The sequence below is a fragment of the Chelonoidis abingdonii genome, chromosome 15, assembly GCF_003597395.2.
Source record: "Chelonoidis abingdonii isolate Lonesome George chromosome 15, CheloAbing_2.0, whole genome shotgun sequence".
Lineage (NCBI taxonomy): Eukaryota > Metazoa > Chordata > Testudines > Testudinidae > Chelonoidis > Chelonoidis abingdonii.
In genome coordinates, this window is record NC_133783.1 from 39,200,960 (window position 1) to 39,345,138 (window position 144,179).

Here is a 144,179-nt window from a genome sequence, read left to right on the forward strand (position 1 = left end):
TCAACCAATGATAAGCTTCAAAACAATAATTAATTAAAAACATCAAACCACTTAGGAAAGGCTCAAAACAATGATTTTTGCACAAATACGTCCTTTGTTGCATTATTGCCAATTTAGATGCTATTACTACATATTTGTGTTTGTACATTATTTATTTAATAGATTTGATTTTGCTTTTCTTGTTCTCCTGTAGGCAAAGTGTTGCCAGACTCTTGATTATAAATACTTTCCATCAGGGATGGATGTAGGCTCTCTCTCTTACCCTAAAGTCCTGTGTACACTATACTACTATAGTGCATGCCTTGTTTTAAGCCACTCTGTGGGACTGTATTTCTTTGTATGATGTACTAATTGAGGTGCCCTTCATTCCATTAGCAGTATACACTTTGCGTGGTCTGATTCAGTCTCATCTCATCTTCCATTCTCCATATATACTGAATACACAGATCTCTTTTCTGTAGTTTCTCATCAAACTCTCTGACTGATTGGAAATAATAGCTTTGTTCTTTACTCCGCTCTAGGCTTAACTTCACTAGTCAAGTGTGTTCCTGGTGATGGTGGGAAAACGTAGCTCATTGCTGAATGTGGATTGAATTTCTTACTTTCTGTTCCAATGAAGTTCACTTCGGAAGTGCTCTGGAGAAGAGTCTGAAAAAGCTAAAAAGAAACTGGGTTGATTTATTACACACCACTTAACATCAGTGCCCTGAAGATCATTAAATAATAGCAGATCTAATCAGTGTAGCACTAAAATCTAAGTTGATACCTTCTTTGGAGGACCTATGGATTCTATACATCTATACATCTTCAAACACAGACATACCTTTACATGAAGAAATCTCACTGAATAATACCTCACACATGGTATTCAGTGAAGATAAAATGTTTTCTCCTTTACTTTAGCCCATAATTCAAATGTTCATAAGTGACCTTCCCAAGAAGCTCAGTTCCTTAGAAACATGAGCATGGACTTGTTTATACCGAAGGACAGAGAGAGTTTGTTTTGTTCAGACTTTAGGCCCACTTATCTACTAAATAATGGACAAGTGGACAAAAAATCTCTTAACCCTCCCAGTCTTTGCTTAGAAGATATTTGATTTGAAACTGAGGCACAACCATGCCCAGCAACTGATGTGGATTTACTTTAGTTTTCTAATCTGAGAAATGTCATGGGAATAATTCTCAAAATAGTTTCACTCCATCTCTTCAGATTCTCACTCGGAAAAAACTGAACTCTTGAAATATCATGACACATGCTCCTTGTCATATTTCCTTGATGTCATGGCAGTGATGACAAAATAAGGAGACAAGGTGTAATGGGGTGGCCTGTCTCTTTAAGGGCTGCAGTTCTGAAGCTGGCCAGCCCTGTACAATTATCTCTACCTGCTACACCTGGGATGAGATGTGAAGTTTAATTAGTAGAAACATGGAGGAGCTGATTATCTTATGAAGAGCAGCAGGATGCTATGCTCAGGGAGGGAGAAACAACTGAGGGAAGGGATGGTAGGAGAAGACAGTTGGAAGCAAGTAGACTCCAGCAGGGTCTTAGTCTTCAGGGAAAAGGTTTCAGGGAGGAAGGTTTGGAAGGCCCCATGTGGGAAAGACTGGTAGCATGTACTTGTATTTGTATATTTAGCAAGAATAGTGGTTTGTATTTAATGGTACCTTGTGTCAGGTCTTACCTCTGCTCAAGTCCACAAACAGCTCTAAGCCCTCTTATGCTGGTAAAACACCAAGTGCAGTTTATTTATAGTATTAGTTGCCACCTCCCTTGCACATTATGTAGCCACTACTGTCTCACCTCCTCTCCTGAGGCAATTAGGGAGGGGACTAGGAGAAGAGCTCACATGCTCTTTGTTTCCCCCTTTTCCAACTTTTTTTTCCTGTGCCTTTTGTATTCTCTGGCTAAAGGCTTAATTAGCCTCTTAGTTGTCTTCAGCCCCTCAGTTCATAACAGCTCTCTTTAATTAGGTTTGCTCTAGACACAATAATTAGAGTTGCAGTGATCAGAGTGCTAGCATGGCAGCTGTTGCTCAGAGTGTAACAACTCCTCTAGCTAGGTCCTCTCTTTCTGTCTCCTGGCTGCTAACCATGAGGAGGAGGAGGAGGAGATGGAGATGCTGCTGCTGCTGCTGCAGGGGTGGGAGTACTGGATTGATTAACTTTATTGTCATCTTTGTTATCTCCTGGGCCAGTGGTGGTGGCTGCTGTCATTGCAAGGGGAGGGGGAAACGATGAGTGGCCACTCATCTGGGAGTGCCTCCACTCCCTGGCCTGGCTGTTCACCTCGATCCTGCTTCCACCTGGAACTCAATCAGCAGTGGTGAGTAGTGACTTCTTTGCAAGCACATGTACCCTCCTACCCCCTAGGCTCCCCCCCCCACTTGCTTCTATTTGCCCATCCACCCTGCAGCAGTTTGCCACCTTTCCCTTTTTGGTACCCAGCTGTCCCATAAGACCATGAGGAGGGCAGCCCCTGCAGAGCCTTTCCCTGTGCCCCCTGGCACAGTCCAGCGTGTGGAGCTAGCTGAGGAGATCGTGGCAGCAGAAGGGGTGGTGTTGCGCCCCCCGCTTTGGAGATCTTTTCTGAGGAGGCCTCAGCGGAGGCAACCCCTGCCTCTTTGTTATCTGTGCCCATGTCGATGCAGAGGTGGATATCGCCTTGATTGCTGACGGGGAGAACTCCATGGTGACAGGTAGGATCTGTGCTCCATCTTTGAGGAGATCAAGGCCCTGGATCTGACCTCTGTCACCCCTGGGGAGGACAGCTCCTTGCCAGTAGGCCTTGGTCTGGACAATGACTTTGTCGTCTCACCCTCTCCTTCTTTCTCCTCACTTTCCTGGGCTGCCATTCCCACTCCCCCTTTCAGGATGCCCCTGGACTCATCCACCTGCCCAGCCATGGAAAGCATCCTGCTTGAGGTCTCTGTGCCCATTGTGGCAATGGCTGATGCTGAGTGGGCTTGGAGCCATTGGGCATGCCTTGTGCCTCCTACACAACCTCTAGTTCAGTGTGCAGGTGGTGGAGTCCCTCTTGGTGCACCAGAGATTGGTCCTGGCGGGTACCATCAAGATTGGGACTTCCTGGGCTTTGAACAGAGGGACTGGGTGAATCCCCTGGCATTCAGCAGATGCATGAGGCTCTTCACTCCTTGTGTCCTCCAGCGCATACTCCAGGGCAGCCTTATTTCCCTCCTCATGGGTCTTGCTTGAGTAGCTCCTATGAGAGTGAGCTCCCTGTCTACCCCTCACCAGTGGCCCTCCAGACATCCCCATGGGGTGCATGCCCTGCCACCCTCCCTGTACCACCGAAGTGGGCTGCGTGACCTGCAGCTCGTTTGTTTCTGAGCTGCACTCAGGAAACAGGTGTATACGCTTGTGTTCCATACCCCTCACTTCCTCACCCTAGTGTGTCCCCCCCCCCCCAAGCATTACGTGGCAGGACCATCTACCACCTGTGGTATAGGTATAGTTTGACTTCTGTATTTGCAGGGGTGAGACTTGTAGGGGATCCAGGTGTGTGTGTAGGGGGGGCACTGAATGCTGGGGGGTGAGTCAGTTTGGTGGGGATTCAAGTGTGGAAGGGTGGGGTGGGGGGATCTGGATGCATGGATTTTGAGTGGCTGGGGGGACAGCTCCCCATGCAGTGACTCCTACCCCCAGCAGTTGAGAAGCAATGGAGGTAGGAAGTGGGGTGGGGGGTGCAGAGCTACCTGGAGACAGGGGAGGTTCCTGCAGATGGGTCTGAGCTGGCCCCTGTGGATCCCTGCAGGGGCAGTCCTGTCTGCTTCTTCTCTCTCCCCCTGCCCTCCAAAAAAAACCCACCAAAAAACAAAAAAACTGTTGGGACTAGCAGCTGCGCACTCACTGAGTTGGGAAGCAGCTCAGCCTCCTGACTTTTGTTGAAAACCAGCTACAAGCCAGAGCTCTGCTGAGAGGGTTGATGCACCCCTGCCCTCCCCTCACACAGTCCACACGGAGGAAACTGACTGGCAGCCACCACCCCTATCCCCATCGTTCCTCTGTGCCCCCTAGAGGGATGGGGAGGGGCCAGTGAGTATGCCAGGCTCTGTGCCTGCTGGTCAGTTCCCAGGGGTGAAAGTAAAATTGAAAACTTACTGGTATGGGCGCCGGCCCTGCACCCCCACTCTGGAAAGGCCATTGGCAGCAACCACAAAGTGCTGCTGCTGCAGCGCTTTAAGCAGGGTCCGTTGCTGCCCTCCCCCATCAACAGCGCTGCTGCTAGAGACCTGGCAGGGGCACCAACAGGAGGGTGCAAAAGCAGCAGCGCTTTAAAGTAAGTCGGTAGAGGCCGGTACCGGCGGCCACTTTTTACCAGTACACCATACCGGCCCGTGCTGCCTTACTTTCACCCCTGTCAGTTCCCCACATGGACTGTGCAGTGAATCATCAGGAGCTGCTTTCCTATCCTCCCCTTACACAGAACATGTGGGGGGAAACCACCCAGCAGGCACAGAGCTTCTGGTGTCACCCTTTGCCCCCACTCTCCAATGTTCCTCTGCAGAGAGGAAGTAGGACCATCTACAAGGGAGAAATCTGGGTCCATCCTCCATGCATCATATCCAGTTTGGGGGCAATGTTTCCCCCCTGCCCTCCCAATCTCTGCTCATGGTGAGGAGCCCTGGTAGGCCAGTCTGTATTCCACCCTGGTCCCCTGGCCCACTGAGGATATAAATTGATGGCTTTTTCATGGAGCTCTGAGCACAGGCATGTATCTGACTTGTTTCACCCCCCTTCCTGACACTCCTTTTGCTGCATGAGGGAGACCCTTGTGCACATTTATACTAAGCCCCTCTTCTGGTTCCTCCAGAACTTTCTTTTTAGGATCCAGCTGTACTTTTCCTTGCGCCTCCTGATACACGCTCACCCCACCCATGGCTACATGAAGTCACAAGACTTCCTTGTCAGCCTCCCCCTGGTGTTGGCCAAAACAGCCATCAATCATACCAGAAGGAGGATGCTGGATGGGAAAGTGTTTTGCAGCTTTGGGGCCTATTTCTGCTCCTCCCTCAGGTCATGTATCTGGGCAGAGTTCCTCTGAGCTATGTCCACTGGCTCCCTGGATGCCTTTGAGGAGCAGTGTCCAGGGTTCTCTGCTTGGTGTCCCCCTCTGGCTCCCCGACTTTGACCCTATGACCTCAGTCTTGTTCCTAGTTTTTATTAGTTGTCCCCTGAGCTCAATGGCTTCTCTGCTTAGGCTGGGAGAGAGGCTGTTAGTTTCCCCCAGGAGCTCAGTAAGGGCTTTTGCCAGTACTCTCTCATGCCTTCATAGATTCCAAGTCCAGAAGGGACCACTGTAATCATCTACTCTGACCTCCTGTATAGAACAGGCCATACAACTGCCCATAAATAATTCCTAGAGCCAACCTTCTAGAAAAACATTCAATCTTGAGTTAAAAATTGTCAGTGATGGAGAATCCACCATGACCCTTGATAAATTGTTTCAGTGGTTACTTAGTGTGTGTGTGTTTGTGTGTGTTGTTATGCTTGTTTCCAGTCTGAATTTGTTTAGCTTCAACTTCCGCTATTGGATTGTGTTGTACCTTTCCCTGCTAGGCTGAAGAGCCCGTTGTTAAATATTTGTTCTCCATGTAGATATTTATAGACTGTAATCAAGTCACCACTTAACCTTCTCTTTGTTAATCTACATAGAGTGAGCTCTTTGCATCTATCACAATAAGACACATTTTCTAATGCTTTATTCATTTGTGGGTCTTTTTTCTGAACCCTCTCCAATTTATTAACATCCCTCTTGAATTGTGCACCCCTGGACGCATTATTCCAGTAGTGGTTGTACCAGTGCCAAATATGAAAGTAAAATAACTCAGACCCAAGATTCCCCTGTTTATGTGAGACCTCCAATGATCTCTGAGCATATACAAACATTAATAGAGATTGCAGCACACCTGTGAGGCAGGGAAGAGCAGAAAATTCCCATTTTACAGATGGGAAAACTAAGGCCTGGTCTACATGGGCGGGGGGTCGATCTAAGTTCAGCAACTTCAGCTACGTGAATAATGTAGCTGAAGTCAACGTACTTAGATCTACTGACTGCGGTGTCTTCACTGCAGTGAGTTGACTGCTGATGCTCTCCCGTTGACTCTGCCTGCGCCTCTCACTCTGGTGGAGAACTGGAGTTGACGGGAGAGCACTCAGCAGCTGATTTATTGCATCTAGTCTAGACTAGACTGCTCCCCCTCTGCTGATCTGGCGGGTAGTACAGACAAGCCCAAAATAGCAGTGATTATATGAGTTGCTTAGTATCACAGTATATTGCAATAGTATTGAATGTGTGTTGGTCCCAGGATATTAGAGAGACAAGGTGGGTGAATAATATCTTTTACTGGACCATCTTCTCTAGTGAAAGATAAGCTTTCCAGCTATGGTATAAATAGAACCCAGGAGTCCTGACTCCTAAGTTTTCCCTGCTCTTGTCTCCAGACACACTACTTTTGCTGTTACTACTAAAGTAGTTTCTAACTCTTAACTGGCTTTTCTCTTCTTTCCAGTAAAGGCAGACTCAGCTCAAGTCTGGGTAGGGAGACCTGATAAATGAAACTGATGAGCCAAATGAAGATGAGTGTATGGGAAAGTAATAAGTAATTTCTGGCTAATACTCCAGCAAGAGGAAAGAGATACAGGACAAGACCAGAAAAGATTCAGTATCCCTCTTATTACTAGTGTGTCCTTTTTTAGAGGCCATTGGTAGTTTTATGCCTTGGGTGAAATCATGTATAATGTGTTTTACAGATACTATAACCTAGCCTGTCAGCAACCTGCAATAAGAGATTAACTTCCTCGTACATTATCAGAGCCTCGGTTTAACCCTCACTATTTCTTCTTTGTACAGTGTTCTTTATTTAAAGTCCATCTGATGATGTAATTCTATATCTCTACATTTTTCCCTGCAGATGAACAGCAGCCACAGAGATCATATACTCTCTTTCTTGCTGAAGAATGAACTGCACATGGAACACAGGATCTGAAAATGGAAGACAGGTAGGTCCCATAGTAGTGTGACACCTTCTGTAAAATTAGGTGTTTCAAACATATGAAGATTAATTTTTCGTTGCTAAATAGACTTATTTCTATCTACTAGTAGCCTGGTTTTATCAACTCCAGCACAATATATGGTTTATACCCAGAACATGAACGCAGAAATATAAACTTGATTGTATTAAACATTTCATACTAAGCCTCAACACTGTGGGGGTTTTCCCACCTCGTCTTGTCAATTACACAATTGTTAAATCTCTCAGTAAGGTACCTGATTGTACTTTTGTATGTAGGAAAGATAAGCCAGAACCAAGTCCCCACCTAATGCTCCCAACACCTGGGAGAGGAAGATAGTATTGTAGTAACAATACAATATTAGCAATTGTACAGTATTTTTTTTTCCATCCAGAGTCCTCAGATCTCTTTACACACTGGTAAAACATGATTTTCTGGATCCTAATCAAGACCTTAATTTTGTGACTCTCCTACGTCTAGGGATTTGGCTTTTATGCAAACTAGCATCAATTCTGCAGGAATTAGAAAATCCATAGATCCATATCGAATCGACTGTATTTTAGGTGTTTTGAGGGCACCTATAATCTACATATAGCTAAGAGTTCAATACAGTTAGACAATGTTATCGCAAGAACTGATACTTCTGTGTTCATTCGAGTATAATTTAAAATAGTTGTCTCTTAACACTGCACCTTTGCTGGTAAATAAGGGAAGTGGTCACCTTTGTTCTGTATCAGAGGGGCAGCCGTGTTAGTCTGGATCTGTAAAAGCAGCAGAGAATCCTGTGGCACCTTATAGACTAACACCTTTGTTCTGATGTCACAGGATGCTACCTTTGACTTCTTCTCCAAAGAGCATTTAACAGTTTCAATTCTGTCCTATTTACTTTCTCTACTCGCCCCTCAAATCTATTGGTTCTACCTCAGTTCCACTACAAAAGTGGGGGGAGGGCAGATTTTCGGCTCAAACCTCCCACCTGTTGGAGATCCTTTAAAGCTACAGGGATTTTTAGTTGTTGTTGTTGTGTGTTTTTTTTTGTTTGTTTGTTTATTGAGCCACAAACCTTTCAAGCCTTGCAGGTCAACTGCAGCCACTCTGTCACATTAGCCCCAGTGAAACAGCCAGCAGGTCCTGCTTCAGCTGCCACCACAAGCAAGCAACATTCCAAGGCTGTCTCACAAGATTTGTGAGATGTGCACTTTTTCTATACCCCTCAAGCACATCTTTGAGATCCTACAACAGGATTAATGGCCTGGCTGCTGGTTTCCTATTGATACTGCTCCCATTTCTCTGCCCTCCCCCTTTTTCCTTTTTGAAGCATTTTACGAATAGCAGCTGGATAATAAAATCCCTCAACACTCCCGTGAGTCAGTATGCTCATTCTGCAGATGGGGTACCTGCAGCACTGAGGTTAAATTACTTTCCTAAGACAACAGAAGGAATGTATGTCAGAGCCAGGGCTAGAGTTCATGTTTCTTGATATCTGCTTGCATAGAAACTTAAGTTGTCAACTCCAAAACATCTAAAAATCATGAATCAGGTCCAATGAAACACAATTTAAAATTACAGTACCTTGTCTCAACTGGGATTTTACAGAGGGAGAGCTGATGTGCACTAGCTATCCCATGGTATTGAACCTTTTTGTAGCAGTGAAGAGTAAATTTCTGATTAATGGCAAGGCTTTGAGAGGGTCAAGGATGAAGTGAAAGAATTATGGCTATCTTGAGTTTGTACTGTGAAATGCAAATAAAGACTGTTCCTAAACTTACCACTCCATTGAATTTCTCCATAGATATCTTCTGAAGTCATTAACACTGGGAAAGGATTTTAACTATAACTAGCTTTAAATTTTCTCTGTTAACATGGTGATATTCAAACAAATTAGTTTCTTATGAGTATATGTGGAGCTCAGATATGCAAGCTGTACTTTCATTGCACTCAGTGGGAGGTCCAGGAACTCATCCCCTCACAGGATCTGGCCCGTGTAACAACACTGAGAGTGTCAGTATTATTAACATTAAGTTGAGTATGTTAGAGTATTGGCACATCAATATAGTGGAGAGGAATGATGGCAGTGGGATAATGGCTGGAGACTGGCAGCGTCAGGATTTCCTTGCTAGTGTTGAGAACATACTTGAGCCACCTTCATTTTCTTTAACAAGGGTGTGTGTGTGTGTGTGTGTGTGTGTGTGTGTGAGAATAATACTGATGATCTATACATCTGGATGAATTTTTAAACAATTCTTAATAAAAAAAAATCCCTTCTCCCCTCATTCCTTCATCTTAACTATTAAAGGTATTTAACATCAGCAAGGCCAATAAAACATGTTATGAGTTAGTATGTTGCGTCCTTTCAGAGCAAAAAGAAATTTGAAATGTTAGGAAAATATACCAAAATACCAGGCAGTCATATTTTCTAAACACTGACTTTGAAACTCTGTGTGTTGTGGTGTGTGGGTTTTTTAAACCTTTTCAGGAAGACTTCTGCCTCGGCTGAAATGCAGCATGTGAAATTTTCTAAAAGATGGGTTTGTATCTGCAGAAGTTGCTGGGGAAGAGTTTTAAAACAGGATTTATAAAGGGAAGCCAGCTTCAAGCTTAATGCTGGAGTTGTTATGGCCATGCCATAATATAGCATATTGTTTTTGAAGCTTGTCTAAGAACTTGAATGTGTAGAACAGGTGTTTTGTTACTGCTTGGCTTATTGGATGACTATCTCTGTGGATTTAGCAAGAGCGATTGCTTAATTAGGGACTGTCGGAAGTCTGGACACTCTTGTCAGGGAATTTATTTTAGTAATTTACCTCACAGATGGCATGGATATCAGTCACACATTAGCTGCACTTAGGTTTGCAATATTTTTGGCGGGGCGGAGACAAAGCCATAAAATGGATGCTGTGGTAGCACAAATGGTAGGATGGTGGATTATCATAGGGAGATACTGGGTTTTTTTTTTAAGAGAGAAGAGGCCAGTGCACCTGTGAGTGATCAGTTGACCACAATTAGGCTTCAGAGAGTACCTAGACCCTGAGGAAAAGGGAGCAGGTGAGTACTGCCTGAAAGACTCAAGAATGAGGCAAGTGACAGCTGCTTGAGAACAGAGGAGTGGTAGAAGAAGTAAAGTTGCCTGAGAGGAAGAGCTGCAGAAGAGCAGTAACTGGGCTGCTGGTAATGAGTTCTGTGGAAAACTGTTGAGAGGATGGGCTAGAGCTAGGGCCAAGTTGTAGGAAAGCTTATGCGTTGCCCCTAGGAATGAAGGGAAGAACCAATGTGAGCAGTGTAAGTCCTACCCAGAAGCAAGGGGTTGACTCTGGAGGGATGTCCTGAGGAACAGGAGTTAGACTCACAGACAAGGAGGCCTGGGGAGTATAAAGCTACAGGGAGCCCTCATACATTTATAGATTCCAAGGCCAGAAGAGACCAATGCGATCATCTAGTTTGTATAAAATAGGCCATAAACTTCTCCAAAATAATAGCCCTGGGGGAGTGAAACACTGTGTAGGGAGCCCTCACTGGGTTTACAGGAGAACTCTTAGGAGCAAAGTAGGTTGTGGAACTCTCAGGGAGGAGGCTTGGAGAGTAGGACCTGGGAATGGAGTCTAATGGAACTGCTACAGTGGTTACTGTAGCTGGAGTGGGTGATCTGGGAATGGTGAGCTATGAATGGCATGGAAGAGCTGCTGTGTTGTAATCTTGTTTTCCTTAGCAGTTTTAAGGGGAACCGTCTTTGCTACAAGCAATTTGCAGATCATGGCACTTAATATAACGGGTTTGAATTTGCTGCTGCATGAGACTAATATTCCTTTCTATGGCCCTTATAAAGGGGAAATGGAAGCAATTGTGCATGGTTTGCAACGGGAGGGCACCCCAGGCAGGGGTAGCCTTAGACAGGGATGTTTAGGACTGCACTATATAAAATCAGATCTGTGCACCAGATCGTGATGCACCAGGTTACAATCCAGACCAATGATTAGCCGTGTGTCTCCTGTCCTGTGACCTAGGATGCCCTTTGCAATGCCTTGCTGTGTAGCCTCCAGCCTGGACTACTCACAAACAACCTCCAGCATTTTAAGTCCCTCCCAACTATGTCTGTGTGTGCTGCAGCCAACCACATCTTGGCTTCTACTAGCCATAAAGATTTCCACAGGGTGACCCACCACATTCCCAGTCCCAGATTTCCCCCCAAAATGTATGTCTGGTACTGCCCAGCCCTCTGCTGTACAGTATAAATATATTGAGTCCTTTTATTCCCTTATGGGAATAATATGCACACAACTTGTTACCCAGACACTTTAGCTTAAACACACCAGAGTAGATAAAACAGTAAAGCAAGTTTATTAACTGCAAAGAGATTTTAAGTGAATAAATGTAATGAGGCATATGTGCCAGAGATGGTTACAAATGAAAGATACAAAAATGAAGATAAAACACTTACTGGTACCTAATTTATCAAACTATGTTAGGTTCAAAGCAAAGTTTTCTCACCACAAGCTTCAGCAGATTACTGACCAAACTCTCAGATCATGCCCCCTCCCAGAGAGTCTAATGACTGTTTCCTTTGTCTCTTCAATTGAAGTGAATGTAATGGGCACTGAAAGGGGGCGAGGTGCCTTGGGATATCTGCCCCTTTTTTATAGTCCTGTTCCCCCTTTGAGAAGCATTTCCAGCTGGGAGCAGGGCAGTGTGTGTGGATGGAAGCTACATGCTGTTTGCTAAGATGTGTTGTGTGTGTGTGTGTGTGTTTTTTTTCCCCCACTCCTGTCCCTTTTCTGCCAAAGGATGACACTTGGGAGATTAAAATGTCCATCAAATTTGTTTAAATGAGCCTGAGGCATCAGCTTACCCTTTGTCTCTGAGCAGGGGCAGCTCCGGACATTTCGCCACCCCAAGCAGGGCGGCATGCTGAGGGGGGAGCTCTGCTGGTCGCTGGTCCCGCGGCTCCGGTGGACCTCCCTCAGGCATGCCTGCAAAGGGTCCGCTGGTCCCGCGTGGACCCTCCTCACGCACACCTGCGGGAGGTCTACCGGAGCCTCCCGGCGACCGGCAGAGCGCCCCCCGCGGCATGCTGCCCCAAGCACGCGCTTGGCGTGCTGGGGTCTGGAGCTGCCCCTCTCTCTGAGGAGCTGGTTGGGCCACTCCCCAGACTTCTCTGGAAAACCTACTTTTGGTCATGATTTCAGCGTATGTTTATAACATTAGATGTAACATTGCTAGGCACATTTTGCCATTATATTACTGATCAGCAAATTATACAATAAGTTTTAAAATGATACCTTACAAGACATACTGTATACAAAGATTATGACAATCATGTATAGCATAGGAACACTAGTATATTCTGTTACACAGATATGTACAACTTTATATGTACCACTTTTGATCCAGCTTCACTCTGTACTGCATGCTCTAACTGGATGCAAGTGGTACATATAATGTAGGTGTATGTGCTGCAGCCAACCATTCTCTAAGGGGGAGAATGGGGTTTCCAAACTTCCTTGTAGGGGAGGGAAAATATCTGTTATACCCAGAATTGAGTGTACAAGTTCTCAGTCCTGGAGGAATGAGCTACCAGCTGATTCTCATTAAGCATGCAGGCCATTAAAGGAATTGTTTGGGCTAAAAAGTGGTACATATCTGCAGGGTTGGCCATACTGTTCCTGGCTCTGGGGCAAGAAGACCTCAGTCTAGAGCTGAGCAGCACAGAGAGACAAACAGACCATGCTGATGCTGCTTGGGAATCCTGGGATTCTTAATATTATGCAACCCTTCCAGGGAGCTTATTACAGAATTGTACTCAGTACACATGACTAGGCAATACCTCATTGTGTGAACCCCAAAGTCAGCTGGAGGCTGCCTACATCACTGAGTTTAGCTGAAGATGCATTAAAAAGATTAAAATCCATGGCAGAGAAGAAATGTATTTTCTTCTTCCTTCCTTCTCATCCTTGGCTTTTTCCTTGGCCATGCCTCTAAGGGCTTGGCTACACTGGAGAGTTGCAGCACTGTAAACCCACCACCAGCGCTGCAACTTACTCACCGTCCACACTTGCAAGGCACATACAGCACTGCAGCTCCCTGGCTGCAGCGCTGGCTGTACTCCTGCTCTGCCTCAGGTATAAAGATTGCAGCGCTGGTGATGCAGCGCTGCTCTGCAAGTGTGGCCACCAAAAGCGCTGTTATTGGCCTCCAGAGGTATTCAGAGGTATCCCAGAATGCCTGTTCAGCCACTCTTCTGGTTTGTTGTGAACTCCGGGCTCCCGGAGCTTCTTACCTTAAAAAACAAACACAGCTCATTTGCTCAAGCAGAGGCAGGCAAGGGAATTTCTTTGGAATGTTCACAGTTTGCTTGAGGAAAGAAGCAACAAGGCAGGGGGAGGGGGAATTCCATTTTGGAGCAGCTGCTTATCTGGTCTGAAGGCTATTTAGGAGTGCATAATTTGCATTTAGTGAATAAGAGAGGGGTGGGGGAAGGGGTCAAAACTTTTCAAATGATTGAAGGTTGGTCCTGTGTATCTTCCAGTCCTTAGAACTTGCAAGGCAGGGAGCTGACACAGCATCAGCTCCAAAAATCCACTCTCTCTGTCTCCCCCACACTCCCTGTCACACTCCACCCCCCTCTTTTGAAAAGCACGTTGCAGCCACTTGAATGCTGGGATAGCTGCCCATAATGCATTACTCCCAACAGCGCTGCAAATGTGGCCACAGTGCAGCGCTGGTAGCTGTCAGTGTGGCCACACTGCAGTGCTTTCCCTACACAGCTGTACGAAGACAGCTGTAACTCCCAGCCCTGCATACCTGCAAGTGTAGCCAAGCCCTAATACTGTAAACTGATTCAACTTCAGTCAAACACTTTTAGGAAATTAATTCACTTACAGGACACATGAGCAGTAATAATGCAAACTTCCTCACTCTGTCCTCCGTCTCTCCCCTGAACAATGAAAATTTGGCTCAATAATAACAAACTATATTAAAAAGATATAAAAGAACATTTAAGGTTGAAAAAGTCAAGCACTCAAGTCAGTTTTGGTCGTCCATGCAATCTTAATTTTGTTCCATATTTATTATGAAACTGTCTCTAATTATATGATCAAGTGCTATTTTACCACAAGGCTGTTTTTTGTTTAACTTTGAACTTCTGTTTATACCCAGAGGGGAAAGCTGTAGGGGATGGTTCTTGGTCAGTACATGTGACCATAGAATCCTAGCTTAGCTTTAGACAAATTGTTTAGCTTCTTTGCAGTTGCTATCCCTGGAGTAGGACCCCTCATTGTCTCCTGTTTTCCTTTACTATTGTAGCTAGATTTTCTGAAAATCTTCTAGGTGCAAGGATATGCCCTAAGCACAAGGCAATTGCTGAGTTAGCGTTACAGATTTTTGTTCCCATTTCTTTTTTCAATGACTGCATTTTTAATCAGGTGCAATTCTTCATCTTTGAACATTATTGAAGGTAATGCTTTTATTTCCCTGATGGACACACAAGGCATCCACAGATTTTGAACACGTGACTGTGGCCTCTTCATTTTAAAGAACCTAGTTTGTAATGGCTAAACATAATTAAAACAACAATTTAAGAATGGGATAAGTCTCTCTAAATTCTCCTGCTATGTACTACCGTAATAAGGCACATTCCACTAAACATGAATCAAAGAACTAGTTTGATATATATAGTTCACTGACAATTCTGCTAACTAATTAAAAGAAAACAGAGCATCAGAACAGAAAATAGGTAATACCAAAGATCTAGATGAGATGGAATTGAATGGCAATGTACAGGTTCCTAGAAGTGATCTTGCTTGAATTCTCAGGCTCTCCAGCTAAGTCCCCAGCCTAGTAACATAGGAACAGTTACAGCAGAATTCGCTGCATAGTGCTCTTTACTAAGGGTTTATTCTGGAAGTACAAAGAAGCAGATGTCTCTTAATATAGTCAGGGAGCTGCTTAGGGGTAAGAAAATTAAATCCAGCACATTCTGAATAGCTATGTTGCAGATTTAGCCTCTAAATTCATTCCCAATGTTTATAAAATCTTTTATAAAGAAGAAACTGAATAAATGAGCTGAAATCCACATTCACATGTATGGCAGGGTAAAGTACAGAATTCCAGTCAATGAACAAAGAAAAGAACAGAAAAGTATCCATTGCCTCTTCCCTAGAAAATCTACTGTAGAGGAACTTGTCTATAATGGGTTTATAATTAGTAAGCATATTAAACAGAAAATGCATTTTTAAATATTCATACTGGCTATACAGTAATGTACTATATTAATCTATTAATAGATAGTGCTATTGCCATGAAATGCGATTCCTCACAGAGACAAAACGTTGGGCTAGATCCTGGCTCTGGCTGTACCCATTTTGCTGTAAAACAATAAAAAAAACAACAACAAAACCAGTGGGGAGGGATCCTCGGGAGGTGTACAGCTGGCATAGCAGTTCCTGTGCCACCCTATCTTGACTGCTCCCATTGTAGCAGGGCATTGCCAGGAACCTGCTATTTCTGTTTGGCAAAATGGTTATGTGGCATCAAATACAAGCCGCGGAGCCCTGAGTCTGCTTTAATTTGTGCTTTGGTCTGGCCTGGCATCCCCAGGATCAGGAAGATGTAGAAGTGCCTTAATGTCCCTTTCATGATGTTGGAAATCAGTTTGGAAGCATTCTGTATATAAAGGTTGGAGTTATAGTCTGTGTATCATCTTGATTTCGGAAGTAAATGGCAAAGTGTGATTCTTGAGTATTTTTGTTCTTGTTTTACTTATTGATAGCAAATGAGTTTGCTCTTTTTATTTACCAGATCAAATTTTGACTATTTCCTTGTGTGTATAAATGAATTATTTTATGTGGTTGCTAAACTCTGTCAGATCCAAAGAGAGGCCCATTTGAACAGACTACTTATGCATTTTTAATACATGCATATTGAGTCTTAAGAATGCCATATTTGAAACACCTCAGGTCTTGGTTTTTATATATTTGGTTGGACAAGTCAAGAGGAGATTTAGGATTTAGTTATTAGGCTACTGGAAAAATCTATAGAACAATCACAATCAGCTGACTGCTTCAGGAGACAAGGGAATCTTAAGTATCAGAGGTGTAACTGTGTTAGTTTGGATCTGTAAAAAGCAACAAAGAGTCCTGTGACATCTGATAGACTAACAGATGTATTGGAGCATAAGCTTTCATGGGTGAATACCCACTTCATCAGATGCAGAATCTTAGTGTTTGTACACCCTATGGAACAGATTATTTTTATATCACAAGCATTATGATCCATTAGAAATTTATGAACTATTACCCAGAATGGTTTGCCCCCAGATACCTTTAACCTAACATCAAGACTACAGGAGCACTGATAGTATATGTTGGTAGTTCATTTTACAGTTTTCTTGGGACCCCCGTTCCCCTGTTTATTAAACAATGGATCAAAAGGTTTTGAGTCAAAATGCAGGCACAGCTGCTTTTTTTGCTAGTGGTTTGGGATGCCTGCAAGGTGGTCTTCTAATAGAGAAACAATTACACATTCAACTAATGTCACAGTGGGATTAAAAAGGAACTATTAAATAGGTAAGGAAATACCCGAATATCCTCCTGGATACAGTTACAGGACCCCAAATCCTCATTCTCTTTGAGCTGCCTCAAAAAAGACATTAACAGGTACCAAATGTCACATCAGATGAAATAGCCATGTTACACTCTTGGCCAATTATTATGAATGAGAAAGTAAAACTGGGGAAATTGTTAACTTGCCAAATAAAGAGAGTGAGAGACAGTCTGGTGAATAATGAGATTGCCTTGTCCGTTCAGGTAATTACTTCAGAGTCCTGTGAAATAGTGTAGTAAAGAAATTCCCCCCTCCTTCTGCAGCAGGGATTGGAGCTGGAAGTTCTGGGCTTTCCTCCAGAGGCTGTACTTGATAGTGAACACTGATACAGGCTTGAGGGAAATGTCTTTTAGGAAGAAATACAAGAGGTAATACAGGAGTTACAAGGATAAACACAAAGTCCTGCAGAATAAGCTCACTGTAAAACGGTACAAAGTTTTCCAAGGTAGATTGGCTCCACGCTGAAAGTTGCACTGTACTGAATTACGTGATACAGAAAAAAAAAGAGTAGAAAATATTGATGTCTCTGAATCAGCCCAGTATTATGTTAACAATGAAAAAAGGTGAAGATGATTCACATGCTGAGCAATCGGAACCTTAGATGGTTTGATAGATGCTATTTATAATTTTCTCTCTACATGCTAAAGCTTTTGATTAAGTATTTGGGCACCTTTAGCCTATGTACACCTCAGTTTAACTTATGAATATATAAACTGGTGGTCTTTCCATCTTATCTTGCACAGGTGTTGTGATCTTAAAGTTTGCAAGGAGATATATTATTGAATGAGAGGAATGGTATAAATACAAAGTGGTGTGTGTTTGTTTGTTTAATTGTTAATATGTTTAATGAAAAACATATGCTTGATAGTTTAATTTATATTCTTTGGAGTTATCCACTTGATTCTATTATTGTTAGAGGCATCTCTTGAGTTTTCCCCTTTTTGTGGAAAAGGTGCAGAGTTGCTCCCTTTCACATTATGTAATACAACAGCTGGCCAAGACAGACCAAGAGGAGGGAATGTATTTAGGGTAAAAAGAAAGGATAACTGGAATACCATGTCAAATTTTTTAAAGAGTCTATTTCCTTCCCTGTATTCGTAGAAGATTGACATCTTATTTCTGAGTTAAAGATTAACTCAGCCAAAAAGGGAGGTGATACACATGCTTCCATATATGAGTACTAAACTATGACAATGGTATCTTTCAAAGGAGACAAGAACACTAAGCTCCAGTTATTAGGGAGTGAATAAGAGTGCAAATTACAATGGGGTGAATTTGAACTATGCCACATTGTTCTCTAAAGGTCTTTGAAATTAAACTAATCTTTCCTTGCAGTGTAGAAACAGATAGTGCTGTCATTAAAATGAATATTTAACCATGTGTTTCTTGCCTATGGATGATTCAAGCTTCCTGAAGTGAAGGTAGGCTTGACTATAGTTTCCGGTGGCTAACCAGCAGGTACTGAGCTGGACTGTGGCTTGACAAATGCCACCTGTTACCTTCCCCCACCTCCTGAACAAAGAGAGGTTGGTAGTTTGTCTGGGACTGGCTGTTTGTTGGGGGTGGGGGGTTTCCTCTTTCTTCTTTTCTTTTTCTTTTTTCCTGGAAAAGGTAAACTCCTGAGAAACTCAACTGGAGGGCAGAGATGCTGTATTAGGCCCTGTCCTACTCCCTGCCCAAATCTAGATGACTGGAATGTGAATGAGTATATAACCCCGTCACACCCTAAGGGGGCTCATCCATTCACTGTTGAGTGAGTGGCTTTTTTTTTAAGCTTCTGTTTCATTTATCCAGGGATATTGAATCAATGGATAGGAAGGCTCTAATACATTGGTTTACCTATCTACTGCTGGACTTCAGGAGCAAATCTGTATTTTCAGTTCTGATCTTACTATATTTTTATTTTTTAATATAATTTTTTTCATTCTTTTTTCTAATTCCTTGGGTCTATATTAGTCACAGCCCAACCAAGGATAGATGCCCAGGGCACATATAGCTGCATTTCATGAACTCCAAGAAATAAAGGATTTTGAAATAATACTACTGGCTTTTTTTTTAGTTTTCCTAGACATTATTAATATATTTTTTTGGCATGTGATGTTCAATTAAAGTGGCCTCTTTCCTCTTGTTCATTCCTCTACTTATTGTAATCTTTAAAAGGGACAAGGAAACAGGGGAGATGCAACAGACAAATGTATATCTATATCTAAAGAAACTTCAACCAGGATGAATTCAATGGCTGAATTGCCACAACGTAGCCTTTTTTTCATTCCCTTTACAAGTACAAATCCCAGTAGAAGGAACAAGCATAATACAAATAACGCATCTTCTTAATAATCCAGCTAAAAATAGCCCAAGGCTTTGGTAATATCACAGAAACAAAGTTAAAATGGAAGTGAAAATAAAGATAAAGGAAGTTAGGATTTGATCCTTTCTGAGATTTTACTCAAACTCTCCTTGACTCCAAACTAAGTACAGATCTCAGAATTTCTCTCACATTTTCTTGAAAGACATGTCAGTATCTTTCAGATCTTGTTGGGACGTGGCATCTGGAAGGAAAGCAGCAGTGTGTGAGGCCTCATTTTTGGCAACCTTACATTTCTGTAAGGAATTTGGAATTCAATATTTGACTATACCCCCCTCCCTGACTCCTCTAACTTGCTGATCAGCCAAATATGTTATGAATCAGTCCATTCACCTTACACATTCTAAATGGCAAAATTTAGCAGTGATATTGTCATAAACAGATAGTTAAGGGTTAATGTCTCTCTTACCTGTAAGAGGTTAACAAACAGTGAACCTGGAACACCTGACCAGAGGACCAATCAGGAGACAAGATACTTTCAAATCTCGGTGGAGGGAAGCCTTTGTTTGTGTTTTTTTGGGTTTTGCGTTGTTCTCTCTGGGTTCTGAGAGTGACCAGACGTACCTACAGGCTCTCTGATTTTCTGTTCAAGTAGTAAGTACAAGTAGAAAGGCGGTTTAGTCTTTTTGATTGTTTTCTTTGTATGCAAAGTGTTAATTTGCTGGAAGAATTTCAATTTTTATGTGTGGGGGGGAGATATCTCTTAGATATAAGCTGAAAGACCCTGTAACATTTGCCATCTTGATTACAAGAGACAACTGTTACTTTTTTCTTTTTTTAATTAACAGCTTTTCTTTTTAAGACCTGAATTGATTTCTTCCCTTAGTTAAGTTCAAGGAAATTGATCTGTATTCACCAGGAATTCGTGGGAGAAAGTTGGAGGAGGGGGAGGAGGTTGATTTCTTGTGTTTAGATCATGGAGCTTGAATCTGTATTGCCTTGGTGAGGGAAAAGGAGGGGGAAGTGACATTCCTCTTCAGTTTTAAGATTCAAGGAGTTGAATCACAGTGACTCCTATGTACTCAGGAGGCAGGATTTGGGAGGAAGAAAGGAGGTGAGGAATGGTTTATTTCCCTTTGTTGTGAGACTCAAGGGTTTGGGTCTGGGGTCCCCAGGGAAGGTGTTATGGCGATCACGGGACAGACGTGTAAAGGCACTCCAAGTCCTGGTTGGTGGCAGCACTACAAGATCTAAGCTGGTAATTAAGCTTAGAAGAATTCATGCTGGTATCCCATCTTTTGGACTCTAAGGTTCAGAGTGGGGGTTATACCATGACAGATATAGATCGAGGTCATATATCTTTTCATGACATCTCACAGTCTCCCACATGCTCGGTGCCACGGTCCATATCACAGGAATCAATTTCTTTATTAAAATAAGTGACAATGACATAATTTTACTTGCTTTTGGCGGAGAGATTGGGGTCTAAATATGTGAGGGTTGCATTGGAGTCCTTGGTTTCTAATTTGACATTTTTTGGTTATACATGCCGCCAGTGGTTTTTCTATGGTGGGCACTTTAGGAATAAAACTAAATGATTCCTACTCAACCCCCCATTTTTTCCATGCAGTTTTTCTTTCAAAGTTGCAAGTTAACTGTTGCATGAGTGGCAAAACAAAATGCTCTGCAAGCTTCCTCATGCAGCTCTGCCAGTGCACCTGCAATACCCATTAGTTTTTTAGACTAGACACAATAGTATGTAAGAGTCAATGAAAGGATTCACATTGGTTTCACTGGGCATTGGATTTGGCCTTTCATGAGCAGAAATTGCCAAGACTATGAAACTGTGTGGCAGATTTATGTCATGAGCAAATGGGACAACAATGACATCACTAATCACATTTTCATTTGTGACGCAAGGTAGGATCTGAAGACTGGTTTACAGACATGAAAGATTTCCCCTCTGTTTCTGCACTATATAATGTCCTACCAAAAGAAAAAATACTTTTTTTTGCATGAGAAATCCCATACATAATTGCCCGAACCCTTTCAACTGTGGTTAAGGCATTACTTTGTATTTTAAAAACAAATGTTTTGCAATTCCTGCCTGATCACGTGAACTATGATCATTGTTTTAGCAGGTACACAAAATGTTGTGAACAAAGCAATGCAAATGCAAAATGAACCCAGATCCAGCTGTGCCATACACTTCAGGATTCCCCCAGTGCATCTGCAAGACATTGCTTTTCTGCTCCAGATCTGCCTGTTAATTTTTTAAATGATCTCTTGACAATCTATGAAACTGAGAACAAAAAGAAAACAGAGCAGCAAGCCATTGTAATCCAGAGTTAAATGAATAATTTTTCTCTTAAACTAGGCTTAGATTTAGAGTTGTGAATTCATAATACTTGTGACATCGAAATGAGTGGAGAACAAACTGTTGGTATGATCATGGAATCTGACGTCTACCAATTTGTTTGCCTAACATAGTTAATTGTATACTAGTTCATGGATGGGGTAAACCACACTTCATGAGACTGGGCTAGGTTTATGTTAAATTTATGAGCCAGTTTAGGATTAGGATTGAGGCCAGTTCATAGGTTTTAGTTTACCTTTAAAGTGTGTGCCACTTTACATGTCCAATCAACAGGCAATTTGGGGGCTTGTTCTTGGAATAGGTGAGGGCTTGTTAGAATCCTACAATGTCAGGTTGGAAGGGACCTCAGGAGATCATCTAGTCCAACCCCGTGCTCAAATCAGGACCAATGCCCAGACAAATTTTTGCCCCAGATCCCTAAATGGCCCCCTCAAGGACTGAGGTCAAAGTTGTATTCTCTGACTAGGGGTATGGCTACACTTGCAGCTGTACAGCACTGGGAGTTACAGCTGTCTTCGTACAGCTGTGTAGGGAAAGCGCTGCAGTGTGGCCACACTGACAGCTACCAGCGCTGCAGTGTGGCCACATTTGCAGCGCTGTTGGGAGTGGTGCATTGTGAGCAGCTATCCCAGCGTTCAAGTGGCTGCAACGTGCTTTTCAAAACAGGGGGGTGGGGTGGAGTGAGACGGGGAGACAGAGAGAGTGGATTTTTGGAGTTGACACTGTTCTCAGCTCCTTGCCTGGCAAGTTCTAAGGACTGGAAGATACACAGCACCTACCTTCAATCATTTTAAAAGTTTTGACCCCTTTCCCCACCCCTTTCTTATTCACTAAATGCAAATTATGCACTCCTAAATAGCCGTCAGACCACATAAGCAGCTGCTCAACATGGACTCCCTCTCTCCTCAAGCAAACAGCTGTGGAACTTCCCAAAGCATCTCCCTGCCTCGCGTGCTCGCTGGCAGCAAAGAGCAGCCTGTGTTGTGTTTTTTAGGATAAGTAGCTCCCGGAGCTCGGAGTTCAAGCCATTCTTCTGGTTGTTGTGTGAACAGGAATTCGGGATACCTCTTGAATACCCTGGAGGCCAATAAACCGCTTTTTGTGGCCACACTTGCGAGCAGTGCTTGCATCACCAGCGCTGCAATCGTTACATCCCAAGCAGACCAGGTGTACAGCCAGCGCTGCAACCAGGGAGTTGCAGCGCTGGCTGTGCCTTGCAAGTGTGGACACAGAGTAAGTTGCAGCGCTGTAACCCCATCACCAGCACTGCAACTCTCCAGTGTAGCCAAGCCCTAGGTTTGGCACCAGATTGTAAAACCAATTTGAAGGTGAGGGCTAGGATTAGGCTTGCAGCCAGACCATGTGCCTAGGATAGAGTGGCTAGTTTTTGGATTGTGTAGGGTTAGAAGTGAAATGAAATTTGATTCCCAGCCTAAGTATGGAATGTCAAGTTTTCTGGTCTGGTCTAAGGAGAGGGTTGGGGCCAGTTAGCTTCTAGCCTATTGTAGTACTAGTTCATGAGTATGGGTTAGATGGCAAGTTCACGGGCCCAGACTAGATTTAGGGTGTGTGCCAGATAGTGTTCTTTGAGTGGGAATAGAATTGGGGCCAGTAAACAGGCCCTGACTAGGGTTATAACCATCCAATTACAGTCTCTGACATGTGACATTTATGACCCTATGCAACTACTCTGTAAAATTTACTTCAAAATGAAATGTCAGGACCAGTAGAAATATTAATCTTTGTATTTTTGGTGTGTAAAAATTCAAATGGCTTTAAAGAAAAGCTTGAAGAACAATTAAGAGAATTAAATAAAGTAGCATATTACTGCTTAGCACAGATATGATGTTTACAGTAAATTATTAAGGAAACCTCATTTAGTAATTATGGAATTAAAGTCACCAAGAAACGTAAAACACTAATTTACTTGTAGTAATCCATTAGGGCTGTCTGTACCATTTATGAATTCTGATTGATATTACAAGAATTTTTTAATCGAAAAACTTTGCATCATCAATACCTCTATGTATGTGGATCATTGCTGACAGGCCATGTAGCAGGGACATACCAGACAGATACAAAGGGAAATAGTTAAGGTTAATGATGCTACTTAAACCTTACAAAGGCTATGCTAAAAAGCCACTCAAGCCTTGGAAATCCAGTTTAGTTAGATTAGGCAGGAAGGTAGGACCAGTAGAAATTAGGCTCAGTAACCCGAAGGGATTTAACTACACACAGGAATAGTGGGATGCACAGGAAGAGGAAACGTGAGGGAAGAAAACATAATGTCACACACTGGGAAGGGGGCTCCAAGAGGGGCAGAGACCAGGCAGCATATAACAACCTGTATGAGGAGCTGCCCTGTTAGCTTGGCATTTTTGGATCCCAGTGGTTCCCCAAGGACTCACAAGGGAAGGTTGAGATAGACGTGAGTGACATCGGGGTTTGAGATGCTTATTGTTCTGTAGAAACAATAGTCTCTTGTGCTTTACATGGCTAAATGTTAATGAGCATAAAGGTGTTAGACACTGACTCTATTTAACTGCTCACTACTGTTGCATGCCCTTGAGAGAGAGAAACTGTAAACCAGAAGCTTCACACCTTTTGCATGGAGTTCTGTGGGAGAAATGTTTAAGTAAGTGAGGGCTATCAGGGATCAGAGCTGGTCCTGTGGAGTAGGATAGCTGGGCCGAGGAGCCCCATTTCAGAGAAAGGATAGCATACTGAGAGTCAGTGCCCAGGAAATGTGCCAGAGAGGCCAAGGGAGGAACTAGTCTGCAGCCTGCTGAGGTCCTACAGCTTAACACATCACAGGGGAGCCAGAACAGAGATGCTTGACTGACCTAGTGGTTGGCTGGAAGGGGGAACTTGCTAGGTGACAGAGACACCTTGATTTCTCAGAGAGAAACAAACAGGGCTAAACTCTGTTCTGTTAGACTTGTGCCGTCCTGCCCACTTCCGTGGAGTTGTATGAGTATATCTGAAGGTAGGCTGTGTTGCAGAGGATGACAGTAAGGGGAAGAAAGTCAAGACTGGTAGGATTATAAACTACTGGGTCAGATCTCCAAGACCAACTGAACTGTCTCTGATGCAAGGCTTGAAGTGGGAGGACAGAGATTGGGTTCTTCAGTACGGAGGCCATTTTGGTCTGAAGTGCAGGTGGGGATTCTATAAATTACCTGTTTATGATTGCCAGAGTGCAAAGCATTCTGAACACCCCTGATGCTGATGGGGAAGGTGGCTTACAGTCTGTTCATCATCCAGGTATTCTGCTATACAAGGAGAAAGTAGGGCCTGTAAACTTCCAGGAAGCCTCCTCTCTTTCATTGTAGAGAACAGGATCCTTCTTTGTGTTGTTTTATTTTGTGAATTATAATACTCACCTTGCAGATAAGAACTAAACAGCCAGCCAGAGAGGACAATGAAATGTACAAACCAAAACCAAGTTGGTAGATCTAATTTGAGGTCTGAGCCATGACTAAATGCCTTTATTGCAAGCACGTCCTTATTATTGTAGGTTTATGTCTCAAATACGAAGTTTTATTTAAAGAGAGAGTCACTTGAAATGAGATCTAAATCCAAATTATTTTTGCCTTTTACAGCTGAATGTTGCTAAACAAGATTTGAATTACTAGTCTTAGTTGAACCTGGGATGACTCCTTGCGTGTTTTAATGTGATTTGAAATGTGGAGACACCAAAACCATCTATAGTGAGCTCCGCTTTAAGTACAGCAGTGTTACTCTTCTTTATATACTTGCTTTGTTAGTATTTTATTGCCTTGCATACATTACGTCAAAGAATTTTTAGGCAATTTAGAACATAATATTCATCCATTTTCAGCAAACCTTCTTAGCAGGTGTGCCACAGAAATGGCAAATCTTGTTCCCTTTACAAAGTTACCAGCTGTCATAAAATATAAGGCATCAGTCTGCTGAATATCACAGAAGAAATTGATAGAGAGAAAGGGAAACAAAGAGCAAAGTACTGTGAATCAAGAGAAGAAAGATAAACAGGAACATCTATGAAAAAAAGCAATTTGTATTAATATTGTTACTCCTTTTTGATCTGAACAGTTATTCAAAGTTCAGGGCTCTGCAGGTGGTTTCTGCTTGGAGGAGAAATTGATGATAGTCTGTATTGTGTGGAGTTTTTTTGTTTTGTTTTCTTTTTTGCTTGGGTTTTTTTGGATGGAATTTTTTACAAAGAATAAAGTTCTGGTTCCATGCACACAGCAGGAATCAAATAGGAGACCATTTATTTGCTCACAGCTCCAAAACTCTTTTCAGCCAGTACTTAACCCAAAAGCGCACTCTCAGCTTTTTCCTAGGACCCCTATACTGATGCTTATTTGGTCTTTGCTTCTCTCTGAGACTCAGATGTACACAGCTCCACCACTCTTTGCCTTAGATTCTGTGCTTGTTATCTCAGTCCCCACTGAACCCTCTTGGGCCATACGATTCAGCTTCTCCTTTAGCAGGGGTGGCTCTAGGTATTTTGCCACCCCAAGCACGACAGGCAGGCTGCCTTCGGCGGTTGCCTGCGGGAGGTCCTCGGTCCCGCAGATTTGGCAGCATGCCTGCAGGAGGTCTGCCAAAGCCGCAGGACCAGCATACCCTCTGCAGGCATGCCGCCAAAGGCAACCTGCCTGCCGCCCTCGTGGCGACCAGCAGAGCTCCCCCTGTGGCTTGCCGCCCCAAGCACGCTCTTGACGTGCTGATGCCTGGAGCTTTCCCTGTCCTTTAGACTTGCCATGTCCCTGTGTTTTTGAATATTGCTCCTATTATTTCTGCTGCCTGGTTACATAAAAGAAATGATTGGCTGCTTTACATTTTATCATTGAAAGAAAGGCAACGATTATGCCCACTGACTTCCACAAGGTTTAAACAACATTTAAACATATTTATGCTTCAAAGATCAAAGGCAAACTTAATATGGTCTAACCTAACCTCTCAGACATAAGTGTAAGCTACAATGGCTTGGATCCTTACAGCTGTGTTTTATTTATGGAAGCTATGAAAGGTCTCTTCCCCTTTGGGATGGCTTGTGGGAGCAGCCTTTACTTTCAGGGGAGCTCAAGGAATCATGGCTGGCATTAGAGATTAGGTTCTGTGTAATTTAGTTTGGATTCTTAGGACATCAGGAAACAAAAACAAACAAAAAGAACCTGAAACAAACACCATGCAATGATATGTCACACAGAAGATCTGCCTCCTGACTTGCTAGTGTGCTCCTACAGTATATTATTTAAATGAAAATAAACGAGTGGTGAAATGTCTAATTCAGCTTGTGGAAAATTAGATGGATAAAAGAGTAATGTTGAATTGATCATGATTCTTAATGTAAAATAATTCTGGAGAGATAGAAGATTGTGCTTTTTCACTGGGTAAAAAAGGTTTCCTAAATACTATGAGCTGGGTGAAACCTTGCTGTGGGTTGAGCTAAAACCTCACTGATGATGTGATGATGTGATCACAGATGTGATGATGAACCCTACAATTAACGTATGTGTGAGAATGAGTTAATCAGAAGAAACCACCTAGGACAAAAGTGGGTTGTGAATCACCAGAATTTAGACTGAATGGTCAGGGGGCTTTTAGGGGGAAGGGAGGAGGAGGTTAAGGGAAGGCTGGTGATACAGGAACTGAGAACAGAGAGAGTCAGAGGCAAAAGCATGAAAGCCAAGCAATAGCTGGTGAGCACAGTGTGACCCCGGAAAAAGCTTGAGAGAGCGCTTTTCAGTGAGTTGGCTATAGAGGTTTGGGGTTGTAAGCTAAGACCCTACCTACACTGTGGTTACTAGAGTGGCATAACGGTGGCATTATATCTATGCCACCGTACTGCCATAGTGTAGATGCAGACTATAGTGATAGAGGTTCTTCCATTGATGTACGAACTCCACCTCTCCGAGTGACGGTACCTAGGCTGCTGGAAGCATTCTTCTGTTGATGTAGCTGTGCCTGCTGATGGGTCAGCATTGTCAGGGTTCTCAGAAGTGTGGATTTTTTCACAGCCCTGAGTGCCATACCTATGTCAACCTAAGTTTTAAGTGAAGACCGGGCCTAAGAAACCACTCCCTTTTTTTCTTGCTTCTTCCTGAGTTTGAAGAAGCAGGACTTCATACATTCCTTGTAAAGAAACAAGATTCTATCCAAGAAAATACCAGCCTCCATCAATTTCTACTTCCAGCTGGAAAGTTTCCAGGCTCCAACCTTTGGCTAGCTGCTCATGTTAAAATGAGGCAATGGTCTGATAGAAAGGTTTCCTGTGATTATACGTTGTCTGTGGATGGAATACAAATGCAGACACTGGGACTGAATCTGGTCTCACTTGTACCAGTTCTACACTAACGTACCAGTTCTACACTCACTTGTACCAATCCACCACTAATGCAGGTGGTATTCTCTTCGATTCTTCCTGTCAAAGGTAGGGGCCCGGGCAGAGACAGATGCATCATGGAGGTGAATGCCTGGCTGCGAAGATGGTGTCGCCAGGAGGGCTTTGGCTTCCTCCCCACGATCTATTCGCGGAAGGATGTAGGCAGAGATGTGTTCACCTTTTAGAAGTGGAAGGACCTTTTGCACAAGTGTAACAGTGAGGAGGCTTTTAAAACATAGGTTTGCGCGACAGTGAGCAAAGCCAACAGTAAGTGGGGAACATGAAACTGCGATAGGTCGAACAAGGATCGTGGCTATAATGCGAGGAAGGAGCGGTCCAAGGCAACTGGGAGCAGATCACAGTTCTTTAGTGCCTATATACATGCGAAAGTATGTAATAAGAGGAAAATGAAGTGCTAATAATACTACACTATTACCTTGTGCATACTAAACTTGTGGCATCACATGATGAAGTTGGTTCGTATGGTTAGTTTGCTCAGAAGATACAGGGGGAAAGGGAGGTGTTCCGATATATTAAAATCACCCCTGGACTAGGAGTGGCATAGACGGAAGTGCATTGGCCGTTCTCTGTTAGGAAAGAGGAAAAACAGGGTTATGTCTGAGTGCTTACTACAGCCACCTACCAGGTAGTGTGTGGCTTTTTTAAAAACTCAAATCATCAAGCCCACAGATTTGTTTGGGTGCTGGACTCAAACTCTCAGATATATGTTGGGAAACTACACGCCGGGAAGACTATCATATTCCTGACTGCATTGCAGACAACTTTTTTTTTCGAGGTGGAAAAGCTATGGGAAGTTTTAACTTGTTTTTAATAAGAGACTCTTGAGATTTGAAAAGTAGAGAAGCTGTGTGAATGTCATTGATGAATCAGACGTGCATTTAGAAATAGGAACTCAGCAACTAAAATGGATTCAGGGAGGCAGATTTGTAAGTCGACGTTCTATAATACGCATGGGATAGATGAGGAAAAACAATGAGGAGTGCTTCTTCAAAGGGACACTTTAAAGGGCCCAAGCAAGCTATTTAGCTGTAGAAGTAGAAATGTGCAAAGACCGCCTTGCTTAACCACAGATCTTGCATGATCTACAAAATAAAGATTTAAATGGAACTGCAGATTAAAAGGAGATTACAAACAACCCGGGGAGGGAAATTAGAAAGCAAGCACAACATGACTAAACTACTATGGAATAAGGGAAGAAGACTTTTTTATCGATATAGACACAAGGAGACCAAGGACAGTAGGCCCTGCTTGAGGAGCGAGAAACAGTACAGTAACTTGAAAACTGCAGAGATCTTAATAAGTTCTTCTTTTTTGGTCTTCTGGTATCTGAAGGAATGTCTTAATAGTGCATGCTTATATAGAGTGTAGGTTAGAAGATTAAAATTAAAAAAAAGAGGCAATTAACAATCCCATTAGAAAAGTTACATGCCTGCAAGTCCCAGGCCTGATGAAATTGCTCTATCAAGGATTTAATGACGCGTATCTAGCCTTACTATTTCTTTGGAAATCCATGGGAGGAGAGATATCTAGAAACTGCAAAGGCAAATTCAGTGCCCATTATAATAAGGAAATAAACAACCAGAATACGCACCGTTAGTTAACTTCTGTGCCCAGTGGAAATATGGAGCAAGTAATTAGATCACTGACTTGCGAAGCACCACTGAAAAGGTGTATGTAGAATAGCCCAGCATGCATTTGTAAAGACAATATGTCACCATCTGATACCTTCTTTGATTAGATAACAGCTTTGGATAGGAGCGCGGACGACGTCGTTACTAGCTTTCTATAGCATTGTTGATACGGTCTCGCCATGATATTCTTTCATAAATAGCAATACAATTTAGATGCGGCCTAAGTGCGTGCATAATGGCTGATAACGTACTCGAGAGCTGGTTATTAAGCTCCCATCCTGTGAAGGTCATAAACAGTGGAGTTCCAGGAGTTCTGTTTGGCCGCTCTGTTTCTATCTCTCTCAAACTAATATGGATGATTCGCTATAGTCGAGTCACAACTGGGGATTGCAACTGCTTTGAGCAGGGTCAAATATCAAAATGGAAAATTGGACAATGGTTGAGAAACTTGAGTGACAATAACGTTTATCAGCTATAATACAAATGCTCAAACCACTTAGAGTACAATCGTTGTATACATCTAGACTGAAGGAGACTGTCTAGGGTAGGTATGCAGGAAAGAGATCAGGGCAAGTCATAGGGGACCACAAGTAATATGATCATCAGTGTGATTACTGTGCAAAAAGCAACGTCATTCTATGCATAACGGTGTGTTGTAAGACAAAATGAGAGAATTTCTTCCGTCTACTTCTGCATGGTTTGCCTCATTGAGTTATGTGTTTCCATTCTGGGCACCAGACTTTCAAGAAAGAGTGGGCAACTGGAGAGGTCCAGAGAACAACAAGCAATGTATTAAAGGTCTGAGAACATAACCTATAGGAACTCAAATCGTAAATCGGTGTGTTTGTTGGAAAAAAGAGACTGAGAGGACATGATAGCGTTTCAGGTATCTAAAGTGTCATCGGGGAGGGAAAATTTGTTCACCTTACCTCTAGATAGAACAAGCATGGCTTAAAGCAGCAAGGATTTAGTTGACATTGGGAAAGGTTCCTAATATCGGTGTTAAACACTGGAATAAATTGCCTAGAGAGGTTGTGGAATCTCCATCTCTGGAGATATTTAAGAGTAGGTTAGATAAATGTCTATCAGGGATAGTCTAGACAGTATTTGGTCCTGCCATGAGGGCAGGGGACTGGACTCGATGACCTCTCTCGAGGTCCCTTCCAGTCCTAGAGTCTATGACTCTATGAATCTCCACTGACTTCATTAAAATCATTCTGCGTTTAGACTGGTGTAAGCTGGACCAGAATTCAGCCCTTTACCTACTTTCTAAGGATTAGTTGGCCCTGCTAATTGTTTTTCAATTAAGTTTGTGTTTGCTATATGTTGTTCTTACTACATTGGATTACAGATATTTATATCATGTTGGCTGTCAAAGTAGGTTATGACAGGTCATGGCTGCTAATAAAATAAAGGATTTTGGTCAATGTCAGCATTGCCTAGTACAATATACAGTAGAGTAGTTGAGTAGCACAATGTGCAAGAGACCTGAAAAATCAAGTCTACTACACGTGCACCAATTTCTGTTTGCTGTAATTGCCTAGGAAGATTCAAAATCTGTGTCTTTTTACTATTTCCCAAATGAGTTAACTGAGGTTGGCAGAGGCCAAATTATTTGCCCAAAGCTATTGAGTGAACTAGTTGCTCAGCTGGGATAGGAACATCCTGGATGATGTAGGGAGGGCATATTAAAGTAGTTCAACAAGCACATTTTATTTTAAGTGCTTACATAGTCAAAATCTCTTCTTTCTCCCAGCCCCCTGGTTTCCTGCTTCTTTAAAGCTGGTTCCAAATGGTTGAGAGAGATGTATAAAGTACTATTGTCTAACAATCTTGGCCCCTATTCCATTAATCTAACCTCGCTGCTTTTGGTAGGTTCCTGAATCGTTGGCAAGTTGAAAGGCATATAGGTACAAAAATAAATGTTCAGGGCCATATTCTCACTTCATTTTGCCTGGATTCATACAACTCCCAATACTGCTAATGAGAATTATTGTGGCCTGTGATCAACTTTCTCTTCATCAAGGAGAGAAGATATAATTCTGTCTTCTACTCAGCAGAAAACTACTTTAAGGTGCCCACATTTATTTCAGCTTTTGACATCCCTTCAATAATAAAAAAAAACAACCACCACCAACAAATGAACAAAAACAAGGAAGAAATGAAATGGTCATCATTCATTTACACACGTCTTTGTGATGAACAATATGTACTGCTGAAAGCAACCCCATGGAGAATTGTAAGACTGTTTTGTTCAGGAAGAATTATAATATTGATATTTTCATGTGCTAACTTATCCTCCAGACATCTGTGAGGCCGAAGACTAAACATTGATAATTTAATTATGTTGCATTCTAGTAAGCTATTGCTATTGATTGTCATGTAAACAATGAATTTTAGTCCGCAGGGATTTTGCTTAGGATCCCAGTTTTAAAAACAGTCTATCATCTTTAAATTGCTCAGAAGATTGAGATGGATCTGCTATGTTGATTTATTTACTTCACTATCAAGGGGATCCAAATCCCCTTGATATCAAGAGAAAGATTCCTATTGCTTTCAATGGGCTTTGGATCAGGTGCTTGAAGTGTCAGGAACTGGCCAACTCTTACAATCCACTTTTCCATTTTGGGGGGGGGGATGAGTGGGGGTAGAGGTAGAACTAAACAAATTATCTTAAAGCTATGAATTCTTTCATCACTTGTGCCTTCTAACTTTTGAAAACTTAATTTAAAAGAAAGCTCTGGAGTGTATGGATACATCGTTGTGGGTAATTGATATTACGAGCAGCGGAATCTAGTGCCATACAACTAATAGTAATATCCCTTTGTGAGATGAAAGTCAGAACATTTCCCTCATTTGCTACTATCCAAGTTATAAACACACACTGACCTACTTATAATAAAAGACACAGCTAAGTATTGCACAGCCTTAACCTTTGAAACAATAAAAGTTTAATGTGGGAACAACAATAAAATTAATCGGGAGATAGTGTGAGGGTTTTTGGGGCACTCAGGACTGAGTCATCGTGTTACTTCCTGCCTACACAGAGACAGAGTCTTTCTTGGGTGTCAGCTCTCTAACACCACCAGGCTTTCAGCCACTCAAGCACTCTCTTCCAGGCTATGCCAGCCCTGTCTTCACCTTGCAGTTGTACCTCTATCCCCAAGTCCCTTTGAATTGTTCCACAGATATATCCATCCCCTGACACTGACTACGTACAGAAACTCCGGCTCCTCTGCACCAAGAGTTGCAGTTTACCAGTTTTACTTTTAAACCACTGCTCCTGTCAGCCACACTGTACTGGAGAACAGTTAAAATGAAACAAAAGAAGGTTTATTTAAGAAAGGATAAGGATTTAACTAAACTCGGGAAAGTTGTGGAAACAAGTAGTTACAGTACAAAACAAAACCATAAAATACAAATCTGGATCTACACCCCTCCCAACCCCCACAGGTTCAGTCTGTTGCAGAGCTGACTCGTTTCTCAAGAACCAGAATTCAAATACTTGTGAAAACACTCCCCACCCTATAAAGTATTTTCTTCAGTGAATGGATACAGAGTGGTTTTCCCCTCCTCTAAAAAAAGAACAGGAGTACTTGTGGCACCTTAGAGACTCACAAATTTATTTGAGCATAAGTTTTCGTGGGCTACAGCCGACTTCTTCAGATGCATTGAATGAAGCATATTGTAAGAAAATATATATACATACAGCACATGAAAAGGTGGAAGTAGTCAAATCAACTCCCTCCTCTGTCATACTGAAAATAGTTTCTTATTACTATTCACAGACAGTGAATTAAGTGGCTTTAATTGTTTGTCATTACCGCTGATAGCTTCCTATTGAAACTCTTAGGCCTTGTCTACACTAGAAAATTAGGTCAGTTTAACTACCTCGGTCAAGGGTGTGAAAAATCCACACTCCTGAGTGGCACTGTTAAGCCAACCTAAGTATTCCTGCAGACAGCACTAGGTCTATGGAAGAATTCTTCCATCAACCTAGCTACCACCTCTTTGGGTGGTGGATTACCTATGCTGATAGGAGAACCCCTCCTGTTGGTGTACGTATACACTGAAGTGCTACAGCCGTGCAGCACAGTGGCTAGCCCAGCAGAGTTGGTATTTCAAGACCTGCGCTTCTGGTTGCAGAGAGAACGCTGATGCTAGGCCTTGTCTACACTGCTACTTTACATGCTTCAACTTTCTCACTCTAGGGGGCAAAAAAGCACCCCCCTCAGCACTGCAAGTTTCAGCACTGTAAAGTGGTAGTGTAGACAACGCACCAGTGCTGGGAGCTACTCCCCTCGTGGAGGTGGGTTTTTTAATAGCACTTCCAGTGCTGGTGCCACGACTACACAACCATGTCAAAGTGCTGTTGGAACCACGCCAGCCACTTGAGATGTTGTCTGTAGGTTACTCAGGTTTCACACCCACAGAGAAGGGTGGGGATGACAACTGCCTTGTAAACCAAGATCTTGGTGCCTGTTTGCAGATCCCTATCATTGAAGACTCATTCGAGTCATATTCCAAAGGATGTTCTGGTATAGTGGATCCTGTATTCAATTTCTGTGTCAATGCTGGCTGTTTGGGAGAGGTGGCTGCCATGGAAAATGGTCCACATTTTCTAGGAGTTCTTCACTGATGGTGATTTGTGGAGTACGAAGAGTGGTTTGTGCAAGTGAGGGCTGGTAGAGTACTTTGTTCCAAATAGGTAACCACTGAAACTAGTTGTTTTACTCAGACATAGAAATAAGCACTATTGGGGAGGGAGAGGCAGATTTTTTGTGATAGTGAAGTTGCACTGATTTATACCAGCTAAGGATCTGGCTCTATATTTCTAGTGTCTTCTCTCAATAAAAAAAAATAATTTTCATGATTTGCTCATTCACTCACTGATGTGTTGTTTCCCCCCCCCCGCCCTTGGTCAGATAACTGATCCTGCACACAGTTCCAAGCCTGTTTCCAGCCAGAACTCTTTCCAAAAGGTCTCTCTTAGCTTTTTCTCAGAACTATGCTTCAAGTGTTTCTTTTGCTGTCTCTGGGGTTTCCTTTAATTCCTTGCTGCCTTCTCTGTGCTCTTGTATCTGCTTCTCACGCTTGCACAGCAATCAAATCTGTCAGACCCTGGGAAACTTCTTGGACCTCATGGCCCAGGCACTACCCAGTTTGCATGCACTCTGGTCCTTGGGTGGTGGTTTTGCATTGTTTCATGTGTTGCCAAACTAAGGGACATTTAATTATTCCATCATTTAGCCTAAAAGGAAAACAACTATCATGCCCAACAGCTTCATTGTGGTGCCCAGCATAACAGTATTGTCTGCATTTGTTTAGCACTGTTTACCTTTGTGGACCCAAAATACTTTACAGACTGTATGTACAGGAATCATTTTACCTATTACTGACTTAAAGCACCTCTAGGGTGGAAATATTACTGTCCTTATGTACCTAAAACTTTAAGGAACAGTAGACCAAACCCTCAGCTGTAGTAGTGCAGCTTGGTGCTGTTCTCTGGAACAAAACTATCCTAAGGCTGCCTTAGACAGCTCCTAGAAGAACTTTCTTGTGAAGGATCCTTTGGTATTCTAGATCTGTTGTTGTGACTCCTGACAACTTATTTCCTGTGAGTGGTAAAGAATATGTAGACATAAAAAAGGAGATATAGCTGAGGGTATTCCTATCATGCCAATCCTACTTCTGGATTAGACCCTTGATCTTGTTTCAGTCTGTGCAGCTCAGAATAGTCTTCAGACTAATATAAGTTGTGCCAATGTGTCTATCCCAGTTCAGATTAGAACAGGGTCAGGGATAAGAAATGGTTCTAACAACACCTTTATACCTTTTCTCCTTCATTCCTTCCATCTTCAGCTGTGCTGAGTGCTCCTGGGCTGTAGCTCAGGTTCTGGGCCAGTGTACTGAAGACCCCAGAGGAATAACACATCGTATTGAAACCATAGGTGCACTTTAGGCACCCAGACTATCACTATAAAAGTTTAAACGTGGCCAGTGGTTTAGCATATGTATTTTGTTGGGTGTTAAAGATGAGAAATTGAGTCACAAGTCCACATAATTTAGGCTCAATAAATCGTCACCTTTATTTATAAATTTTGAGACAGAATTATTGTCAATTATAGTTTCTGAACATATTTATGCCAGATAATAAACAGCTAAGATGAAATGGGTAGCAGTTCAAGTTACTGATTTCTGGAAAGTTCTCCTGCACTTCATGATGGTCATCTCAGCCTTTGATCCCTGGTCTGGTCTTTCAATCTCCCTCTTTCAGTTTTTGGTCCATTATTTTTCCTAGCTGGGCCTCGTTCACTTTTTGGGGGATATCTTTCCACATTATGTAATCATTAGCTTTTCTCCATCAGCGTTATGCATTTGTTTTACAAACTTCAATTTATACTTTTTTGGTTTTTTACCCCATTTTCATGTTATGTTTCCATGACTTCTTTTTCTCAGTAAAGGGATTTTTAGCACTACCTTTTGTGTAGTATACTAATTAACTTTCTTTTATCTAAATCTTTCAATGCAATAACAAAACATCACCTTTCTACTGTCAGCAATAAGCAAAGAATTATCTACATAAGTCTATATAAGAAAAAAATTGGCAGGACAACACTCATCATCTTAGGCAAAATGTAGTCCAAGGCCTTGGCATAGATATTGTCCTATCCAAACTCATTCACTATCCGTAATTATAAACTATTCAAGAATAACTGACAAAACTTTTATTTTTACCATTCAGCAATTCTTGCATGTTTTTGAAATATAAAGATTATCAACATAATGTTTAATTTTTTTATTTGAATGAGGAAGTTACGGTAATCTTTAATGTCAAAAGTTTTTCTCTCAAACATGGGTATTCAGGGGACTTTTTACTTGAAGCGCAACATCATGTTTGTACTTTATTAAAAAGGCTTTGTCAGTAATTTTTCCATTGCATTTTGAGGGATATTTTTATTATAGTTTAGTTCAGGATATTTAATTCTATTCAGTCATTTCCTAATATTGTATTGGTTAAATACTAGAGCAACTGAGAGAATTCTAAAGCTGCGTTTTAACACCCCTTCATTAGTGTTGTTGTCATAATGAGTTCAGTATACAGTACCAGATTATAAAACTCACACATAGTTGGACCCATCTTTTCTATTTCTAAGTCCTGGAATTATTAAATAATATTGATTCAGTAGAATAAGATTCCTCTGTATTGAAATTAAACTTTAACTCTGCATAGCTGAGCCAAATATGATTATAGATCAGAACAAAAGAACAGTTTTCTGTTTTACTGTTACAGGGGAAAAAAGAATAATTCAAATGTCTTCAGAATTTATATTCTTTGAAGAGATGTCATCCAAGACTTTACCAGTTGGAAATATTAGCCAATAAATATCCACTTCAACATCAGTCAGCAATATGAAGATATTTGTTAGCCACTTCTACTGAATATACATTGTTATCAAATGCCCTGATGTGGTTTGACAAAACCTCAGTCACTCTTTTGGTTTCAAAAGAACAAATAACATCTTGATTTCATCCCATTCCTCCTATTTATGCCCCCATGTGCTACACAGAGGCATGGTGTGGGGAGGAGGAAAGAAAGTGGCCTTCCTATGTTACGAGCAAAATAGACATGTCAACCGACCAGCAATCTCATCCTTTGACTAGGTCTCCAAGCACAATGCCCACCATCAATTCAAAAATCTACAACACAATTCCAAATTCCACAACCATTGTCCTGCATACTGTAGCACTCAGACCAATATCCCATTGGTCTGAGTACTGTTGTTGTTGTTTGTTTTTATGTCTGAGTTGATTGCAGAATAGTGGTGTCCTTCTACCTGTAGACTTGCTTCTATGTCTTCCTACAGGTGCTTCTATATCTTCCTATAGGTACATCTGAAGTTCCTTCTGGGCTACTAAAAGGGAATTTGTCTGCTGAGTGAGTTTCTACTCAGTGCTCTTCTTCTGCATAGACAACTAAGTTAATTCAGTTTCCTCAGCCATTCATGTAACATAGTAATTAAGACAAGTTATCAGTACAGTGTTACTACTAGTTGCATTAACTTTTTTTGAAGAGTAAAACCACAAGGTGAGATTATGTTGCAATGGCAATTTTGTTTAAAGATAAAACATTAATTGCAGCAAATGGAATTAATATCAATATATGTGCATGGTGGGAGTCAGGGCTGTGTTGTCAATCTGATGATTTACTTAATGACTTGGTAAACTTGGGTTCGTCTATTTCAATGTATTTTGGCGAAAAGGGTAAGACATTATAGTAAGCGATATAAAATTCAGCCAAAGGCATCTTAATCAACACACACGAAAATTAAATGAGCAATTCAGTATGTTGTAAGATGAAGTCATTTTTCATCACGCTAGTTATACTAATACTTTAGATTTTTCTGATGGCCTTATTAATATTAAAAAGTATTTTAGTGCAGAAGTGTTCCATTCCTCTAGAAGTTCATTTCTGTCTCAATCTACATTTGAAATTTCAGTCCTATCTAGCCACACTAAGGCCTGGTCTACACTGGGGCGAGGGGGATGGATCTACGTTACGCAACTTCAGCTATATGAATAACAGCTGAAGTTAGCATACTTAGATCTACTTAGCATGGTGTCTTCGCTGCTTGGCAGTTGATTTATCGCATCTAAACTAGATGCGATAAATGACCCTTGCTGGATCGATTGCTGCCCGTCGATCCAGCGGGTAATGTAGACAAGCCCTTAGAAATGCAATGATTTTTTTATTAGTGTTATTGAGTATAAACATAGCTAATGCTTCAGCATGAGTAGGCAAATCATCCTTTAAAGACCTTTTTACCATGGTATGATAAAGTTACTGATACTTGCAATATGTAAGAAACCCAAATGGATTCAAAATAATAAACAAGGTATGCAAATTTGCAAGATATCACCTGAAATGCGTCACATATACATCTAGTCTCACATGTCAAACCCTTTCTGCATTACTACTTGAATGAGTTGTAAGTAGTATTTTGTAATATGGGGTGAAGTTCTGGGCCTGCTGAAGTCAATGGCAAAAGTCTTAATTACTTCAATAGGGCCAGGATTTCACCTTAATGCTTTGGACATTTGATATTGCCAGCAAGTTAAAGTGTGGATTGGGTGAATGGACTATAAGGTGGATGGAAAGCTGGCTAGACTGTTAGGCTCAATGGATAGTGATCAACAGCTTGATGTTTAGTTGGCAGCCAATATCAAGTGGAGTGCCCAAGGGGTCAGTCCTGGGATAAATTGCACCCTCAGCAGGTTTGCCAATGACACTAAGTTCTGGGAAGAGGTAAATATGCTGGAGGGTAGGGGTAGGGTCCAGAGTGACCTAGACAAATTTGAGGATTGGGCCAAAAGAAATCTGATGAGGTTCAACAAGGACAAGTGCAGAGTCCTGCAGTTAGGACAGAAGAATCCCATGCACCGCTATAGGCTGGGTGCCGACTGCCTAAGTAGCAGTTCTGCAGAAAAGGACCTGGGGATTACAGTGGACGAGAAGCTGGATATGAGTCAGCAGTGTGCCCTTGTTGCCAAGAAGGCTAACAACATATTGGGCTGCATTAGTAGGAGCATTGCTAGCAGATTCCCCTCTATTTGGTACTGGTGAGGCCACATCTGGAGTATTGTGTCCAGTTTTGGACTCGCTACTACAGAAAGGATGTGGACTAATTGGAGAGAGTCCAGTGAAGGGCAACAAAAATGATCAGTGAAAGCAGCAGAGAATCCTGTGGCACCTTATAGACTAACAGAGGTTTTGGAGCGTGAGCTTTCGTGGGTGAATACCCACTTCGTCAGACGCAGGTAGTGGAAATTTCCAGGGGCAGGTATATATATGCTAGCAAGCAAGCTAGGAGCTTAATGAGGTTGTTCAGTCAGGAGGGTGAGGCCCTGTTCTAGCAATTAGAGGTGTGAAAACCAAGGGAGGAGAACCCGTTCTGTAATTGGCAAGCCATTCCAGTCTTTGTTTAGTCCAGAGTTGATGTGGTGTTCAAATTGCAAATGAACTGAAGCTGCAGCAGTTTCTCTTTGCGTCTGGTCCTGAAGTTTTTGCTGCAGGATAGCCACCTTAAGTCTGCTATAGTGTGGCCAGGGAGGTTGAAGTGCTCTCCTACAGGTTTTGTATATTGCCATTCCTGATATCTGATTTGTGTCCATTGATCTTTTCCGTAGATGACTGGCCACACTATAGCAGACCTTAAGGTGGCTACCTGCAGCAAAAAAACTTCAGGACCAGACTGCAAAGAGAAACTGCTGAGCTTCAGTTCATTTGCAAATTTGACACCATCAGCTCTGGACTAACAAGACTGTGGAATGGCTTGCCAATTACAGAACGGTTTCTCCTCCCTTGGTTTTCACACCTCTACTGCTAGAACAGGCCTCAACCTCCCTGACTGAACTAACCTCGTTATCTCTGCTTGCTTGCTAGCATATATATACCTGCCCCTGGAAATTTCCACTACCTGCGTCTGACGAAGTGGGTATTCACCCACGAAAGCTCACGCTCCAAAACCTCTGTTAGTCTATAAGGTGCCACAGGATTCTCTGCTGCTTTCACAGATCCAGACTAACACGGCTACCCCTCTGAAAAATGATCAGGAGGCTGGGGCACATGACTTACAAGGGGAGGCTGAGGGAACTGGGCTTGTTTAGTCTGCAGAAGAGAAGAGTGAGAGGGGATTTGATAGCAGCCTTCAACTACCTGAAGGGGGGCTCCAAAGAGGATGTAGCTAGGCTGTTTTCAGTGCTGGCAGATAACAAATCAAGGAGCAATGGTTTCAAGTTGCAGTGGGGAAGGTCTGAGTTGGATATTAGGGCCACGTCTATACGACGCGCCGTATCAGCGCGTTACAATCGATTGCTTGGGGATCGATGTATCGCGTCTCATCTAGACGCGATATATCGATCCCTGAGCGCGCTTACATCGACTCCGGAACTCCACCAAAACCAACGGAGTTCCGGAATCGACATGGCGAGGCGCGCACATCGATCCCATGTGGTGAAGAGGGGTGAGTAGATCGATTTTAGATAATCGATTTCAGCTACGCTATTCTCGTAGCTGAAATTGCGTATCTAAAATCGATTTTCGCACGTCGTGTAGACGTGGCCTAGGAAACGCTATTTCACTAGGAGGGGCTCTGCTACTGGCCCCTCATGCAGGGTCCCGGCTCCAGGCCCTGTGCTCGGGGCTCTGCTCCTGGCCCCATACCTGCCTCCAGCCTTTGCTCCCCCAACCTCTGTATAGATGTTCCCCTACTGGAGACATGATACTGCTCCTGGCCCCAGCTGGAGGGAAGGGGGACAGACAGGGTAAGGGGGCTGGCTTTCAGCACCCACACTATTAAAAGGGTTCCAAGGTCACTCCTTTTGTGTGTGATTTGTCTATTTTTGTCATCTTGTTAAAATTTGATCCCATTTCCTAGAACAGCCATGAGAGCTCCAGTCCATCACTTAAGATCTCTATAACTTCCAGAGTAATGTTGTACAGTGATTGACTATTAATAAATCTTTAAATGAATACATTTGCATTTATATTTATTTAAAGACAGCCCTAACACATTGTGAAACAAGCAAACAATTGGAGCAGCAGAAATAGAAATAAAGGTGACATTGGTTATTTAAAGTAGTGAGTTTATTCTAAAAAATGTTAAGTGCCAGAGGCATAACTAAGAACATCAGTACAACGTTTCTAGCTGAAATCTATCTTGAGGATACTTGAGCAAATTTTAGTTTAGAAAGTGACCCATTTCACAGATGCAGGGCATATTTTTGGAGGATTAATTATTTTGTAATATCTTATGTTGATGAGTATGTAAAGTACCTGCTGCAGGGGATCTTACCAGTCATTCCCTGTGTCATATTTTGTTCAGGCTAGCTGAACCTAAACTATTCTAGCCTCTCCCTTTTTTTCTCACCCACAAACTGCCTCTTTTCACCATCTCAAAAAGGTGTTTTCCCCTCTGTGTCTTCTCCAGTCAATGTTTCCCTCCTGCCACCACCTGTTTATTTAGCACAAGGGTGCAGGGATTTTTTGTGAAGTCTGATGAGTTTCAGTAATTTCCCCTGCTTTTTTTTTTTTTTTGGTCTAATTATTTAGCAACATTAATATAAGGATCCCTTCCCCAGACTTTCCAAATTGTATACGATGACTGACAGGGAAATATATTAAACAAAAGGAGCAGAAATAAATGTCATTCACTAATGCTGTATGCCTTTACTTCCCCTCATCTCTTATTTATCTCTCCCTTTGTTTTTCTCTCCTCACAGCTTTGCTTCCTCACTATCTCAGTCCATCTCCTTCTTCAGTGCCTCGGGAGAAGCTGAGAGAGAGAGAGAGAATTACCCACAGGTGACAGTCACCTCACTAAATGTACTCTTGGTAGGCTCTTAGATACTACAATGATGAGGACAGTATAAGAACCTGAACAGAATAGAATGCCTTCTGCTCAGAGGTCACTGCCTGTCTCCTTCCTCTCTCTTCTCACTTCTCCATCTCTTTTTCTACACTTAAAATAAAGAAGTACAGAACTTAGTAATTACTAAGGCGGAGTGGGAGAGGGATAGCTTAGTGGTTTGAGCATTGGCCTGCTAAACAGGGTTGTGAGTTCAATCCTTGAGGGGGCCATTTAGGGATCTGGGGCAAAAAAAAATAGTTGAGGATTGCTTCTGCTTTGAGCAGGGGATTGGCCTAGATGACCTTCTGAGGTCCCTTCCAGCCCTGATATTCTGTGATTCTTTAGGAATTCATCTGTGTGTCTGACCTGAAAGGTATGATACTGGCTAGAGAAAAAACAACAACATGGGGCTTGACTGGGTGCCTAGCAAAAACCAGAGGAGCATTACTAGCTGCCACAGGAGCTGTGCAATCAGGGAACTCTGGACTCAAGTAGCCATAATTCCTGCCTCATTGCCTTTTTCTTCAAATTTACTGCTGACCTATGCAAGTAGTAAATCTCTGTCTCAGCATGCTGGATCAGTTAGCTGCACTAGCCTATGTTAGGAGGGCTGAAGCCATGGTGTCATCCATTCCCCACTACTCCTTGCCCACCTATTCAGGGGGAGACAAGTAAGCACGTACGGAGAGCCCCTTACCACTGGTCCCAGATTCTAGGTAGCCTGCACAAGAGAGTAAGAATGGAAATAGCCAAGAAGACTTTTGCAGTGCACCACAAGAAGTTTTAGTGTCTCTGCAAAAGACAAAAATTATGCTATGTATTCTTGAGTGCTATTTACTGGCACTTTATCATCCAGGGAGGGAAGGAGAAATAATTACTTTTCTTTACTCACCTGAGGAGGCCCAGAGGTACACAGAACAGCATGTGCTGTGATCAGAAGTAGCTGGGATTGGAATTTTATTTATATATTGTGCACAAATTTTTTTAGAGATGGCTCCTTTCATTAATATTTTCAATGTACGAATTAATTTATTAAGCACTTGCCCCTTTCCTTAGTGCTCTTCAGAGCTTGAATGCCAAGAAGACTGATTTCCTGGTAAATCTGTGTTCTAAGTAGGGAGGAGCTGAATTTAATTTAATTTTCGATCTCACTGTTTGCTCTGGTCATACGTATTTGTAATGTTAGTTTGAATATCTGCAGGCCCAGCTTGCAAGAGTCCTATTTTGCCTCTGGTAGGGCAGAGACACTGTCCACTTCTGAGGTACATCCGACGAAGTGGGTATTCACCCACGAAAGCTCATGCTCCAATACGTCTGTTAGTCTATAAAGTGCCACTGGACTCTTTGCTGCTTTTACAGATCCAGATTAACAGGGCTACTCCTCTGATACTTGACACTTCTGAGGTGACTTACATCTGGAGAGCTGGCCTGTAGCTTGGAGACTATGCCTTTGAGGAGGATAGGTCAATGGTTATTGGAGGAGATGGGCTGGCTGAGACTTGTCTGTGTCTTCAGTCCTATCCTGTCCCTCTCTTTCCACCTCATATTGGCAGTACAGTAACTCCTCATTTAACGTTGTAGTTATGCTCCTGAAAAATGCGACTTTAAGTGAAACGATGTTAAGTGAATCCAATTTTCCCATAAGAATTAACGTAAATAGGTGAGGTTAAGTGCCAGGCAATTTATTTTTGCCAGACAAAAGGCATTATATATGTTTTAAACAATTTTAAAGAAACAATTTAAATAATATTTTCACCTCAGGGTCCCAGAGGCACAGACAAGATTTTCATCTTGAGGCCAAAAGACCAAAAACATCAAGACACTTGATCACAGCCTTGGATAGGCCAAGAGACTACTCACACTTGATGTTAGCTCACAGAGTACAATCATCACTGCTGAGTATGAAGCTTGGTTGAGGTGGTGGAGTCAAAGAGTGGAAGAGGATGGATTGTCCAGCTTCTCCTTGTCCTCACTTGTCCCCCCTCTGTCCTGCCTCCTAAAGGCCGTAAGCCAGCTGATTACCGCGGGGGGGAGGAGGGGAAAGGCGCTGATCCGTGGGGTCTGCCAGCGGGTGGGAGGCACTGTGGGGAGGGGGGGCGTAGGGAGGCTGCCAGCTGTGGAGAAAGCAGGCAGCCAAACAACGTAAGAGTGAAGCATTGCACAACTTTAAATGAGCATGTTCCCTAACTGATCAGCAACGAAACAACGTTAACCAGGGCGACTTTAAGTGAGGAGTTACTGTAGTCTCCTCTGATCTCCCAACTGACTGAGGACCATGACCCTGTCTCCCTCTGCTATCTACATATAAACTGCTACTGCAGCACCGCTGCAGTGGCACTGCTACAGTGTTTTCATGAAGATGCTACCTATGCTGATGGGAGGGGCTCTTCTACCAGCATAGGTAATGCTCAGTCCCGGGAGAGGCAGCAGTAGGAAACAAGGGCCTCAGATATTCAAGAGTATCAAGGGACTTCCTGTCAGTCAGCCCACAAGGAGCTCCATGTTGAAGATGCTGGCTGCTGAGAAGGGTTACCAAGGGGGTGTGTGACTCTCTGTCCAACTAAGGAAGTTGCCACTTTTGGGGGAAACTGTGGAAGACATCAGAGGTTGTGTTTACATAACTTGGTGATAGTTATGTACCATAGATAGTGGTAGAGAGCAGGATGAGGGGAGTGGGTAGAAAGGATAGCTCAGGAATGTAGTTCTCCTTTGAGAATGAATACTTTCTCTTTTTCTACCCCGCATCTCTCTCCCCCTGTCCCCGCCCAATATTCTGATTCCTCTATCCTCTCAGATGTCCAAATCCTTTCAACCTGTCCCCTACGCCTCTATCTCCTTCCCATTCGGTATTTTGGTATTTCTGATTCTGGTTCAAGCCAGAACCTGGAAGTGAAACAAATGTAATGTACCCAAGGCTACATCAAATTCCATATAGTTCATCTGTGGACTTGGGACTTTCAGCACCTAAAGCAATCCCCCCCCCCACAATTTGTGCTAAAGGAAAAATTTCACTAGCAGTGACTAAGTAGCAGGCTCTTACACTAGCTGGGAGTAACTAGTAATGAAAGATATGATCATATGCCCTGCTCCCTTTTGAGGGCCAGGGCAAAGCTCCAGTTGACTTATGAGAAGCAGAATTACACCAGTTTCAGAACCTTCAAAATGGCTTATCTTGGGTATCGTGGAAGAAATAGATAAAGGTTTGGAAAGGTGTTAGGTTCTGAGCTCAGGTGTCTGTTTCTACAAATTTTACACAAATCATATTCCTTCTTGTAAGGAGGAAGAGTAGTTTTAATTCAGCACACAAGGTAAAATGAAACATTAAAAAATATCCTATTTAAATGCTCTTATATTTCAAGAATTCTTTTCATTTTTTATTGTCTTTTCATTTAGTACGCTAATATTACTGAAAATAGTACTGATTACAAAATCAATCACATTAAATGGAAGCTGTATAGTTTAAACTGTGAGTACAATATTCAGTAACATTTTATTAATTAAAATGCCTTTGGCACAATGTGGAATATTTGCCTCTCTCTCTCTCTCTCACAATAGTTTTAAAAAGCAACATTCTGATTATTACTATGAAATACAGGTGAAGGACTTTGGTTAATATTCTTTAAACAGCCCATCAAAACTTGTTTCAAAGTAATTTTCTCTTCAACCAGAGAAAATAAGTTAGATCTTTGGGCCCAATTACCTGAAATAGCCTTCAATTTTTGTGCCTGGAAACGTGTATTTTATACAGCACATAGGTGTCTGTTTACCAGATTAGTCCTGTAAATCAGGTAGCTAGGCACCCGAGTGCTATAAAATGCCCTGCAGTTACGTTCGCACATCTGTGCTCACAAATGAACAAGTCCTAAGCATCACCTAAAGGGGCTGGAGGGTGAGTAGAGGGGGAGGCAGAGGCATGGGGGAGTGCAAGTGGAGATGGAGGAAGCAGGGACATGGAGCTGAATGGAAATGGGGAGGAGAGAATGGAGGGGCAATATTATGGGGGGAGGGAAACAGGGGACACAGAGCCCCTGGCATGGGGGATTGTGGGAGCCACACAGAGTCCCTGCCATGGGTGAGAGAATGGGGCACAATGGTATGGGGGGAGGAAGACATTGGGTACACCCAGAAACCTGATTATAAGGGAGTGGGGGGAAATGCAGAGAGTCCCTGAGAGGGACTGAGAGGGTGGCCCATCTTCCTTCCTTGTGTGGGGGAATGGAGAGATGGAACGAGTCCCTTGTGTGTGCAGAACACTTGGATAGGCCAAGTGAGTTACAAAGTGTGCACCCTCCTAGTGGAGCTAGGAACATATACAAGTCTTCACATACCATTTTAAAAATTATTTTACCCCCGTTTTTGTGAACAGTTTGATACAATTATACTCTTGTGGGATTAGCCAAACTCTTCTGACAACAGCTTTCAGCTTGGAATTATATCAGCTGGGTATTTTGCTCAGTCTTCTCCCACTAGTGTACGAAGATGCTCCCCTCCTGAAGCCCATGTGGGAGGGATTTAAGTTAACAGTGTTGTTAGTTTTTCATACTATCAAAACAAAATATACTAGTCCCTGTGATAGATGGCCAGGTAAATAGGTCATGCTAAACTTTTATAAATGTTGTTATCCCATTTCTGCATAGGGGAGAAACTCCAACAAATAGGTTAAGTAACTTTCCCTTGGTCATGGAGCAGTCAATGTGAATACTGACGTTAGAATTCTGGAGTCCCTGCCGCATGTTCATATTAGGCCATACATCTCTCTCTCTCATACCTTTATCTCCAATTATGTTCTTTGATTTAATCACCTTAAGGGATGGCTTATCCCACATGCTTATTATTCTTTACATGAAATAGTTCTGCCGGAATTCACTGTTCAGTCATCATATTTATATTATACCTTAGCCATTAGCTTTTCATCTCCTCACCAGTGTGAAAAAATATCTCTAACATGAATTCCCTTAGTGATTTTGAAATCTTATTGAATCTCACTTTGAAGTCTCGTTTCCCATGGGAATAAACTAACTTCTTTAGCTCTCAGATTCATAGATGCCAAAGCCAGAAGAGATCATTGTCTAGTCTGACCTATATAACAGCCGATAGAACTTCCCCAAAATAATTCTTAGATCATATCCTTTAGGAAAAACGTCCCGTCTTGATTTAGAAATTTTCAGTGATGGAGAATTCACCACAACCATTGGTACATTGTTCCAATGGTTAATACTCTCACTGTCAAAAATGTATGCCTTATTTCCAGTTTGAATTTGTCTAGCTTCAATGTCCAGCCATTGGATTGTGTTATACCTTTCTCTGCTAGATTGAAGAGCCCCATATTAAATATTTGTTGCCCATGTAGATACTTACAAACTGTAACCAAGTGGCCCCTTGACATTCACTTTGTTAATCTAAACACACTGAGCTTTGGAGTCTATCACTATAAGGCATGTTGTTCTAATCCTTTAATTGTTCTCATCACTCTTCTCTGTGGATGCTCAGTGGTGTATCATCTCTATTTTCCTACTTATCACCCTTCCAAGGCAACAATATCTTTTTGATGATGGAAGATGGAGAGACAATCCTACAAATCTTTCCTCATGTGAGCAGTCCTATTGTCCTCATTGGAACTGCTTACCTGAGTCTTAAAGACTTTTCATGTGAGAAAAGTCTTGGAGCAGGGCCAGTACTGTTTACAATGGGCCTGATTCTCATGTGCGCTAAGCCCTTTACACTACTCTGGCAGTGGAAAGGAACCTCAAAGTGAAAGTAAATGTAATTTGTTCCAACTTTAAGGGCCCTTTCCACTGCTAGATCGATGTAAAAGGGCCTTAGTATAAATGAGAATCTGGTCAATATTTTGTTTGAGAGCTAATGTGCATTCTATATTAATTAGAATTATTCTGTGTTCTCTTATAGTAGGAGTACAGCCTACTATCTTGCTTGCTTCCTTTAGTGCTGCTGTGCCAACAGTTTTTCTCTAACAACTTACCCCTATTTCTCATATTCTTTCTCTGATCAGCATACTGGGTGATTGTTCTAGTTAGCATACCAGGGTTGCCCAGAGTGGGGGGCAATTTGCCCCGGGCACCACAGGGCCCCCCACGAGAATATAGTATTCTATAGTATTGCAACTTTTTTTATAGAAGGGGCCCCCAAAATTGTTTTTCCCCCGGCCCCCTGAATCTTCTGGGTGGCCCTGTAGCATACATTCCTCTAGCCCTTTTGTACCCAGATGAATAATTATTTTATTTTATGTCTCTATTTAACTATAGTTGCTAATCAACAACCAAGATTTTCAAAAGTAACTTGTGATTTTGAGTTCCTTAGTTTCTGGGTGCCCAACTGATGCACCCTAAAGAGACCACATTTGCAGAAGAAAAGTCAGGCCACTTTAAGCAGTATGAAGTTGAGCACCCAGGAATGGAGATATCTAAAATGGTGACTCACTTTTTTGAAATTCTTCATCCAAACCTTTTGAATTTTGTTGTATTGTTGCTTGTTGTTTGCTCTGCTTCCACTTTTAGTGACACTTCTATATTCAGAGCTCCTGTTTTTAATAAGATTGTCCAAATCATTTATACATAGCATGGACTAACTGGAGTCTTAACATTAATCCCTCATTTACTCTACTCAACATCTCTTTGCAACTGTACAAGGTTAAATCTCTGCATATTCTTTGCCTTCTTCCTCTAAGCCAGCATTCAGTTTAACACCTTCTTTTTAGTTCCTGGGGCATAGCTCTAATTTGGGCACTGATCCTGCAAACTGCTGTACTTGAGCAGACCTTTGCACCTACTTCAACTGGGTTCCACATGAGCACGGGTTTACCTTAATGGAGCAGTTTGTAGGATCAAGGGTTTAGTCATTAATCCATGAAGTTGAACTATGTCAAATACTTTTAGAAATCTAACTATGCTTCATCCACTGAATGTCCTCCATCATGATAGTGATATAGTTCAAGGACACTAGAAGGTTAATAGAGCTAGATAGTTTTGAAGCTTGCAGCCACAAACAAAAATAAACATATTGGCTTAAATTTTGTTGGTTTATCTTTCTATCTCTAGACTAAAGTATTCATGTTTTCCATTTGCTTTTTCCAGTCTTCAAGCAACTTTTCTGGAGCTTCTGAAATTACAAAAAGTCCCTTCATCAGTTCTCTGAGTCAATTCCATTAATGTGTGCATATTTTTGTATCATAAATGGTGCATTGTCTACTTTAAGTGCATCTAACTTTTTTTTTAAAATGACTTCTGTTTGTTTATTACGTACAGCACAGCACTAAACCTCAATGTCATCCTGGAAATTGATCCACTGGTTGAGCAGAACTCCATCTTCTTCCATTGTGAAAAGTCTAAGGCTGAGGCCAGGTCTACACGATGCGCGAAAATCGATTTTAGATACACAATTTCAGCTACGAGAATAGCGTAGCTGAAATCGATTATCTAAAATCAATCTACTCACCCATCTTCACCGCGCGGGATCGATGTGCGTGGCTCGCCATGTCGATTCCGGAACTCCGTTGGTTTTGGTGGAGTTCCGGAATTGATGTAAGCGCGCTCAGGGATCGATATATCGCATCTAGATGAGACGCGATATATCGATCCCCGAGCAATCGATTGTAACGCGCCGATATGGCGCGTTGTATAGACGTGGCCTGAATTCCACTTAACTCTATCTCCTTATCCCTGTCACTCAGCTCCCTCTTCTGTCATTTTTAGTACCTCAACTGTCCAATGGTTTCTTTTATTCTTTATCTATTGTGTTTATAATTGGAAAAAAGGCATTTTAATGGAGATATTTTCACCAATTTATTTATGATCTTTTAGTTTTTGATTCAGAAAGTTATGCTTGTTTTCTGATATGTAGTTATTTTTACAACCTTTTGTATTTTATGACATCTGTTTGTCATAAAGGCTCTGTAAAACCAGTGGGTACGAATGTGGTTTAAGTTAAGCACGTGTGTAAGTGTTTGCAGCACTGAGGCATTTTAGACTGCTCTTGACTTCTCTACATAGTCACGTGAGTTTCTGATGCATTTACCATTTTATTTTCCTTGGATGATGATTACAGATATATTGAAAACATTTAACATTTTTCCATTGTTGACTTTCCATTCAGTGCGGAATTGCAGCAAACTTTATTTAGGTCATTTTTGTTTCCTTCAATGTCTGCTTTTATTTTTTTGGTCTTTTCCTTAAGACTTCATCACTATTTCAAACTGGTATGGATGCTATTAATTCTTAGATGATCAGCAACTTCAACTTTAATTTTCAGATCTGTCTCACTTCCAATTGTTAGATCCAGAATAGATTGGGTGGATGGCTGTTCAATATATTTTATCACCAGGGCAAGTCACTGTAAGCATTACACTAAATAGCATTTACAGGATTGACAAGTTCCCACCTCAGCCAAAAAGAGGTTAACAAGCTTCTCTGGGTGCAGTCAGCTCAGACCTGGTGCACCTGTGAAAACTTCAGTAGGGTGGCTCCTTAACAGGGAGGAACCAAACACAGTGAGGGGTAGTTGGATAGAAGCAGAGCTTATCACAGCTATGGAGTGGGAACTGCTGACTCAGGAGCCTGCTGAAAATCATCTGCCACCTGGAACCTCTAGCTAAGTAGAGGGAACCTTCCTCACTTTGTTTTTCTTTTCCTTTAGAACCCAGGATGCTCAGCCTGGGCCTCTCAGATTGACAAAGGCTTAAAAAACCCTGCCCTTCCTCAGAGTATTACTTCATTTGTCTTATGAACTAGGGGGGAGAATCCAGACTCTTTGTGTTACAAGACTATCATACTTTGCCTTTTTCATGTGGACTACTGGAAAACCACAAGAAGAGGGAAAAGTGCCTCCCTGAGCCTTGTAGCTGCTCCTGCTGCAGGCAGTCTCTAGCAGCACTTACAGCCAGGAAAAGACGTCAGACCAAGAAAGGTGCCCCTCTCTGACCTGAAGAGCGTGGTCTAGAGGCACAGCCTATGACGGATCCGTAGAAAGCAATCCTATGTTTTACGCATGCATACTTTCTTAAGTTGTCCTTACTCAGGGCCGGCTCTAGGCCCCAGCGCACCAAGCGCGTGCTTGGGGCGGCACACCATGGGGGGTGCTCTGTTGGTTGCCAGGAGGGCGGCAGGCAGTTCCGGTGGACCTCCCGCAGGCGTGCCTGCGGAGGGTCCACTGGTCCCGTGGCTCCGATGGAGCTTCCGCAGGCATGCCTGTGGGAGGTCCGCTGGAGCCGCGGGACCGGCAAGCAGCAGAGCACCCCCAGCGGCATGCTGCTGTCCTTGGGGTGGCAAAATGGCTAGAGCTGGCCCTGTCCTTACTTACATGGTCAATCCCGTTGACCTCATGTGAACATGAGTTCTTTACAGGTTTGGGATTTCTGATTTCTCCCCGAATGTATTGTTTACATAATTATTCCTTTTTGCATTACCTAAATTAATGTTGCTCTGAATGGAATTTATTCAGATAAACCGGGTTCTAAAATAATGTGTTATTCTTCCATGCAAATCTATTAGACTCTTTAAAATCCCCTCTCACCCTCCCCCACCTTTTCCTTCCTTCCACATTCACAATGTTTGTGTTCACCTCAGGTTATTGGTACCCAGTAACGTGCCAATGTGAAAAATAATGAAAACAAAGAGAAATCCAACTTAAATTAAATATGGTATTAGCTTGTGTCCCTCTTATGCCTGAAATAAAACTCCTGACTTTGTGAAGAGCATATGATGTCAAGCTATATAGAAGCCTATTATTTTGCAGCACACAGATGTGTAAGATCTGTCAGCCCAGTGAGCCATTAGCCCTTTAAATAAATGAGGGGTTTATTGACCTTTCAGTGATTGAGACAAAACTAAAAGCCAAAAATACTCCAGCAGTGGATAGGTAGCAAGGGCGATCAGACAAAAATTTCTTGTTTGCGTGAAATATTGCAGTAATGAAGGTCACTGTGCTGCTTATTGAAAAGCAACAAGGATTACATTGATTTTCTAGAAAGTTCTTCAAAAAGTAGCTCCAACATTTCCAGCTTTATGCTACTTAACTCTCTGGGTGGGTGGGTGACCTGTATAATCTCTATTTCTCTCATCTGAAGTGGAGCTGCTAGGTCCTCAGCAGCTTTGGAAAATCGGGCTCCTGAAAGTGTGTCTATACAGCATTTTGGAGTGAGCTGGAGCAAGCTGCTAGGCTTGGGCTGACAGACTTGCATTACTAGTGCTCTAAAAATATCTGTGTAGACATACCCTTCAATTCCCATCCTGCAAACCCACGTATAATGAGCTTTACTGTTGTGAAAAGTCAGTGCTTTTTTTGATTGGGACTACTTATTTTAATAAAGTTAAGCATGTTCCTGTCTGTAGAACTGAGACCTTTGTTAGGTGCCTAAATATTGACCTAAGATCCAAACTGTAGACATTCAGTTTTGAAAATCTTGGCCTGGACTACTATTGGATTTCCTTCCTTGAGAATTATTGCTTAAAATCTCCATGATTTTAAATAATGAATTGCAGTGCAGAAGGGTGATTTGTGAATACTTCAGACCCTCCTAAGTTAAACTTCTTTCACACACACTCCTCCTGTACATGAAAGTTTGCCAGTATAATTATCCTGGGGCAATCTTCTTGAGTTGATACTTTTAAACCAAAATAAGAGTGCCCACACAACATTGTTGCACTGATTTAACTAAATCAGTTCTTTAATTTTGTTAATCCAGTATTACTTTTCCATGTAGACAAGACTAGAGAGTTGTTTCAATGCCTGGGTGAAGGATAGAAATATATAAAATCCTTTTTTCTTAATAACTATATTGAATAGTTTTAAAAGGCTTTTGTTTTACAGAAGAAAATAGAAATAGGTCATGCGGAAAATACAGCAATATTAAAAACACAACTGTAGTAGGGGGCAAATGGGTTAAGATAGATTTCAGCACGGGAAAAGGCAAAACTTTCAAGATGTTCAGCCTGAATGTTCTCCCCCAAACAAGTGCATGATGAGGGTGGGAATTAAGCAGCAGGGACTTTTACTTTGAAATAGAGTAAAGGCAGGGCTGGGGACAAAAAGTCCAATCAGGCTATCAGAGGGGATGCAGGAAACCCTTTAAGAATAATTTCCGAGTAATCAGAAAAGGAGCAACACCTTTAGAAGGTGACACACTGTAGCTAGTGATTACGGGACTGAGATGTATGCAAAGCTGGGGAGAGTTTCTATTTCCACATCCCCATAAAACAAATTTATTTTTCTTATTTCAAAATATACTGTCACCCACCAAGATTAAAAACATAAAACTCATGGAAGGGAATTTTGCTGGTCAAGTATTTAGTAGTTGGTTTTTTGGTGTTTTTGGCTGCTGAATTGTCACATTCACCCCACTATCACACAAATCAACTGTACATCCAGAAAAGAGAGTGATTGCACTTGAGTTTGGGGAAGACACTCAGCAAGTGGTGCTTAACAGCATACAACTCCAATCCAAACAGCTGGGAAGTGGCTGCCTAAATAGGAGCTTGTCTTGAGCAGTACATCTTTTACACATAATTTGACTGTGATTTAAGCTAGAAACTAGATATTACGCAAACCAAAAGCCTGCAGGCTATGCCTTGAAACTTTTGAAGTGGTTCTTTACAAGAGGAAAACATGATGAGTAAGAAACCACCAGAGAAGATCTCCCCCATTTCAAAAAAAAATCTGAGCAGGTAAGAGAAATTGATTATTCTTCAAACAGATATTTATTGGCAATGATAAAATGTGTCTGTTTGGCTGGTTAACATGAAGTCTTCCCTTTCAACACTAGCAGAGTATGGATAATGGAAGCAGTGAAAAAGATGGCTAGGGACTTGGTATCAGGAGTGGAAGTTTTTCTGGAGTAGTGATCAAGAGACAGATAGGGAAAAGTATAGCCAGGATATATAAGCAGAGATCATGAATATCACACAGTTTCTGGTCTTTGCTGAAGGAGACAAGATTGTTTTATCTTTCCTGGATTATGGCTGTGAAGGAGAAGACCACTCTGATCTCCTATCAATATTTCTAAAGGAGATGTTAATGGGAGGGAGGCATTTGTAGGACTCAATCCAGTGAACTGAGGCTAACGGTAACCGATACTGTATTCTGCCTTCTTCAGCAGGTCTGTTTTATGTCAAACAAGAGGCAGTAAGGGCTAGATTTTAAAGGTATTTAGGCACTTAAAGATACATATTAGGTACCTAGTAGGAGTTTGAAACAATGTGTTGGCACCTGACTCCTATTGAAATCAATTGGTGTTAAGTGCCTATGTGCTTTAAAGGAGGGGAAAAAAGTCTGCCTAAGCTGGTTGATGTATGAAGCCTCCTCCAGTTTCTAGCTATGATATAGGTTATGAAGACAGAACTCTATTACTAAGGATTCTTTTTTTTGTTACTCTTGGGTATATTTTGTGCTAAACAATGTTTGTATTTAACATGACTTACAGTAAACATGTTATAAGTGTTGAAACATATATATATATATAGGCACACTTTCATATTTTTCTGAGCGGTGGCTCATCTGAGAGGGTACTGCTTCAGCTGTTGCTATAAGTTGGTATAATTGTCTTATCACATTTCTTTGACCCTCTTAAGATTTAAACGACTTTTTGGAGTGGCTGTTACAGCTAATGCTAGTTCAGAAGTCCAGGCACTGGGATACTATAACAATAAGAATGGTATAAAAACCTAGGTAGAGAGATTGGAGGAACATGTTCTGGTTAAGTAGCTGTGGTCTCCATTTGGCTGGAGCATTTTGTAAAATAAATTACAAACTTTTCCTGAAACATGAACAGAACCAAAACAATACATACCTGTAATTTTGTAAGGGAATGGTGTGTCTCTAAAACAACCTAGAATTTTCATAAGCACTCTTGAGGCTTGCCCTGAGTATTCCTGAATGGTGCCTTGCTGAAGTGTTCAGATCCTGCATTTGTCTTACTGCCTCATCTGCGGTGAGCACTACAATGGAACTACGTCTCAAGGTCAAAGCTGCCTTTAATAGAACATAGATCTGCTAGGTAATGATCATCCTTTTGGACAAGCTTAACTGTAAACTTGTGCAGGATAAGAGAGCCAATTCAATTTAATAATCTATTACTTATAAAGGGCCCAGTCAGCTCTCATTGACTTCTTTGGAAGCTGGAAGAGATCCTAGTTCCCAATTCAGGAAAGTATCTCTTTGGGGATATGATATAAGCACATTCTCAAATGTTTTCCAGAATAGGGATGAACTTAAGTACATAGTGAAGTGCTTTTCTGAATTGGTGTGCAGATTTTTAAGTATAATTTCTTCTGGAATCTTTCTTCCTTTAAAAAAATTAAGAATGAAATAGCTATCTATATAATCAACCCCTCATTTTAATGTCAAGGAAACAAGAGACATGAAAGGGCTGAGTGGATGATAGGTGGCTGTGGGGGAAATGGGAAATTATGCACCTTTCTTGCAAATTTGTTAGCCATGCTTACCGAGTCACTATATAGTTTGTAGTAGGAGCTATAATGGCTGATCCAAGGTCTTTAAAACCAATGGAAGTATGTAGCCCCCTGCATTTTCTGACTGCATGTGGATGCAAGTATCCAACTGTGTAGAAAACTACAAAACAACTGAATAATGACTAAAAAACCCAAAATGTCTGCTTTGGGCAATAAGAAATCTGATTTCTCTAAATAAGCAACTGATGGAAAAATTGTTTGAGAAGAGGTTTTGTGTCCAATGAGTCTGTACTTGTTAGACCTAAAAGCGCCTCTGTCTTTAATTGGCTGCAGATATGAAATGGGAATCATATTTTATTATATAGGTTTTTAGCTGTAAGGCGGACTTATTTTTCCATCCTCTATTTTTTTTAAAGGGACACTGTCAGTTTGAAAATCAGTTAAAATAAAGGGTATGTTGGATGTGATGTGATTGAAAATGTAATTTCCAGCTTACTTGCACTAGCTCTGATTGACTCAGCATCTTAGAAGAGTAGCCATAGTGGCACAGGTAATGGATGTTTGCAGCTGCCCGAGTACATGCTTCACGTTTCAGCTGGGATCATACTGAGGTGGTAAGCCCCACTGGTTGGTCATGCCATGACAGCTATACTTCTATATTTAGGATGCTCATTGATCAGAGCTCATGCAAGTATTTCTGCTCAGGCTGAAAATTAAACCTTCCCACTCCAGTGTAGATCTGCTCTTAGGTACTAATAATGCTTCACTTTACATTTGAATCTTAAATATCCAGTATACTACTTGCTATTGTTTGTATATTAATTCCATACTGTGCTCTCACATGAGATGAGGGAGATGTATATGTGTCCATACACAACATGCTGCATCTTAAAACAAAAGGGCAGCTACTTTTGCAGCATTTAAATGTGCAGCACACTGAACCTACCTTGGGCATTTATTTGCCCCATTGCCATAGTATCTGAGAGCCTCAGAATCTTCCTTGCATTCAGGGTGGGTGCAAGGATATTTCACTCCCTAGGCGAAACGTCCACCTTGCATGTCTCGCCCCGCCCCAAGCCCTATGGCAGCTCTCCACCCCCCACCCCGACCTGAGGCGTCCTCCCCGTGGCAACTCCCTGCCCCAACTCACCTCTGCTCTGCCTCCTCCCTGAGCATGCCATCACCATTCCACTTCTCCCGCCTCCCAGGCTTACGGCGCCAATCAGCTGTTTGGTGCCACAAGCCTGGGAGGGAGAGAAGCAGAGCTAGGTGGTGTGCTCAGGGGAGGAGGCAGAGCAGAGGTGAGCTGGGGTGGGGAGCGGTTCCCCTGCGTGCCACGCCCCCCCCTTACTTGCTCCAGGTGGCCTTCCCCGTGCCCCACTGCCCCAGGTCCCTCCTCCTAAATGCCGACGATGTCCGGAGCGGCCAAAGATCCGGCAGCCATGGTCACCGCCAAAGGACCTGAAATGCTAGCGCCCTAGGCAACCACCTAAGTCGCCTAATGGGTTGCACCGGCCCTGCTTGTATTTAGTCTCACAATAACCCTGTGAGACAGGGAAGTGCTATTAGCTCCATTTTGCACACAGGAACTGAGGAACAAAGGATAAAATTCACATGGGGGACTTAGGCATCTATAAGTGGCATCTGGGCACCTAAGACTAACATTTAGGCACCACTGGCATTCATAGAATCCCTTCTCTGCTTCTACCTAGCTCCGTAGGCACCTAAGCTCCCATGGCACCAAGTCCCCAAGGCACCTACATTTTGAGTGTTTGGGCATGCACACAGTTGCCTGACACCCCATCTGGCGCCTAGCTCACACTTAATCTTCAGGGATTCACAAACAAGGTGTTTCACTGCCTATCTCATGTTGGGTTTAGGTGTACATTGAGCCCCAGTGGTGCTGGTGCCAGTGTCCCCCTTGATAACCTTTTGTCCAGGTGCTAGAGTACTCACTCAGGATGTGGGAGAGTAGGGATTCAAACTTTAGTATGCCTTAACCACTGGCTGCAAAGACATTCTCTCCTCTTCCTCCTTCCCCCTCCTGTGTCTTTCCACCTTTTGTGCTCTGAAGGCTGCAGGGGGGCAGCAGGCAGACCTGCCCACAACTACAGCTATTGCATAGGGTCACCTAACTGGCTGAGCAGAAGTGAGTATAGACAACTTCCTAACCATGACTTCCTGTTTCACCTTTCCCACACTTACACTGGGTGTGCCAGGTTTCCTGTGCTGCTGGTGTCTGTCACCAGTTTTGGAATCTGGAAGGGATTTTCTCCACAGATTGCTGTCCGTTTGGTTCTTCCTGACCCCCCACCTTCCTACTGGCATCCCAGACATTAAATTATTTATTTTTGGCAAGCTCCAGTGCATTTTGGTGGCTTGGAAGGGTCTTTTGGGGTCTTGTTGAATGTTATTTCTGAGAACTCACATGGCCTGGTTAAGGGAGTCAGAGGGTCTGGCTACATGTCTGATGCAGAGACAGCTCCCTTTATCTTCACTCCTCACCAAAAGTAGGAGAAATGAGGTGGTTGGAACTATTGCTTCTGTTCACTAGAGGTTCAGATCTACATTCTGAAACAACTGAACCCATATTGTAAACCAGAAGCTTGCTACAAATTGTGTACCCTTTATAGTTTTTTTTAAGGCTGGGATTTTCAAAGAAGCCTAAGCTAGTAAATTGTCCAACTCTCTTTGAATTTTAGGGAGAGTTCTTAAGTCCCTTAAGCTCTTATCAAAACCCCAGGTGTTTTGTTTAAAAAAAAAAAAATAGGACCATTCAGAAAAGACTAATCTGATTGGCTGGTGATGGTTCTGGTGCGGTTAGAATCCAATCCAGATTTATTGCTTGCTTTTCTCTGTAAAATCCTACTTTTATCAAAAGGAGAAGATATATTTATATTACAACTACTAAAATTATACTGTGGGCTAAAATGTACTTTCTATTTTCTGAGCTATTGCTGGCTGCATTGCTCATTGTTTCTATGGCAACCAATGGACTGGCAAAGGTACATGAAAGTTTTTTAAGTCACTGAATTACAGCACTTACTTTGTTTTTGCTGATCTAAAGTTTGTTTTCATAGAATCCCACTAGTCATATTCAGCTGCTGGCTGAGAGATGAAAATGTCATTTTACAAACAGAAGGCTAAACTTAGCCTCTGTTACATCTGTAACATCTCATTGATTTCAACTGTAACTGAGTGCAGTTTTGGTCCTGAGATGTCAACAGGCTCCTGAATTTTGTCGTGTTTCAAATTTTCAGTAATAATAGTGACAAATTTTGGCTGAATTCTACAAGAGTCTTCCTATAAATCATATCCTATTGCATTATAAGCAAGCATTGGACACCCTAAATTGACCAAATCAGTGATATGTCTACACTGCAATTAGACACCCGCGGCTGGCTAAGGGGCTGTTTATTGTGGTGTAGACATTCAGGCTGCAGCCCAGGCTTTGGGACCCTCTCACCTTGTACCTCACTCTGTGTGAGTTGACCACTGATTGATTCCCAGTCCTACAATTACACTATTTTATCCTTTCATGCCTGTTTGCCTAACTAATCATTTTTCTTCATAAAGTTTGGTTAGCTCATTCAAAGTGTCACCTAATGGTCCTCTACTAAGTATATTTTCTGTAACTGACCGAGAGGCTGCAACCCGAAAGCCAAGCTGGGTTTTATTGCACTTTTATCTCTAACAACTTTTCAACATCAATGTTCCATTATTTTAAGATGAGGTCTGATGCGGAACTGTCAAGTGTTGCTGTAACCACAGAAATGGGAGATAAATAATGTCACAGTCAACACATTAAAATGATCACCTTTTGAATGTCAGCCAACACTTGCCACATAAATGCTGGAACTACATGTGTACCTCCTGCCTGTTCACACCATCCAACAAATGAATACTATTGCAGAACACTCAGGGCCTCAAATGCTAGAGTCAAGTCACACACAGCACAGTTAGATTTCTTTCCAGTTAGCATTTGATCTGCAATACAAGCTGTGTACACAGCAGAATCAAAAGAAGGTCTGACAATCCTGTGCCTCCCCCCAAACTTCCCCATACTGCAATAAAATAGCATAGGGTGTGAAAATTACCCAGGCGAATCACACTGGTACCAAGCTCACTTGGGAGAGTCCGTTTCACTTGCTGAGCAGCAACACGCAGGCTGATCCAAAGCCTGAATGGCTTTCTGGTGTCCTAGAGCTGCTGACATTTCCTTACAGCATTGTACCATAGACTGCGGCCATGTCAGTTGGTTTGGCATCCACAATAGGCATAGCAACTGCAGGGTAGGTGCTCTTCTTTGTTGCAAGCTTGTGGGTGAACCAGTCTAAAATGGAATCACCTGCATGTGAATAATATTTTCCCAGATCTGGTTAAGCTTTCGAGTTTACGCGGAGTGCTTATCTCTCACCAACAGAAGTTGGTCCAATAAAATGTTACCTCACCTGCCTTGTCTCTCTCAAAATCAGAGTAATTTGGTATCTGTAGGACATACTGAGGTAGTAGTCTTACGGCACCATGAGCAATCTCAGATAACCTTAATTTGTAGGTAACAAGCCTTTATTTTCCCAAGTACTGTCTCATGGTAAGTCAGATCTGGACATGTTCTAAGTTTTCAAATACTGCACATTGCATAAGAGACTCTGGTTGCCCCAGGAGGATAAGTGACATTTCTTTCCCAAGTGTCAGAAGAAATACTGTAGAATGTTCTTGAAATATCATTTTAGCCATTGAATGGAAGATATTCTTTCCATCAATGGTCTGTACATTAATATCTAATTTTCCTTCATTGATGAGACTTCCACCAGCATGAAATGGTACAATTGCATTTGGAATGAACACCCCTCCCTGGAGTCTTTCTACTTCAGGTTTTTGCACCACTAGTGATGAACCACTTCAGATGATCATCCATTGATGTAGAATCCAGGAAGGTGTAGTATGTTAAATAAAGAGATCCAAATGCATGATGTAGCTATAGAGTAAGGCTTATGTGCAGTGGTTTGCTTACTTTGGAACGTTAAATGCTATGCACTCTGCAACTGAGAGGCAAATTCTTTGAATGTCTTTTGAAGGATGATGCTCTTTGCTGGCTGAATTTTATTTGCTTCTCTACCTATCAACCAAAGAACAAAGTCCTGCACCAATTGTGGCACAAAAGTGGCTGACCTGTAAGCTACAATCACCTGGCTTTGGATAATATTCTGAGGTTTTCATTTTTGGCTGTTTCAGACTGAAAGATTGGAGCAACACTATGAAAAACCACTTGAAAGCTGTTAATCAGACTCACTTGCCAGAATAACATCCCCAAAAGAGGTGGATGACATAAGTTCCTGCTTCAGATCATCATTTTTGTTGCGCTGCTTAGAATATTAGCTAATGCTATCCCAGCTTCTGGTAGACTTACCTTGTCGATGCTATGCACTGAATGAAACTGCAGAGCCATAATATCTTTCTAATCTTGCCTATAATTTGCTACTGGAATAGCTTGAGGTTTCTACACCTGAGGGAAGTAAGGCTTTATATCTTTGTAGCAGCTTGGACAGGAGAGGAGCCTTCTTGTTGGACATAAGATCATTGTATTTTCTCCGTTGATGGAAGAGATATGATATTGTCATAAGGTAATTGTAGTGTTGCTGTGTAACTAGATAGTTTTTTGTTTTGTTTCATTTTACTCAAGTAAGAAGGCACGTTGATTGATTAAAATGCATCCTTAGCAATCAAGTCTTTAAGCAATGTTGCAGAGAACATATGTGAATCTCCCCTTTGAAGTGCTGCCTCTTTTAGATTGGTTGCTCTCTCAGATGTTTCTATTTTTATGAAATTTCTTGTCTGTCTTGTGTGCTTCCCTCCCCCGCCCATACACCCCTCAAAGCAAACAATGCAACAGGACCAGTTGCTGGAGGATGTGCTTGCTCTGGTGACTGTAGAGCTAGGTGGACATAGAATCATAGGACTGGAAAGGACCTCGAGAAGTCATCTAGTCCAGGCCCCTGAATTTAGGGAGGTTCTAGATAATACTTAGTCCTGCAATGAGAGGTGTTCGCATAACCTGCTCTTAAAAATCTTCAATGATAGAGATTCTACAACCTCCCTAGGCAATTTATTCCAGTGATTAACTACCTGACAATCAAGCAGTTATTCCTTACATCCAACCTAAACTGCCCTTGCTGTAATTTAAGCCCATTACTTCTTGTCCTACCCTCAAAGACTGAGGAGAACAATTGTTCTCTCTCCTCCTTGTAACAACCATTTATGTACTTGAAAACTGATACATCCCTTCTCAGTCCTCTCATCTCCAGACTAAACTAACCTATTTTTTTCAATCTTCCTTCATAGGTCATGTTTTCTAGATCCTTACTCATTTTTGTTGCTCTTATATGAACAAACTGGAAAAGTCCAGAGGTTTTCTGAAATGTGGTGCCCAGAACTGGACATAATGCTCCAGATGAGACTTAATCAGAGTAGAGTGGAAGAATTACTTCTCATGTCTTGCTTAAAACACTCCTGCTATACATCCCAGAATAATGTTTGCTTTTTTTGCGAGAGTGTAGACTCATACTTAGTTTGTGGTCCACTATGATCTTCCTGATCCCTTCTTGCAGTATTCCATCCTAGAAAGTCATTTCCCATGTTGTATGTGAGCAATTGTTCCTTCCTACGTGGGTCGCTTCACATTTGTCCTTATTGAATGTCATCCTGGAAAAGAGGAGACTAAGGGGGGATATGATAGAGGTATATAAAATCATGAGTGGTTTGGAGAAAGTGAATAAGGAAAAGTTATTTACTTGTTCCCATAATATAAGAACTAGAAGCCACCAAATGAAATTAATGGGCAGCAGGTTTAAAACAAATAAAAGGAAGTTCTTCTTTACACAGCGCACAGTCAACCTGTGGAACTTCTTTCCTGAGGAGGTTGTGAAGGCGAGGACTATAACAGGGTTTAAAAGAGAACTAGATAAATTCATGGAGGTTGTCCATTAATGGCTATTATCCAGGATGGGTAAGGAATGGTGTTCCTAGTCTCTGTTTGTCAGAGGGTGGAGATAGATGGCAGGAGAGAGATCATTTGATCATTACCTGTTAGGTTCACTCCCTCTGGGGCATCTGGCATTGGCCACTGTTGGCAGACAGGATGCTAAGCTGGATGGACCCTTGGTCTGACCTAGTATGGCCATTCTTATGTTCTTATATCCTACTTACTTCAGACCTTTTCTCCAGTTTGTCCAGAACATTTTGAATTTTAAACCTATCCTCCAAAGCATTTTCAACCCCTCCCAGCTTGGTATAGTCCGCAGACTTTATCAGTGTACTCTCTATGCCATTATCTAAATCATTGAGGAAGATATTGAATGGAACCAGACCCAGAACTGATCCCTGCAGGACCCCACTCAATATGCCCTTCCTTCTTGACTGTGAACCACTGATAACTACTCTCTGGGAATGGTTTTCCAACCAGTTATACACTCACCTTATAGTAGCTCCTTCTTGGTTGTATTTCCCTAATTTGTTTATGAGCAGGTCATATGAGACCATATGAAAAGCCTTTCTAAAGTCAAGATGTACCACATCTACTGCTTTCCCATATATCCACAAGGCTTGTTACCTGTTAAAGTTATTAGGTTGCTTCACAGGACTTTTTCTTGACAAATCCATGCTGACCATTACTTATCACCTTATTATCTTGATGGGCTCTGATCAGATTCAGAGTCTGTTTTCTTTCCCGGCTTCAATACAATTCAGACATGTGCCAAATTTGACTTGCTTCTATATTTCTGAAAGAATCCCCTGCGATGGAGTAATGGTGGCACATCATCTAAACTAGAAAACTTATCCAATAGCCACCAATACAATTAATCTCTCCCTACTTCTTCTGCTAGCATCCCAGAATTCTGTCAAGCACTAGAAGTGACTTTTGATGGTTTGTGTTTTGCATTCCTTTGTTTCTTCTTGACAAATAGACTTACACTTTTTTCAGCGTTTGTGGAGTTTTCTCTTTGTGGGGCTTGTATCCTCCTTGTCTTCATAGACTAACTTTTCTATAGAGGTAAAAATTCCTAAATTATATTGTTAGCATTATCATCCCAGTTACCATCATTTTTCATTTTGTACATGTATACAGACTTGTGCTAAGTTTGAGTAGGGTGACCAGATGTCCTGATTTTATAGGGACAGTCCTGATATTTGGAAATTTTTCTTATATAGATGCCTATTACCCTCCCCTCCCCCCCCCACACACTCTGTCCCAATTTTTCGTACTTGTTGTCTGGTCACCCTAAGTTTGAGCTACATGGTACCTAACTTGCCACTTTTGTTTAGTGAAAACTTTGAAGCCCAATGTGAAGCTGTATATTATCAACTCTAATACTAACACTGACCAGTGCATAAAGGTTAGTTTCTAGAATATGTCAAAGTCTAGTGCTGCATGCATAGGCAATTACAAGTAAAACTAGATGCTAAATTGTATGTACAAAAGCTTACAACCGGAGAAGCATTACATTGGGAATTCACATACACTTGTGTCTACCCACTGTGCAGTACAAACTATGGGCATGCAGTCTACTGCTACTAGTGCACAACTTTTAGTGGGGGATTGATCTGGACAGCAAATTTCAGCTGGAAACAGAACTATTATAATTGCTTGTGAGATATTTTGACAATTAAGACTGATCTGAGAACAGTTCATGTGGCAAAATATTGATATTCAACATTTTTTGCCACATCCTAAACTGGTTCATCATTTTTGGGGGGGCAGCGAGGGGAAACTTTGGTTAAAAGAACATGCTCTCTGCTAGATTCGGCTTATTGTGCTACTTTAACATTCAAAAGGCCTCCAGTGCTATTACTGCCAATATTCTTTAGGACTGTCAAACTTCATACACTTTCTTTTCCTACCGGATTGGCAGTTCTTACAGTAATGGAAGTAATTTCCTCATACTATAGCACTCTCTGGTGCATAACTTTTGGGCTTCATTTTAAAATTTAAAAGTGGCAAATTAGAAGGATTGGTTATTTATCCTGCAGAGCAGCTCCAGGTCTTGTCTTACTCCAATGGAAGAGTAAGTTGTGACCAAAATGTTCTAGACTAATAGAACACTATCTGAAAGGGCCACATGTTGAAGGCGAGGGAATGGGCAACCCATGTCTCTCCCTTAAATAAATGATTTTGGGATTACCAGTCAAAGCTGCTGGGGATTCCTAACCTCTTTTCCATGAGACTGGAGGATCTGGGACCTATTTATGTAAGTGATTACAAGACAGTTGGTTACAGAGGTGGTTGGGAAGAGGAGCATAAATCCTTCTTGTGGACTCTCCAGCATTTGGCTAATTGAAATGAGCATCCAAATTGTTGGATGCTTATCAAAACTATAAACTCCTTTCTCTCCCTCCCTCCACATCACTAAAACATCTACGCTTCCATTATCACCTAGGAAGAAAACACAAAAATCTAAGCCATGCTTATTATTTCAGTTATTTTTCCTGTTTAGCTGGTCAAGGAAGGCTCTAAATAAGAAATGAAGCTGTGATTTTTAAAAAGGTGTAAGAAATTCAATGCATAACTTTTTCAGGAACACGTTTTTTTCTTCTTGTGTGTAATTTATTTCTTATACAGTACAAGAATTGATTTTTCTTCTCCCTCCCCTCACCTCTTATCAGCTGAACAGTGTACGGCATGCTTTCTTGCTTCATAGGTACAAAGAAATAACATAGTAGAGCAATTTAAGGAACACAGGATTTGTAAGAGGAACTGGTTAACTGGAAGAGACAATGCAGCAGTGTGAATTAGCTGTTCTGATGTTTGCACTACCTGAGGGTATATGATAATCCTGAATGAACTTCAGTGTCAGTCTGTGTGATTAAGCAGATGGAAAAAAACAAAAGCGTAATTGTCATCCAATCATCAAAAACAATTCCACGGTGCATTACAACATATTTAACATTTTGATTTTTACATGAACAAATGAACTTCAATAAAAAATCACTTCTGTATTGTTGGTTAGGCTGGAGATGGATGGTTATAATAAGAAATCCAAATGCAATTTCTTAAATGTTTCAGGACACGATTCTCCATTGCATTGTGTACCTGGTGCTGTCACTTATGCTTACTCCTACCATTCTAATATCATTTTACATTCAATTTGCACTTGTTGTGTAAAAGTCTTTAAATAGCTACCCAAGATACAAGGCAGCAGAAAATCAGGCCCTTAAAGTTTAATTTAACATATGACTTCTGGTTTTCCTGATTTTTCAAAAGTACAGCCCTAAGTCCTGATCTACCCAATCAAATGTAACAAAGTTTAGAAACTGATTTCGCTAAATTAGTTCACCTGCCTTAGATATATCAGTATAAGGTGCTCTTAAACTGAAAGACAGTCCCATAAGTCAATTAAGATGTGGTGGTTAACCTAGTTTACAGTGGTACTCATCCTCCTGCTGTAGACAAACCCTGGGTATTTGGCAATATCATCTTTCTTGATGGGATTACTTCTCCCCACTAGACCTTAAAATCTGCTCCTGCAGCTTGTACCCCATTTACCAACATTTCTAAATAGTATTCCACACATCAGGCACAGGAATGCATCTTCTTTGTATTTATTTGAAAAAGGCAAAAAAGTAGATGTGTGTGTATGTATGTATGTGTGGTCTTTTTAAATTCTTATTCAGTGTTTGATTAAATGTATTAAAATGTTGAAGAACCGTTGCCGAATTCCCCTTGTACAATACTGAATGCAGTCACGCTGTCAACAGCAGGTATTCCATGCCCAATTTGTGGCTCAATGACCATGGCTGTGGAAGGAATAGTGGCCTTTTTCCTCTTACCATCAGTTCTGTAACAAGGGCGAGGCAAGTGAGGCACTTGCCTCAGGCGCGTAAAGCGAAGGGGCAGAACTCTACCGCGATCGGTGGCACTTTAGCAGCAGCTCTACCGCTGCCGCTATTCAAGGTGGCTGGTCCTTGAATCCCTGTCAAAGGGAAGGACCTGCCGCTGAATTGCTGCTGCCACTTCATTCATTCTTTGGCGGCAATTCGGCAGCAGGTTCTTCTCTCCCAGAGGGACTGAGAGACCCACCGTCAAAGAGCCTGGAGCCGGCCCTTGGCTCGGGAGCAAAAATTCTTTGTTATGGCTCTGCTTACCATTCTCTGACCTAATGTGGGTGATTGACGATGCCAGTCATTTTACTCACCCTTATTTGTGCAAGTGTGTCAGGTTTAATTATCCTAAATGAATATCTAAGCCACAGGCCATTACAAATCTAGACCTATCCTGGCAGACAAATTAAGCCAAGAATACCAAATGCTGAAGAATAGATACAATTATTTATGAGATTAATGTTTTTGTGTACATTCAACATAATTTATTGATTGTAAATTTTAAACATCAGGATAATCTAATCTTTCTATTTGTATTCCCTAACTAGTCTTTATTGCATGTCCTTTATACACGGTGGGCTTGAGTCTCCCCTGCATCTAAGCTCTGCTTGGCAAGGGAGGTAGCCGTTATGATACAGTCTGTGCCTGCACGACATCAACTAGTAATTTGAATAGCCTAATGGGAACTTATGTCAGCAGAAGATCAGTGCAGCAGGGCAAAAATATGCCATTCTCCAGCCATGACCTATCCCTCCTTGCTCTGATAGTCCCCTGTACTGAGGAAATAGATTGACTGGTGCAGGAACTGCCTGTGCTGGCTTCATGCCACTGAGGAGTCCCTCTCCGCAATGGAGTTCTCCTCTGACCCTTTATGAACAGATTCAGACTTGCATGTAGCTGAATAGAAACAGAACTTCTTAAAAAAACAAAAAAACCCACCACCCCCTGTAGTGCTGCTCAGGGAGGTCGATTTGGTGCCTTTATAGATCTTTTTCACTCCAGCTTCTCTGATAGTTTCCTATTAAATCTGCATATATTGACTTGACCATTGTATCTGGAGCACCCAGCAGACTCAGTCTGATCCACTGAAGTTCATGAGGAATTGATTTGCATTGTGCTAGTGCTTAGAATGCTGCAGCCACATTGTGCTAGGCACTGTGCAACCTTACAGAAAAAAGATGGTACCTGTCCCAAACATCTTACAATCCAAGTTAATAAACCCTGATTTGATTTTGAAATGTATCCTAATCTGTTCCCTTATATTCAGCATTAATTTGCTATACCAGTATATCATAAGGTTCTCCTTTATAATGGGACAAAAAGAAAGCTTTAGAAAGCATAAAAATAAAATGTAGGACATATCTGTTCTCTTAGCACATGTTTGGCTTTAAGTAAGCTCCTTCATTTGCATTTATTGCACAGGGGTTTGCATTTCTCCTCAGTCAGATAATGTGGCTAGGAATCATTGCTTCACAGGTCTGGGACTGCAGAAAGTCTTCATTATAGCATTAAACATAATTATTATATTTTCCCCCATGTTTGATGCTTAAAACTACAACAAGGGACTTTCTGCTTTCACATGTGTTGGGATTTTTTAAACAATATGATTGAATCGTAATTGTTAGGCTACCTAGAGGGCTTTCCTGGACAGTGCTATTTTTGGTACCAATATAGAGAAATGGAACAAGGAAAAAGATCTGCTAATAAAAATCTGGGTTTGTCTTCAGTCCATCAGGACATTTATCTGCCTTAGCAACCAATACACTGATTACAAAGATTGTCCGGCACTTTGATTTAGTAATGTAGTGCTGTGGCAACATATTGTGCTGTCACGTAGGGGATATGAGTTCAGTATCTGAACTCAGTCCCAGATTCCTGTGTAATACCCAAAGTCTCTCTATTGGCCTTCTCTGTCCAATCTAGTCTTTAGCAGACTTAAGTTTGCTGCTGTCTTTGTGCAAAATAAATAAATAAATCATCAAGTATCAGAGGGGTAACCGTGTTAGTCTGGATCTGTAAAAGCAGCAAAGAGTCCTGTGGCACCTTATAGACTAACAGACATATTGGAGCATGAGCTTTCGTGGGTGAATACCCACTTCGTTGGATGCATGCTCCAATACGTCTGTTAGTCCATAAGGTGCCACAGGACTCTTTGCTGCTTTTAAATAAATCATGTGACTGTGCATACAAATGGATGGATAACCTCCTAGCTATCTATTTGCACATGGAATAATCTGAGAATATTAATTTAATGTTATAGTAGGAGGGTAGAAATATGGACGTTTGATATTGGTGTAGGTCATCATTCAAAACAAAGGAATGGACATGTTAGGCTATCATGAAGATAATCCTGGATTAGGAGCCAAATATGATAAATTTGTAGCTAGGGAACATCTAGGTTCTAGTGATCAGAGTATCATTTTTGGTTTTGTTGTTGTCGTTTTAATTAAGTACCAAGGAAGCAGCATGGAAGTGGTTTGTTGGTTTTTTTGTGTGTGTGGGCCTTCCTCCTACCCTCCAGTTTTAAGGAAAGCTAGGTTTTTAGAGAATGCAAAATGTCCTAAAAACTTTTTTGTAATATAGGGGAAAATCTATTTAAAAAATATGGGGAAAAACATAAGCACCTTCCCAATATGTGGATACACGTTTGGAGGGGAGGTAGAACACAGTAAAACCCAACGCTCCCCTCTCCTCATATTCTTTGCGTTTGTGTCTCTCTCTCTTTCATCACTATTGTTCTATCTTAATTTCTCCAGATGAAGAAATCTGTGGATGGGAGGGAGAATGGAATCATTTCTCATGTACAAGCCAATATCTGCATGAATAACAGAGCCAGTCCCAAGAATCAGCCTGTCCCTTCAGAACCATGAATTTTTATCCCAGCCATGCTGCCAGTGAGTGAGATCTGTCTCCTTTCCATACTTCGGTACCCATTGTGCACACTGACAGAAGGTTGTAGTAGAGCACGGGGTGGGAGCATTATGCATGATCACCATTCATCTCATGCTTTATCCAAGCATGTAGGCTCCTTTCTACACTGTGTGAGAGAGGAGAACACATGTTCTCATAAAAGCCTGATCCAACTCTCATTGAAATCAGTGGGAGCTGGAACAAGCCCTAAAAGAGCAACAGATAACAGTGTAGCTAGGTAGATCTATGAAAATTATAATAAGTAAAAAACAGAATGCCATCTGCCACCTCATTATTTTATCATTCTGTACTAAAAAAACACCCAGAAAAAGTTAAAAGTTAGAGCACCAAAAGAGAAGTAGCAAATAATGAATTGCAGAACAATTGCAGTGATGACTGTCCCAGTAGCACAGAACTCACTAAATATTTATAACAGGCAAAAACCAAAAGGGGAACATTTTGTTTATTTAGAATGACAACAAGAAGCTGACGAGAAGGGATACTAAGATGGCAGATTTGTAAAACAATTATCTTGCTTCTGCCTAAGATAAGGTTTATATTTCCTGACATGGCAGGATTTAAATAGGCATCATGCAACCAGGGTGCAAAGTTGTCCTAACACAGATGGAAAAGCTTTATTTTATGGAAATTATACATGAATGTTAGAACTGCAAACAGACAGACAGGCTGATAGTTCAGCATAAACACAGTGACTGTCATGCAATACTTGCTATCTATACTAAAATATATTGATATGAGTAGATAATTATTTCTCATGTAGGCTGTCATTCAGTAGTGTTTAACAGTTCCAAATGGCAGATCTTTGTCTTGATAATGATCTATAAAGTAGTATAGGACCAATCTTGCACTGACAGGGATGGACTAAGTGATGTAGTGTGTCCATCTCTAATTTTCAATACAGTCTGATTTAAAAGAGAGGTTGGTCAAAGGGTGTGGGTATTCGTTTCCTCTCTTCTCATCACTTCATTGCTTCTGCAGCTTCCGTTGTGTCTTCAGGCAAAAGCTGAAAAACTACCTTTACCCTTCCTCCATTGGCCATAGATTGGCATGGCTTCCTGAAGAGCTTGCACGGTGGTCCATTATATCCTCTCCTTAATTGAGGCTCTGCCCAGAAGATAATATTACTGGCTCCCACCTACATGTCTGCTCTGATTCCTCATTTCCTCCGTTTGCCCTTCCCAGATGACTTACTCTCCCTTTGTTGTCTTCTGCTGTTCTTGTTTCTACATCTTCACTCATGTGAATGGACTGTCTCTTCCTATAGCATTCCAAGCATAAAATGCATGCTGATTTAGCACCCTCCTTGGGTGTCTCTTTACTGTTAACTTTAAATTAAATAAAAACACAAAAGTCAGCCTGAACTTTCTTTTGAGCTTAGCTTGTTCCAAGGTTTCTTCCTGCTCAGTCTTCTGCCCCTGCCCCTAGTGTCCTCATCTCACTTATAGACACAGAAAGCCTCATAACCTGTGCTGGAATCAATGAATCCCACCTGATCCAGCTTCTAGCATGAGTCAACAGGCTATTATAAGACAGGTTAAAGAGTGGGTAAGAAGGCCAGTTGCTATGTTTGGGCTATTGTCACCTTCTGTATTTTGATCCACTGCTAGAACCTTCTGCATTTTGGGCTATCTTGTTTAGTTTCAGTTCAGTAAAACAGACTTTCTGTTCCTGACTGCTTTCTAAATAAATGTCTGCCCTTATTAGTAAAAGCAGCAGAGAATCCTGTGGCACCTTATAGTCTAACAGACGTTTTGGAGCATAAGCTTTCGTGGGTGAATACCTACTTCGTCAGATGAATGTAGTGGAAATTTCTAGGGGCAGGTATATATATGCTAGCAAGCAAGCTAGAGATAACAAGGTTAGTTCAATCAGGGAGGATGAGGCCCTGTTCTAGCAGTTGAGGTGTGAAAACCAAGGGAGGAGAAACTGGTTTTGTAGTTGGCAAGCCATTCACAGTCTTTGTTTAATCCTGAGCTGATGGTGTCAAATTTGCAGATGAACTGAAGCTCAGCAGTTTCTCTTTGAAGTCTGGTCCTGAAGTTTTTTTGCTGCAGGATGGCCACCTTAAGGTCTGCTATAGTGTGGCCAGGGAGGTTGAAGTGCTCTCCTACAGGTTTTTGTATATTGCCATTCCTAATATCTGATTTGTGTCCATTTATCCTTTTCCGTAGAGACTGTCCAGTTTGGCCGATGTACATAGCAGAGGGGCATTGCTGGCATATGATGGCGTATATTACATTGGTGGACGTGCAGGTGAATGAACCAGTGATGGTATGGCTGATCTGGTTAGGTCCTGTGATGGTGTCGCTGGTGTAGATATGTGGGCAGAGTTGGCATCGAGGTTTGTTGCATGGATTGGTTCCTGAGCTAGAGCTACTATGGTGCGGTGTGGAGTTGCTGGTGAGAATACATTTCAGGTTGGCAGGTTGTCTGTGGGCAAGGATTGGCTTGCACATGGCACACGGCTACCCCTCTGATATGCCCTTATTAGTGTCTGCAACATACTTGCTAGCATTAATATGGGAACATAGAATACTAAATGGAAATGATACCAGAATCCGACAAATTTCCTACAAGCAAGGGGATCAGAGTTATGGTTAAAAATACTTTTTCCTAACTCATGCCCTTATATTGTGACGAATTATTATATTTGTCATGTTATCTGTGGTCTCGGTCTATTGTGCCACAGAAGAAGCAGTACCAAGGCACAACAGGGTTGAGGACAGAGAAAACTATCAGGTGAGGTCTGAATAACCTCTGTTAAAATACAATTAATGTTGTTTTAATACAGATTTAGGGTTAAAATCTTACCTTTTTTGTCTTGTTTCTTTCTTTTTTTTAAAAAAAGAGGAGGGAGCAGCATGGGCCAGGGAGAGGGCACAAGACAGTGAAGGGAAAAAAGTTTGCTTCTATTCCTGGCACTGAGATTGACCTCCTGGATGATTTTTTTGAGCAATTCACTTCCCCTGTTTCCCTTCCAGCCCTCTGTCTTATAGATAATATCTAACCTGAAGAATTTACAGTTTCCCATTATGTTTTTGTACAGCCTAGCAAAATTGTGTTCCAGTCTCAGTGAGACTTCTACGTGCTATGTAAAACAAATCAATTGCAGTATTATTAATATCCTTCACTATTATTAATATCCTTCAACAGACATAACTGCAATTCAGATTATGTAGTGGCCGTGATAAAATAATTATGTAAATTTCTGTTAACAAAACTTTGTTTGCAGTATATACACTTAATGAATACTACAGTATCTTGCAGAACACTGGTGTATTTCTATTCTCAACTGGAAAGTTTTGGTCCATGTTCACAGGACTGTGTGCATTTTTTGTTGTTTAAAATATGAGGATAGAAGCTCTCAAGTTGAATTTAGTACATATATTGTATTGGACTTGGTTTCTGGGTCTGGTTTATGTGTACGTGTGGAAAAACCCTGGCCAAGAAGGGAACCACAGGGTGCAATAGTACTTCTGACTTAATCCTCAATCCCCCAAAACCCAAGGAGTTCATACTTCACAGGACCTTCCTGGAAGGATAGTCTCAAGTGGGGTTATTTTCTGGACATTTTAGCACATTTAGCATATGCATCCTAATCTCCTTTGCGCAGACTAACTAGTATTAATAGTCTGTGTATCGGCTCCCTGTCACTGGAACAAAGTCACAAAATTATGCCACTTCTCCACTTATTTGGTACAGTAGAGAACGCAGAGACAGAATTTGGCCCTGATTATTTTCAGACATTCAAAATTGATTCAGTCATCATTAATCTAATACAATTTTTGTTGGGGAGGTGGAGAAAAGATGTATGTGTTTTTTTTTCCTGTACTGAAACACAAAATTCTATTTCTTAGCCCAAAGAAATGTTTCATGGTTGAGTTGTAAATCCCCTGAATGATAAAGTTTTATGAGATGTTTATTCAATTTTCACTGCTATACCTATGATAAGAATTTTGTGTGTTGTACTCTTTTTCCAGTAATAAATAAACCATTTATCTTTCTACAGATCAGAAAGTTCCCCGTAAGACTGAATTAGCCTGATGTGTGAAAATATAAAAAAGTACTGTACAGAATGTACTTCACTTACCAGATCATTTTGTTAATGACTGAATATGTTCTCCAGCTCTTTTTTTTTTTTTTTTTTTTTTTTTAAGAAATATTAACAGCTAGGACGTAGTGCATTTTCTTTTATGGCTAAGAACTGGTAGTGATCACCATGTGCTTCAGATGAAGAAGATAATTAACTTAGGATAATATATTTTTGTTGCTAATCACAGGCAATTTTCAGTGGTTGTAATAACTATGACTTGTCATTTCAGACCTAAATGAGGTAACAGAGGAACAGATAAAAAATTTATCTCGTAATTCAACATACCACATGCTTATTAATTCCCATTGTTGCAGTATTTGTGTAATGTGAAGTTGTACAGCATGTTAGAATACAGCTGCAGACCGAGCTTTTGAAAAAAACTGAAACCTAGAATCAGGAACAAAGCTAGTAGAATGATCTTTTTTTGGTCAAATTTCCAGCAGAACTTTCTGGGTAGCCAAATAGCCATATCTTCCTCCTCCCACACCTCCAGGTCCTTTAAAGTTTCTATGCATAAGATTGTATCTGTGTAATAGGGGGTAGAGTCCAGCTCTGTGGTTTTTACTTCACTTAAATTTTACATCCAAACTAATTTTTGAAAGGAAAATTCTGTGTTTCCACTTCAATTAAAGAAGCATCTACTTTCAATAAGAAAAGATCAGAAACAAAAAAAAAAAAAGTGAGTAAAGAAAAGCTAAGTGCCCAGCTGATAGATTCAGAGAAGAGAGATCTGCCATTGAAATAATTTGGGTTTGTGGGAGTAACGGAGAGTTAATTGTAGCCAAAGGTGACAGTATTTGAGTCAAATTTGGATTTTCTATTTTTCTGATTGTTTTGGGCAAGGTCTTTCCCCCTTGGTATCTCTTGCTGTGGCTAGTCTGCAATGAGAAGAATGAGTGGAAAGATCAAGGAGACTATGCAGACAAATAGTAAGAGGCTTGATAAGAAAAGGGAGGCATTATTGCTCTGTGATCGCATATTCTAGAGTTGAGATCCTATTGGTAACAGTTAATGCTACCTCTAAATTGTGTCTGGTCCTTAGATGCCATGTGATAGGTCCCTTGGAGAGAATATGGATAAAAGATTTTGTCACTGTTTTATTGTTTTTGTTCTACTGAACTTTAGAGACATTTGAAATGTACTTAAATATGAAGAGGGAAGAATACCCAATATACTTTAAATTATGTTTTTATATTGTAATAGCATGTTCCATTCAAGGATCTTGTATATCTTACAAATTCTAGAGTGACGTTATGGCAGAGCATGTACAAATACACTAGGCAAGGAGGCAGTGTGAGCCCATTTTTGCTGCAGTATTCAAAAATAGCTTTTCTAGTTACTGATGTGCGTCATATAAGCTTGTTCAATACATCTGTAGCCTGTGTGAAATACATCTGTTTTCCACTCAGCCGACATGCAAAGAGTGCATGGTCTGTCTAAAATGGGATATTCCTAGCTCATTGAACAGCAGATATGAATTCGGTCAGTTTATTGGAACGAAGGGCGGATAGAAATGAGTTTCTACTCTAAGCGCAGTAACTGTTTGTTATCGCTCCCAGTATAAGCCACTGGGTGATGCCTCTTCTACAGTAGGAAAAAATGTGTGGACTAAGGATTAGTTCTTTTCCACAGCTACACTCATAGACTTAAAGGTCAGAAGGGACCATCATGATCATTTAGTCTGATCTGCACATTGCAGGCCACAGAACCTCACCCACCCACTCCTGTAAATAGACCCCTAATCTCTAGCTGAGCTACTGAAGTCCTCAAATAATGATTTAAAGACTTTATTACAAAGACTACACCATTTGCATTGGTTTAAACTTGCAAGTGGCCCATGCTTCATGCTGCATAGGGAAAGAATTCTGTGCAGTAACTCAGAGTCCTCCTCATCTAGTGTCCCATCACTAGCCATTGGAGATATTTGCTGCTATCAGTTGCAGATTGGCTACATGCCATTGTAGGCAGTCCTATCATACCATCCCCTCCATAAACTAATCAAGCTCAGACTTGAAGCCAGGCAGGTTTTTTGACCCCACTGATCCCTTTGTAAAGCTGTTCCAGAACTTTACTGCTCTGATGGCTAGAAACCTTTGTCTAATTTTGAGCCTAAATTTGTTGATTGCTAGTTTATATCCATTTGTTCTTGTGTCCACAATGGCGCTTAACTTAAATAACTCCTCTCCCTCCCTGATATTTATTCCTCTGGTGTATTTATAGAGAGCAATCATGTCTCTCCTCCACTTTCTTTAGCTTAGGATTTGAGTCTCCTCTCATCAGGTAGGTTTTCCAGAATTCTTAAAGATCGTCCTGAGGCAGCAATATCAGTAGAGTGAGATGGAATGACTGCACAGCTTTAAAAGCAGCAAAGAGTCCTGTGACACCTTATAGACTAACAGACGTATTGGAGCATGAGCTTTCGTGGGTGAATACTTGCTTCGTCGGATGCATCACCCATGAAAGCTCATGCTTCAATACATCTGTTCGTCTATAAGGTGCCACAGGACTCTTTGCTGCTTTTACAGATCCAGACTAACATGGCTACCCCTCTGATACTTTACATAGCTTTATTTCACCATCTGGGCTCTATTAACATTCATAACCATTCTGACAGATGCTGGTATAGTCTAGGTTGTAATTAAAATCCTTTTAGTAAATGGTAGCAATGTATTTACTGTACATTAGATTTGGGCAACTTTTTTTAACAAAAATGTTTTCAGCAAAAAATGCAGATTCAGTGGTGTTGAAATGATTTATAAATGATTGAAATTATTTCAATTAGGCAAAAAAAAATTTAAATTCTGAAAAAAATCACAAATTTTCATGCTGACATTTTCAGAATAAAATATTTAAACGTTTGATTTGAAATGACTTTATCTGAAAATTTCCTTTCATTGAAATTGAAATGAAACAATTTTGGCCAAACAAAATATTTTGACCTAAAACTTTCTTTTAATTTGTCAGAAACTGGCAGCAAATTGAAAAATCTGTTGTTCATCCAGCTCTACTCTAGATTCATCTGCAGTATTATCCTGTATGTCATATTGGTTAAACTATATTTAATTACACTGAGTAGCAATCTTTTTCTTATCCATTTCAGATAATATTGAACATCAGTGCCCAAAACTAAAATAGCATTTGACTATGAAATCTCCAGTAGTAAATCCAGATATTATTCTTTCTTTGAATACATTTCAAAACTAACATTTTTAACGCAGTTTAACTGCAATAAATAAAAAGCATAATATAACCAGCTTCATACTGATAAGTTTGCTCCACACATCCTATCCCATAATAAATCCTATGGCACTTCTATCCTGTTGAGTTATTATAGTCTTCATGTTAGTGAGATAGCCCCACTACACATTATTATCGGTCTACTATTCTGTTAGCTCTTAATGCATTTTTAATTTCCTGTGATGTAGGTATTGCAAGAAGATTTTTTTTTATTGCCTTCTACATGAGCTTTCTTTTTTTCTCCATTCAGTCTGCACCAGACAAATGCTACTTTCACCCCACCCCTCATCTTGATACTGTTGATACATTGTGTGATTAAAAATAGTACAACTGTCAGTGAAATCATATCCTGACTTATGACCTAAGTGGAAATTTAGCTTGGAGGTTTCATCCATTCTCCTGTGTGCTCATATCACAAAGCAACCACACGTCTGGAACCTTTCGGGTTCGAGGGCTTGTGACTGCCTCGATGGTCTAGACCTGGAAGAGAAGAAATGTTACCAGTTAAGATTGTAGTGTAGTGGTGGAGCTAGAGGGGGTAGCTTGTACTTCAGTTGCCATGTTATGCCTGGCTGGTATTAGTCAGTCACACCCAGTAATTTAAGGGAAGAGCCCTGACACACTATTAAATGGAGTAAAATCCATTAGATAAATAAATAAGACCATTCCATTCCATCTTTACATCTGCCAGTGTCTGACACAAGCTACCTGAATATGTGACAAATGAAAGAAATTTGCCAGGAGGGTGGCACGAAGTTTTTTGGGCACTCTGCCATGATTCCTGTGACTTTTAGTTATCAATATTGGTTTTAGGGACATTTTCTCACAGTGTGAACCAAATAAACCAATTTTGGCATTCTGCTAGAAATGAAAATGGGAGAGGAGGACCCTGCCCAGGCTGCCTGAAGGCTGTGAAGTTTGGGGAGAGGGCACCTGTGTGGACTTCTTGTGGGACACCCTGGGGTGGAAAGTAGTCTTCACCCAGGCTGCCCTTAGCTATGATCAAAGCTGGCTTTCCTCTCCATTCAATACAACTAATCCTGTCTGGCTGTACCTTTCCAGGGCTGTCTCACTGGTGCTCAAATCACATTCTACTGGTAGCTTTGCCCTCATTGTTCGTTCCTCATCCCTTCCTTTAAAGAAACAGAAAGATGCCTCCGAGGGAGGTGAGCTGTCCAACTGGCACAAATGGTTATTTTCAAGTATGGGAGGTGGGAGAGGCAGCTGGGTCCAACCATTTTTCATAGAGGGGTGGAGTGACCAGCTGGGCTGATGCTGTACACAAGAAGGGCGGAGGTGGAGTCTCTGTTGTACTGCATCTTGTGTGAGATCACAGCAGTGCAATGTAACTGCAAGATGGATGATAGCTCAGTGATTTGAGCATTGGTCTACTAAACCCAGGGTTGTGAGCTCAGTCCTTGAGGAGGCCATTTAGGGATAAGGGGGAAAAATCTGTTGGATGATTTAATTGGGGATTGGTCCTGCTTTGAGCGGGGGGTTGGACTAGATGATCTCCTGAGGCCCCTTCCAACTCTGATATTCTATGAAAAATGCTGCCATCCTGATTTGGTAGCATTTTATACTCACTTTACCCTGGTTTAAATGATCAGATACGGTACAGCGCCACAGAGAATTGGGACCTGAGAGTTTTGCTTTCAACTTCAGTGAGAACAGGATCAGTCCCTTATTCTGACGAACATGGCATGCTTTTGCATCCTATTAATTCATTACTTTTAGGAAATGAATTAAATATAGAAAAGCAGGGAGTGAAGATAATTCAAAATGAATTCATGATGACAAATGATATTATAATGACTTAGAAAGGAACAGTCACTTGCCATAACACAGAAAATAAGCCAGAAATTCAAATAACATGCATTTTGCCAATCATAAAATGCAAAACACAACTCCATCAATAACTAGAAAATATAGTCTGAGTAGAATCCTGGAATAATGGACAACAATAACAGAGTTGCTAATGAGAATGTACTTCATGTGCCCTCCCACATTCTCAGTACAATGCATAGTTAAATTTGTCCTGTATTTTTCAGATTGAAAGTTGCTGGCAGGACATAGAACTTTTTTCCTCTGCATCAAAAGCTATTGTTCAATAATGATTTTCAACTGGACGTTCTATGAATATCAAATGCAATTTAAAGTATTTTCAGTGTTCTTATTGGAAAGCTACTGGCCTGGTATATTTGCATATTATGTTATACACTAAATTTTATTTCATATCCATTTAGCAAACAATTATTTGATTCCTATACTAAGCCAGAGAAATCAGATTCTCAAATAATTTTAAGGATGTCAGTAAATAACTTTTGCACTTTAAGGATCTAGTATCCTTTGGATATAGGGAAATTAGGTACACACATGAAAAAGAAAAATTTCCCCATAGTAATATTGTTACTGTAGCCTACCCAAATTTATAAATCGGCTCATCATTCTACTATGCCAGCTGTGGCACACTGAGCTCTTTCCCAATATATATTTTGAAAATCAAAGCTTAAAAACTGCAGGGCAAGTAAACCTAGTTTGCATATTTCTTTGAATCGTGTACCAAGCCATTTAATTATATACACACACACACACACACACATATATATACATACACCCAGCATATCTTAATACAGAAGCTGTTGAAGACACCACTAAAGGCATTTAGGGCTTTTCTGGGCTGTCATCTTAGGATCTGTCTTGGAAAAGCTCAAGTCCCATAACTGTCACCTCATGAGAACAGCAAAATCTTCAAGGAGTAAGCTTGGAATGGGCTGATTTCTGTAAAGGGGTTGCTTCTGCTTCCATTGAAATCAAAATAAAACTCTCATTGATTTCAAAGGCAGTAGAACTGGATCTAAAGGAACCTATTCACTGAATCACAATCTTCTTTGCAGGGTGCTGTTGGGCCAGGACAACCATGTGCCGCTCCTAACTCTGGCCTCGTGGCAAAACCATAACGGAGCTAAGTGTTAGAATTTGGCTGTACATGCACAAACTTTTCCTCTCTCTTTGATTCAGTGTCCAAAATTACCTCAGTGAAAAGGCTCATTATTTTACAGTGATTTACAATCCCCCCTCCCGACACAGCTAGTTTGTAACTATCCCAGTATTTAACATATTCTTGATCTATGTGAAAAGAGGAACATATTAACTCAAATTTTTAGATGCTAACCTACTTATGTCTCTCCTGTGTGTTGTTCACATCATTATGAAACATCAAATGCATCTTTTTAGATCCAAAAATAGCAGGCAGTGCAGCACATTCCTGATCTTACAGAATGTGAACCTAAGAAATTCAGTGTTAGATATGTTTCTGTTCTGCATTGAAACTCATTGAATAACTGGAGAAATGTCTGGAATAGTTGTTTTTGTTAATGTGCACAGCACTTTGGTTGAATAACTATAAAAATTAAAATGCTAAGAGGTCTAAGCTTCCACCTGTCACAAAAGGACTAATTAAACTTGCATGCTACTTATTTGAAACACTGTCTTTGGCAGGAAATTTGGATTCCACACAGTCTCTTTTTTTTTTTTCCTCCAAAGTTAAATGGTTAAATTTATATGCAACATTACATCAAAATAGACTATTGAGAGACAATTATAAGATCATACATTTGCCAATAAATATAAATGAGTCCTGTTAGCTCATAAGGAGTATGAGTGAACTGTTTGGTTTGGCATTTAGTTTACAATCAGTCATGAGTTACACCAGGACTGGAAGTGGTCTTATTCAGACATCCAGGAAGAGACCAAGTTCAGCTCTGGTTATCTCTTCAGTGACCATATCAGCTTGTATATTACAGATTTTTGATTATGGTGCAGTTCTGCCAATAGCTGAGCTAAAACTATTATAATCATTCTAAGATGTTTCTGAGATAAGAAAGTGTTTATATACGTAAATAATATAAAATCTCCAGTTTTCTGCCTCATGACTTTGTAGTTCCCAGCACAGATAACCATTTTTTTCCTTGATTAAGGAGCATGTATAGTTTGTATAGGCAGTTAAAATAGAATTTTAAATATAATTGTAATAGTTTCAATTTAAAAGCCAATCCATATTGACACTAGTTATTCTGAGAATATAAATTAATATTAGGAATTCCCCTATCAGCATGTGGGTTACAATGTTTGCTTTATAGACTGTGGATTCAATCTTTGTTTTCTTATTCAGATAGATTTAAATAATCTTACTGCTGGTTTGCAAGTGTCAAAGAGATTAATGGTAAACAAAGTCTAAAACACACCAAAATTAAAAGCTTCTAATTATCAACTTTAAGTAAATCCTTCATGTCTGGCAGAAATAATTCCTTATAAAATGTTGTCTGTATCCCAGAGAATGCAATTTATAAGAACATATGTAAATAACAGTTTTTCAGACTTATTTTTTTCAGGACATTTGAATAACTCTTTTTACATTTTAATTCAATGTTACATTTGTTCAGCCAAAACCGACAATAAGATTCTTCTGTGTAGTCATTTAAAATCGTACCCATCTCAAGATGTAGCCACACACACAAACATTCTTCTGGATTCTTATTCTGTGTTGGGTATAGACTTTATTTTTAAGAGCTCATAACTAATGTAAATGAGTTTTTACAGTTCATGCAAATCTCAGACCCTGCAAAGCCAATTAATTCCCACATCCCCTCCATCACAAGAATCAGTGCATGAACTTCCTTTCCTGCCTCAAGGTTTTGTAGCATAGAGACTGGGTTTCAGTTCTATGAAGAGTAAAGGACACAGAAATGGAGACTAGAAGAATAGATAATAATATGCCCAGAACTGTTGTCTCTTTGTGCAGGGAGTTAGTAGAATAGGTAATTGAGGCTTCCTATGAAACAGGAGAACTGATGATGTGCCAAAGCCAGGGCCGTGATAGGAAGGACACATCTTTGTTCCATGAAGCCTCAAAGGGTACATCTAAACAGCAGCTGCGGGGGGCGGGAGGGGATTCCTAGCTTGGCACGTTCTAGCTTTGCTCAAACTAGTACCTAAAAATAGCAGCTTGGCCACTGCTGCGCAGCCAATGGTTCAGGCTAGCTGTCCAAGTAAGACCCTGTCCAAGATCTGAGGTTGTTCTTGGGCAGCTAGCCTGTGCTGCCATGGCCACATTGCTATTTTTAGGCAATAGGCCAAATGTAGCTAGCACATGTATGTCCACCTAAGCTGGGAATTACCCCTTCCAGCCGCTGTATAGACTTACCTAAATTGCCATAACCACAGAGCAATTTCTGCGTAAAGCAACTTGTTCTCTGCACCTGTTGAGGATTTGTCCCTGTCATGGTATAAATCCCCACTTTGAATCTTAGCGTCCAAAGATGGGGTACAGCATGAATTCCCCTAAGCTTAATTACCAGCTTAGATCTGATAGGCTGCCACCAGCCAGAACTTTCACTGCCTGGTACACTCTGGTCCCCCCCAAAACCTTCCCAGGGGACCCCCAAGACCCAGATCCCTTGGGGCTTAACACAAGGAAAGTAAACCCTTTTCCCCACCATTGTCTCCCCCAGGCTTCCCCTCCCTGGGGTTACCCTGGAAGATCACTGTGATTCAAACTCCTTGAATCTTAAAACAGAGAGGAATATTACCTCCCCCCCCCCTTTCCCCCTCACCAAGAGGCCATACAGATTCAAGCTCCGTGAATCTAAAACAAAGAGGAAATTCATCTTTCCCCCTCCTCCTCTCTTTCCCTTCTCCCACCAATTCCCTGGTGAGTACAGACTCAGTTCCTCTGAGCCTTAACAAGGGGAAAAAATCACTCAGGTCTTTAAAAAAGAAAAGCTTTTAATAAAAGAAATAAAAAGTAAAAATTATCTCTGTAAATCAAGATGGAATATTACAGGGTCTTTCAGCTTATAGACACTAGAGAGAATCCTCCCCCCAGCATACATACAAATTAAAAATCTTTCCAGCAAAATACACATTAAAAACCTTCCAGCCAAATACACATTTGCAAATAAAGAAAAAAAACAAAAAGACTAAACCGCCTTTCTACTTTTGTATGTACTAAATTTGAACAGAAGATTAGAGAGCCTGTAGGTACATGTGGTCACTCTCAGAACCCAGAGAGAACAACAGACAAAGAAAAACACACAAAACAAAGACTTCCCTCCACCGAGATTTTTAAAGTATCTTGTCTCCTGATTGGTCCTCTGGTCAGGTGTTCCAGGTTCACTGTTTGTTAACCCCTTACAGGTAAAAGAGACATTAACCCTTAACTTTCTGTTTATGACAGGCCCACCACTACTTTTTTCTCTTTTTACTGGTCTGTCTGTCTCTCTTGATTGTACTGTCTCCTTTAAAAATCAAATTTAGATATAACTATTCCAGAAATGTGATGACACTCATCATACAACCAGCCAGATCTTTCCAAGTAGGTATAAAAGCTTCTCAGTACATTACCTTTGCTTGATAGTAAAATACCAACATATTGCCTCAGACGCCAAAACCAGAAATCTGTCAAATTGCAAATAAAAGGAACACAAGAATGGCCATACTGGGTCAGACCAATGGTCCATCTAGCCCAGTATCTGGTCTTCTGACAATGGTCAATGCCAGGTCCTTTAAAGGGAATGAACAGAATGTCCTCTGTCACCCATTCCAAGCCTGTGGCAAAAAGCTCTGACAATTACTACTTTATTTAATTTTAAGTAACTATTTAGTCATTTATTTATAAATATTTAGTGAATTAAATTGCTTCTCAGTCAATTACACTACAAATAGTTTCCAAAAATGTGTGTTTCTTCTGTCAGATGCTGAAATGTATTAATTTTTCATTGCTCCTTCCCATTTTAGAAGGTATTTTTATTCCTTGGCTTTGTATGCAACTTTTCACAATTCCTTGGTGTGGTGATACACATAAGAGTAAAATCTTAATAGAGGTGTGTCTCATAGACTCATAGACTTTAAGGTCAGAAGGGACCATTATGATCATCTATTCTGACCTCCTGCAAAATGCAGGCCACAGAATCTCACCCATCCACTTCAATAACAAACCCCTAACCTATATCTGAGTTATTGAAGTCCTCAAATTGTGGTTTGAAGATCTCAAGCTCCATAAAAGGCTTCTCAACTACCTAAATTAAACAAACAGTAATTTTTAAATTCTTCAGTAAAATACTTAAGTATCATTCTCTAAGGAGTACTGTATATTCACTCTAACAGTGCATATATAAGTAATCAGCAAACACAGAATATACAAGTGTAGAGGGATGAAATTCATTGGCCATAAAGCCCAAATAATGCCCCCACCCACAATCTTGGGTCAGTTCACAGGACTGAAGAGCAGACTTACTACCCCAGACAGGACTAAAAGAGCAGTTTGCCACTTATAAAAGTTGTTAAGGCCATCAGGATCAGCAATTTTTTGGATCCGTGGCCTGCCCCATGACACGTTCTGTGATGGACTATGAAGATCCCACTCCAGGGACAGAGGCTCCAACAAGTGGCTGCTCGGCCATTCTCTTTTCCATCTCCCCTTCCCTATCAAGTCACACTCTAACTTAAATGATTCAGAGACAGCTTTGAAAGTATTTACTTTGGGGTAAATTTCCTCCTTGGAACAGAACTGAAAATAAATATTTGAAATGATATGGTGTTTTAACTGCAGTGTATTTTTGCTGGCTGTGGAATGCACAGTACAAGGAGATCAGGCTCCTTGAAAATATGTTGCAGTCCTGATCTCTGATCTATCAGAGCTTACTGTCACTTGCCCAATAGGCCTATTCTTCATCAGTGCATTTTTAGTTCTGTGATTAAATGCACTTTCTTTACATTGCCTTTGCCTTTTTCTCACAGTGGAGAAAAAGCAAAGAATAAGCTATATGTTTTCCCCAGGATGCCCTACTGATGTCTCAATCCTGACCTGAGATCACCACCTCTAGAGGAGGATAACACTCAGTTTTCATGCTTGACCTCTTGGCTGAGTCTGTGAAAATGGATGGCAGTCAGTGTCAACTGTTAGTGGATTTTTGTGATGTGGATATTGGCCTGTGAGGAAAAGGACAGAGTCACCAACTCAGATCACACTGGCTATAGAAGAACCTGGGAGAAACTTCCTGCCTTCTGAGACAATTTATTTTCTAATGAAGCTGAATATATTATTAAAACAGATTGAAACTTTCCAGTATACTCCCCAGCTGCATCACAGCTACCTCTTTTTTCACTTGTGGAGAAAAGTAATTTATATGTTTGAAAGAAAACTGAGTATACCCAAAGTGGAGATTTCCATTTATTAATAGGTTTGCATACCTGATCAGTATTTAAAATAGGAGTTTTAGGAGGGAGTAGGAATTTGTTACGATTTTTGATAGGTTTTTCCAAGGTATTTATTTATAGATGTTTGCCCCAGTGTATTTTTAAAGCAGCGGTTCTCAACCAGGAGTCTGGGGCCTTTTGGGAGGCTGCGAGCGGGTTTCAGGGGAGCTGCCAAAAATGTTACACTTGTAAGAAGCACACAGGATCTGTATAGGGGAGAAGGCAGCACGCCACATTTATTGAGAATACAACAGTTAGCATATTCTTTTTAATTATATATATACTCACTATCCCGCCAGTTGATGTTTATAGTTACCAGTCTTTTTATTCCTGGCCACTACAGCTGTTGTAGGGCTGGAATTCTGTCAGCCAGGCGTCCTCTCTGCCTCTCCTGGCACTGGTCTCCTGCTGGGAATAGGCCAGTGTGAAGAGGTGAGGGAGACGGTGGTGGTAGTCACAGGGTGGCGGTAGTCACAGCTGGGAGAGAGATGGAAGCACTGGATGTGGGGACAGAATGCGAGGAATATTGGGGAAGGGGGTGCTAAAAGGTGACAGAGTGGGGTCAGAATTTCAGAAGCTAATGAGCAAAGGGATTGAACGAGGAAGACTGCCGTAGGTTCCTAGCATTCCCAAGTAGAGCCAACTGGAGGACTAACAATTCAAATGTTGGTTTAATTCTGCCTTAGAACAAAAACCAAACCTTTTAAACGTTTTCACAAATATGGAATTATGTAGAAGTGTCTGAAACCTGAGCTTTTCAATTCAGAATGGGAGGTGGCATGTGTGGGTTGGGATCAGTAAGGCCCAGGTTCAAATCTCTGCTCTGCCTGCTTCAAAGCAGAGGTATTTTTTATTCCAGATCATTCTCAGTCAGGAAGGGACTTTACCCTGTCTCTCTCACATTTCAGGCGAGTGTCCTAATCAGCAGGCTACTGAGTAAGAGACATAGAATCTCTTTCATCAAAACCTTCCAAACAACAAACTCTGACGCCCATATGTCTCAGTGAGCTGTTTTGGCTTCAGGGAAACAGGATAGTTTGATTGAAATATCATTTTTCAGAAAATATTCTGACCAGCTCTACTTCCAACAACCTTACAGGTTCCAGAATAACACTTCCTCTCAATAGACCCTAGGCTCACATTGCCCCACATCAGCCCCTTCCTCAGGCTACCTGGGTTCTTCCTTTCTCTCCTCTTACTCCATCCCAGCCAACCACGATCCTCCCAGCCAGTCTCTTCCCAACACACCAACAATCCCTTTTCTTGGTCCTCTCACACACCAGCTCTTCCTCCTAGTGGCCCGTGACTTCAATATTGTGCCCCCCAGTCGTGCTATGCATTGGATTGAGGCATTCTGGGCCCTAGGCATACCTATGCTGTGTCCCTTCCCCTCGCACTATGGGCCTACCTCTGCTTTTGACAGCAGTGGCAGGACCATCCACACGAGAAGTGACTAAGGGCAAGTCTTCAGGCAGGTTGGGGTCTGTTCCAGTTTAGCTCCCACTCATCCAAAAAACAAACTATGTGGGGGGCACCTTCTGATACTACACAAGGAACAGTCATGATAAGGTGGTGTCAGCAGGTATTTTGCTGCTGAGGTATTTTGAGTGATGCCGTTCAGAAGGGTCAGTTCCCACCTCTCACAGCCATTGTTTTAAGTAGGCATTGTTCCATCAATTACTCTTGGACCATGTTTTCAGGGCTTTTTGGCAACTGTGAGGGCTCAGAACTATTCTGACACCATCCCATAACTCCAGGATCTGGAGATATAGGCATATGCCCGTACCTTAATTCAGCCCTAGATAATCCTTTCCCAGTCTCACAGTGGTGTTGTGAAGATTATTTAAACAGTGTGCTAAAGCTCTTTCAACATGCTAATATTGTGCCAAATGTTACAGATAGAAAACATTTTTCCGATACTGCAAACCTATTCATGCTCTAATTTCACAGAAGCATCAGCTGTGTATCTATTGTACTCTTCCTACTGCATAGTCATTGTAGTGGAGACAATGAGACTGCTGAACTGTGACATTCACTGCAGTCAGAGCAATGGGGAGACTACTACTATGTTTTCTGGCTATTAAGAATGGGTTATATTAGGGTGGATGAACACAGAGGAGCTTTGAACTCTGTCACTCAATCAAACTATTTGACAAAATTCTATTTAACATATTTAGGCCATTTTTTTGCCCAAGGAAGAGTTAAAAAGACACGCTCTTCTACTTTAAGGGAAGTCTACCCTATGTCTATAGGAAACACTCTCAAAATGCTTAACAGGCATAAATGGGTGCCCTATATTTGGTGTCTATATTGTTCTTCAGTTTCTTTTTCTTTTCTTTTTCTTGCCAAACATAAATAGAATACAAAAGCCTGTTCCTATTGTAGGGAACCACGGAAGACTGTGTTACAGCCTAGCTAGGGTAGTTATGCTTTCTCGGCGATAGGTTATTGTAAGACACAGCTACCCATAAAGGTTATTGCAGGATACGGCGGAACGAGCATAACCTGTGTAAACCAGTAAGAACTGCTTTGTAGGGCCCTAGGCCAAGAGTCTGTGGAAAGTCCATGGCCTTATGCCAAGGGGCAGGCAGACCTGTAGGAAGCCCCTATTTGCATATGTATGAGGTGTTTTTGCACCCTGTATATGTATTCGCAGGCTTCAGTCCCGCCTTGGACTCCATACCAGGCCGAGCTTCGGTGTGTTGGGTTCCCCGCCTCCGTGACAGCAACGCCTAGAGTCCCCGTTGCGGGTGTGTCATTTACCTTCATTAAAGCCAAATAACTCACAGTGTGCGTGGGCCTCGTTCTTGAAGAGCACTCTGGGTAGGCCTGTAGCCTCCCAAGAACCTAACATCCTATATACACCTCTACCCCCATATAACATGGCCTGATATAACACAAAATCGGATATAACGTGCTAAAGCAGCGCTCCAGGGGGTGGGCTGCGCACTCTGGTGGATCAAAGCAAGTTCGATATAACGTGGTTTCACCTATAACAGGGTAAGATTTTTTGGCTCCCGAGGACAGTGTTATATTGGAGTGGAGGTGTACTAGTTCTAACATGAGTAATCATATTGCTATCAGTAGGTGTACCCAGTGATTTCCCTACACTCCCCCTGCATTTCCCCAACACCCCCGCCCCTAGTTTTGTGAATTAGTTACATGCCAAACATTGTGGCTGAACTTTGCGACTTTGTCCTCACCCACAACTATTTCACATTTGGGGACAATATAAACCTTCAAGTCAGCGGCACTGCTATGGGTACCTGCATGGCCCCACAGTATGCCAACATTTTTATGGTTGACTTAGAACAACGCTTCCTTAGCTCTCATCCCCTAATGACCCTACTCTACTTGCACTACATTGATGACATCTTCATCATCTGGACCCCTGGAAAAGAAGCCCTTGAGAAATTCCACCATGATTTCAACAATTTCCATCCCATCATCAACCTCAGCCTAGACCAATCCACACAAGCAGTCCATTTCTTTGAGACTACTGTGCTAATAAGCGATGGTCACATAAACACCACCCTATACCAGAAACCTACTGATCTCTATACTTACCTACATGCCTCCAGCTTTCATCCAGGACACACTACATGATCCATTGTCTACAGCCAAGCTCTAAGATACAATCACATTTGCTCCAATCCCTCAGACAAAGATAAACACCTGCAAGATCTCCATCAAGCATTGTTAAAATTACAGTACCCACCTGCTGAAGTGAAAAAACAGATTGAAAGAGCCAGAAGAGTACCCAGAAGTGACTGACTACAGGACAGGCCCAACACAGAAAATAACAGAATGCCACTAGCCGTTACCTTCATCCCCCAACTAAAACCTCTCCAGCGCATCCTCAAGGATCTACAACCTATGCTGAAAGACGATCCCTCACTCTCACAGACCTTGGGAGACAGGCCTGTCCTTGCTTACAGACAGCTCCCCCCAACCTGAAGCAAATACTCACCAGCAACCACACACCACAGACCAAAGACACTAACCCAGGAACCTATCCTTGCAACAAAGCCCAATGCCAACTCTGTCCACATATCTATTCAAGTGACACCATCATAGGACCTAACCACATCAGCTGCGCCATCAGGGGCTCATTCACTTGCACATCTACCAATATGATATATGCCATCATGTGCCAGCAATGCCCCTCTGCCATGTACATTGGCCAAACCGGACAGTCTCTACGCAAAAGAATAAATGGACATAAACCTGACATCAGGAATCATAATATTCAGACACCAGTAGGAGAACACTTCAACCTCTCTAACCACTCAGTAAGAGATTTAAAGGTGGCAATTTTGCAACAGAAAATGTTCAAAAACAGACTCCAGCTAGAAACTGCGGAACTTAAATTAATATGCAAACTAGATACCATCACTTTAGGCTTAAACAGATACTGGGAGGCTGAGCCATTAAACACATTGAATCTATTTCCCCATGTTAAGAATCCTCACAGCTTCTTGTTAAACTGTCTTAAATGGGCCATTCTGATTATCACTAAAAAAGTTTTTTTTTCTCCTGCTGACAATAGCGCATCTTAATTAATTAGCCTCTTAGAGTTGGTTGGGCAACTCCCACCTTTTCATGTTCTCTGTATGTATATCTATCTCCTCACTATAAGTTCCATTCTATGCATCCGATGAAGTTGGCCCACAAAAGCTTATGCTCAAGTACATTTGTTTGTCTCTAAGGTGCCACAAGTACTCCTGTTCTTTTTGCGGATACAGACTAACATGGCTGCTACTCTGAAAAATGCCAATTTAGTGACTGTTTGGAATTTTGAATTGAAACTGAAATATTAATACACACTTTAAAAGCATATACAGTGTATGATAAAATATGTGTATCTGAAAGTATAATAAATTTGAAAAGTATGAACATAGACTAGATTCCTTATACAGCTGTTGTTTTTTATGACAATGTCAGTGCATTCATTTCGGTGATGTTGGCCAGCCTAATAATTTCAAATGATGATTTGTAAGCAAAGTCTAAATGAGTTCTCCCTGACAGCTAGTGATGAGCTGGGGGCTGGGGCGAAAAGCTTCAGGACTAGATTGTATTTACATTCATACCTTATTTACTTAGGTATCCAGCAAATGGAGCTGTGTTGCCCAAGTGATAGATTTTGGCTGGGGTTGGGTTACAAACCACTTGAATGTGGGGTGTGGGAGTGGGGTTGGGAATGAAATGTTCTTATTGTATGAATAAAGGGCAGTAGAACTGTACTTAGCCTGTTCTGACATCAAGGGCATCAAGAAAGATGGTGGGGACCTGTCCATCTCCACTGTTTAAAGACAGAGCCGATTATGCTCCATAGATAGTCTTTTGTTCTGTTAAGTGACCGCTGCAGCTGAAATCACTGATAATCAGGTCTAGGTGCTTAGTCCTGCTGTGGGTACACTGTTCCTGTGGGTACAGTGTTTTTGTGTAAAAGACAGCCCAGACTGCACTAGCAGCGAGGTTTCCCTCAGCTGAAATCACCGAGAGCTGGGTGGAACCTCAAGAGACCAACTCGCAGAGGTCACAGTGGCAGGTGGCAGCAGAAGGTGACTGCGCATGGCCATTTGCAACAGAGTGGTGGCGTGAACGGTGGCACGATCAACAGCCATGGCCAGAGCGAACAGTGAGCAGCTGGAAGAATGAGCAAGGTAACATTGCTCCCCACCTGGGAGGTGAACTCACGTGAAAGCACCTCTGACAGCTTAAATAAGGGGCACGTTAAATAAACATTTGTTTGTTGGACTATATTTTAGTGACTTTGCTCCAGAATGCTAGATTTGTGACTGGGAATGGAAACTTATATAAATATGTTTCCTAGTAGGCCAAGATTTTTAAAATGCAGTATTTGCAAGAGTAGGGGTTTTATCTCCACATTGTTGCTATTGAGAGGTCATTATGATTGGGGATTTCTGTTATAAACATTTTTATTATTTATAATTCATTTTTACATAAGAATGGCATACTGGGTCAGACCAATGGTCCATATAGCCAGTATCGTTCTTCAACCAGTCGGTTCAGGCCAGGTCTTCAGAGGAATGATACAGAACGGGAATCAATAATGTGATCCATCCCTGTTGCCAATTCCCAGGTTTCTGGGCAATAGTGCAGGACACTCAGCAGAGGGTGTTGAATCTCTCCCATCCTGGCTAATTTATCTAGTTCTTTTGTTAATCCATGTTTAGTTTTGGTCTTCACAGCATTCCCTTGGCAAGTTCACGGTTCACTTATGTTCCTGTGTTGAAGAAATACCTAGTCTGTGATTAATTGTCATTGAGGTGAATGCTAGTTCTTGTGTTATGTGAAGGATTAAATAACATTTCCTTATTCGCTTTCTTCACACCAGTCAAGATTTTATAGACCTCTATCATATCCTCCCTTAGTCGTCTCTTTTCTAAGCTGAAAATTCCCAGTAATTTTAATTTCTCTTCCTGTTTCATACCTCTTATCATTTTAGTTACCCATCTCTGTACCTTTTCCATTTCCAATATAATTTTTGGGGGATAGGGTGACCAGATCTGCACACAGTATTCAAGGTGTACATATACCATGGATTTATATAGAGGCAATACGATATTTTCTGTCTTATTATCTATCCCTTTCTTTAAAAGACAAAGGTTTCAGAGTAGCAGCCGTGTTAGTCTGTATCTGCGAAAAGAACAGGAGTACTTGTGGCACCTTAGAGACTAACAAATTTATTTGAGCATAAGCATGAGCTGGAGCCCACAGAAGCTTATGCTCAAATAAATGTGTTAGTCTCTAAGGTGCCACAAGTACTCCTGTTCTTTTTAAAAAAGCAAACAGAATGCTGGGAATCATTAACTGCCGCTGCACATTGAGTTGATTTCAGAGAACTACCACAATGACTCCAACATCGCTTTCCTGAGTGTTAACAGCTAATTCAGACTCCTTCATTTTACATGTAAAGTTGAGATTGTTTTCCAGCGTGCATTACTTTGCATTTATCAACATTGAATTTCATCTAACATTTTTGTTGCGCAATCGCCCAGTTTTGTGAGATCCCTTTGTAACACTTTGCAGTCTGCCTGGGACTTAACTACCTTGAATAATTTTGTATCATCTGCAAATTTTGCCACCTCACTGTTTACCCATTTTTCCAGATCATTTATGAGTATGTTGAGCAGTAATAGTCCCAGTACCGGCCCCTCAGGGATACCACTATTTATCACTCTCCATTCTGAAAACTGATAATTTATTCCTATCCTTTGTTTCCCATGTTTTAACCAGTTACTGATCCATGAGAGGACTGTCCTCTTATCCCATGATGGCTCACTTTTCAAAAGTCAATTTAAATTAAATACATTTAAAAAAATGTTTTATATATTTTTATAGAAATCTAGACCTGTTATATGTTTTGGTGCAACCTGCATTATCCTTAGGTTAAATTTGCATTATCCTAACAAAACATTTACTTTATTAATATCTCTTTTATATATCTCATTGGTCCTGATACCCCCCCTGTAAATTCGAACACCCCTCCCTAATTTCAATTCCTGGGGAAACCACTGGGTGTACCAGTGAGACTAAGAATTGCTCATCTGGAGTAACAATGATCAAGACTGGGTGCATACTCTATAAATTCCCAGTTTGGGTACATAATGATGGGATACATAATAGTATTTTCAAAATAATGGAAATTATTTTACCTATTCTAAATCACGTCAATAAAAGCAGTATCACATGTTAAAACTGGTTTCTGTGTTTTCACTGATGTTAAGTATTAATAAAAACAAGCAGCAAAATTCATACTGAGATTTTGAATGACCTAAAGTTTAATGCGCTTTGTCTAATTAATAGTAGAAAAAGTATTAAAACTAGTTCCTCATCCTACTAAAGTGCTCAAAATCAGCTAGCACTATGACCTATTTTTGACTTGGTCTTAATTGCAGAAAAGAAGAAAAAAAAATTTTTTTCTGAAAAAGGGAGGAACCCCCCCCCCATCTGAGGTAGCTGATCTGATTTCCTCATAGGAAAAGGGTTGAAACATAAATAAAATATACCCAATAGGATATGTGCAGTTTTGCTTCAGGATAATCTGTTGAACTATTTTATCATTCTGGAATGCATAAGAGCTAGATAATGTGCAAATGAAATGACTTCTTCAGAAATATGAGTGTCATAATTTAGAAGTAAGTTGAAATATTGCAAATACGGAGAACATGCAGTACTAGTAATGGCAATAGCTGATTTTATACATTTATTGGAAAGACTGATATTTCTCGAGAGAATTTACAGTGTGAATTTTGTGGCTAATGCTTCAGGAGAGTGACGCTTATGCAGAGTGCAAACTGTGTATTAAAACAGGTAACTTTTTAATTCATACCCTTCGTTGCAAAGCTTTGTAATATAGGTGTTAATAGTCCAGACCATGGTAGGCTGTTTGTCCCCTAAAAGACCAATTCAGTTTGTCTCCAGAAAAGACAAATGGTACATGTAGGGGTAGGGCATCCATATGTATAAATCACACCCACACGCACAATATCTTCCTGGGAAATCTGTTAAAATTAAATCTGCACTTGCGTTGTACTCAGTATTTGAATTTTTAAAATGTATCCCCCTTTATTGAAGTAAGTACAGGTTTACAATGAAAATTTTAGTTGACATGTCAAAATAATAGACCTTGTGGAAAGTCTCAAATGAGAAAACATAGAAGTATAAAGGCAATAAAACTACTGTTGACAAAACTACATTAATAAAGATAAAAGCCATCTTAGTCTGATTTGTATTATGAATGTCGCTGTACACATAATGGAAGCATGACAGCGCTGTATGCCCCGTCTTTTCTGATAAGTGTACACTTTTTCCCCCATAAATAACTTATCTTCCAATTTAACAAGTCAATTATTAACAGTAATATTATTGTGACAGTTTGCATTCAGAGGACAGTGCGAGTACAGAACAGGATGTAAAGAACTGGCATTGGCCTTACCATCTGGTGTCAGATTTCAGGCTAGGACCAAGAAGACAATGTAATAAGACCCACCCTCACTTGAAGTGCATTCTTGCAGCAGGCTGCAGCATGACATGCACCCCTGCTCATTTTCTCTCCTTCAGAGTCCCCAGAAATGGTCCAAAGAGTCATTCTGAGTGCAAATAACCCTTGTGGGGCTATTACAAAAGAAAGCACCATGCAGCATAAGCCATAACCAAGTCCCATTACCAGAGCCCAGACATAATATCAACTACAGCTCTGGCATCCCTCACTGTTCTCCAGCAGCACTGCAGGATCCTTCACCACACTCCTGCTCTCCCATAGAGCTCTGGCTTTTGCTCTCTGGCTCCAGGAGGCAGCAGACCTCATTCTCTGCTGCTCTTAGCCTTCAGCTCTATCCTCACCTTTCCTGGCTGTGGCTGTCTGCTGCAGGAAGGTCATCAGACTAGCCCCTCCACTGGCTCCCTAGCCCTCAGCCCTTTTCAGTCTTCTGGCTCTGGCTCTTAAAAGCCAACAGGCCAGCTTCCTGATATTTTCTCCTCTTTCTAGGGAGGGCTGCAGAGAACTCTCTGCGGCTTTTCCCAGAAGCCTCCTCCAGTCTCCTGATTACAAGTAGCTCCTTTTTCCTGGTTAGTTTTTGCAGACTGTCCTCATTAGTGTTTGTGCCTCAATCCTTTATAGCATAAGGTGCTGCACTTAACTGGCCAAACTGGGAACACCTTTTCTGAGAGAGGCTCTGGACCTGCTCTGTTTACAGGAGCAATGCACCCTGTGACAAATCAGAGGATGGAAAATTGCACTCAATATCCCTCAATTTAAGGCACAACTTTAAGCATTTTGGGAGAAGGAGGCAGAGAAGTTGATAATATTTGCTTTAAAATGTATCAGACTGGATTTTCAGCATTTAAATTCTAACAGTCGAAGCTACAATATTAAAAACCAAAAATTACTACTCAGAATGCGCACTTAAATGTAAGCTCAGTGAAACCGAGCCCCTTTCAATTAGCTCTATATTCCGAGTTCTGTGGCTGGTGAACAATGGACCATGCACATTGAAATCTTCATGAAGTATAAGACCATAAGTTCACCTTGTTTGTTTATTTGAGCCACTAAGTTTCTAACTTTAGTTTTTTTGCCCCAAAGGGCCAGATGGTATGTCTTTTAACAGAGTGCTCTGTTTGAGGGGAGCACTGACAGGTCATGCCAGAATTCCTTCTGGGACTCTGTGCTCCCACCCTTTTAAATCAGTGAATTGTATATGCCATTCCATGCCTGCCCAGCTTTGCTCACCTCAGTTTGAACCCACAAGGAACCGCGCCCCTGTTCCCTAATATGATTCATAGACTCTAGGACTGGAAGGGACCTCAAGAGGTCATCGAGTCCAGCCCCTGCCCTCATGGCAGGACCAAATACTGTCTAGACCATCCCTGATAGACATTTATCTAACCTACTCTTAAATATCTCCAGAGATGGAGATTCCACAACCTCCCTAGGCAATTTATTCCAGTGTTTAACTACCCTGACAGTTAGGAACTTTTTCCTAATGTCCAACCTAAATCTCCCTTGCTGCAGTTTAAGCCCATTGCTTCTTGTTCTATCATTAGAGGCTAAGGTGAACAAGTTTTCTCCCTCCTCCTGATGACACCCTTTTAGATACCTGAAAACTGCTATCATGTCCCCTCTCAGTCTTCTCTTTTCCAAACTAAATAAACCCAGTTCTTTCAGCCTTCCTTCGTAGGTCATGTTCTCAAGACCTTTAATCCTTCTTGTTGCTCTTCTCCAATTTCTCCACATCTTTTTTGAAATGCGGTGCCCAGAACTGGACACACTACTCCAATTGAGGCCTAACCAGCGCAGAGTAGAGCGGAAGAATGACTTCTCGTGTCTTGTTTACAACACACCTGTTAAAGCATCCCAGAATCACCTTTGCTTTTTTTGCAACAGTATCACACTGTTGACTCATATTTAGCTTGTGGTCCACTATGACCCCTGATCTCTTTCTGCCATACTCCTTCCTAGACAGTCTCTTCCCATTCTGTATGTGTGAAACTGATTGTGCCTGGCCTGTGGATATGGATATAACAACAGGTGCATATGACCTCCCCTCTGTGGCCAGCGCAGCCTGGATGCAATCTAGAACCAGATATATTATTTTAACAAGCTTATTCATTTACGTGGGTAAGCAAATGACTTATCGTGAATAAGCAATAACTAATAATGAGCCAACAATCTATGGATGCTTTTTAAGAGTTTGCCCTTCCAACTTTCTCTTCCGTCTTTGTCTTTGAATGCCAGTTATTCTGAAAAGAACTAACAAGTAAACCTCTCTACTATCAGGGCAACATATGGTCTATCAGGTCCCACTTTTGCCTCTCAATTTATAAAACACATTCTACACTTCAGCAGGGACAAGTAAAGTAAGGAGAAATGAGAATAAAGAAAATTCCTACAGCAGCTTCAGCAAGCTACTTTAAATCAATATTTGTATTATTTTTGCCCACGCTCTTGTCTTTTAGTACATCACTTTCACTTTAAGTGAAAATACAGTACAAATACATAAATAGACTTGATTTTGAATGGTGCTGAGCACCTTTGATTTCAACTGGAATTGTGGATGCTCAGGACATCAGAAAATTGGTCCCATATTCATATCATACAAGCTTCACTTGTCTTTGATCAACTTGCATTTAAACTTCTGTCAACAAAAAATAGCATAACTTCATATGACTCTCCATTTCTTTTAACATATTCTAAGTGTTAGGCCTGAATTAGAAAATGGAACCTGAGCACTGATATGGTTGAATATATTTACACTGAACAATCCTTAATATTGAACTGTGATGTGAGATCGTGTAAAGTGTTTCTGTTTCTTTTTCTTTTCTTTTTTTTTTTTTTAAAAAATGGATAATCCTCTTATGATTTTCAGGAAGCAAAAAAAGATACTGTTAATGTAAACTTGGAATGAACTTTTTCTCTCTTTATACATGATAGATAGCCTATATTCAAGGCCTTGCAGAGTGTTTCTATTGAGAAATTGATGATTGATTCAGGTATTTCTTTAATACAATCTTGTTTATTTATAAATAGTATATACAAGGTGCTCTTTCTCTAAACACATTAGGATTAAACAGGAGGCAGTTTCCTTGCTCACAATTCCAAACCTCCCTTTCCAGCCAGCACTCTGCCCCAAAAGCACTGTCTCTTGGCTTTTTCTCAGGTCTCAGGCTCCAAGTGCTTCTCTTGGATTTCTGCTACTCTCATGATCTGCTCTCTCTGGTTCCTTTTTTACCCACACTGAGGGGAGGAATTGATCTAAGTTACACAACTTCAGCTATGTAGCTGAAGTCGACGTACTTAGATCTACTTACCGCGGTGTCTTCACTATGATGAGTCGACTGCTGCCACTCCCCCATCAACTCCACCTGTGCCTCTTGCAGTGGTGGAGTACAGGAGTCAACGGGAGAGTGCTCGGGGATCGATTTATCATGTCTAGACTAGACACGATAAATCGATCCCTGCTGGATCGATCGCTGCCCGCTGATCCAGCCGGTAGTGAAGACATATCCGGAGACAGCTGCAATCAGATCAATCCCCAACCCCTACATTTGCATTTAGTTTAGTCTTTGGGTTCAGGCTGTGTCACTTCCGTTGTTTAAGCTATCACTAAACAAATGGTAGATGGCTAGCATGACCATAAACTTCAGGTAAGTTTATGATTGCTCATAGATCACAGACAGGCTTGCTGAGAGACACCCAAACTTTGGTATAACAATGTTATATATTAGAGCTCCTTGGGAATTTTCTATCAGAATGATTTTCTGTTGGAAGTATCCTTTTCACAAAATCAAAATTTTCTTCAGGAAAATGTTGATTTTAACATTTGTTGTTGTTGTTGTGTGTCACGAAAAGTGAAATGACTGCTCCCCATTTGCACCCATAAAGTAAAATTGTCAAGAGTCTTCCAGGTGGGCACCTGGCAAGTCAAAAAATTCCATCTCAGTTCTCTCAACATGATTTTTTTCTGGAAATCCCTTCTCATGAAAAATTTCATGTTCTTGCCTTTTTTCATCCCAGTTAAGATTTAATTTTTTTTCAAAAGTGATAATTTTTCATGGGGAGGGATTTCTGTTTTCAGGCCAGCTCTGTGCCAAAGAAATGGAGAACTATGCAATATTGTTGATTGGATGGATGCTGATGTATTATAATAGTGTACATGCAATGGTTTATATGATTAGTGGTAGAGAAGGAACATATTTTTTAAAAGGGTAGAATGGGCAAAAGTAAAAACAATATTACAAAAAACCTGATTTTAAAATACTCAGAAGTGAAAGTGAATAAAAGGAGGGGATCTTGCTCTCAGTTCTTATTACTTTCTCTGCAGTAGTGTAAAAATTGGTGTTACAGACTGAGTAGCACAAAGAGCCAGTGTAACTGATGAAAGCTTTCCCTCTCTGAAGACTGTATCTGCATTAGCATCTCATTGATGAGTATCACAATTCACTACAAATTTTTAGGTCAAGCAACAAAATTTTACTTATTACATGATGACAGAGTGGGGAGAAATACTGACAATTATCACTCGATCCTAAGAACTTGCACTTTTTGAATTTTGTCTTCATTTAGGAACAGCCAGACTACACCTTACGAAGTTAACTAACAATGCCACTCACTTGAATGAAGTGGGGTCAGACCAGGATCTTATACTTTAACATACTTTAAATTATATTAAACTCATTATTCCTTTTATGCATACAAATGGGAAGGCTGTTATTCTGGACTTTAAATCTCATAAGTTTGACTATTAAGGATATAGCCTTTTTCTTTTTCAATAAAATATTATATTCATATTATAGTGATATGTTAAAAACACAGCACCCATACATTTCATAGTTACTTTACATATTTGCAATTGAAAGCCAGAATGGACTGATAGATTTAATAATAAATTGAGTATACATCCCTATAGAGGACCTTAGCTATTACATCAGAAGATCCCAAGAAGAGTGCAATGAGAATGGGCTCATCATGTTCCATTAAGACTTTTATGACAAATGTATTTACATATATACTTGTTGCCGGCACAAAGTGCCAGAGGCTAAGCAACAGCGGTTCGTGGCCCGGAGTGCGTAGCGCCAGCGGTTCGTGGCCCGGAGTGCGTAGCGCCAATGAACACACCAGGGTGGAGAAGCAAAACACAAGTTTATTTGAGCTCAAATAAGGTGCGAGGGAGAATGCATTCTCAAATCCTGCACTCCTAAAACAAGCAGTTTCTTCCTTTTATATCCCAGTTGTTTACTACAAAACTTTTTCTTGCTGACTAGCTGATCTTTCACTCACCCCTCCTTTCCCATCCAGCTGCAGTATCTTTTCTCACTCAATCTTTTTGTCTTCCCCCTTCCTCCCCTCTCTCCGCTGCTGAGACATGTATACAGTATCTTAAAACGGCCTTGAGCGTGCTTTAGCCTAGCTTCAGTGTATTACAGCAGAAAACTGACTATTACAACCGAAAACTAACTGCTAACACTACATTTTTGCAGCTATTAGTACATTAAGTTACACTAGGTTACACAAAGTGTTTAACATGGAGGAACAATGGTTCATTGAGGCCTGAGCAGGAGGGCTTCATCGGCACTCATGATCTTCCACCCTCTCGAGCTACCTAGATTTATGCCTAGTGACACCAACATACTGATCATTACTTTGTTTCTCTTGAGAGCAAGAAATCAGATTTCTAATAATAATAATGGTTGGTATTTTCCTTTTATAATATTGACTGATTGGGAGAAGACTCTTTTTCACAGTCAGAAAAAATTGAGGAAGACAACCAGTAAAAGTGCAGAATACTGAGCAGCTGACAAAAGTGCTTCAAGGTTTTATAGTGTAAAGGATATTATTCCTGTCAACCCTTCATGCTGATGTTGAAAGCAAGTTTGGCTATTGACTTCCATGGGAGCAGTATAGGATCGTAAGAGGCATTACAGATCCTGTAATTGTTGATTAACACTTTAACAACGTGAACATTTTTTTACAATTAGATGTAACTGTCACTTGGCTAACACTGAACAAAAGAAAACCCTCTTGTTATTAAAAGGCTTAGGCTTTAAGGCATTATAGCACTTCAGAGGGCTTGACTTTAAACATGTGCTTAAGTCCCATTGACTTCAGCACTTACTCGGAGTGAAGCAGGTGATTCATTATTTTGCTGAATGAGGTCTTAGATACCTTGGTTATGGGTGTTAAGGGGGGGAAAAGCATTGATAGAAATATAAATAACACCACAGAAGTGGGAGGCAGAGAAAGAAGAGTTTATGCAGATGTCTTCATCTAAACAGGGCCAGATTCAGATACTTACTCAGAATTAAAATCAGTTGGACTACTTGTGCAAGTAGCTGCTCATGAGTGGGAGTAAGGGGTCACAAGTGGCATGTTAAACCATAGATATGGTTTCCTTTTTCCTTAAAGTTAAGTTGCAAACTTAGACACATGTTGCAGTCTTGCTGTCATGCCTCAGTCAGAAACTGAGGCATGACAGCAAGTCTTAACCAGGGCCGACTCTACAGTTTTCGCCACCCCAAGCAGCGCACTGAATTGCCGCCGTGGAAGGCGGGGCAGTCCATGTGCCCTTAGGGTGGCAGGCGCGTTTCTGCGGTGGCGGCAATTTGGCCACAGCTTCTATGTTTAGCTGAAGCTGCCCAGGACAGCTAAACATAAAAGCTGCTGCTGAATTGCCCTCACCGCGGAAATGTGCCTGACATCCTAAGGGCACATGGACTGCCCCTGCCCTCCGCGGCGGCAATTTGGCGTGCTGCTTGGGGGCAAAACAACAGGGACTGCCACCCCTTGCAGAATGCCGCCTCAAGCACCAGCTTGGAATGCTGGTGCCTGGAGCCGGCCCTGGTCTTAACACAGGCAGAGACTGAGGTTCTTGGGCAGCTCTAGGTTGGTGCATAGCTGATGGCTATCCATTTGTACTCCAGAAACTAAGCTTTCATTTAAAATAAAAATTAAGGTCAAACTTTTCAAAAATGCCTAAGTGACTTAAGAGCCCACTTATAAAAAATGACATAATACTTTTAGGCATTTATGCTGCACACTTTAGCAGCATGCACATGTAATTTTTACTCCCAGTCTGCCTAGATTTAGGTTCCAAAGGATGGGATTAGGTTGAGTATTGCCTAGTTGTGCCTACATTTTAGGTGAATGCTCTAAACAATGGGATACTGGTTTTGAGGTCACCACCAGCTAACTCTCCTCCTGCGGCAATGTTTTGTGCAGGGCCTGATCCAGTACTCTTGCTCAGAGGCTGCCTTAGAGCAAATCTACCCGATTGGATCCCACATGTGGGGGGGGATGCCTAGTGTTTGAATTCATCTGGAGCTTATGATGAGTTAGGTACCAAGTTGTTCAGTGGAGTCAGGACTGCAGTAGCTTTTTGCATGCTCACCGGCAGTAATTTATTCACCCAGGAAACTTTACCAGTGGAAACTTAAACATCTAGCAATAAAGAGTCCTTTGGCACCTTAAAGACTAACAGATGCATTGGAGCATAAGCTTTCGTGAGTGAATGCATGCATCTGATGTCATGGGTATTCACCCACAAAAGCTTATGCTCCAATACATCTGTTAGTCTCTAAGGTGCCACAGGACTTTTTGTTGCTTTTTACAGATCCAGACTAACATGGCTACCCCTCTGATATTAGACATCTAGGAAATTTAGGCACCTGCAGGGTCAGGTTGCAGCTGAACAGGGATTCTGAGGATATAAATTTTGGATTTAGGCACTGAACTGCCACTTTAGGCATCTAAGTGCCCCTTGTGAAGCCCACTCCTAGATACATGATTCTCTTCTGAGTATGGGACTTGGACTCCTAAGGAGAACTGAATGAAATATGTTGGACAAAACATTTTTTGCTGAAAAATGCAGGTTCAGGCCAACTGAAACATTTTGCAAATTTCTGTCAATTTCAGGGAATTGTTTTGGTTGAAATAAATTTCAGCATTATCAGAACAACATATTTTGATTCCTTGGGGTTAAATTCATAAGGGGATTAGGCAGTAGTCACAAAAATGACAAGAAAGTGGTGGGGCAGGTGCCCTACTTATACCAAATAGTCTAGGGGTTATGGTACTCTCCTGGTCTGTGGGAGACAAAGGTTCAAAACCTTAATGGTTCCTTGTTTAATATGCAAGCCAAACTGAGCAGGAGAGAAACAGGAAATTTTTTTCTCTCTGGCTCCTTTTAAAATCAAACCCTTTCTCTCTGCTTAAAAGCCCTAGCAGAGAAAAAAAATAATATTCCTACTGGCTTCTGGATTCTTATCTTTATCCCAACCGCTAGCCAACGTGTCATAGCTTCCTACTCAGATTCTGAAGGCCTTGAGTTCAGAAATAAGATGCGTAGCAATGAACTCACAAGCTTATTACCAGCTAGATCGTGATAGCTCTGCCACCAGCCAAGATCCCAGTGTCTGGTCGCACACTCGGGGTCACCAAACCTGCCTCAGGGGGACCCCAAGACCGATGCCATGAGTCTACGACAAAGGAAATAACCCCTCTCTCTCTGTCATCACTCTTTATTTCTCCAGGGCTTCCCCGCCCTGGATGGCCCTGGACTGATCACCTCATTTCAATATCCTTGAACTGCAACAGAGAGATTCCAGTTTCTTTACACCTCAGCGAAGTACCATGACAGAAGGTAAGCTGTTGCAACATCTGACACAGAAGAGATTTTCCCCCTCCCAGACGGCTTCCTACTAGAGAGCGACCTTAACCGAATGGCACAGGATTTCGTCCCCGGAGCCTACAAATAGAAAGAAAATCCAACAAGTATTTAAAAAGAAAGCTTATAAATATAAAAGAAAGAAAAAAAGACAGTATAAACCGGTCTGCTGTTCAAGTTGACAATATCAGGGCAATGCTTAAAGAAAAAATGAGTAAACTCCTTAGTCAACAAGATTAGACAAATTATAAAACATGCCAGCAAACCTACCACGGAGGTAAATTAGAACAATATAAAAACCTATTGTCTTCTACCTTTGTACTTACACTTGTAAACAGAAGATTAGAAAGCTTGGAGAGAGACAGTTCACTCTCAGAGCCGAGAGCAACAGAGAGAGAGAGAGAGAGACACACCCAGAAGTTCCCTCCCTTGAGATTTGAAAAATCTTGTTTCCTGATTGGTCCTCTGGTCAGGTGCTTGGTTACCCCTTTGCAGGTGAAATAGACGTTAACCCTTAGCTATCTGTTTATGACAGGTTCTCCCCCACTTTTTTTCTTTTCTTTTTTCTTTTCATTTCTTAATAATTTTAGGAGGTCAGTAGACACCAGCGTGCTCCTTATATTTGCTGTCGTGGCACTGGTAAAAAGTCAGGGATGTGTACTCAGTTAGGGAACCTTAATGAAACCAAGTTACACACAGGGCCTAGTCGTGCAAACATGCATGTGCTTAACCTTACATGTGAGTCAGTACATGTCACTAATCATGCCAGTCAACTTAAGTTTGTGCGTAAGTGTTTGCAGGGTCAGAACCTAGAATGATGGGCCCAATCTAAGATTCCCATTGGCTTTGGTGGGTGTTGATTCAGGCCCTTTTTGTTGCTGTGTGTTTTACACAGTGTGTAGCAATGAAGTGTATAGTAACTTATTAGAGAATCAGGCAGCAAACCCCATTTGGAATGGTTATTTTATTAGACAAATAAGGTTGCAACACAAAATAGACAGCTTGCAGGCTGTGGTAACAGCAGTAAGTGGTCATAAGATTACAGTGAAATTGGAATAACTATGTCACATGTTCAGTTATCATTATGTGCTACTCTCAAAACAATTGACTTAGGACGGCTGGACGGTCTAAATTAAATAACAAGTTACTGCTGCCCATAAAGCAGACTATGAGCATCATTTCCTTAGCTTATCATATATATTGCCAGTTACTGATGCACAGAAAGGTATGTCTTTGTGTGCATATGACTTCTCATAGGAAAGGGACTGGCATACTGTTTTGTGACACCTTTTCCTGAGGTAAGGACATATACTCAAGGAAGTGTACTAGAACTCTGCTGCATGTTGCTTTCCTGATGACATCAACATATTTTTGCTTTTATATCAGTCAGTGTATGTTCTATGGAGTTTGAAATTGTTTGTGTTCAAAATTTGTATCAATTAAATTTGGCTGGAGATTTCATTTTTTTCGGGGAGGCCCGGGAGGGGGCAAGTAGGACAATTTGCCCCACAAGGGACTCCATGAGAATTTTTCGGGCCCCCGGAGCTTCTTCCGCTCAGGGTCTTCGGTGGCAATTTGGCGGTGGGGGCGCCCTGACGCAAAGACCCCAGGCCCCCTGAATCCTCTGGGCAGCTCTGCATTTTTTGGAAAAGGAATCTTTTGCAAAAACATCTTTGATTTTCTTAATCTTTTGTTCTTCCAAATATTTTCTATTAAAACTTTTTTTATTTATCAATTTCTTCACTTTTTTTCAGCTTTTGAGGGTTTGTCTTCTACTGGCAATTTTGACTGGCCAATTTAGATGCACTAGAAAACTGATTTTTGAAAATAAATTTAAAAAAAAGGTAGGATTGCCCTGAAAATGTTGAAAATCTTCGTTCTGAAAAAAATTGTGAAATGAAAATGTCTTTGCAATTCTTGCAATTTGAAAAATGTGAGAAGCTCTGGTAAATGCACATCAATCAGCATCTCTATAGTCTGTGCTCAGCTGTTATTGGGTGTCCCTGAATACAGTCTACATAGTATGCTGGTTATCGTATGTATACATGGTGGTTTGAAGTATGAGGAAGTTTTCAAATAAACAAAAAGTTAATTTTTCTCATTGTGGCCAATTACCTGAAGAATCTGAATCATCTCTGCCGGACAGACTCTGCAGTCAAACTCTTGCCCTATTAAAAACTATGGTAATTCAGCATTTTAGGAAATAATGTATTCTGAGAAATGTTGAACAAGGAAAGAGGTGTTAAAGCCCAAGGAAGAAGAGAAGAGAGCTCATGGTTTCAGATGAACAGCTGAGCTGAAGCCATTACATGTGCTGCTGACTCCCTAGCAAAAAAATGCTAGATTTGTGGCAGGTGGCTCTGCTGGCACAATTGCCACAGTCAATGCAACTGCAGCTGATGCCTTTGCTGGAGCAATAGAAGCCATTGCTTAGCAGCTGGTGATGGGGGGTGAGTTATGGGACCAATGCCACTGCTAGGGCCTTTGGAAAAAGGACTCCTGCTGTTGGAGAAGAATTTGAAGCCAGGCAGAAAATGAATCAGGCTTTTTCCACCCTGTATCTTTGTTAAGTGGTAACTGTATGCTAATCCGTGATATGGAAATATTTAGATTTTATTAATCTTTTTGTGTATCTCTGTTCCATCTGCACAGTTTTCTGCAAAAGAGGAGCATATGGCCATTTCTTCCTTCATTTTACACTAAGTCCAGACTATATTCATTAGATTTTTTTTTTTGTTAGTTCCTTCATAAACCTAGCGAAAATATGCAATCACAGACATAGGTGCTGTAGTCAGTAGCATTTGATGGAAATTATGCTGGAAAGCAAACAAATCACATTTTGGAGATCCAGATGTTCAATTTAAGGTGCCTCTGGCTCCCAAATAGAGCTTATAATACATATATTGTATCTCTGCCATCAAGGCTGAATGTAGCCTGTTGCACCTGCTAAATAGTCATTAAACATCACAGAGAAATACCTGTAAAATGTTAGGGTCAAATTCTGCCTTGCCAAATATCATTTCTTCTCCCTCTCCTGGTAAGTCCTCTCCTACAGCAAACCTGCCTGCCTTGCCAAGATTCACCAGGGAGGGATGGGAGGACTGAATGCTGGTATACTTTGTTGCATCTCTGAAGAGTAGTGGTATGCTCCCATAGGGTGCTAACTGCATAAAGCTGCATACTAGCCAGACAGTTCTGAGGTCTGGGGGGAAATGAACATGGCCATTAAATCCCAGATCCTATTCCCTTGGAGATATGGGACTTGGATCGAACAAAGCACTTGAGATCTTTACTTTTTATGGAAGTGCTGATGTCCTTTGCTGGAACACTAGCAAATCTGTTCTCCCAACATTCATTGTTATGGTGAGACCCAGATATGTGGCTTTGGGGGAAGGTAGCGGGAAAGAGAGTTCCCTGTGTAATCTTCTACTTCAACTGAGTAACAGTGCAACATATGGGAGGAATTAACCCATGTTACTTCCTCCTCGCAGGAACAGGAGTGAGAAGCATTCCGTAATATATCTGTGGATTTATGACACCAGACTGGGACTCCTTTGCATTTCTAGTGGAGGCCTGGAAAGGTGATCTAGTTGCCTGCTGGAGCACTGCACTAAACATGTAAATTGTTCTACAGAAGACAGATTCAGCTGAGTGAGTGCTACAAGGAAAGAACTTATTGCAAAACTCTGGAAAGTTAAACTCTAATTTCAAAGCTTTGGTAGAGGATGAAGCCCCTCTATTGTGTAATCCTGTAACTGATAGCCAAGTACTATACATGCTTTTACTCCTCTTTCACCCCCAAACAAACAAACCAAAAAATTCTGTTTTATCAAATTGTTGGCCTATCAAAATCAAGTCTCATTTATACCCCATATAAATCAAGAATAACTCCAGTAAAGTCAAGAGAGTTGCAGAGGTATAAACCTGATCTGAGAAGAGAATTGAGCCCTTTATGTAAATGAGTCATTCACACCCAAACAGCTATTATAATATCAAAAAAAATCACCTTCCACTTGTTCTTTGGAGACTGCCACCTTTCTCCTTGCACTGTTATCTCTGATAGATTTACAGCTCTCCTCAGTGTTCAGCAGATCTTCATTGCCAACATTCAGCAATTCCTCTGACAGGCTGAAGATGAAAAGAAAACTTTAATTCATTTTTAATTTTATTGAAAATCAAGACAGGTGAAATTTAGCTTTTCATGACACTTACACAAATAAAGATCACAAATTTGGAGTCTTTAGTAGAGATATTTGCCACATCTTTGCTAATGACAAAGCTATTGCATTTGCATATCAATCAAACCAAAAATGTTTTTTATAAAATATTTAAATTATGATCTATGAAATAATTCAAAGTACATTTTTATGAATTAAACCCAATTGTTCATCCATGTAATTATAAATAATAGACGAGAGTTATTCATTCCTAGTCATTCTCTGCACCCTCAGAAAAATTAAATTGTTAACTTTCATCTGCTGAAGTCTAACAAATCAATTTAATGACTGCACAGAACACAAGGAAATCAAAAAATAATCTTGAAGATGAATCACAGAAAATAAAGTCCTGAATATAAGAAACCAAGACATTTCTATATATTTCCTTCTACCCAAAGAGGGGAATGCTGTTGAGCGCACTAAGCAGAAGAAACTGAGCTGGATTTAGTAAAAAACCATGTGGGGCAAATGGGGAGGGAGCTAAGGTATCTTTAAGCCATGTTTTTGTTCCCCATATTTTAGGGCAGGGGTCAGCACCCTTTCAGAAGTGGCGTGCCGAGTCTTTATTTATTCACTCTACTTTAAGGTTTCACATGCCAGTAATACATTTTAATGTTTTTAGAAGGTCTCTTTCTATAAGTCTATAATATATAACTAAACTATTGTTGTATGTAAAGTAAATAAGGTTTTTAAAATGTTTAAGAAGCTTCATTTAAAATTAAATTAAAATGTAGAGCTCCCTGGACTGGTGGCCAGGAGCCGGGCAGTGTGAGTGCCACTGAAAATCAGCTTACCTGCCACCTTTGGTTGCCTACTCCTGTTTCAGGGCCAGATGGAGACCAGATTGATCTCAGTATAAATTAAAGCAGACCAAACCCAGTGTCCTGGGGGCCAGTCTGGCAGCAAGGATGGCCAGATTTTGAAGTGTGGGCATGCCCCCTTTTTCCTGGCCATGACACTTCATTGGCTCTGGAGATTCTGCCTACAGAGCGATAGTCTTCCTAGATGTGGAATAGCGCATTGATGTGGTCTATCACATCACAGTAATTGGCATCTCTTCAAAAGTCTCAGCCGAAACGTGGGCAATGTGCCTGCACAGGTTTATTGGGAGCGCCAGTGTGGTTCTTATCCCACTCAGGTTAACGTGTCCGTGCCACTATGCCATGAGGGGCGGGGCGGGGTGGGGCGGGGGGGAGGGCATTGCTGTACACAGGCAAGCTGCATATGGGCCAGGGCGGAAGCCACATTGTAGGAGAAGACCCTCCCTTGCTTCCCTGGCCACTCTCATCAGCGAGATATCTTCCAGGACAAACTCCTGTGGAGTATGTTGGGACAGTGTTCAGTGCAGATGCCCCCTGCTGCTGTTGGCTCTCCCCAAGGCACAGAAACCCAGAGGACAGTACAGCTATGAAACAATCAGTCCCCATGGACCCTCTGCTTACTCACCATTTCTGGGGCTCCTATGGTTATGTATGCTCGCTTTGGGACAGGCAAAGCATGGTTTTTGTGATTGCCCTCCTTAAGTGTGGGGGAATCATTGATCTGTCTGGTGTGTACAATGCTGCCTCGGTTAAGTGTTGCAATTTTCTGTCTAGGTGCAACCTGGAGATCTCAGCTATCATTCTTATCGCTGGCCGACAGACTGAGAAGTCTCTGGAAGAGGCCGCATAAAAGCAAAGAAGACATGCTGCATGACTTCATACAGCAATCTGTAAACAAGAATCGAAAGGCACAGAAGTGGGGTGAGAGTGAAAGGAGGATCCGCCAGGAAAACAGGATGCCCCAGCGGCAAAGTACAGAACGGCTGATTAGCATAATGGAGCTCCAAGCAGACTCTATCCAGGTGCTCGTCTTCGTGCAGGTGGAGCACTACCACGCTTGCCCCATTCCTGCAGCCCTTGTCCCAAAACTCTTTCCCTTGTGCCCCCATGTCACATCCAACCCACTTTCCCCAACATCCGGGTTTTTACCACCCCCAGCTGCCTCCTACACTTGTAGCTTCACCACCCACCAACAAAAACTATAACCCTTATCCACTGCACTCAACCCCGCTCAACATGCCTTATAGCCATCCTGAAGTACACAGCACTCCAGACAGGATTCATGGGTATGAAGTCAGGACATACTCAAGCCTAGGAGTGAACCGGTCCACACCCCACCCCCTTGCCTTTTTGGTATTTCTGTGTTATTTTTTTTTTTCAATAAATGAATTTTCTTTTCAATAAATGGAATTTTTTACTTTACTTTATTAGTGCGTAAAGCAAAATATACCTTAGCCCAGGAAAACAACAAGCACTGCAAGTCAGTGTACCAAACACAGCCACTGCACTTAACTCCCATGCAGAGCACCAGACATTACCGGTGGCTTTCAGCCAAAATTGCTCCTTCATGGCATCCCTAATCCTTGCAGCCCCACACTGGGTCCCTCTAATAGCCCTGCTCTCTGGCTATGCAAATTAAGCCTCCCCATGCCTGAGAAAAGCTTTCACCCTTCCCTTCACAAATATTATGGAGGGTATGGCACATGGATGTAACTGGGGGGATGCTGTCTTCGGCCAAGTCCAGCTTCCCATAAAGAGAGCACTAGCGGCCCTTCAAACGACCAAAAGCACACTCCACAGTTATTCAGCACTGGCTCAGCCTGTAGTTGAACCATTCCTGGCTGATGTCCAGGCTTCCTGAATAGGGTTTCACAAGCCACAGCATTAAAGGGTAAGCAGGATCTCCAAGGATCACAATGGGCATTTCAACTTCCCCTATGGTGATCCTCTGGTCTGGGAAAAAAGTCCCAGCTTGCAGCTTCTTGAACAGGCCAGTGTTCTGAAAGATACATGCGTCATGCACCCTTCCAGGCCAGCCTGCATTGATGTCAATGAAATGACCAAGGTGATCCACAAGCGCCTGGAGAACCATGGAGAAATACCACTCTTGGTTAACATATTTGGAGGCCAGGTAGGCTGGTGCCAGAATAGGAATATACGTCCCATCTATCGCCCCTCCGCAGTTAGGGAAACCCACTTGTTCAAAGCCAGTCACAATGTCATGCACATTACCTGGAGTCACGGTTCTTCTAAGCAGGATGCGATCAATGGCCCTGCAAACTTGCATCAACAGAATTCGAACCAATGACTTTCCCACTCCAAACTGGTTAGCGACCAATCGGTAGCTGTCTGGAGTTGGCAGCTTCCAGATTGCAACAGCCACCCACTTCTTGATTGCAGCTCTCAATCTTGTATCCTTGCACCGCAGGGTCAGGGTGAGCTCAGCATACAGTCCCATGAAAGTGGTTTTACTCATCCAAAAGTTCTGCAGTCACTACTCATCATCTCAGACTTGCAGGACGATGTGATCCCACCACTCAGTGCTTGTTTTCCAAGCCCAAAAGCAGCGTTCCACAGTGGAGAGCATGTCTGTGAATGAGACAAGCAATTTCATGTCATATGCGTTATGCGACTTGATATCGTCATACTCCTCACTGTCACTTTGGATCTTAAGCAGTAACTCGACTGCCAAACAAGACGCACTGGAGAGACTCATCAGCATGTTCCGCAGCAGTTCGGGCTCCATTCCCGCAGACTGAAAGGGAAGACAAAGCATGCTCTGCACAGAAACCGTTGAAAGATGGTGCCAAATGTGGACAGAAACACAGCGATTACTGGGATGCGAAGCGATGCATCACAGGGTGTTGGGACAGGATCGAGAGTGCCCCGCCCCCTACACCCCTTTTGCACAAGCCACAGCGCCAGAATGGGAAGAGGTGCTCTGTGAGATAGCTGCCCATAATGCACTGCTTCAAATGCTGCTTCAAGTTCCGCGAATGTGGCCACACCAGTGCGCTTGCAGCTGTCAATTGGACAGACTGGAGTGCTTTCCCTACTGCGCTCTACGAAGGCTGGTTTAACCCAAAGCGCTCTACATCTGCAAGTGTAGCCATGACCTAAGCCAGCTATATGGCCTACCCATGTGGCTTTGTGGGGTTACAGTAAGAAAGAGAATTTGGCCTGCTGTACTCTTTGTGTATTTTTTGTACAACACTAGTGAAGCCATATACTATTAATGATAATTGTTTATTCTGAGTAATGAAGTGAATGAAAAATGCAATGTATGTTGATTCTGGATCTAGTTACGGAAAGGATAGAACTAAACAAGTAGGGTAGCTTGAGAGCTATGCAAGTTTCAGGAAAAAAAGGGTGTTAATAAAATATTAATCATTTCAGTTTAGCACATTTTCTAATCTAATCACAGTTACAGAGGGAGAAAAGCATTTCCCACTGCAACTTTTTCGTAGTCATGAGTTGGAGTTTAAAGCTTTAACCTTTTTGTCACATCATTCAAGACTGGAATAGAAATCCTTCCCTGGAGGCAAAAACACCGTTTCATTAAGGTTAGTGTATTTATCTAGTGAAATAACCAATTCCCATGGGTGACAACATGGTGGCATCTGCCCAACAAACCAATTTAAATTCTTTTGATTTTATTATTCTTGTTGAGAACAAGATTATTTATTTAAGTAACAGGAATGGAAAAAATGATATGATAATACTTTCAGTTAAGTTTAACCACTACCCTATGATTGCAAATATTAATTAAAAATCCACCAGAGCTACTGTGAGCTATGTAGCAGCCATAACATTATGTTATATTTAACATAACAATTGTACAGCAAGTAGATGTCTTGTAAATTAAAGCAAAATAGTTTAAATGACACACAGTAAATATGTTTAATATGAAAACAGATCCCTAGTCTTTCTACTGTGATCAAGTCAACATGCACAACAATTTACAGGAACTAGTGAAGTGCATTAGAGTTGGATTTGTAATGAATATAATACATAGGTTCCCCCCCCCCCCAAAAAAAAGAAGGGCAGTGAAATATACAGATAAATATCTTAAACTATATTATGGGTGTACTGTATTAGCTACACCTATCAGCTATAACTAGTCATACTCAGTATATGCTGGGAAATACTTTATTTCTTGTTCCTGTGGCTATAGTAGTATACTAGTAAAATGAAATAACACACTGATATCATATGTATTATTATTTTAAAGCTGTTTCTGCTTTAGGACTTCTACATTCTATCTCCTCTCCCCACCCGAATCCATTATATATAGCCTTATTTGTATACATCTTTCTAGTCTCCTAGCACTATAGGTGTATTGAGACTGGGGTGGGGGGGAGAACAAAAACACCAAGAAAAGAGAGGTAGAGCTATAAAAGGAAAGCAAGTCTTTTGGGCTATTTAGCATTCATACTATTTATTGCCATAGTAGCTGTCTAAGAGTTCTTGAATTAGTTAAATGGGTCTTGAAAGTTGGTTATTGCATTTTAATGGCTTTATGTCTTCGTTTACCACCACATTTCTGCTGTATAATAGTGCTGGCTGGAAGATCTATGCGCATCAGGATGAAATAATAAGATTCATAAATAAATGTTGACATTCTCAAGAGGATTTGAGGAAATGTCATATGGCACTACAAAAGCACGGGTGCAGAAAGGGCCAAATGCTTCAGTAAATGCAAAAGTAGAAGGCATTTTCCAGCCAGAACTAAAAAGGATTAAATTAAAAAAAAGTTAAAGAACTTTGAAAATCTGAGATTACAGAATTATTGGACTCTCAAAGGTAACATGGTATCCTACTGGAAGCCTAAAAAATACTGTATACTGCCTGAATCACACAGAGCAGAAAATAGCTTTTACAGTCTTCCTGTTTCTATCTGTTCTAAATTGCTTGAATAGTTTGGCTTTACAGTATATACTGTAAAATTAAACTAGTTGTGCACTAGATGCACAAAAATTGCGATTTGGTAACCAATATTGTTTGTTCATAGTATTTATGTATGTATTGAGAGAGAGAATTTTAAAGAGGGATGTATGGATTACATTATGCCTTAGATTATAAGGGCAAAATGCTGTCCTTACCTTCGAGAACCATGCGGTAAAGTTGCTAGTGTTAGATGCACAAACACTGGAGTTGGTTTGCCGCTGCAGGGTAGAATGTATCCAGAAAAGCACTCAGGAACATGAATTGTCCCACTGAAGTAAATGGACCTACTTATGTGCTTAAAATTAAGCATGTGCTTAAGTAGTTTGCTGGATCAGGAGGTCAGTGAGAAAATAGCATGGACAAAATTCACAGAGGAGCACCATGATCTCCTGGAGATAGTCTGGATTTTGAATAGTCCATTTAGGAGATATGTCTCCACTGATCTGTTCTCTATTTGTGATACCTCAGCATTCTGTACATGATAAGAAATGGATATTGATCATCTCATGGGGATTTAGGGAGCTAGAAAAGAATTAACATATGTTTCCTGGATATTGGTGATGGTTTGTTGGATTTGATGCTTTGATGTATCTTCTGTTACAGAACTGGGGTGAGATTTCTACCCTCCTCTGGCCCCTTTAAGGCCACATAAAAGGGCTGGAGTTCCCCAAATGCCTTTTAACTGGATAGATATGGATTCTCCTAGTGCAGGCACTACAGATACAGTCACAAGACTTCCATGCAAGCTCTGGTGCAGGCAATCTGCTGGAGGCAGGTGGGGCATGTTGGGGATGGAACCACAGCATTTTGAGCAGTACTATGTCCCACTGGGGGAGACTATGGTGGCTTAGACAGGCCCTCTGGGCTACGTAATGCTGAAGCCTTTCCAGTCCCCAGAGCAGCCCAGGATTGGGAGAGCTCAAAGAATGCTTAAATCCAGTCAGGTCCCAACCTTTCTGTAGGCTGTGAGCCCTACACTGCACTTCCAAGAGCCTCAGCACACAATCTCACCTTTGATGTGTAGCCCTGAATACTTGTGCTGTATGCTTCTAATGCAGATGATTTTTTATTCAGATAAATTTTTATTCCAAAACCTGCAATGAAAAATCTGTTCATATTAAAAGAAATCAAGACTGAAATGTTTATTGGAATGAAATAAGAATTTGTTTAAAAGTATTTCCCATTATCTGACAAGAATAGCTTCTCTAATTAAACAGCTAAAGCTTTTGAGAAATCACCACCTAATTAGATACCTCTGGGATCTCAGGTGGGTGACTGTACTAAGTCATGTGCATTTTGCTATATTTGTGATACAACAAATAAGGCGACCTATAAAATATCCTTTCTATCTGGAAATGTAATGCCAGTGACTGACAGTATGTGAAGAATAAGTAGTGAGAAGTAGTTAGAGGGGGAAAAACAAAGTGCACTGAACAGCAAGCCCATAAACTTTTCAACAGGTTTTAATAAAACATAATGCCAGCTTCTCACTGCATCCATCATCTTAAAACTGTTAAACCTCTGTGGGCAGCTTAGCATTTGTCTAAAGGATCATCTTGGACTGAACAGTAACACATGATGTGTGCAATGAATCATCAATGCTGGCATTCCATTGCCAAGGAAAATATTCTTTTTTGTGTGTTAAAAAAGAGCTATGGTGTTTGGATACAATATTAAGTGTGCGTGGGAAGTTTTTGAGCAACAGAGAGAAAGAGGAGGTAGCCTAGTGAGAAAAGCTTTGGTCAGAATCCTAGAAGTGAGAACAGAACTGAATTGTGAAATCAACCATATGCATGTTGGAGTGATGTAGATGGTGCATGGTCACTCTGTGGCCTCTGCTGCAGGGTAAGGATGAAAGCAGTGGCAATGGGCCTCTGTCTCTCCTCCCCCCTATACATTGATTTTGGGACGTAGTCTCCAGCCCGCCTTCACCAAATTCTCTCTCCTTATGTTCATTCAGGTTGGGTCATCATGGAACCTGGTTCCTCCATAAGCAGGGAGTCCAGCGTCCTTTATGCAGCCTCTCTACAATCCTCTGCCTATGTAGTGGAACTAATGATTTGAATCTTCTCAGCCATGGTGTAGTAGAGGGGAGAATTTTACCTTTAAAGTGCAGGAGAAAAGGGAAACTTAAAAAGGATAAGTGAGGGGGAGACAATCTAGAAATAGAAAATCTGATCATTACAGACATGAACCAACATTTTAATATACAGTGAGCCCATTCTGTAAACCATGGGGATCTTTATTGACAGACAATTGTAGAAGATATTACTTTAAAAAAAAAAACAACTTTCACATAGTATAAATAAACTATTGAGCAGGAAAATGAGTGGCTGGTGATTGTTCTTGATCTAAATGTTAAGAAGAACATGGAAATTTTTAGTATATAGAACAGGATTTTAAAAACCCAAGTAAAACAGCAGTTAGACTGAGCCTCTTGTGTTACATATAACATAATATTGAACTGAACACTTGAGAAGGGATGCAAGAAAAATAAAAAGAGAATGAGAATAAATCTAGGCCATTATTTTATCCACCTTTTGCTCATCTACCTCTCACAGAATCATAGACTTTAGAGATGGAAAATGTTTATTAGATCCTCTCCATTTCCTGTTAATGCAGAGCTGTTTGTGGTATTTTCCAGTTCTTAGTCCAGTGTAGTTTTTATAAGTAAAATGATAGAACATCACTACTTGATTTTGGATATAGACCACAATCTCTTCCATTGTGCTGCCCCATGCTTGGAACAATCTGCTTGTTCTTTTTCAGAACTCCCTCTGTCTTCTCATTCCAACACATTCTTAAAGCCAGCTTCTTCCAGCAACTCTTTCCACCTGCTCCTCCTCAATAATCCCCATGTCTTCTGTTACCTTAACAGTTTACCAGGACTGCATCTTGCTTTTGACTTGTCCCCTTTGGTTTGTGAGTGCTTAGAGCAAGGGAACATTTCATTTGTTCACAGTCCATAAGTAGGCATTTTAGCACCAGGGGTGAGCAAGCATAAATCCACCCCTAGAGATGACATGTGGTGGGGGTATGCAGGGTTATGCCCCCCCTCCATTTCTGCCTTCCATTTAGCACAGAGATTTTCAAACTGTGGGGTGCAGCCCCCTAGAGTGGTGTTTCTCACAGTTTAAAAACTGTTGTATTCTGCCAGGAGCTGGCAGATTGGAAGCTGGTGGGAGCCCCTTGTGCCCTGGCTCTCTGTGCTGTGGACTGTGGCATGCTGGCTGGCTGCCTAGCAGCCCTGCCTATCCTGCTCCCCAAGCCAAGCCGCCTCTGCACTGCCGGGAACTCCCTAAGTAGGGAGGGCAGCACAGTTCTGTGCTGCACCCACCCCCACATCCCCAAAGGAGCCTGACTTTGGCCAGCAATACCCCCAGGAGCCAGCCGCTGCCCACGGAGCTTGGCTTTCATGAGCTGCTCCCCAAGGCACTTGCTTACTGCTGCCCTGCTGCTCCTGGCTCCTCGCATTCACAGGGAATTCTGTGTGAGTATTTGCAGTTTTGTTGGCTCTTGTGAGGTTGTTTGTTTGTTTTTTGTTATTTGTATTGTGGTGTCTAGGTATTTGGTTTAGGTCCTTCTTTTTATATCTATATATATTAAAATAAATAATTGCAAAGTTCTTTGCCCTAAATGGCAAGCCTTATTTGGTGATTTACACACTTTTGAAATCCTTGCACAAGACTTGTGTGTACTTTCATGAACCTTTTACTTGCATTTTGGCATAAGATTTTGCTAAAACATAAATCAGTGGCAAAGTGCCCTTGGAAAATGTTGAACTATGCAATAAGAAGCTAGTTTAAGATGGATGTTCTGATAGAGGAAATATATTCAAAGACCTGGCATGGTTGGCACTTATTATCTTGCTTAGTTTGCCCAGGGGCTTCTCTGATGAATTTATGGATATACCTATCTTCATCTGGAAGTGAATATTGAGCTAGTGAAATGCAGTGGATTGACAGTGCTGAAAACTGAAACCTCCAATCAAAAAAGCATGTACTCCATTGATCACTGCAGTGTGAGCTTTGCCAGGCTACTTTGCTACCATGATTCAGCTCATTATGGAAAGGAACATCTCTGCATCCGTGTAACAAGGGAGATGAGGTATGGGCGAGGGCAGAACTTGGCCGTATGTTATATTTTTGAAGGTCTATGTATTTTGAAGTATCAGAGGGGTAGCTGTGTTAGTCTGGATCTGTAAAAGCAGCAAAGAATCCTGTGGCACCTTATAGACTAACAGGCGTTTTGGAGCATGAGCTTTCGTGAGTGAATACGTGCATGCATCCGACGAAGTGAGTATTCACCCACGAAAGCTCATGTTCCAAAATGTCTGTTAGTCTATAAGGTGCCACAGGATTCTTTGCTGCTTTTATGTATTTTGAAATTGTATGGAATTTCCTACAAAATTATAAAGTAGCTTATACTTGTGTTACATTGTAACAGCATAAAACAATGAAATGTTATTACTTTAGGTTCTACAATGCTAATAAATAACATCACTGGTTTTGATTACAGCTCCTGGGAAATGTTTCATTATTAAGTATAATTTATTTGTATTGCAGGCAATAAGTTACCTGTACCTGATAGTTTGGGGCGCGAAGATACTATTTTACTCCTCGGGGAGACGTCCAGGAATCAGAGTGTAAATATGGGGGAAAGGCCAGCCTCTTAGCATTATGAAGATGATAAGAGGAGTATACTTCAGGGACAAGCTTTATTGTAGAAAAGAAACTCTACCCACGCAAATAAGTGTCGCTACATATCACACAAAATTATCAGAGAGCGCTGCAGAGAAAGAAATGGCCGCACATAAAGAAGCTACACACACGAGTGGAGTTGCTGTAATTTGCCTTTCATAGCATATACTCTCAAATGAAATGTGTAAACAATGTTTAGAATGTAATATTCAGACTTGGAAGGGAGAAAAGTTTAAAAACTAAAGTTAAATAAATAATTTGTATCAGTCACTGGGTACTGACTGCAGACTGAGGCACCTACCCAACCTACATTCTTAGCTAAATATTTTAAATTACTTCCAGCACTATCCTTTTTTTTCTTGCTACTGAAAGTTATCATTTCTGACTTTCTTCTCGAGTTGTAAATATTAAAAAAGTTACTACATTTGATATTTTTATTAAATCACAGTAGGCTCTGTTTTATGGGTCTAGGATAAATCTTTAAAATATTAAGAAACTTGAAGCAATAATACTTGAACAGGAAGCACAAGAGGAGCCTGCATGGACTTTGGTTAATGATGTTTCTGAAATAAAGAGGTGCATGAGCAACATAAGCTCTTGATGGTGTTAGTTGTACTGGCCCAACGTAGATCATATCTTTAAATATATTCTAGTACAAAAATAAGTTGTGGGGCTGAATTGGGTGAAAGAGATTCTATGCTCTGTTATGCAGGAGGTGAGCTACATGATCATAATGGTCCCTTCTTAACTTAATCTATGAAATGAAAAGTGGAAGGACAACAAACTTCCTTTACTGAAAGAGTGGCTGTGTCAACATATTAAAGAGTACAGGCTATCTTAACCAATTATGAAGATATGTTCCTTGATTGCTGTTCCAGCGTTACATTAGGAAGCAATAAGATTCATAATATTGTTAGCCAAATTAACTCAAACAGATGCATTTATACATTTTATTTAGTTATTCTTTCACCACTGTGGAGCTGGTGAGTCTGTGTTCTTGTTTTCATCAGAAGGTTATGTATTTGGGCCTCTGTGACATTAATGGAGTTGGATTCAGAGGTCTTGTGCTGCTGCTTCTTCAGTGCTTAGCCAAACAGTTGGCTGTAGTGATCATTCGCCATTTGGTCCATTCCTGTGGGGCCAGTAGGGCTTGACGGGCCAAGAGTCCAACATTGGAACAGACTTGATGCAGCCATGTAATGCAGGGTCTGCCTCTGGGCTGCCTCCATCCTTCAGTTGGTGGAATTTTACCTCGGATGTTACAAGCCACCCGGAGAACGCTGTTCACTAGAACATCTTCTGGCCATAGAGGCTGGAACTAGGGTGCAGAGGGTGCTACTGCACCCACGGGCTTGAAGTTATATACAGAGTTTACAGTTGAGTTCACAGTTGAGTTCAATGGCTCTCAGCACCCCCACTATAAAAATTGCTCCAGCACTCCTGTTTGTGACATTCTCGTGACATGTCCGAAAAGTGTAAGACAACATATGCTGACAAAGGCCCCATTTTATGCCAGGTATACAATAATACAATATTGGCATTTTGTGTGGAAAGCCTCCAGCTTTGCCCAGTTTGAGCAGCATAGTGTCCATGTTTCACAACCATACAGCAGTACAGAGAGGATACAGCTCAAATAGATCTTGAACTTTTGGTTGTCGTGTCGAGATGATGATGATTCCTTATTCATTGTAAATGCCTCCATGGCAGATACTGCAATGCCAATTTGGTGACGAACCTCCATGTGAGAGTTTGAGGAACTGATGAGTATAGAACCCAAAAAGCAATAGCTGAAGATTGCTTCAACACTTTCATTATTCAAAGACATTGGGGTCATGGGTGGACCTGGTCCTAGACTTTGCAGCTTTGTCTTTGACCATGAAACATGGAGGCCAATCTTAGCTGACTCCTCCATATGCTGGATTGCTGTGCAAAACCTGTCAGGGCTCTGTACTAAAAGAACAATCTCATCCACATAGTGAAGGTCTGAGAGTGAGAGATCATTGATCTTAATGCTTATGGATCTGATGGAATGCTACATTATGAAATCCATTGCCTGACAAAAGAGTGCAGGGGCCAAGACACTGCCCTGCCTGATCCCAGATACTTATATAAAAGGTGCTGACATCTGATTCCCAAGATGTACATGGGCAGTGGTTCTGTTATGCAGCTCACTAATCAAGTCCAGCAGAGTGATTGGGACATCTACACTCTTTAAGGCCTTCCATAGTGTGACTCAGTCAGCTGAATCAAATGCAGCCTTAAGATTGACATATGCTACATGCAGGGGCTTCTGCACGATGTTGCTCTGACGATCTTGTGCTCCTGGTATCCATTTGTTCTTACCTTGTGGGATGTTCTTTGCCATCAAAATCCAGTGGCTGAAGTTATTGCTTGACCCACAGTTACACAAGCAGGGCCAAAATTTACTTTTGGTTAAATTGGTGCAACCTCATTTATTTCAGTAGGATTTCCAGTGGCATACCTGGAAGAGCAGAATTTGGTCCCCAGAGATATTGCCCCTAGAATGGCTTTACGCTTTCTCTGTATAGGTATGAGAGTATACACTGTATCCTCCTAATTCTCTCACGTTATTTCTATTTCTCACGTTGATCAAGCTAGCTTTATGAATTATAGTAATGTTTCCACACATTCTCTCACAAACTGTTGCTCTTCTCTCTAGCACCTCAGAGTTGTGGTAGCTCTCTATCTGTTCTCTGGGAGGTTGTCTATGCCTTTTGTACCCTTGCTTAAAATTGCTAGGAAACATTGAGACCCCAGGTAAAAACTGCACCCTTCAGAAATCACTTCAGACAGATCTGACAGAAGGTTCACAGGTCTGGTCCACTGCCCTGCATTACGCAACCCATGTTTACTTGAATTGTACTAAAATATGAATTGGAATTTTTTAATGTCACTCTGTAATTTGCCTTGATTTTACAATAGGCATAGTCATTTGATTTAAGTATACAAATTAGTCACCCTTAGGAAGTTTCAGGGTTTTAGGGCTAAAAGAAGCAAACATGAATCTAAAGTATTGTTGTTGTTTTTTTCCTTTGGTGATTTTCTTAAAAAAAAAATGTCTAGTAAGAGAGCCATTGGGTCACATTGTTTCTGCTTCTTCAGGGGAATACCTTTAAATAAATAGATCTCATTACACTCAGAAGGTATAAATTACTCAGTAAAGCAGAGACAAAAATCACTCTGATGTGAGAATATAGCCGCTGGTATGTTTTCAGCAATGGTTTTCCAGCTTTGCTACATGCCAAAACAAAACTGCACATCCAGCTGAGATAATTAGATATTCACCCACCCATTCATTCTGGGCCAGTTTCCTTTCTAACACTTCCCCATCCTCACTCCTCCTTTGAATCTTCCTGAGGCACCATGCTGATGGGAGGCTAGAGAGTATCACCTGCACTTCCTTAAGCAGAGGGGACCCTGATCTTATGTGTGGCTGCTACAGTCAGTTGTTGGTGACCCCTGTTATGAGACAAGGACTTAACCTTTTTCATTGTCCCCCACATACTGTGACTGAGACCAGTAAATAAAGTCAAGATTTTTACTAGGACTTCAACTACTGCATGACTTGAAAGTCAGATCCTTAGCCAGTAGGCCAATCCCTAGAGGATCACTCTAGCCTGAGCAAGTCAAAGCAGCCCTCAGGCTTCTCTGATTTACACTGAGGATCACTTTAGTTGCTGATCAAAGTGAGTATTGGGAGAAGGTATTAAGATGTCTTAGAGCCACCTTTGTCTGCCACCAGGTGAACTTTGCATTACTGAAGTGTGCACCCTTTATGTCCTTCATGCAAGTAGTCACATCACAAAAATATTTTGCATTGTATTCTGTGCAAAATCACAGATTCAAGACCCCTTATTTTAATTACTATATTTTTTAATCATGAACATAAATAACATACCAAACTTTACAGGAATTGTAATTTTCCTGCACGTAAAAAATGCCATACATGAAGCTAGAACACAAGCATGGCGATCTCTCCAGGCTCAGGAAGAGCTTTATATCTGTACCTAGATCTCCCACAAATTAGCTGTTCTGTAATCTCTGTTATTATGCAATTGTGGAACAGCAGCAGCTTTCACACCATAATTAGTCAAAGCTTTCCAGCCCAAATTCTTACTCAGCCTCCAGACGGTTTTATTCATTGATTAACTCCCAACTAATTTGTCAGAAAAACATTTAACAATCCATAAAAGTTCCAGATTTAATGAGTCTGGAAGAGAGATAATAAAATAAAACCTCAAGTGAAAATGTCATGGGAATGTTTAAAGGATGATAAACAAAGTGTTAAACTTGTGAAGCCGCACTTCTTCTAATATTAGTACTAGATAACGATGGACTATTGCACTGGGTCATGAACCAGTATGTGAGTCTTACTTAAGTAGGCGTGTGTGTTGATCCAAGTAGTCCCAATAGAATTATTATTATTATTTATTATTTGTATTGCAGTAACACCTAGCAGCCCCAGCTGAGACTGGGATCCCATTGTGGTAGGTATTGTACAAATAGGTACCAAGAGACTTCCTTGAAGAGTTAACAATCCAAACAGATGACACAAAGGACAGGAAAATGAAGCATTATTATCCCTATTGTACACTTGGGTAACCAAGGCATTGAGAGATTCAGTGATGTGTAAAAGTCACACATAGTCACTGGCAGGGCTAGGATTTATCCCAAATTTGCGGAGTCCTAGTCCAGTGCCTTAACCCCAAAATTCTGCTTCTGCCTCTACTTGCATGACTTTGAGTCTACTTTGACTCACCTGGGTCAAAAGGGTGCCATAAACAGGGCTTCACTATGTATCATTGTTTCTGATTTATTGTCTGCCGGTTTATTTTGAAATGCATAATACAGCTTTAATGTTTGTTAATGAACAATGCCACAGGCACTGAAATGCTGGAAGTAAATAACATGGGGAAAATCCCAAATAAGCAGGAGTAAAAATGAGATGAGATTTAAGATTGGGAATTTTCTATACTGCAACCAAGATGCATTGTCATGAACACACACACAAGTGAAAATATTTAGTTTTGAGAGGTGCCATTAGGAATGCTGGGGTTCCAGTTCATTCTAAGTTTCACTTATTCATCTTTTATACCACTCTTCAGCCTCTGTAGACTCAGGCTATGTCTACACTACAAAGTTAGTATATTATAAATGTGCCTGCATAGTTGTCATTTTGAGTTGGTGCTGTGTATATTCACCAGGACGGCTTGTGCCAAAGCACAATGCAGCACACCAGGGGAAGGTATTCTAGTGTGCCACTTGACGTTGTCTGGTGTACGCTTTTGGGAAATTTTTGCAATGAAGGGTGGAGCGGAAACAAGCTGTGCAGGGTTCTTGGAAGCCAGGGGCCAAGTCTGGATGTATTTGCAATAAACTGAACTGAACTGCAGTGGGATGATAGACAGCACAGACAATATCTGCCCACCTTCCACAGTGTACATCAACAGATACGGGTAGTTTTCTATGGTTATGCAAGCATTGATGGATCCTGGAGGATACTTCAGCTATATCAGTGTGGGCTGGTCAGATAAGGTGTACAACGCTTGCATCTTTTGTGAATTAAAGTGATGCTGGCATTGTTTGCACAGAAGATTGAATCTCTGTGAGAAAAATATACTAAGGTTATAACTGCCTGTTGTGTCTTGCATAATATCTGTGAGGTAAAGGGGAGTGAAAGTTGCTCTGGAGTGGAGGTGGAACAGCTTTCTGTTGAATTTGAACTGCCACAGGGGCCACTAGAAGACTTCAATGTGGAGCCGTGTGGTTAAGGGAGACCTTGAAAGAGTTCTTTAACATTCAACCACAGTAATGTGGTGTGGACTGTGCTCTGCATTGTCCTGAAGTTTTATGGGCCCTCAGATATTGTGTAGTGCTTGGTATACATAAGATTTTTCTTTATAATGCTGTTTGTTTTATACACCTGTGAGTTCTGTAGTGCTTGCTGTACATTGATAATTATTACACTGTATTGAATCTATGAGTTTTGTACTCTAAAGAATTCAAGTAGTGGCTGCTTTGGGTAGCACTAGGCACTGAGCAGCTGAGTTGTGAAGTAAAGATGCATTTCTCTTCAAAAAACAAAACTTTATTACATAACAAAAGCAGACAAAATAATGGCGTGCAATTAAAATATGAACAATAAATGTGGCTTGAACTTATAAAATATATCACTGGGAGACAATCTTAACAACAAAAGGGACATTCATGTCTTTTTCAGTCCATTTTTTTGTCTGCCTTACATAAATGGGAGTATGTGAAGTTGGGGCTGTCCCTGTTGTCTCCTGCAGTGGTAAAGTGCAGCCCCTGATGTCTTGTGGAATGTTGAGAAGTGTAGGAAGGTGCTAAAATGGACTTCTCCATTGACTGCAAAAGGAGATGAGCCTGTGGGTCAACAACAAACTGAAGCATTTGTGTTTGCTACTTTAGAAGCCACAATATGTACTGGTGCATCTCTCAGTCAGACTCCTGGGCTTTACTTCTGTCAGCTTTCTCCTTCTCCAGTGTGTCTACCATATTCCCCCTATGTTCATGATCATATGCAGCACTGGTTTGTAGTGATCTCAGCAAACATGTCCTCCATAGTTGTCTTCTTCCTCCCCTCCTAATGAGGGTCAAACAGTCTACAGGAGTGGAGTGGGCACCTGCCCAGGCCGAAATAGCAAGAGCTACATATAAAGTACTTAGAGGGACCGTTGTATTTATAGTTATAATGGAAAATGAAATACAAGTTTCAGAACTCCTTCCTTTCCCCTCATTCCCATAAAACTTTTATGTAAGACATGATTATTGCCACTTCAGCTTTGGACCCTCTGTAGTGCACTGCTCTCTAGTCCCAACTGTGGTATGTCCTGCCATGTGCTCGGGAGGGGAGGGGAGAACTGAAAGGGAATTGTTCAGATGCATGAAACAGTACGGCTTTGGCCCCTATGAGTGTAGGGCAATGCTACTGAGGGATGGCACTATATTCCAGGCACTTTGATTTTAGCTGATATCTCACTCCTGAGGCACATCAGGGATAGCTTCTGTGTTGGCATCCTGAAGTCCCCTGGGGCCATATACTGCTGCAATGGTGCCTGCCAAATTTATCATGGATTGGCATGAGAAAGTGTCATACTGTGGAGGAAGAAATAAGGCAGCCATCCCTACAAGCCTTTGGGACTGAATTGCAGAGTACCTCCATGAAAATTTCCTCGAGGATGCAAGGGAAATCCCTCTGCACATAAACTGCTCCATATGGCCCTCTCAGCCTAACCACACAAGCAATTGAAAAACAGATAACCACTCTACTTATGTTGGTTGTGCTTCTACCGCTAAACCTCTACCTCTTCTATGACTAGTAAAACAATGAAAAGTCAACGCTTGTGTCTTTCAAACCTGGGGCATGCACAGGTGGCAATGGTTACATTCACAAATTGTAATGGAAAAAAATATGCATGTTTACCTCAGGTTCCTTCACTTGGATTGGGCTCATCTGTGCTTATCTAGTGGGACTAGCCAGACTGCAGCAGAGTCTCAAAAAGATCTTAGCTAGTGATATAGCCAGAGCCCCCCGCTGTGCTTCCCACGTTCTCCTCTTCCTCTTGGTCCTGCTCCTTCTCAGTGTTCATCACTGGGCTCAGACTCCTCGGAGGTATCCACAGTGCACAGTGGGTTGCTGATGGGGTCTCTTCCAAGCCTGGCATGCAGCTCACTGAAAAAGAGGCAGGTCTGTGGCTCAGCTCCATACTGACTGTTGGTCACCCTGTCTTTCTGGTACACCTGGTTCAGTTTTCTAATCTCTGTTGTTTCCCTTTGCCTGTATCCACTGGGCAATCTGCTCATAGATGTTCATGTTTCCTTAGCAATGGCTGCACAGCCTCTTCTCCCCAGAGGCCCAGTAGATCTGATCCTACCTGGAGAAGACAGGATATAACATGTCTGAAATGTGTAACCAGCATGGTCAGTTGAGCCGCTGTCCAACAAGGAAAAGCTGCTAGATTTGCCAAGCTGGGCAATCAGGAAAAAGCATTTAAAAATGCAGAGTGTTTTTAAAGAGGGAGAGAGTGGTTTCTGGTGTTCATGACCCCTGGGCAGTGGAGTTCACAATTGTGAACAGACCAGTTAGTGTTAGGCATTGTAGAATAGCTGCTAGAGAACTGCTAGGGTTGGTACAGGTCATGAAGTGTTTACATTTGTACTGCGTCAAACTCAGTATGTCACTCTTGGCTCTACCCTGTCCAGGGAGGTGGTGTTACTACATTGACATAACAGGCCACTTACATTGTAGGAGACAATTTTAACTGTAGACACATGCACAACTAGGTCGACATAAGATGACTTATGTCAACTTAATTTTCTAGTGTAGGCCAGGCTTCTTTGCCCTGAAAAAAATAGATGTATTTGAAAAGAATATCTGAATGTCTTGGGACACTGGCTCCTGCATGTTAGAAGCTTTGTTCTTCCTAGTTTCCAGAATCTGGTGAGGTGCAGGCTAGAACTTGCAAGAATTTCATCCAGTGGTATTTGATTGTGGGAAAAGGGGTGTACCTTTCTAGTGGTATCATTACTGCTCAGAGCTGTTCCCAGTGATCCTCCGTGCACACATATTTGGTAGACCTCATTCCATCTATCATGATGCATGGTTCTGCATTGCTTCACTTCATCTGACATACTTCATTTATGCTATTGGTGCAATATACTCATATTAGTTTCTGAGCGTCCAAGTTTCTCCCATGGCAAGATATATCATAGGGTGTTTTTGGTCACACTTGACATCATCCGTTGTGAAACCCACTCAGATATATTAACAATGATACCTTAGGGGGAAAGTCTATTTAAATCTCCATTTGTATTTCTTTTAAAAACATACGTTCCCATGTTCTTTTCCAGATAGCAGTAACAGTGCTCATTCATCCCACCAGTTGTGCTGAAGCCTACAATAACAAACCATTGTCCATGCACAATGAAGGAAAAAACAATCCACTAAGGAAAGTGATTTGACTTTGCAGCTTACAATGTGTGATAATCTACATCAGTGAATAGTTCAAAATTATTTTTAAAAAAGATGATATACTGTGACTGAATCCTTTGAAGCAGGAAAGCATTGCCTGAAAAGCCACACAATGGAAACTTTTTAAAAAGGGACTACGTATAACTGAATAAAGGTGAAGACTTCTTGCCTGGCATGTATAGTCATGATAACTATGGGTCTCTCATACTCTCTTTCTTAAATTCCTTTCTGCAGGAAAAACATTTGGAAATCAGAAGTTACTGTCCAAGGCAATTAAACTTGTTACTGGGCATCAGCTACTCATTCTTGCACTCAGAAGTTCCCTGAAATCTTTATCCTAGTTCCCTTTGTTCATCAGAGTTTCCAGGAAAGAAAGATAGAAGTACAAAATTGGTTCCCTGCATAGGTAAGCGAACAGGTACCAAATACCTTCCCCAGCCACTACTCATAATATACTCCCTTGTTTGAAGTTACTGGACTTCCTGTGAGGATTGCGTGGCACCTGCAATCAGTATGTTTAAGGATTAATTTGAACTGTCTTTATAATGTTTTATGCAGCATTGTCAAGTGACTAGTCATCTGGGGACATTGGCTTCTCCCTCCTCTTCAGGGAGCACCCAGGAAGAGCCTATGCACTCTTTTCCTCCGACTCCCCATCCTAGAAATTCTCTTCAGGAACTGGGTAGCTAGTCCAGACCCTACCTCACTGAAAGTTGTGGGGGTTTCCTGTCCTTCTGCACTGGCCCTAAAGCTTTCTAGCGTATAGACATTACAAGCCAGAGTTATATAGAACACAGACCTCAGGGCAATCTCCATGCAGATTGAAGGGAAATGCACTGAGGTCAGCCCAGGAATCTCTGCCTTTTGTTTCTGGCCTGGAACTGGGTATGGCTTCCCATGAGCTCAGTATTCTTTAGGAAGGCTCTGCCCTGGAGAGCTTAAAGGACATCCGGACTGAGTGTACGTTCCCTTTACTATCATAGGATTCTGGGGCTGGGGAGGCTGCCTGCTCCCTGAAATCCTTCCTGGAATTGGGGATAGGGGCAATAATCTTTGTAGGAGCCCAACCCCTCTCCCTGAAGAAAAAGATGGATAAGGACTGTTGGCATTATACAGAAGATGTGGAGGAGTTTCTTCAGAGATGATTGGAGAGTTGATATTCATGGGAAGAGTTGCATAGCCATGTAGGGGGAAGAGTTCTTTCTTCCTTCCTCACCAGGAATGAAGGGAATGTGCTTGTGCAGCAACCCAGCACTAGAATGTTTCCAGCTCTAAATAAATCATGGACCTCCCTCAAAACAGCTTGAGCTCTGTTCCTAATTTCGAATCAATAATGTTCTAATAGGTGTGAAATTAGGCAAAACAGATCCACACATCCAAAGTCATGCAGAGCTACATCCAGTGTGTCATAAGGCTTATTTGAGATTTGTGAACTGCTTTGAGATCCTTGGATGAAAAGTGCCATGTAAACTGAAATAATCATTATTGGCATTTGAGTTTCATACACTGCCCTATAATTTCAAATAGTCCAACATGCTGTTGTTCAAAACCATACATTTTATTTCTCCTTAGTATTAGCGATGTGAATGAATGCTGTTTGGAAGCTATGAGTCAAACAGAAAACATAATTTTAATGTTTAGGACATATTAAAGACAACTCAAACAGAAAGAGTAGTTTAGAAGTGAAAGTCACTTGGAAAATATTGTTCTTAAGAGAGAGAAAAGTAATTGAGCAGCAAATTATACCTCGCAGATGGCAATCACACCTAGTCAATCCAGAGAATTATGAATAGTCTCAACTGATATAAGAAAGGATTTCCAAGCCTAATCTACAATTGCTAGTGAACTGAAGTGAAAAACATGTTATATGGAAGATGCACTCTATATAGATTTGCTGGTATGTAAGATATGTGCGCGTTCAGGACCAAAGCAGAAAAATCCACAGAACTCTGGTTAGAGTATGTTGTTATTCAAACCCTGATGATCTGTATGTACAATTAACTAGCTACTGCTAATTCAGAACCCAGAAGACCACCTGCTCCACAACACAGATTGCCAAGAGCACATCACCACTAGTTGCCATGTTCTACAGTGGCTCACCATTGAATGGAGAGCCTGTTTTGAAATTAATCCTAGCTTCCTAAGAGACCATTGCCCATTCTCTTTGTCTCTGTGAGTATGACCTCCCATGACGGCTTCATTCAGTTGGAACAATTAAATACGGTCACTAGCAGTGATAGAATCCTGAGTACTGGAGACAGAATCTTCACAGGTGCTAAACCAAGGCTGTGAAATTCATTGTCAGATGGCTGACCACTGCCCTCACCAAATTCAAAGCTAAGTGAAAAACCCACCTTTAGTCCAAGCTTTCCCACAATAGTACCCTTATTCAGAGCAACCATCTCACGCTTCTACATGAAATATTAATTAAAACAATAATCCAAAGCTGCCTCTTGCCAGCAGGTAGGGAGGAGAGAAATATTCACATTGTCATATCTATTCTTGAGAGGAACACAGAGAACCAATGTAAGACCCTACATAGAAAAAGGCTTTAAAAAAGACAGAAAAGACCAAAGAACTCAAATCATTCAATTTAAATTAAATTTCCAAATAGCTGTGACATTTAATTCTCTCCAAGAACAAACAATATTTGAAGATAATTTCTTTTAAATGGTTACTGACAACTTGAATGTTTAAAATTAACACTTAGAGGAGAGGAAAGTGATCAGGAACAGTAAGCATGGATTCACAAGGGCAAGTCATGCCTGACTAACATAATTGCCTTCTATGATGAGAAGACTGGCTCTGTGGATGAGGGGAAAGCAGTGGACATGTCCTTGACTTCAGCAAAGTTTTGGATATGGTCTCCCACAGTATTCTTGCCAGCAAGTTAAAGTATGAGTTGGATGAATGAACTAAAAGGTGGATAGAAAGCTGGCTACATCATCGGGCTCAACAGGTAATGATCAATGGCTCCATGTCTAGTTGGCAGCCAGTACCAAGTGGAGTGCCCCAAAGGTCAGTCCTGGGGCCGGTTTTGTTCAATATCTTCATTAATGATCTGGATAATGGATTGCACCCTCAGCAAGTTTGCAGATGACACTAAACTGGGAGGCATGTTAGATACACTGTAGGGTAGCGATAGGATACAGAGTGACCTAGACAAATTAAAGGATTGGGCCAAAAGAAAAACGATGAGGTTCAACAAGGACAAGTGCAGAGTCCTGCACTTAGCATGGAAGAATCCCAAGGACGGAAGAATCCCATGCACTGCTACAGACTAGGGACCAAATGGCTAGGTAGAAGTTCTGTACAAAAGGACCTAGGGGTTACAGTGGAGGAGAAGCTGGATATGAGTCAACAGTGTGCCCTTGCTGCCAAGAAAGCTAACTACATTTTGGGCTGCATAAGTAGGGCTCTTGCCAGCAGATTGAGGCTTCTTAAATACCTTCATGCTGTTTCACATCTGATACTCCTGGATGAAACATAGGAGTCAGAGGCGCCAGTACGGGGTGGCGATGAGGGTCATGTGCCGCCCCTGTGTCAGCACACCCCTCCATTGGTCCCTCCTCTTTTTTTCCATGCCCCCCCATTTTTCTTGCAGTGCCCCCCTAGCCCTTAGGGTGCGCGGGAGCTTTCCCCCGCACTCTTTTTTTCTACTGGCACCTATGATAGGAGCTTTGTCTTATAACAGCCTTAATCAAAAGTGATATAAGCTACAAAAGTGAGATCTTGGACGAGTTGCTGTTTTCATAATATAATAAAAATACTGTAATGATAACTAATAATTAATAAATAGTGTGTAATAAGCATGTCATAAAAACAAATGTTATATTTCCAAGATCACTGCTTTTATAATTTATGTTGAGGTAAGGGAGAAAATCTCTGGAAATATTCATTTTTAGGAGGGGGTTCATGAGACTTGACATTTTAGTGAAAGGGGTCCGTGGGTTGTTAAAGTTTGGGAACCACAGATCTAGGCTGTTATCACTGGTACCAGATGACAGAACAAGGAGTAATGGTCTCAAGTTGCAGTGGGGGAGGTTTAGATTGTATATTAGGAAAAACTTTTTCACTAGAAGGGTGATGAAGCGCTGGAATGGGTTACCTCGGGAGGTAGTGAAATCACTTTCTTTAGAGATTTTTAAGGTCAGGCTTGACAAAGCCCTGGCTGGGATGACTTAGTTGGGGAGTGGTCCTGCTTTGAGCAGGGGGTTGGACTAGATAACCTCCTGAGGTCTCTTCCAACCCTTTCTATGATTCTAACATTTAAAAAAATCAGTTTTCTGATAGATCACACAATAAACTATGTCGTGAATATTTAAATTACTTTAAAAATGTTGTACTAGTGGGTTTTATTCTGCTTCCCCACTGTATTTCTAAGAGTTTTTGGTGGCCAGGAGCAAGCCAGACAAATATACTATGGGGTATCCTTTCCTCTTCTGTCTGCCTGTGCATGCTCTTCCATTGCATTTTCAGCTTTTCTGCTGCTGTTATTGATAAACAACTTCTTGTAGAACTTGGGGTAGTGGATATACACAGGATTCTCACAGATCAGCCCACAAGTGATGCAACTGGACATCAGAAAACAGTGAAACTGAATCTACACCAAGTGTCAGATTTTCAGCTGGCCAAATTCAACAAAGCTCCATTGAAGTAAGTTGGTGCAGCAGCAACAGCTGAGAATCTCAGATATTGTCAAGTGTACAAAGTAAATAAAATGAAGAAAAAATCATTAATCTCTCTACTCTAGTAATTTTGGTAGGTATAGAATTTTCACAGAGAAATATAATTTTGTTTCAAGTTGATGGAGACCCTTTGAAAGGTTACCTTTTCTGTCTAGTATTCTAGCCTAGTCTACTTAGGTTCTTATACCGCCCTTATCATCACAATATCTGAGCACATTCCGGTAGCGCATTAAGCAACAGGACTAACATCTGTCACATGTGGTTCACTGTCTCCTGAGCGGGAGAACTGTTATGCAGTACACTGTCCTGCTTTGCTAGGGATGGGAATTTTTTATTCAACGTACACACTCCTGTGTGTACACGTTAGGGAAGGCTAGACTAAAGAAGTGCACCTTTGCACTAGGAGTGGAAGATGGTGAGTTTTGTGATCGTTCTTGGTTCCTGTGGGAACAGAGAAGTATGCAACTATATTTATCTGAAAATAATTAATTTCTTACTGAAAATGGATTTTACAAAGAGAGATATTCATAGGTGGGACAGCTTTAAATATAAATAGAGTCTAACAATTTTGTCCTGGTTTTATATAAATATAGAAGTCAGGTGGAGGGGGAATTCCTTTCAAAGAACTTTTCATTAACATATGGTCTCATGCTCATGGGTAAGATGAACACATATTAATGGAAGAGATTAGAATGAAACAGTGTGCACAGGCAACTTAAATTGGAGTTTTCATGAAAACCACATATGATACTTCTTACTGAACTGGGCACCAGGGCTGGCTCTGGGCACCAGCGCAGGAAGCAGGTGCTTGGGGCGGCCAATAGAAAGAAGTGGCACGTCCGGGTCTTAGGTGGGAATTCAGCAGCGAGTTCTTCTTGGAGGGAAGGACCTGCCACTGAATTACCACCAAAGAATGAAGCAGCAAGGTAGAGCTGCCCCCGAAGTGCCGCCGATTGTGGATTTATCTCTTTTTTTTTTTTTTCCCCTCCCTTGCCACTTGAGGCGGCAAAAAAGCTGGAGCTGGCCCTGCTGGGCACACTGAATTTTTCCAAGATACTAGTGTGAGGAGGAGTCTGATGTCTCCTGGAAAAGCTTTAATTTTAAAAGCAGCAAAGAGTCCTGTGGCACCTTATAGACTAACAGAAGTATTGGAACATGAGCTTTTGTGGGTGAATGCATCCGACGAAGTGGGTATTCACCCAGGAAAGCTCATGCTCCAATGTGTCTGTTAGTCTACAAGGTGCAACAGGATTCTTTGCTGCTTTTACAGATCCAGACTAACATGGCTACACCTCTGATACTTTAATGTTAAGTGCCCCAAAACACCTTACCAGTAAAAGAAATTGTGAATCTTTTAATTCATATAGTTTGAATAACTAAGTAGCTGCAGCATTTTGCATCCAAATTCTAACCTTGACCTACCTAAAATGGAAGAGATTAGTTATTTAAAAGGTGAAGCTTTGTGTATAGACAGATAAGATCATATTTGCAGCTGGAAATTTATGGCTTCCATGCCCAGATAAAAATGAGATTCTGACTCAATTATCTCTGGAACAATGCATTTACTAGTTTTTAATTGCAGAATTGTACAGGGAGCTTTCCCATGTTCCATGGAACAGTGTAATACACAGCAAAGGAAATTGAGAAGACCAAACCTCTAGACAAAACTTCCTTTGCTTTTGGGATGTGAATTAAAATACACCTAGATTAAAATGTCAGGAAAACACTTTAACAGAGTTATAAAAAAGTTCATATGAGCAAAGAATTGATGTAATGAGGTTATTTTAATTGGCACCCCTCAAAGTCTCCCAGGGTGCTCACAATACAGTTCTAAATTCGTAATAGCAGAACACACAACTGTCTCTGTGATGCCAACAGACAAGTTTACCAACATCATCAAAGTGAGGTTATTAAGCAGGAACAGAACTACCATTAATGGTCTGATTATAAATGCACCTAAATGAACGTGGCTATTTTTGATCAGTAGTCAGCTAAAGGGGGGAAAAAAAAGTAGCTACTGGCTATGAACTCAGTGCACTCAATACTGTGCCGTATTGCAATACCTGACTGCATCTGGTAGGATCTGTTTCCTGCTGTAGCTCGCCTTCACTTGTCAAAAAGAATTAAAGAGAAGATTTTTCAGGACTGTTAGGCACTCAGCTCCCATTAGTGCCTTTGAAAATATTTCCTTAGAATATGCAGTCCATCTAATCTGATAGATTTAGAGATTGACAAAGATGCTGTTAGAGATACCAGGTAGGGGAGGTAATATCTTTTATTGGATCAGCTTCTGTTGCTCTCTCTAATATCTTGGGATTGACACAACTACAACAATTCTGTTACACATTTCATAGTTTATATTTTAAGACTTTATACCTTTGGCCAAAAAACATCACTTTCAAGTAAAACTTGGTAAAATAGAACAGTGTGCATATATTTTTTATACCTTCATTTGAGTCATAAAATGGCAAAAAAAAGGTAACTTTAAAATTTGGCTTGCCATCTCTTACACTTTCCCCATATTAGCTTACATTTTGCTGTCAACACATCACTATAGCCCCATTTGAGTCAATAGGGCGGCCCATTGTTACTGAAGATACAATTTGCTCCAATGATATCATAACGTGGATTGATTTGGGCCTCATTGCTAAGAAACAAAGGGTGTGGGTGGACCCTGTGTCTGAACAGAGCCCCACTGAAGTCAGTGGGGCTCCTTATAGGTCAGGGGTCTGCCCACATGATTCTCCTTGCAGGTTTGGAGCCTTGATTTGATGTGTTGACTTTCTTTGTGAATGTCTGAAAAAAATAAAATGAATATAATTCTACTGGACATGCACGAGGCATATTTTTGCATGGCACATGTAATATTAAGAAAACCTACCTTAAAGAGCATTATTAAGGCTGCAAAATCAAGTACTCAGAAGTTAGGAAATGCCAGAATTAAGGCAGCTTGTGCAACCTTGGGCATATGTATTAAATCCTTGGGCTTATGTATGTCTTTAATTACATGATCACATACTTGTTTTCTCACTGGATCCCTGCTTTGTTCAGTGCACAGCATTGTGGAGATGAGTCATGGTTGTATGATGAAAGAGACTGTTATTTATAGGACCCCAGCTCATCTGTTGCTGAATTTAGAACAAGGGTCTCAAACTCTCGGCCCATGGGCCATCTATGGCCTGTGAGCTTCCAGCGGTTTTGGGGCTGAGTCTCTCCCTTGGCCCCACCTGCCACCCCTCGGTGCTCCCCTCTCAGGGGCCCCGGCGGCACTGTAGAGCTAAGCGGCATCTGCCTGCTCCCTCCAGTGCTGCTGGCCCCTCCCTGCAGGCCAGAGGCAGGGCGGAGCTGTGCTTCTGCATGTTGCCTCCACCCCAAGCACCCCTGCAGCCCCCAAACTCCCTCCCAGATCCTGCACCTCCTCCTCACACACCCATCAGCCCCAAACTCCATCCCAGAGCCTTCACCTCAGACACCTCCCCCACCCAAAGTCCTTCCCAGATCCCAACCTCTCACCCCTTCTACACCCAAACTCGCTTCCAGAGCCTGCAACCAATCCCCTACCCCAGACCTCCTCCCCAACCCAAACTCCATCCCAGAGCCTTAGGCAGTTAGGGGGTGGAGTTTTTGGGGAGGTGGAGTTTTTTGGGGGTGGGTTCTGGGCGGCATGAGTGACATTGGCCTGCTGGGAGGATTTGAGGACTGACACTGGCCCTAAGGTAAACTGAGTTGAGACCCCTGATTTAGAAGATGTATAGGGAAAGAGATAGATGCAAGAAGAAAAAGGCTGGTGTCATATTGAATGCTGTGCTGGAGAATTCTATTCCTGCCTGTGCTTTATGATGCAATGCAAGTAACTTAAGCCAGACTTTTCACAGCTGATTTCTAATTGTGCATTACTCATTTTCCAGGTGACTGATCTGAAATTTCATTTTGCAGAAATATTGAATAGTTACAGTTGCATTTGAAATCAATGGGAGCTGTGTTTTGATCATATGAACTGCTATATAATGCTGATTAAAAAAAAACAACAACAAAAACTCAGGTCCTAGCTGTCTCAAGCTGGGGCATCCAAAGTTAGTGGACAGTTTGACTAGTAAATTGTATATTATGATTTTTGTGTATTAAACTTTCATAATTTATTGCATATTAAGGATTCTTCCAGAATCTTTACAGTATTAGCAAAAAGTGTGTCTGAATTCTAAGGCCTCAGAATGTTGGCTTTTAACTTTAACCGAGGGGGTGAGCAGTGTTCAAGAATATATATACATATTGGGCTGTACCAAATCATCCCAGTACCTCTAAGTCGGTGAGAGTTTAGATGTCTAGGGAATCAGACAGCTCACAATTAATGAAAGTTGTCTACAGAAGTATGCTAGAATAAACCAGACTGGGTGATTGATAAGCTGTGCTTCTGATCAAATTATGTTCTATTATTGATAAGAAGTACTTGTTATTGCAGATGTTTTCTTTAATTGAGGAAATAATGACCAATTGAAAAATGTTTAACTCATTAAGAACTGCAGGTAGCTATAGCTGTCAGTAATGATGCCCATATTAGAAATTCCTTTAGTGTATCAATCAGATAAACTCATAAGTTTAAGAGAAATTCCATCAGTAATTAGGTAACATAAGACGCCAAAAATGGAACACTTAGTGAAACTAATTGTGGGAAAATATTTTTTCTCTCCAAAGAGAAATTTCTTTGTCTCACACCCTATCAAAAGACAGAGGTTTTGAGAGGTAGATTGGACGATCTATTCCAACAGCATCTCACCAGTTACAGAGGGAATAAATGGGGGTCAGCTTTTCACCTTACACAAAGTGTGGTAAAGTATGTTTTTTTCTTTCTGTGTAATGCTGTAGTAAACTGATTAATTTCATTTGAGCCTATTATTTTGAGAATCTCACATTGTTATCAAATTCAAACGTGCAACACTTTTTAATTTCTCTCTGTCTGTTTCCCTTTTATAAAATGGGAAATCCACATCTCATGTGGTGCTGTGAAATTAAATTAATTGTTTCTGAACTACACGGATAGGATAGTGAGGATTGTCATAGACATACCCACGAGGGAATTAATAATTTGGTATTCACTGTATGGTGCGCAGGGAACAGTGTGCAGTGAATAAGGCCTGGGGCCGCATATTGAACAATAAGGATAAACATAATATTCAAATAGATGCTCACTAACTCAGTGCCATCCATTCTGTGTACTGAATGAGGTGGGGTCCTGTGGGGAAAAATAGTTTGTAAGCATGTAATTAAAAACAATATCATAATGAATGAATTAAGGTTGCACAGGCTGGTAGGGGCAGATGGGCTGCTCCATTTCCTCAAGCAGGAAATTATTCTGAAATATTGAAATCTTCCAAAACAGAATTCTTTCTCCACCCATCTCTGTATCTGAGCTATTCATCTCATTCTAAACTATGATATCTGATTAGAATTATGGGATATAATCTTGTGGCCTCTATGTAGTTTTCTTATTGAATATCATTGAAGACAGTGGGAGCGTTTTCTGAAAGAGGATGACAGGATCAAGCCTACAAAGTTTAGAGATCCTGAGGGCCACATCGGGGTTGCAAAATGGTATGGAGGGCTGGGTAGGGAAAGCTGTGACTCCCCAAACAGCCTGGCCCCTGCCCCCTATCCACTCCGTCCCACTTCCCACCCTGTGACTGCCCCCCTCAGAACTCCCGACCCATCCAACCCCCCTGCTCCCTTTCCCGTGACCACCCACCCGTGACCCCACCTCGTATCCAACCGCCCTTTCCCAGTTGTCTGACTGCCCCCCGACCCCTATCCACATCCCCACTCTCGACAGGCCCCCCCAGGACTCCCACCCACTATCCAACCCTCCCTGTCCCCTGACCACCCCCTCCTGGGATGCCATCCCTAAGCACCTCCAGGGACCCCTCCTCAACCCGTTTCGGAATGTGGCCCTGTGAACATGGATGGAGGACTCAGGAGGAGCAGGGGGAGTCGCTCAGCCAGAGAGAAGTGGCAGTTTCCCCTTTAAAGCACCACTTCTCTCTGGCCAGCTGCACAGCCACTCCATGCTCCTCCTGAGTCCTTTGGCCCATGCTTGTGGTGCTTCTGTGGCCCGCACCGCCTACTGCTCCTCTGAGGCTGCAGGTGAGCCTCCCTCCTGGCTCTCCCCTATCCCCACCCCCTGAGGCTGCCGGTGCTGAGCTGCCCAGCGGCGCAGTGAGCTGAGGCTGCAGGGGAGGGAGGACAGCAAGGAAGGGGCCGGGGGCTAGCCTCCGTGGCTGGGAAATCAGGGGTTGAGCAGGACGGCCCGCGGGCCGTGCTTTACCTACCTCTGCCTCAGAGAAATGTAATTTCTATATCTCATCCTTGGAAGATGTATTGTAGGGTACAGGCAATATCTTTGCCTTATTCTTGGAAGATAGTTTGGGGCACTTGGAAACAAACTGACACACCGCAGGATGACTTTAGGTCGGTGAATAGTGTGAACTCCCACACCTCCAGGAATAATAGCAGATTACACACTAGCTAGCAAATGTCATGCAAAATAATGCATTTATTTTGTATGTTGAGGGTCAGACTGTGCTGCTTACCATAATGTGTTCTCCAAGGATAATGCCTCACATTCACCTTTCTCTAAGGAAGTTTTAAATCTTGAGGCCTAAAAATGTGCACATATAACATTGATAGACGCTGGTCATCAACGAGCAGGATCAAACCTGGGAAGTCTGGAGCTAAATGCCATGTGCCTATTAGCTAAGGCTGTAGCAGACTCAATAATCTCTAAGTGGTCTCAGTGCCACTAGAGGGAACAGAGCACCATAACCAGGAGTTTTTGTGAATTACATTCTTCCCCTAGCTGACGAAGCACATCCCAAGCTTCAGAGACTTCCCAGTTAAAATCCGTGATGAGCTCCCACTTGTAACACTAACAGATCCCAGGTGTCAGCAAGCAGAATCAAACCTGGGAATCTTTAGAGCTAAATGTATGAGCCTCTACTGCATAAGCTGAAACCCATATGGTTGTTAATTAATGCTGTAGCAGACTCAATAATCTCTAAGTGGTCTCGGTACCCCTTGAGGGGACAAAGCACCACACCCAGGAGATGTGTGGGTTACACATAGTGCCCCTTTAAGTTGTAGATAAATACTTGTTTTAATAATTTAAGCCGACAGTTCCAACTGTCTGGTGATCCTGGGTGTCTTAGTGGGAGCTGTAAGAGCTCAGTTAGCAACTCTGAAATTCAAATTTTAGGTGTCTCTTGGTGCGTACCCAAAAATTGAGATAACTGGAATAGAAACCACTAATGAAAACATCAACTTGGGGCAGTTTTGGCCCTATCCCATCCCTCACCTCCCCCATGTGAATGTAGTCCTGTGGGATTTTGGGAGTAGACCATGGTACTGGGAGGTGAAAGTAGGTCATGGCAAGGGCTATATACCCTGAATACCTGTTAGGTTTCCATATGGAGATGTAGACAGAAGTATGTACAACTATATTAACTTCTTATGGATGCCTTTCGTGGCTGCTACTAAGCAGCCACCATCCAATAGAAGCATGGCTTGTAGTGAAGTCATGCTTATTTGGGCCACTCCAGTTATGTGGAGGGAGGAACATCCATGTAAATGGCTTCAGCCTTCACAAATCCAGGGGTAGAGTCTCTCCCACATAGACACCATGGATCCACAGATTAGAAGGTTATCTGCAGTAGCAATGAAAGCCCCATTCCCCCACCCCAAAACTCTTTCCCTTCTAAAGGAATTTGTTTGGAGGAATATCCATAAGACCAATCTCAGAGTTTTCTTGCTTTTTCGGACTGCTCCTGTAGTTTTTTCTGAGGGATGGGATGATCTTGCTCAATACTATTTAATAAAAATTATACACACAAATGGTTAAAAACCAGGAAATCTATTAATCAAGGACAAATGTATCCTTTCCCCCCACCACTATGAACAGGAGGCCACTTTAATGATTTTATGAGAGTGACCTTTAGTAATAAGGTATGAAAATACATTTTTAGTATATTTCCACTGTAATTGAAAATTCCCTTCTTTTTGGGGTGACCAGATGTCCTGATTTCTATAGGGACAGTCCCGATTTTTGGGTCTTTTTCTTATATAGGCTCCTATTACCCTCCATCTCCTGTCCCGATTTTTCACAGTTGCTGTCTGGTCACCCTACTTCATTTGGCCAACTTATTTAATTTTGATGTTGTGATGATAAAATGTTTTCTGTGCCATATATTAACCATAGAATTATGCATTGCATTTGGTTTCTTCCTTGGTTCTCCAAGACATAAATATTAATTTCAACTACTTTTCAGAACAACCTCAATCCTATCTGCCATAACCCCTCCACAGAGCAGGTTTGCCAGCAGGTTTGTTTCATTTAAAGATGATTTGAGAAGACTAAACAAAACTGGCTACTTAATCCTCCTTGGCACCAGTGGAGGCAAACAGGTGGCAATGAATTCTGCTTTGGATAGTTTATGCTTCGTGAGTGATGCCTTCATGCATCAAGAAGGCAGATAAGAGGTGTTTTTTAAATAGAAACTAAAATCAAACATTAGAAGGTTTAAGAATATTTCACTTATTTTCAAACCTTATTCTGGAAAAGTTTTTAAAACTTCTTTTCATACTTTTACAGGGTTGTTGGATTTATTTATTTGTCTTAAAGCTAAATAACTTCAAATTTAACAGCAATCATCTCAAGACTAAATAGACGATTCATATGCCAAAAATGTTAAAGGACCCTTAAATGAATTCAAGGGGTAAAATCTCTACAAAGGGAAATGTAGACTGTGTGCAAATACATTTTACATGCAAGCACCATTTACGTTAATGATTATGACATTCTAATTTTCTTTCAGGGCAATCAGTTCCAACTGAGAAAATAAATTAACTTTCCTTTTCTCTTCATTTGTGGAATAATTTTTGTTCACAGTCATAGGATACTTGCTGCTGCTCTGACATCATACATTCCAGTACTATCTGTTTCTTTTTAAATCTCTTCCTAAGTTTGGTAGTCACAAAGCTTAAATGACATTAAGAATATATATTATTTTAAAAGTGATGACCATAGTGCTTAGGAAACTAGAATTCCCAAATCATTTAGTAACAGGTAAGAAAGTATTAACCATAACTTTGAAATTTGAAATCTAAATTGAAGCTTAAATGTAACAATTAGGAAACTCATCATCTCTTAAAATTAACTTTTCTGGGGGAGATTGTCAAAAGATATAAAGACTGTTACATTTTTTTTTACAGGCATTTTATATAGATATATTTAAAGGAAATGCAAGGGCAAAGCCAAACAGAACGAAAGGATTTTTCTTGTGCTAAGTAGTTAATTATAATATGTGTCTGAAATGAACCATTGAAAGTGAGAAATTGTGTGTGGGTATTAATCTTTATCATTATTGCAATACAACAGTAAATGGTCACAATTTTATATATTTTATTATCAGTCAAGATTGCACTGCGTAAGAAAAAGCACAAACAAGTTGTCCACTAAAACAAACTGACACTACCTGTTTGGTGTTCTAATAATTAAAATTCTAAAAATACAGCTAATAATGAAGCAATCCTTCACTTGCTCTTTTCCTTGCATTCTGTATTATTAATAATGACAGATGTAAAAGTAGATTCAGATGAATCCAGGTTTTTTTGAGAAACATTTTTTATGCAGCTGCATCCCACTATTGTAGAGAAGCTGGATCTGTAGATCATTTACTTGCTTTAATTCAGTAACAAGCAATCACAAATTGATGTCAGCAGCAGCAATCAGCGTTAGGAAGTAGACTTTAATAATGTCACTCCAGAAAGCACATGCTAAGGACTGATTTACCATTTATATGCAGATTTGTTGATGCAAATGAATGGAGAGAGATGAAGAAACCTTACACTATTCTTCTTTTAGATCTTGAATTCCTAAATGATTATAAACACGGATTAAGTATCACCAAACCCTTTACTTTATTACCCTGAGTCATGAGATATCAGAATGGTTTTGTTTATTATTTTTAATATGGTAAAAAAAAAAGCACATACAGTTTTCATGGCAAGCTTACTACCAAACACTGTAAATTAAGCTCCCCAAAAGTATGGATGTGACCATGTGCATTGGTGACTGACAGATTAAATCTGACTTGCCATTGCTTGGATCTTTCGCTGATCGTAGTGAAAGATTTGGCCTTGTTCCTGCAAACATGAATATCTTTACTCACACCAATAGTTCCAATGAGCATAAGGAGGACCCTTAAGTCTGGAGCCTACGATATATTTGTTTAATATTGAGGGTATTACAAAAAGACTTTTGCAAATTAGTTCCTGGAGGCTGAATGGTCCTGCCTGATTATGGCCCACCTACAAAGACTGATGTACTTTGGGGGAAATAAAGCAAAGCAAGAAGTCTGTTATCTTACGTAATGAGTGTTCCGGAGAGAGCTCAAAACAACCCTGAAAGAACAAGTATGAGAATGACTATATTAGAGATATGGCAAACCTTTGGGTGTGCCCTTAGTAGACTCAAACAGAGCTGAGTGCTCATACTGTTAATAAAATGTACTGTACCTTATCTCCTGACAAACCTGATATCTGAGTGCTTCTCCAAACATCGACTCTCATGTGGGAATATTCTTGTCTAGCTCCCAATCAAGCATTTAAAAAAAAAAATGTATGAACTTTTTGTGGAGCAATCATTTCACTATATATCATGCCAGGCTAAATGGTGGTCTAAGACCTTTATCTATGTGGGGGAAATTGACTAGCATAGCTATAGCAGAAAAGCTATTTTGCAATAGCTCCATGTGTCGGCACTATGTTCTGGAACAAAATTTTATTTGTATTTATTTGGGCAGGGGATCTTGGGTCAGCCTTGTGCATGGGTGGAAAGCAGGAGGGCCTCGGACCAGCTCTGTGAGGTGTCCCATTTTCCCTTTGGGAAAATATGGTCAGCCTATGGAGTAAGTGTGATGTTCCCCTATGGTGTTATCTCGACCGGTGATCTGCTAGGTCACTCCAATCCTTGACTCTGGGACCCAGCCTTACCCTACTCTGCAGGAGAACCCCACTCCTGGGCTGTTCACACACAGCCTCTAGCATGTAAACTGCTCCTTGGATTGTGCAATCAAATGACACTAGCCAATATCTCTGGTCCCAGACACAACCCTAGGAACTTCCATCTTGCAGTGTCCAGCTATGCCCACTGGATGCTGCAAACTTATGAGTTCGTCAGTATAACAAAGAAATTGATATGTACCAGGCTTGTTATCCCACGGGGAGTCTCTGAAACACTCCAACCCAACACACTGCTTCAGGTAGAACAAACAAACAAACTTATTACCAATGAAAGATAGATTTTAAGTGATTATAAGTCAAAGCATAACAAGTCAGATCTGGTCAAATGAAATAAAAGCAAAATGAATTCTAAGCTGATCTTAACACTTTCAATATCCTTAAAAACTTAGATGCTTCTCATCACAGGATGGTTGGTTACTCTTCAGCCAGGTTCTCCCCTTTGATCAGTGCTTCACTTGCTTGGTGTGGTATCTGTAGATGTAGGTGGAAAAGAGAAGACATGGCAAATGTCTCTCCCTTTTATCATGTCCTTTCTTCCCTCTTTGCTTTGCACCTTTCCCCCCACCCTTCCGCTTCAGAGTCAGGTGAGCATTACCATATTACAGTTCCAAACTGACCATAGGAAGTGGGGGTGACTCCTTCGAGAGTCCAACAGATTATTTTGTTGTTGCCTAGGCCAATGTCCTTTGTTCTGTGAGGCTGGGCTGGGTTTGTCCAATACATGCTCTGATGAGGTGTGAACTGCCTCCCTGTTCTTGGAGAGTTTTTGCTTGGGCTTGCTTTAAGCCATGAGGATACATTTTCAGCTTCATAACCATATATATGAAATTAAAACCTATAACATTACTGTAACAATTACTATAACATCATTATAACCACCATGTTCAGTGCATCATGATCCTTCCAAAGACCTGACATGACAAACTTTGCATTGGATACCACACAATCATTTTATTAGGATGAACATGGGGGTGCTGAGTGTTCCCTGGAGGTACAGATCATCACAGTAAGATACAACTCAGTGTAAGTACAGGCTCCACAATTTGACATTCAATGAAACTATTTATTCACGTTATATTATTTTTAAATTGTTTCCTGTTGCGCAAGAAATGTGACGTTTGTGGGAGATCAAAATGAGTGGCAAACTCTATTTGTTCCAACTCCAGTCTAGTACTTCGTGGTAATTTTCTATGCTGCATTTTTATTTCTAAATCTTTTCATGGTTGTTGCAGTCTGACTTATTGATACCTGTATTGAAATGGTACTCTCATAAAACAATATCAAAACAATTGCTCCAAAATTGCATTGACAAATCAAAAGACTCATTTAAGGTAATCAGGAAGCTGCTCAATAACCCAAAGACATTACTAGTAATGCCCAAGATAGGAAAATAATGAAAGATCAACCTGGTTAGTGGACAAAACTCTGATTATAAAAATCAACAGTGACTTCTTTGTAAGCAGACTATTTTAAATCAGGCTATTGTAAGACAAATTAATCTAATTTCCAATAAACCAAAACAATCACAAAATGGAAAGTGGCCAAAAGTGATGGGATTTCTGAGAAATCCCATTAGATATTGGAGGGAAAAACAACAACCTTGCATGTAATTCAGGCACAAATATGTTGTATCAAAAAATCTATTGCTTAAAAAAAACAACAACGAACTGTAATTATTATTCATTCTTTGGATGGTCATTATAGTAGCATTAATCACACCAAACATGGCATTAAATGTGTTATAGCTGGAAATAAAATTTACCAGGACTTCCAATATAATTTTTATGTTAATTAATATGCACTTAAATATGGGAAAAGCAATTTACATAGATGTGCTGTAATATAAAATACAGACCATTCTAGGTTTCTGCCAAATGTAATATACTTTTTGCTCTATTTATATGTTTACAGTGACATGTGAATCGATTTCAGTAATGGGAAAAGAATGAATCCGGGGACATCAGTAATGAAGAAGAAAATGTGCTGCATAAACCTTTGAGATGAATTATCAGCTAAAATGTACATGCCTTTACTATCCATTTTAATATATGTAATAATTCATGCATGAAATCAATTGAACAGAAAGACTTTAACTTGAAAACAATTATTCTTAAACTAACAGCAGGTAACCAGATTGACCTTTTTTAGATGTCACTGAATGTCACAAGCAGGATGACACATCAGAGACATTACCCTAAAACTTTAGAATAGTGAACAATGTCTTAATTTAGCTGATCAGACAAATAACTATAATTACAGTATTTTCAAAAATCATTTCATTCTTTATGAAACAGTCTATTACAATAAAGATAAACCCTTGATTTTATTGCTTGGCTGGGGTTAATATTGACTGTCTGAATACTTCACTTCTCAATGTCTATATAATTTCCTTATTTTAACCTTCCAATTTTCAAAGGTCATTAACGTTGCTCACTAACCCATGAAGTTGGATGTTGGTTGGTTTTTCTGGGAGAGGAGGC